Raw genomic sequence first — 138,550 nt, 5'->3', positions numbered from 1 at the left:
CTCCCTCTTCGGTGCATAGATGATGAAGGTCAAGACATAAATTACCTCAATTGCTGCACCAGTTCCGTTGATCGTCGACACCAGAATGTTGTTCTTGGACACAAAAGGCATCCCATACCTGCCACAAAGTATAATATCAACAATTAATTAACTGGTACGTGGCGAGTCGACAGAATTAATTAACGTAACCTGAAATAAAAGATGCACCTGCCCGAATTAACATGCAATTTGATTCAACAAACCTAATAGATCCTGATTAGCTAGAAATCAGCTAAATCATCCATCAAGAGGAAAAAATAGAGGAAAAAGCACCAGAACTATGCTTTGTTCGTTGTGTCTAATATATAGTAAATTAAAAGCCGCAAAACAGTACTAACAGACTATTAATTATAAAACATAGCAGGAAGAAAAACACCAGCACTGGCTTACTTCAAATATCATGTGGTTTGAGCATGTACCGAAGATCGCTAGATCTTTTGCCTTTCGGGTTATTCTTGATAAACAAAAGCAATTAGTTGACAAGATTACCCTTCTAAAGCTAAACCACAATACTGTTCTAGAAAGCGTAAAACAGCACAATTCGAAGAGAAAAGAAGTAGTTGAAGAGGCGAGAAGAGCACACACCAAGCAGAAAGGAGGCAGTTGAGCATGGTCATTACATATGGAATGCCAGAAAACAGCTCCGTGGACTTGCTTCTTATGATCCTCCTGAACGTTATCCTATCGACAAATTATCCATAAATACACATTAGCCTTAGCTTAACCTAATAGAGAGAGAGAGAGAGAGAGAGAGAGAGCTAAATGAACAAGTCCGGTGCATACGTTGGAACCAAGAAGAGAAACAATGCAGTGGCATTTCCTGTTAAAGAGGAGAAAGAAACAGAGAGAAACCGCTAATTAGTCCCTCTGGAAAAAAAAACACTAAGAACAGTAAGTTAGCAACTTCTTCAAGAAACAAGAAGAAGAAAACCAAGAGCAAAAGAAAGTTGATTGATGAATTAAAAAGAACCCACCAAAAATTCCAAATAAGAAATGCGCGATCTCCATTGTCTTCAATCCTCGAAACCTTATCTAAACCTAACAGTTGTTACAAATTAAGAAATAGAAGACTTGTTAGGAGAAATGGATATCAATGAGATATGTAGAGCTAGCAATTGGGTTTTATAGATATAGAAACAAGAAAATAACCGCTAGCGAGGCATTACTTTTTTTTTGCTCCGTTAAGTCTCTTACTAACCGGGAAATACCGGGTGCTGACATTAATGGGCGTTGCTTATGGAGGATGAAAATGACATGAGATGGGTTAGCTAAGGTCTTACGCTATTAAACGAACTCTTTTATTTTGGAATATGAGTTTGTTTCTGTTATACTCATAGATTTATCATTACGGTTAAAAAGCCAGTGTCGATGATAGCATTAAAAAACCTAACACCCCTTTCTCCTTCAAAAATTTAACGAGGGTTTGTAGTAACTGTTTTTGTGCTAATTATACTTAGCTGTGCACAAGGGATTTATACAGTAAATCACACATTTTAGGCCAGTGTTTGCAGGTAGGGATAAGGTGAAGAAGTGAGTACTGTCTCTTGAAGGCAAAAACCATTCGAAGAAAAGATTAATTTATTAGGCTGATTGGTTAAAAAAAGACGTAAATTTAATTTGATTTTACACGAACTTCTTCTTGTTATTATTATTCGTGGAAGATTTAATCACAGTTTCTCTTTAATTTGTCTTGAACAGCAAAACTTAAATTTCCACCCAATATTATCCCGATTGCCATAATCATGCAACTTCAACTCTTTCCACAACTAGCCGGCCTACTTTTCGCTGAGGGGACGTAACCATATATTCAATGCAGCTTGAGTTTCTTCAATATTTGTAAAAGTCACCTAGCATAATTAACTTATCCCCAATTTTTTTTTAATAAACAACGTCTATTCCGCAGCTAAAGCGTTGTTTCTTTAACGCAATAATGATTTATCAAATGATATTTTCCTCTCATTTCATCACAAAACAGTCAACATTATATATTATATTACAAGTTAATAATATAAATTATATTTTAAAGCTTTGTTTCACAATCATAAGTTCTAATTTTATTATCTAATTTAATTTTTTAAAAATAATAATAGCACGAGATAATTTGATATTTTACTTGAGAGAGTATATTAATAAATAATATATTGGTCTCTCACCTAATAACTTAATATTTTAGATTAAAATGAATCTCTTACAGACTCAAGCTATATCATGGGTAGGCATTTTACTTTTCTCCTATATAAACGATGTTTAGATTTCACAGACGTGTTTTAAAAAAAATAAAAATCAACCCACTCGAGTTATAGCCTGATTAATCAAATAAGTTGATTTTATTTTAATTAGATGAAACAAACAAAAATAATAATAAAATATTTATATTGTCAAACCCGACGTGAGATCACCCGCCCGAACGTAATTCAAAATATATATTTATATTATGTTGATATATTTGTAGAAAATTGATATTTTTTAATGCAATATCACATATAATTATATATATATATATCAATATTGATATGTTTTCAATATTGATATAAAACACACACACACACACACACACACACACACATATATATATATATATATATATATATATATATATATATATAATATGTGTGTGTATATTAAATGATAAGATGATAAATACTATGCACGGTGAAAGTTATTTTAGCTCAAAAAAGGGATGTCAACCCCAAAATCTTGTAATAGCGTAAAATGTGAATATTGTGCACGGTGAAAGTTATTTTAGCTTTTGTTATAATGATGCATACATGACATCAATCTTACATATCAAAATCTTGAGCGAGCTTTCACAAATTAAGATGCAGAGCACCTCAATTAGTCTATGTATGATGCATGCATGACAGCAATCTTACGTATCAAAAGCTTGTGTGAGCTTTCGTAAATTAAGATGCAGAACAACATTAAAAGTAAAAAAAAAAAAAAAAACAGAGAAATACGAGGTAACCACTATGACAAGAAGTAGCTGGAAGTTAGTCACTGTGTGCAATTACACATGACATGCGCAAGACCGCCCTAAATTACACAGTCTACTATTACAATATTTTTTTACCTTCTTGATCGACACCGGGGAACTGATACTATTACAAGGTTGAGTGCCAATAGGAAAGGAAATAGGTGATGTCCAATTTGGAAATTGCTGATCAATCTTTCAGCCTGTTTCAGGGAGGCATTTCAATGGAGTGCTAGTGTCACCATTATTATTGCAGCAGAAAATAGTAGCTTGTTGACAATTAAACCATGTGAATTAGGGTAAAACTTAGTGGAGTTGACAGAAATATGCTCCTTCTATTAATTAGATATCCCGTATCTTTGTGCGTAATTTGAAAAAATAAAATATTATTTTTGAATATATATATATATATATATATATATATATATCTGTATCTGTTTTTCTTAGTTGTGTTTTTATCTTATTATTTATATATTCATGGATGTGTTCAAATTCAAGAGCCATGTGCATGAAAGTAATTTGCATTGAATACACTAATTTGTATGCAAATACGATGCGTAAGATCTAATAAAAGAGACATTTATTTATATATCTTAACGGTTGGAAAAAAACATGCAAGTATGCCACTGTATAATATGATTATTAAACTCATGTTAAAGAATAATAAAAATTATATTTTAAAATTTTATCTAATAATTTAAATTATTGAGTTGAGGTGGTTCTTTAATATCGTATTAGAACTGTAATACCCAAGTAATAATGAGTTCGAATCTCATTATTCTTATTTATTTGATAAAAATTAAACACAAAATAGTTTAGACATTAGCAAATTCTAAGTCTAAAGGATTTTCAATTGAGGAGATGTATTAGAAAATAATATAAATTATATATTGAAACCTCATCTAACAGCTTAAAAAATTAAAAAGGTTTTTTGATAAAAAAAAATATATGATAGTTTTAATATTTTTTATTTGTTATTTAAATAATCGTGTCTTATTTTAAAAAATTAAAAAAACTTTTTTTAGAGTTAACCAGTAAAAATCCACCGCCTAAAACTTAAGATAGAATATATCTAGGCTTCTGATTATCATAGATTCATAAAGCGACTAAAAGGTGGACAATCGCATGTTAATTATTAGTTGTTTCGTATAAGGTGTAGATTAAAGTTCACGATAGGGCATTATGAAGAATGCCAAACAGCCTTTGATGTTTTTCAATTCATTACTTGAGCTTAATTATTTTACCAGTCGCTTTTCTAATCCATACATGTAGTGGGAAGTTTCATTTGGTAAACGAGTTGTCTTTGTAAAATAGCAACAACTCTAACCAATCGGTTATGAACCAAATCAACGAAACTTAGTTTATATAGAAAATACTTTCTTAAAATTTTCTAATAATATCAAATTATAGTGTAACCAATGAAAAATGAACTTATATATATAAAAGATAATCTCTTAAGATCTTATAATGACATCAAATTATGGTGTAATAAGAAATCTTAGATAGTTTCTTTATTATTTGTTGTATCGATTTTTTGTTTGACTTTTTTCTTTTTTGTCTAAGTTTTTTTTTATCCTTTTATTTCACTTTGGCTATTAATTTTATGGAATTTTCAATATATGATTATTCAAAAAAAAATACTAAAGTTATAGAGCTATAAATGCCTATTGCCAAGAATGATGGAGAGTTTTCAAATTAATTACAAATATAAGCATGCTTTCAGCATAAAAACAGCTAAAACATAATCAATAAAAAATATAATTTCAACACAAAAATAATAATAGAATTACAGCATGCAATATTAATTTAAAGTTTTAGCATTAATACTATACTTAAATTAAAAGAAAGAATGATACTTATTTTTGAAGTATTATAAAATAATGGGATTTTTTTTGTTAATAATGAATTTTTTATTTTTAAAATTTATCGTTTTACATTTGTATAATTAAAATGTTTATAATATATTTTTCAAGATTCTAATAAAATTACTTTAATTTAAATATATTTCTAAATAAATTTTTTAATAAAAAATTATATAATTTAAATATCCTAGATAAAATTAACATTTATTTTTTCTCATTGAGAGCACGCATGAGATAATTGGTGGAATAGTATAGGACATTGAATCTAGTTCCTGTCCTGTATATGTGGCCAAGCCTTGCCTGAGATAATCCACAGCACTCTTTGCTTCCCGAAACCTGTAAGCAATAAGCATGCTTGCGGTGATCAGTAATGACGGGATTGACCTTTCCCTTCTTCTCGGTTTTGCACAGAGCACTTTTTGTAGTTTTCCTTGTCATTTACTTTATATTATTATAATAATTATTATTATTATTAATTATATAAATCTTTACTGTCTCTAAAATTTATATAACTAAAATTAATAATCTCTAATAAAAAAATTTAGAACGTCTTTTCATTTACTTCTTCTATCCTGGCGATGTTAAGGCTAATGCGATGTTGTTGTTGGTTTATATGTATTTCCTGACTCTTGATAATTTGCAGTTGAAAAACTTGAACCCAAATATACTCAAATGTTTAATCAAGGATCCAGTCATGGCGATCACCGATCAAGTTGAGGACAATTGCAAATATGAAATATCTGGTTTATAAAACCGATATGAAAATGAAGGAGCAAAACACAGGATATTCTCAATATTCATTAATTAACTAAATTGATAGACAGGATGGCTGTATCATATGCAGGAACAATTTGTTTAAAGTAAAAAAATAGAGATATAAAATAAACTTATCTCTACAAATTTGAATAATCTTATACTTTCGGAATAAAATGCACAGAGAAAAGTGTTCTTCATCATAATAATCAAAAATGAACTTGAAGTCTCGTGAGGACGACAGACCATGTGTGCCCCTAGCAAAATCCATTTTCCTACCTCCAACTGTAAATCTTGAGGAAGAGATCAATTTGATGATTGATTGAGACATCAATGCTAATGGGTTCCACGTAGGACCCATTTTAGCAATGTCTGTCCTGTGTTTCATAATGAAACCTAATTTGTTTTACACTAATCTCATGTTTAATTTCTATGCACGATAATCATTGCATTCCCAGTGGTCAACATTGGCAGATCCATAATTAAATAAGTGTACTGTCAGCGATTTGCAATGGGATCTAAGTTTTTCTGATTTTAGAACTGTGAGATTATTTTTATATTTTATAATAATAAAAATTGCCTGCATCAAATCCCTTAAACAACCATTATTTTAGCCAGGTATATTGTAAAAATATCTCCCTGTAATTTAGTTCAAAGGAAATTCATATGGAATTTTAGGAAGGCTAACAAGAATCAGAGCAATGATCTTGGACTGGAATTCCTGTGAGCAGACCCAAAAAAAAACCAAACAGCTCAAGCTCCATGGTTGATCCCACGAAATTGATAGAGCCACCAAAAACTTCCACGAATTTTATTTTTAACAACCTTTTGATTAAGTTAAAATTTTTTGAAAGTCAAATTATGTTTTTTTATAGATTATATTGGAAATGGAATTATAAACTGAATTCTTCTTATTCATTGAATAATTTGATACAATATTTATAGTGTAGCTTCAGCGTAAATAACAGAATCAGTTGTAAATAACAGCTTTTGTAACAGAATATAACTGAATTCAACTGTTCATAACTGAATATAACTGCCTGCCATAACTGAATATAACTGCCTGCCATAACTGCCTGCCATGCTGAGCCTATCAGCTTCAACGTGTTCTTGCTTGTTAGTGCAGTAGCGTGAGCAGGAGTGGTTTCTTCCCAGTGCAGCATCTTCATCGTATCACTGCTGCAGTTCGTCCCAGTATGCTTGGCTGAGTATATTCAACACACCCCCCTCAAGATGAGAGTCATGAACATGTCAGGGAGAATAAATGTTATGAACACTCAGCTTGGATAGTAAGGGATGAAACAGAGAGGGACCGAGAGCTTTGGTGAAAATGTCTGCCAACTGGTTTTGAGAAGAGACATGAAAAGTGCGAAGAACACCCGATTGAATTTTCTCACGAACCACATGACAATCAATGTCAATGTGTTTGGTACGTTCATGGAAAACAGGATTCGCAGCAATGTGAAGAGCAGCTTTACTATCACAATAGAGAAGAGCAGGCTGGAGTGGGACGTGGAGGTCAGTGAGAAGATTGCGAAGCCATACAAGTTCACAACAAGTGGAAGCCATGGCCCTGTACTCGGCTTCAGCAGAAGAACGAGAGACTGTGGTTTGTTTCTTGGATTTCCACGAAATCAAAGAATTGTCCAAAAATACACAGTAGCCTGTGACTGAGCGGCGAGAATCCAAGCAACCAGCCCAGTCTGAATCACAGAATGCTTTCAATTGCAGGTTAGAAGCAACTGGAAAGAACATGCCCTGAGCTGGAGAAGTTTTAATATATCTTAGAACTTGAGTGGCTGCATCCAGATGAGGAGCTCGTGGCTTGTCCATATACTGACTTAAGACCTGAACAGCAAAAGAAAGATCAGGTCTACTGAGAGTGAGATAGAGCAATCTTCCAACAAGGCGTCTGTAGAGAGTAGGATCAGCCAATAGTTGGCCAGAGTCTCTAGAGAATTTCACATTAGGATCCATAGGAACTTTGGCCGGTTTGGAAGCCAACAAGCCAGTAGTCTCAAGTATGTCCAAGGCATACTTGCGTTGACAAACAGAAATCCCAAGCTCACTGCGAGCTATTTCTAACCCCAGAAAATACTTCAACTGACCAAGGTCTTTAAGCTTAAAACCTGTCGTTAAGCATGTGAATGAAGATGGAAGTAGCATCTGAATTATCACTGGCCACAACTATATCATCAACATAGACCAATATAGCTATAAAAGAATCTGTCAAAGATCGAGTGAACAAAGTGTAATCAGCCTTGGACTGCACGAAACCAAATTCAATCAAGGCAGAAGAAAATTTGGCAAACCATTGCCCGTGAAGATTGTTTTAAACCATAAAGTGATTTATGTAATCTGCAAACCTTGGACCCCCCCATTTTAGCAAAACCAGGTGGCAATGTCATGTATACTTCTTCATCTAAATCACCATGAAGGAAAGCATTGTTCACGTCCAATTGATGAAGATGCCATTGTTTGACAGCAGCAACGGCTAAAAGGGTTCTGACAGTGGTGAGCTTAGCCACAGGAGAGAAAGTATCATAATAATCCAATCCTTCACATTGATTATACCCCTTTGCTACAAGTCTAGCTTTATACCTCTCCAAAGTGCCATCAGATTTCAACTTGACTTTATAAACCCATTTGCAGCCAATAGTGTGTTTAGATGCAGGAAGATCAACAACAGTCCAGGTGTTATTCAATTCAAGAGCTTTGATTTCAGTATCCATAGCCTCACACCATTCCTTACTACGGATAGCTTGAGTATAGGAAGTAGGCTCAGTAAGAGCAGATACAGAAAGGCTGAAATATTTCTGAGCAGGAGAAAGATGAGAATATGAAAGTACGGATGAAAGAGTGTAAGGAATACCTGAAGCTGAAGAGGAAGGTGCAGGTGCAGAAGAGGAGGTAGCAATATGACAATGATAGTCATGCAAATATCCAGGTTTCTGTTTTATCCTAGAAGATCTCCTGCCTGGCTGAGAAAGGAGCTCAGAAGGGGATGGTATAAGTGGTGCTAAGTCAGAATTGGAGGAAGAGGGAGGAGCAGATTGACAAATAGAAGAATTGGAAGGCATTGGATCATTGGATTCAAGCAGGGGGAAAGGTAAGGGAAGAACAGAATCAGTAGAAGAAGAAGGATGTGTGAGTGCAAAAGGAAAGATGGTTTCATGAAATATGACATTGCGGGAGACAAAAACAGTATGTTGATGTAAGTGATAGAGTTTGTATCCCTTGATGTGAGAAGGATATCCAAGAAATATACATGGTTTAGCTCTAGGATCGAATTTATGTCTATGTCTAAGTAAGGTAGTGGCATAGCAGAGGCAACCAAACACTTTCAAATGAGAATATGATGGACGAGAATGGAACAAAGCTTCATAAGGTGATTTGTTGTGTAATACTGGAGTGGGGATGCGGTTGATGAGATGTACTGCAGTAAGCACACAATCTCCCCAGAATGGTAAGGATAAATGAGATTGAAATCGAAGTGATCTAGCAACGTTCAAAATGTGTTGATGCTTGCGTTCAACAGTGGAGTTTTGCTGAGGTGTCTCAACACAACTGAGTTGATGAATCACACCCTTTGATGCATAGAATTGGCTCATATGAAATTCAACACCATTATCTGATCGGAGGGACTTGATTGTGGTATTGAATTGTGTCTCAACCATAGAAAAAAAAAATTGAATATGAGTGCTGGTTTGAGACTTATTGTCTAAAAGATGGATCCAGGTGAATCTGCTGTGATCATCGACAATAGTTAGGAAATATGAGGAACCACTAATGGACTTAGTAGAAAATGGACCCCAAAGATCACAGTGAATGAGATCAAATGGTTTTGCAGAAGTCGTAAGGCTGTGAGGAAATGAAAAACGGTGTTGTTTAGCCAATGGACAAATGCTGCAAGTTGTATTAGATTCATGTAACACTTGAGGGATTACAGGAGAGAGTAATTTCAAGGGAACATCAGAAGGGTGGCCTAGTCTGTAATGCCATAGACTATTGTTTACAGAATGAACAAAGAAACTAGCAGGGGCTAGATCAGTGAGTGGAGGCTGAAACATGGGTGAAACAGGATTGAAAGACATAGAAGTTCTAGATAAAGCAGAAACTGGAATTTGCTGCAAATGGTATAGACCTCCAGCTTCTTTACCCACACCAATCGTTCTCCAGCTTGTAGTGTTCTGGACAAAACAGAATTGGGGTAAGAAAATGACACAGCACTGTAAGGTGTTAATCAGCTTGCTGACGGATATCAAATTGAAGGAGAAAGAAGGGATACAAAGCACGTCTGTTAAAATAAAGGAGTCTGAAATGTTAATGGTACCAATGTGAGTAACTGAAGCATGTTCTCCATTAGGCAATCTTACTGCTTTAGAAACAACAGAAGTGATTTGTGTGTAAAAGGATGTGGAACAGATCATATGATCTGTAGCTCCAGTATCAATTATCCAAGGAGCTTTGATGGAATTTGTGAGAGGAGTTGATTGAGTGATTGACAAGGCAGATGCAAAAACAGAATGTGTGGGAACTATAGTAGATAGTTGAGGTATAGGGGAAGTAGTACCTGCACGTTTCATAGTGAGTGAAGTATCACCTTGAGTAAGGATGTCTGATTCTGGACTGGTAGATGATGAAACTTGATTGACTGAAGAGTCAAGTTCTGAGATGGATGGTTTGAGCATCTCCATGAGTTGCTGACATTGTGCATAGGTAATAGGCAGCTGAGGGGCAGTGGTTTCAGAAACCTGATTGACACTATGAGGTGCATTCTTTCCTTTGGTGAACTTATAACCAGGTGGAAATCCATGAAGTCTGTAGCATTTTTCGACAGTATGGCCAGAAACACCACAGTGAGAGCATATAGATCGATCTTTGCGAGGATAAGAAGGTCGGTTGCCAGCAAAACGAGGTGGAGGTAGTGATCTAGTAAGTAAAGCAGTGGTGTTTGGATTGAAAGAGGTGCTAGAAGATGAAATCATTCGTTGCCTCTCCTCTTGAACAATAAGTGAAAAAACTTTGTTGATGGATGGCAGTGGATCAATCAACAAAATTTGTCCTCGAATATGTGAAAAATTCTCGTTCAATCCCATGAGAAATTGATATACCTATTGCTGATGATGATATGATAGAATAGTCTTCAAGGCTCCACATGTGCATGTAGGAGTTGGTTGATGATTTCCCAATTCATCCCATAAACCTTTCATAGCAGTATAATATGCACTTACAGAATGATTGTCCTGTGACAGACATGAAATGGATTTTTGAAGTTGAAAAATGCGTGGTCCATTATGCTGAGAGAATCGTTCCTGAAGATCACTCCAAATGTCAGATGCATCATCTATGTAGATAATGCTGTTGGCAATCTTTGTTGAAACAGAGTTCAACAACCATGAGAGAACCATGTTGTTGCAGCGAGTCCATGCCAATCCTTGAGTATCAGATAGATTTGATGGTTTAGGCAGAGTACCATTGACGAAATGAAGTTTGTTCTTGGCTGATAAAGCCATCATCATGGCCCTCTTCCATGAGTTGTAATTTTCACCATTGAGCTGCTTTGAAACGATCATGGCGCCAGGACTGTCACCATGATGCAGAAAGAAAGGATTGGAAGGATCCATTTCTGAGGTAATTCCAGCCATTGCCAGAAAATGAAAGAGAAATAATGCAGAAAAGAAAGGATGAAGAAGATGAAGAAATTTGAGAGTGCGGAAAAAAATCAGAGAGTATGCTCTGATACCATATTGGAAATGGAATTATAAACTGAATTCTTCTTATTCATTGAATAATTTGATACAATATTTATAGTGTAGCTTCAGCGTAAATAACAGAATCAGTTGTAAATAACAGCTTTTGTAACAGAATATAACTGAATTCAACTGTTCATAACTGAATATAACTGCCTGCCATAACTGAATATAACTGCCTGCCATGCTGAGCCTATCAGCTTCAACGTGTTCTTGCTTGTTAGTGCAGTAGCGTGAGCAGGAGTGGTTTCTTCCCAGTGCAACATCTTCATCGTATCACTGCTGCAGTTCGTCCCAGTATGCTTGGCTGAGTATATTCAACAGATTATTCAGATTATTTTTAGAGTTATTAAATTAATTAAATTACATCAAAATCATTTTTATATACTTTAATTAAACACTAACTTAAAAAAAATATTTATGAAAGTTTGTAAAGTTGATTTGATGTTACGAGTTTAATAATAATATAAAAAAGTTATGGGCCGTCTAGATATTTTTTTTTTTTAGATTCAACAAAATCTTGATCTCACGTCAAAACGTAGCACGTCTATTAATTAGGGTTCAAGCCCTGCGACAACGACAGCAAGAAGACGTGTACATCTTAATTTAATCCCTCGTAATCTTTCATGAAATCAACAACTTCACTTTTATATAGGTGCAGCATGAAGACGTCTATTAATCATCCATATTTGTTTGACCTCAGCACATAATTAAATTTAAAAATAATAAAACAAATAGTTCATTAAATTTATACCTATTAGATCTTATCATGTAACAATTTATTAAATTCATATTTATTTAAGTTCAACACGTAACAAATCTTAAAAATATAAGATATATTAACTTTTTGGATTTATATATATTTAAACCTAATACATAACTAAACTTAAAAATATTAGATATGGTCATTCACCATATTCATATATACTTGGCTTAGTATATAGTTAAATTTAAAGATATTGAACTTGAAAATAAATCATACCCGTATTGTATGAGTCTGATATTTTATAAAGTTTAGATATATTAAGTTATCACTCTATTTTTATTCTTTTAAATATAAATTTAGGCTACAAAATAAAATTTTAAAAATATCTTTTCTTTTTTTTCAAGTGTTCAAAACCGCAACATTAAAGAGAAAGCTCCATCTTGTTTTGGGCAAACAATGGAATTCCTGCTTTCCCTTTGAGGACCAACCCTGGATGCTTTGATCTCCAAACGCATTATCTTCCACTATCTTTTCATAGTATGTGGACACGTATTTGTGAGGACAGCCACCGTATATTAGACTTCAAGAAAGGATTAAATCTCTCTCAAGGGACTTGTCTTTACTCTATAGTCAAAGGATTTTCATGTTTATTCAAGAAGTAATTAAAGAGACGAATAAAATTAACACTGTCTAAATTGGGAGGCACAGGTCTAGCGAGAGGCCCATTTGAATCGATTCAAGTAGAGTGGAAGTCTACAGATCTAGGCCTAATCATCAAAACTATGAATGATATATGAAAAACACATATCCTAAGATTTCATGGAAAAGAAGAATATGAATGCTAAGTGGGCTTAAAATCCATTACCGACAGGAATTTTCAGGATTTAATTTATTAAAAATTGAGTTTTGAATTTTTTTTATTTTGAATTATATTAGATTGTCAAATTCTCATTTATTTTTTGTTTAATTATCAAATAAGATTATATTTAAAAAAATTATTGTATATTTTTATAATATTGATAAGCATTTATTTTTTACAATTAATCATTATTAAATTTTTAATTACCTTAATTTATTTACTGTCTTTACTTTTTAAATTATATTAGTAAATAAACTAAGTTTATTTAACTCAATTGAGTGAACAACCAGGTTCATATTTTTCTTACATTTTTTTTAAATATTTACATTTTTTTCATCATCCTTACTTATGTTAAAGAGGATTTGGCTCGGCTAACTACGTGGTGAAAAGTTTTATGCAAAATTTATGGACACTATTTTGTTGAATTATTATTTTTTTGTTAAAAAAATTAGTTCGCTTGAGTTCTTAGCCTAACCACCAATCTTAGTTATTACAATTTGGCAATCTGCCCTCAATCTTTGGATTTTAAGAAGTTCTTTGAAAATATGGTTGTAATTATTTTTTAAAATATATATTAAAAATATTTAAAATAATATTTTTTAATTTTTAAAAATTATTTTTAATATTAACATTTCAAAACAATTTAAAAATATTAAAAAGTAAGATTTCATGAAAGACATTTGAAATGCAATTATTCCAAACAAGAATTATTAGGAGATTATACTTCATCATCGGCGCTTGCATAACTAAAACAAATCAAATACATGGGAGGTAGTTGATAGAGAAATTCTGTAAAACGAAAATCTAGACTTAAAGAAATGGTCATTTAAGGTAAGAACTAAGAAGATTTGCATCTCATTAGTGAAAAATCTAAGGTTGAAGGTGTAATTTTGTAAGGAAATGGGATCAAATTAGAAAAGTTTGGAACTTGAAGGCTTAGTTTTGTAAAGAATTAGGATTCCCATAGAAAAATTTCAAACATTGAAGGTCTAATCAATGATGTCCCGGTATCTTAGAAAAGACGAGGGTGCTCCAGTCTCTCTCTCACTTCCTGTTTGGAACAACTCCAAAATTACACTAGCCCTATGTGCACAAGCCATGAAGAAAACAACTTTATACCACAAGAAATCATACACTATCCTCAAAAACAAATTCAATACTACAAATATCAAAACTCTCAACCTTGCCCTGCAACTACAAACCCCAGTTGGTCTTCCTGTATAAGAAAACACGTCTCTCATGGATCATACAGAGAAGCTATTGTTTTATACAATCAAATCCGCAGCAAAGGAGTGTACTTTTTGGGATTAGTACCTTTAGTCCTTAAAGCTTGTGCTTATGTTTCCGTGCTGAATTGTGGGAAATCTTTGCACAGTGAAGCAATAAAGCATGGAGTAGATTCTAATGTACGTATTGGGACATCATTGGTTTCTATGTATGCAAAATGTGGTGATATACCCGATTCGCGTAAGCTGTTTGAGTATATGCCTGAGAGAAATGTTGTGACATGGAATGCCATGATTAGTGGGTATGTTAAGAATGGGGACATGAAATCAGCATCAGTTTTGTTTGACAAAATGTCGACCAGAAATGCGGTTTCTTGGATTGAAATGATAGATGGGTTTGCCAGAAGTGGAGATATGGTTGCCGCTAGGCGTACGTTCAACGAGGTACCATTTGAATTGAAAAATGTGGTGACTTGGACTGTGATGATTGATGGGTATGCGAGCAAAGGAGAGATGGAAGCTGCAAGATTGCTTTTTGAAGGCATGCCACAGAGGAATTTCTTTGTCTGGTCGTCCATGATTTCAGGGTATTGTAAGATAGGTAATGTTAAGGAGGCGAGGGCTATTTTTGATCGTGTTCCAGTTAGGAACTTGGTGAACTGGAATTCTTTGATTTGTGGTTACTCGCAGAATGGGTTTTGTGAGGAAGCTTTGGATGCCTTTGGGAAGATGCAAAATGAGGGTTATGAGCCTGATGAAGTTACAGTTGTGGGTGTTTTATCTGCCTGTGCCCAGTTGAGTCTACTGGATGTTGGTAAAGATGTGCATAAGATGATATGTGCGAAAGGGATGAAGCTTAATGAGTTTGTTGTGAATGCGTTAGTGGATATGTATTCGAAATGTGGGGATTTAACTGGTGCACGATTGATCTTTGAACGAATGACCAATAAAAATAAGGCCTGTTGGAATTCTATGATATCAGGCTTTGCCGTTCATGGGAAAACCAAAGAAGCTCTAGAGTTCTTCGGGAGAATGGAAGAGTCAAATGAGAAGCCTGACGAAATAACCTTTCTGTCTGTTCTCTCGGCTTGTGTTCATGGGGGATTTGTGGAAGTTGGTTTGGAAATTTTTTCTAAGATGGAGAGATATGGGTTGTCAGCAAGCATCCAGCACTATGGCTGTCTAGTTGATCTTTTGGGGCGAGCAGGAAGAATACAGGATGCTTATCATTTGATAAAGAGTATGCCAATGAAACCAAATGATACGGTTTGGGGTGCTTTCCTTGGAGCTTGTCGAATTCATATGGATAATGATATGGTGGAGCAGGTGGTAGAAGATGTTTGCACATTGGATTCTAGTGTTGATTCTGGAAATGATCCTCATTATGCTTTGTTGTTGAACATGTATGCTGGTTCTGGTAGCTGGGAGAAGGCTGGAAGGTTGAGTATGGTCATGGTGGATAGAGGGCTTCAAAAGACTTCTGGGCGCAGCTCACTTATGCTTGAAAATACAGAACAGTTTCATATCTGATCTAGGTCACTGTTACCATTAAAGATTGAATCCATGGTTTACAGGAACCTGTAAAATATCTGGTTAGGCATCTGGGTGAAGTCTCCAGTAATATTGTTGCACTACCCTCCGTCACTATAAATAGGACAAAAGGAGGTTCACTTGAAGAAGAATGTGGGCAATATATGGCGATTCTTCTGCCCTGCTTTATGATTAGATAGGGACCCCATCCCCTGGATTCATGGTAGACTTGTGAAGGCAAGGGTTTGGCAAATGGTAGTCAGTGGAAGATGCGACATAGCCGCTCTAGTGCTCTCTGCTGAAGTATTCTGCTTGTGTATGCATCAAGCAACTTCCAGATAACATCAGGAGAGCTTTTCTTGAAGATTAGATCAAATAGATCATTAGTTTATTTTGTGTAAAATAATTCAGCTGTGCCTTAAATGCACTCTTTTTCGTTGTAACCTCTACAGAGCTTTTCCCAAAGTTCATTTGCGTAAGATAATACGTGGAACTCAATTGTTCTGTAGATACACTATTGTAACTGTTTTTCTTGTTGAAAATTACATTGTTGGTGAAAAATGCTGACTGCTCCTTGGCTATCTTAAATCTAGAAAAGAGCTTGCCTAGACAACTCGAAAGGAGTCTGCTATCCTCTTCAGATCCTGGTAGTGTCTCTTCCACTGAAGACCTGCAAAAATTATGTAGGGTATAATTTAGCTCATATTTTTTTAGCTTTATGACAAGATATGCATTATATGTAGTATTATCTCCGCACCATTCCCAGTGACATTGAACAAGTAGAGGCGATTTCCCGCTGCAGTTGCAGTGATCAGTGCATGAGGTGGCTCTAGCTCGTACTGGTAATATCTTCTTCCAGAATGTTCTTCGACATTCATGCTTAGAACCTTCCCTTCTACATTCTCTCCAATTACTTCTGGACCAAAAGCGTTAATTACTATCTCTGGAGGTCCAATTTGTTCGATTGTAGCATTTTCACCTAGATCTGTATAAATCACACGGAATAATTGAAATCATGGAGCCTGCATACTAGCATGGTTGAGAGAGAGGGATGGGGTGGGGGGATGTTGAGTTAGGATGCACCCAATGGAATGAATGCTAAAGGGTTTGGAACTCACTATCTGCAAATCTGAGAACAGGAGCTACAATGACAAAAAGGCGTCCTTCCTTGGAGCTGCCAAATCTCAAATCGATTTCTGTGCCACCAAGATCTGCTATTGATACTGGAACCTGTTAGTAAACAAGCTGATTCAGTGAAAGCATACAAACTAAAAACAATAATTTTAACCAGTTGAAAGACTTAAATTTGAAGTAAGAAATCTGGCGTTCAGTTCTTCAGAGTAGAAAGTCACCTCTTCCCAACCTCGAGGCACAGAAAAAAGATAAGGGATGATTGGACTCCATCCAACACCATGCCCCCCAGACTTGTCATCTGGCCGGCGGTATGTCCTCCAACCTGTCTGAGCATGTTTCGCATAACGAAGTTTACCATTCACACACAATCAAGAAAGGATGGGAGAAATGCAGCTCAAAGGAGTTTTGTTAATTTAGCTTTCTTTGTATGGTTTCATGCTACGTGTGGAATTTACCCGAGATGCTAAATTTGAATTTGGGACTACAGGTTATATTACATATGCTCAATTCAATTAACCTTATTACCAACTGTTGCATATTGTTATTTACATGGAAGAGAGAGAGAGAGAGAGAGAGAGAGAGATCTAGAACTCAAATGGCCATGCGGAAGCAGAACTGAGAAAACCGACCTTGGTCATCAGGTTCAGATAAGCCAGGTATTCTTCCTGCTAAAAGGCCTTGTTTCACAACTGCCAGCCCTTCTCCTGCAGATCCCAAAACTGAAGTTGAAACCAAAGAAACCCCGGAAACCAAAACTGACCTCCTCTTCAAAAACCCGGCGGATTTCTCATTTTCTCCATCAAGAAAGCCACTCTTTCTGGATTCTGCTGTTATTTTAGCTCTTGATGGGAAGCTGTCTTGTGAATGACTAAGCAAATGGATGTAAGGAACTATTTGTTGGTGATGATATCTCCATTGAAGACCACAGCTGGTGAGTAAGGTGGTTCGCATCTTCTCTACACCTTATAAAACTGGTGGAGAAATGAGGATATCGATTTGTACTCTCTCCGGAAGATTAAAGAGCAGGACTCCCTGTTTAAAAATTGTGCTCCAATCATTTATTCCGTGCCTAGTTGCTGATGGGATGAAGAAATTAAATTAAATAAAGTGCCTATTTGTGGACGTGGTTCAATAGCTGGACACATTTCGGATTTCTGATAAAAAATAAATCAGCACTTCTAGCCTCACACGTGGCATATCCATATGTTCACTTTTGGACCGTAACCCAAAAATAAGAATATTTCGCTCATTGAGAAAGGTAAGTTTACAGCCTCAAAAACACCCCGAGTATTTTTAAAAGAAAACCCATTCCTTGGAGAAGTTTCAGTACCAAAAAGCACCGTGAACCTGAACACAGTAAGTGAACCATAGTGACCTGCAGCTTGGGAATTTAGGACGGTGACCGGAGCCGTTTGTTTATATAAACCGTACAAGGTCTAATCCTTGAAAGAGAAACCATGGAATTTATTGCGCCCAGACGTAAACCTAATTTCAGTTTGAATTACAGTTTAGTCGTGTACACGTTCAATGTGGTAGCCAAATGCCAGATTTCATAAACATATGATGGGAGATGGAACAGGATGCATAGACTTCGCAAGGAAAATCCACCATTGTATCATTTCAACAAAAACACAGTCGTCTATGCTATCATCAACGATTTCTCTTCAAGTCTATGCACTGTCTATAATGCCTATACATAAATTTCATATTTAATAAAAAAAAAAAAAAAAAAAAAAAAGAGTAATCAGGGAAAATTGTTCTACAGGGCGTGAATTAGTGGCACTTAGCAAAATGAAAGCAAAAGAAAATGGCCAAAATCAAAGAATCAGGGATGTAAAGGAACTACAAGCATTTCAACGATCATCAGGGCAAAGGCATGGGAGGAACCCAGCTTGAGAACTCAACCAAGTGTCTATCAACAATCGTTCTATTGTGCAGCCAGAATGTCTCAGCTGATTGGTGGAATTGCCGTACTTTTCTCTGAAGTTCCCACATTATTCCTTGCATTGCAGAACAGGACTCAAATTCTGGAGCATATACCCACAAGCATCTTATTTGTCTACCTGCAGCTATCATCTGCTCTATGTTTTCATCTGAAACACAAACTCAAAGTTAGATTTTACGACCGAGAAAAACATCCAGGAGATCAAGGAAGCAAGCACATTGAATTTTACCTGGAATTGATTCTAAATACTCCAAAAGTTCAAGCCCTATTCGAGTAGATGGCCATTTGATTGATATCTGGGTGTAGTCAATCACATTTTGGAAAGGAAATTCTGCTTGATCTGATAATATAACCGGGACACACTCCTGTTTAGCAAAAACATAAAATCACTTCAACTGGGTTCCATGTGTGTTTGTGTGCAAAGGGGGAGAGAGAGAGAGAGACCACAAAAAAAGACTCATAAAACCGAAGTGTCCAAGAAGACTCTCCACGTGGAGCAAGGCAGAACTTGGCATTGCGCAGGTGTTGAAAGTACTCCATCCTCCCAAATTTGTCAGGGCCGCTGAGCTTCAACTCTGGAGATTCCAACTGTTTATGATGTCATTATGTATATGCTATATCACTGGTAAACAAATGTGAGCACTAACAGCACTCATCATCTCATGAAACAAAGTTACAGGGTTGAGTATGGGAAGCAGATTGCACTGACAACCCACAAATACTCATAAAGACTCTGTTCCTTTTCCTAGGGACATGCAGAAGAACAACATGCGTTTCAGTCACAAACCTAAAGTAACTGCCAAAAGAAATATAAAGACTGGACTCAGCTTGAAAGTGCAAAGTTATGCAATGAAATGAGCACGAGAAAAGGCTAATATTATGTCTATGTCTGGAATATGCATCCCTCCCTAAAGACATCCAAACCAAAAACATGACTGTTCCTACTATGACCATTCTAACAGATACATAAAACATGCTCTACATATGACCAATCAGCCCAGCATGGTCAGTTTCAAAAGCAAAAAAGATCGATACTGAACCATATGAATATTTGAATATTTCAGAATTTGTTCTCCAAGTCCATACAGAAACCAAAACTAAATCAACAATGAAAAATCCTAGACGTCCTTCTACGCATGGAGACAACCTCATTTGGGTAATCAATAATTCACAGAAGACAACATACCTAATCTAGTTATAAAAAAAGAACAATAAAACATACCTTATCTGGATACTGCTTCGCAAGCTCTATTAACTTCAGGCGACCAACTTTCCCTTGTGCACGACCTAAATAATTCGCCAAATACTTCCTCTTTGATAAAGTTAGGGGTTGAACCATTGCTACCCCTCTTTTAGTCATCCCATCTTCAACATTCCCAGGAATGATAATATCTTTCCATGTATTAAAAGCACTCGTATCTTTCTTATCAGTCCTGTCCGCCTACAATAACACACAGCCCAACATTCTTTACACCATAAGCTTCAGACCAATATAAAAATATCACCAACTAAAACAAGTAAATGCAGTATGTCAAGAAGTACAAATGGTACCTCAGGAGTAAGAATTATGGAACGATTAATATACGTCGCCCAGGATCTAAATAAATGAGCTCCGGCACCACTGCAATCGTGTAAAAGTACACGCATGAATCAAGAAGAATAGGTGATACGCATTTTAACGAATCTTGAAACGAATTCAAGTTGACATCAAATAATTATTATACCTAGGAAAGACAAAAATGTGATCACGGCCTCCTGATCGTCTAAAATACGGCATTTGACTTAATACCTGAGAAATTAACATTAACAAACACATTCAAATTACTTTTTTTTTAAAAAAGTAGCTGCTTCAGTCCGAATCAAATAAGTGAAAAGATTGGCACTCTAAAAAAAATTACCTTGACATAAGTGTGGTTTATCTCTTTATCATTTAGACCACCCATCATCCGCACACATTTAACATAGGCAGGCACAAAGAATAAATCAGCTTCCTCCTTCTTTCTCGTTCTAAATCTCGATTCTAACAACAGCCAGTGTATCTTAACCTGTCCAGAAAATCAGAAACGGCAAGAGAAATAATAAGAGACAGCCCTTGGTTTTTTGTGAAATTACCTGAGTGCCCCACTGGCCTTTAAGACAAGCATCAGCTGAGATTTTTCCGTCCCTGCCTCGCAAGAGTTCTTTCAATCCGTCAATTTCGTCTTCCTCGTAGACGTAGATCTTGAGGGAGAGGTGGGACCCGTAGCCTCGCTGAGGCCAGGAGAGGGATCCACCGTCGGATACGTGAACGACATTTGGTGATGAATGGTCGTTATTCAAGGAGGAGGGAGGGCAGGTAGGGAGGGCTTGATCAAAGAGGCGAGTGAGGAAGAAAGTCGTGGTGATTAAGAGGAGAGCGCCGATCTGGTGTGTGCGGGTGCATGGTGAAGTGTGGTTGTGAGGAGAGAAGATTCTGGCGGGTTTGTTGTTTGGGCTTCCCATTTTTTGTTTTCTGTGTTTGTGAAGTGGAGTTGGGGTCTTCGGTGTAGCGAGTGACGATAAAGAGGAGGAAAGAAAATTGAAGGAGGAGAGAACCGAAGTCGTTTTGGTTCGATGCATTAATGCCCCGACTGTCAAAGCTTTTTTTCTATGGTTATATAATATTTATAGCTCAATTTAAATTCATTAAAAAAAAAACTAACAGAAAGGCAAACCTCCCACCTTCCGACTGTGTATTAGTACATGATTTGATATTATTCTCATTCGTACTGGAATTTAAAATGAAAATGGGTTGGATAATTAGGTAACCTTTAATTTAATTGATTTAATTTATTGTTTTAATCAAGATGTTTGATATCCTGATATAAAATATTCATATAGTTGGTAGCAGATGGTATCTAGAAAACTTAAATAACTAATAACTAGTATTTGTAAAATATCTCATTTAATAAATACAAAAAAAATTTAATGTTTAAGTCAGTAATTTTATAAATAAATAAAATACAGTAATATTTTAGAAAAATAGAGTTTGAAAATATGTATATTAAAAGTGTTAAAAATAACCTTAAGTTTGAATAATTAATGATATATTTATAACTCATGAGTTTTGTCATTTTATTAAGAGAAAAGGTTAAAGAGTAATTTTATCCATATAATTTTTTTGAGTTGTATGATTTTTTTTTTTAGTATTTTAGTGATTTTACAGTTTACTGAATAAACAACAATGGCACTCAATAAAAAAAATTCAAATAATTCCTATGTCCTATTTGCATGCACTAAAATGTAAAGTATAGGGCAAAAATAAAAAATAGTGAAAAAACTATATATAAAAAAACAAAGGTCAGGAGCAAGCGTGGGATTGTGCGTTTGGCTTGTTACAAAAAAGAGCTTGATGATATATGTTAAAAATCTATGACTTCATAAAAATGAAAAAAAAAAAAACTTGGAATTTCAACCATACATGATCAAATTAATTTTAGTCAATTTATTTTAATGGCCTAAGTTGTAAATGCAGGGCAAAAAACAACAAAGGAAAAACTTTAATTTTTTTAAAAAAGATTGGTTAGGCTTGTACGCTTATCCTGTAACTAAAAGGCATGATCCAAGTGTCAACCTCTATGTATAAAATAAAAATAGTGCAGATAGGTTTTAATATCCCATATTACCGAGTGAGGGTTTGATAGCTGGCCTTATTAGTAATGCTGGCTGCTAACATGTTATATGCGTTTTGGGACGTCAGGCTCAAAAGTGAGCTCGCATCATCAAGAACAAAATCGTAAGAGTTGTAAGGTCCAAAGCAGACAATATACGACATGTTGGATGGAGCTATTATATTTGGTATCAGAGCTGACCTCGCTGAATGTTCGATTGTGCCGACGGGGTCGTCGGACACCTTGATAAATCTACTTATGATATCATATAACAAACAAAATTAGCTTCAAATCTCAAAATCAATTTGAAAAAAAAAAAAAAAAACTCTATGAGCTCAAATCTATCATTTTAAGTAAGATGGTAAGAAGAAAGAACATGTAGGTAAAACTTCCTTCATTAAATGAAATTTATTGACATCAAAATTGTTATTTTTTGTGGTTAGAATTAGTGGCAACCACAACTTTATCTTTCTTCCACTAGAATTCAACTATTCTCCCTTTTCTATCAAACCATATGATTTTTTTTTTCATTTCAATGGTAGATTCCAAACAAATCTTATCGGAAAAATTGTCAGGATTTTTATTTTTTGAGAAAAATGATGAGAGAAAAATATTTAGTCAACAACTTTATTGTCTAACTATTACTCTACTAAAACTATCGGGTTTCTCAAAACACATATATGTAGTAAAAATGGTAAAAAAAATTTTTTTTGGAAATTCCAAGGATTCCATTTGATAAATCTAGAGTTATTTATGGTTTATGTGAATATTATCTGAAAATCACATGTTTTTTTTTTGCTCTGAATAATTTCTTCAAAGCTGGATTATTGCAAATCACAAATCGTTAATATATCCGGTTTTTAACAATAATTCACATGAAATGTCAATAAAAAATATCTTAAATACTTTATAGATAAAAGAGTTATTATATTTTTCAGTGCTAACTCATTTTCATGTGCTTTGTAACCTAATTAATTTCTGTATTACTTCTTTTAAAGTTTAGGTTTGAGTAAAATGGAAAAGATAGTTTTTTTATCTGTAAAAGGAAGATAACTTATCTTAAAGTTCAAGACAATTTATATAGCTTTAAATCCACATAGATGTTTCTATACAAGGGTATGATAAACAATACGCTTATCATCAGGGAACCTACGGTGACAATAGACCACCGCAAAAACACCATAGTTCTGGGTTCTGGGTGTTGTTTAGTGTTTACTAATGATGACAATAACCAGAGTGATCTTCAGGGAACCTGTGACAAAAAGGCATGCCCTCATTTAATGCACGTGTGTTTTGTCGTCATGTTAGGTCCTATGCATATCTCAAGTTCAGTTTAATAGTGGACTGGACATATCGAGCTATTAGGGCTTCTAGAAGCCCATATTAATAGCCCATACGGATTTTATTTGAGCCTTCAATATCCATATAAGCGTTACAGCCCAATTCAAGACCCGCAGAATGAAACCGGCAAGGCAAGGCAGATAAGTGTACAGGTGGACGCTACATCAGATACTGAGATTTGGTTGATGGGGGCGGCAAAGGCAATCAGGAAGATTGTGGGGCCGACAGCACGCCACACGTCGCTTCGCTATCATGTCTAAAACCGAACAAAGAGGAAAAGGAGGGCTTGAATTTGCTGGATTATTTACAGGGGTGGCATTCATTTCACAGTTTCCCATGCCTCCTGTCCCATCAGATTCCTCTTTTCAATTCGCACGCTCCAGCACGTATGGAATTACCATAGATATCTATGTAGTAGAGATTATAATATACGATAATGACGCGCTAATTAAGTCAAGGGTGGTCATCATCACTCTTGTGGAAGTAGTGACGTCAATAGTTGATAACAATCATATCCATCGTCAAGTGCTGTGAACAGCGGATCCTATGCGGCGAAAATTCAACTCTCTCTTTTTCCCGGAGTGTGTTTGTAACATGACAGTAGTTATTTTTTATAATATATTTTTTTAAAATAATATATTTAAATCAATTTTTTTATTTTTTAATATTAGTTGATTATAAATATAAAAAAATTATTGTAAATAAAAAATATTAGAAATTTTAATAATAATTAACCACGTGAAAGCATGGTGTTTTTGCGGTAATTAGAAAAAGGTCAACCCATTATTTATTTTTATATTTTAAAAGAGTTTTTTAAAAAATTTAAATTTTATTTATTTATTTTTTTATTTTAAATTAATATTTTTTAGTGTTTTTAGATTATTTTGATGCATTGATATCAAAAATAATTTTTTAAAAATAAAAAATATTATTTTAATAAATTTATAAATAATAAATATCTTAAAAATAACTATAAATACATTTTCAATAAGAGTTACATGTTTTTCAGCGCTCGCGGTATCACTTTGTTATAGTTAAGTGCATAGAGGCACGTATAATTTTGTTCTCTGGATGATTTTGGTCCATCTTTACACGTTAGAGAAGCAAGCGTTTTCGGTAATCTTTTTTGAAGACTAGAAGTTTAACTCGGTCAACACACGTATATAAAGTGGTGTTGGAGAGCAAATGGAAGCAGTTTGTTTTTTTAATGTTTTTTTAATCTATGTGCTTATATAAAAAATCATTTTTAAAAATATAAAAATATTATTTTAATATTTTTATAATTAAAAATATTTTGAAAAATTAAAAAAATATTATTTTAATCTATTTTAAAATAACAAAAATATTTTAAAAATCAATTTGTAATTAGAGCTTACACACCTCCTTGAACAGTCATTATATCCTTATCTTTCCGTTAGAAGGCGAATTTGTTTGACATAAGAGTGCATTCCGGAGTTTGGATCACTATTTTGGTCACCATGGGATTTTTGTTTCTAAAATAATTTATTATGAGATCCCCTAATTTTTTAAGCAAAAAAAATATATATTAATATTAAAAAAAAACATTACAATTAGTTATAAAGGATTTTGCTTTTATTTTAAACTCGCGAGAATATCCATTATATATCATGACAAGATCTTTTGGTAGGGGGTTCTCGCATGGGTGTTTGCGGTGATTATTGTTGCTTCTGTAGTAAAGAAACAGTTAGTAATTAAACGTCACATGTCATCAATTGACTAATAATTTGGAAAGGAAGGGAGCTTCATGAGAATTGAAAGATGACCCAACAAACAAGCTTTTCACCGCCCCCACAGTGAAAGACCAACTTAACCAACTGTGTTTTTTTTAAATTGTATTTTTTATATATTTTTTAAAATTATATATTCATTTCAAAAATAATTTTTTAAAAATAAAAAAATATTATTTTAATTATTTATAAAAAAACATTTTGAATTGCAACCATTAAGACAATTCCAAACGGATTCTAAATTCATCACAGCACATCTTCGTGCGATCATTGGAATTAGATTTTGGGGATTTCTTTCTAGATCCTGCTCTGCTTGATGCAAGAAAAAGGATAGTTCTTGGCTTACAGGAAGCTCGAGGAGATTAAGGCCACTGTTCTTACCAATCACTTTGATGGTCGACGAGTGACAACTGAGGAGCTTGAAGGCCAGTTATCCAGATGGACGGTTCTGCGAGGCTTGTGTGTATGATCATCTTCGAGTCAAGGAATAATCAGATGTAATGTTTCTCTTCTGTAAGAACAATCTAGCAAGTCCTCGATCGCTCGATGCAAAACAAAAGGAAGGGTTTCCCGATTTCTGAGTGACAGAATGATCGCTTCTCAACAGACTGTTTTTCTGCTGAAATGCATGCGTGATGATTCATCATAGCACAAACCGCCCAATCGTGTGATCCAGATTGATGTATCACCATGTATTCTGGCTTGTTGGGTGATTGTTCCTGACAATACAGCACCATAAAGATGATTATTGCTAGTAAAACTGTCTCTCTTTTTAACCCTATTTGACTTTCCTTCTCTTTTTCCAATCCAAACCGGTTTTTTTTTCCCTGTCAAATTCCTACATGACTTTTTGAAAAGGGTCCGAAGCAGCGATTGCAATATTCTGACAAAGGTATACCATACCATGGCGGAGCCACAGGGGATTATCCTTTTTTTTTTTTTAATAATTTTGATATTGGAATTTTAATATAATAATGTAACAAGGTTTTCTTCTTCTTTTTTGAATTATTGTTCCTACCTCTTTTCCTTTTTCATAATTTTTCTTTAAGTCCTAAACTATTAATTAGATAAGTAAATAATTTTTTATGCTTTATATTTTATATTTTAGATAAGTTTCTTTTATTTTTTCTATTTATTTCATTGTTTAATTTTAGTTATATTCCTTAATAATTAGTTATTAAAAATATTAGAGTTTATGATAATTTATGAATTGATTAAATTAATACGTGTATGTATAGTATTATATGAATATGAATTGAAATGAGTTGTGATGAATTAATATGTATTTTGTTATGAATTTCATATAAAAAATGATAATAGCCAACTTATTAGTGATTAAAAATGAAGTACTAAACAACTTAAAAATTATGGATACAATAAAAAAAAAATACTAATATTTATATTTAATCTACTTGTATAAAACATCAAATCAACAAATAATTGTTGTTAATAATTTTACCAGTCCCTAGAAGATTTAGAAATAGATGAATAAAAATTTAATTTTATATATTAAAAAAGAATATCTTTAATAAAATTAATAATGAAGTCATTATTAAGCAATTTTAAAATATGAAAACAAAAAATAATACTTATAATATAAGTTTTTTTTATTTTAAAAATATTCTATAACACATATTTATATAATATATAATATCAAGCGTTTGTAATTTGCCCCTCATTTAATTTTTCGTGGCTCCGCCATGTTAATTCTAATGAAAGAGAGAGGGCCAATAAATATATTTAAAATATACAGACGAATTATAGGGTATTTTGAAAACTTAGCACAGGTAAACAAAAATAATATTTGAAAAAGATATTTAAGTAATCCAAGCACATTTGAATAGTTGTAAATATCAATTACACTTGAGTCGTATATATTATTCACAATTCAATTATTAGACTTGCTGAGAGACAAATTTTTTTTTTTGTCATTAACTTTATGTTTTAAAAAAAACCATGACTTGCACCATTCAAATAATTAGTTTTGTAGAATTAAAACATTGTTCCCACAAACACTATATAACATCTTCAATAGTAATAAAATTAAACCGTATAGCATAACATGACATTTCAAAAAAAATTTAAAGTAATTGTATATTTTTCATAATTCTCAAAACATATAATAATAATATATAATTGTATTTAATAATCATCACAGCTCATAGAATAGCCTAAATCACTCATAAACGAGTCTAGAGCATCACCCAACTTGTCCAATTCAGGGTTGAATATGTAATATTCATATAAGTACGAGGAAAACTGATATCATTTCAACTTACAGATAGTCCTAAGACAATTGTGGATGGGTTTAGGGTGCTCATGAACGGACTAGCGTCCCAACACTTCCATGATAAGTAATCTCATTTTCCACCAATACTACTTAAAGATACTCGACCTTCCAAATCTCTTAAAGTCTATCATTATATAAATTGAGTATGATATTAGTGACGATATGTTTCATCTCATTGACACATTCACGTATAATTGTTGTTGTTTTCTAAGCCTTCCATACCAAATAATGAATCTATATACATAGATTAAAAACCAATTAATAGTCATCGTCCATGATAACATTAATTTGATATTTAATAAATGTTGCATGTAAAACAATAGTGTATGCCACTCGAGTATGTCACAAATACCGGGGTGTATAAAGCATTGGATTGCATGTCACCTCAAGAAATGTGATCGAGTAAATTAAAACAATGCACAATTGATATATATTATCTCATATATTTATTGACATCAATTGTCGGATACCACTTCTAAAAAAAAATATGATATTTCTTAACATCCTAAATTTCTAACCAAGATTCATGCAGGTCAACTATAAGATCATAAGGTTGAATTTGTGCTAAATGAGAAATGTTTTTTAAAAAATTATCATTCAGTAATGGGTTTAATATTGATATTTATTTTATATAATACTATAAAAAAAATCAATTCAATTTAATAAATTTTATAAACTTGATTTTGAGATTGACAAGCTTACTAAATATCAATAAAAAAACAAAAAAAACTGGATAGATATTTTATAAATGTAAATTATTATTTCAAATTTAAAATTTAATAACAATGCCAAAAGATTTTTAACAAGGCAGATGTGTGTTTTCTTTATGTTTTAAAAAATTCATATCAAACCCACACCGAAACCTCGGGGATAAAGTTGTTGAATCTAATTAAAATCAATAAAATAACTAGACACGTTCGCAATCTTTCCTCATAACTAATTTGCGTCGGAGTAGCGAAGGAAATACCTGGAGACAGCAATCCGGCTATTCCCGTCAAAAGGGTCTTCATATTTGCCACATGGAAAGACAGAAACACCACGGAACAAAGTCAATCATTGAGCTTACCGACCATAATTCCCACTAATCACAGCACCGCACCAAGTTAATTAGCAAATATTTTATGGGCAATTCTGTCCATGAATTTCCTATATAAACGCCCAGGCACGGTCACACTGGCAAACCCCAACAAACCCAAGCTGAGAGATCAGTGCTTGGTGCTAAACAAGAGATGATAACTGCAGGTGATTTCTACAAGGTCATGTGTGCGATGGTGCCTCTGTATTTTGCAATGCTGGTTGCGTACGGGTCAGTCAAACGGTACAAGATATTCACACCGGAGCAGTGCTCAGGGATCAACAGATTTGTTGCTGTTTTTGCAGTCCCGGTGCTATCTTTCCACTTCATAGCTCAAAATAATCCATACCAGATGGACACCAGGTTCATATTGGCCGATACCCTCTCGAAAGTCTTGGTCCTTGGTCTGCTGTCAGCGTGGGTTGTCTTCTTTAATGGAGGATTGGATTGGCTCATCACTCTCTTCTCAGTTGCTACTTTGCCTAACACCCTTGTCATGGGCATTCCTTTGCTCAAGGCCATGTATGGAGATTTCACTCAGAGCCTCATGGTGCAAGTGGTTGTTCTGCAATGTATAATATGGTATTGTGAACACATTCTAGTTCCGATTTTCCTCTCATTTTCTTTCTTTTTTTTAATAAAAAAAATCCTTTCCCCGCACGAGCCTTTTTTTTGTTGTTTCATTGAGTAGATACATGCTCGTTCTTTTTTAAAAGTTTTTTTATTTAAAAATATATTAAAATAAAAATAAATAAATTTTTTTAAAAATACAATCACAACACAGTCCAAAACACACTTTTCATGGTCTTTGTGGGATGGTTGATTCCTTTTTCTTTGATGCTAATTCATCTCCACCCTCACAAATCGTCATGTGGTTTCCACTCATTTACTTCTTTTCGTAGGAAAACTGTAGCTGAAAAGGTCGTAAACACAAAAAATAAAGCATCGGTGCCTCCACACAAAAAAGTTTATTCTATTAATTACCTCAAAAAGCATTCAAAGTAACGAACAACATTTCACATGTCTCAAAAATCTTGAAAAAGAGAGTTGAAAATTATTAAGCAACCAGATATAGTACTGCGACATTATCTTTTCCCTTTGAAGTCCACAATATTTGTCTAATGGTAAAAGTGAAGAATCAGCCAGAAGTGGAATTTCGAGAATCCATCACTAACAGAAAATACATGTACTTATGTACGTATATGGTCATAGTCATCGAATAATTTACAACATTAGTATAGGATTACTTAGACACGAACATTTGGAAATGGTAGTTAATTTTGAAGATAACTTGGGGTTTGCAGGTACACGCTTTTGCTCTTCCTCTTTGAATACAGGGCTGCAACCCTCCTCATCAAAACCCAGTTCCCTGGCCCCGAAGCAGCCTCCATTTCCAAAATCGAACTCGACAATGATGTCATCTCCCTCGACGGCAGGGATCCACTTCGCACAGAATCTGAAACGGACGGAAACGGACGCCTTCGCGTCCGCATCAGACGGTCCACGTCATCGGCTCCCGACTCTGCTCTATCATCTTCCATATGCCTTACTCCTAGACCCTCAAACCTCTCCAACGCCGAAGTTTTTTCGGTCAGCACTCCTGCCCCATTGCAAGAATACCATGGTTATAATGGTCGTTTCAGTCATGGACCCAACAATGAGATAATGCTTTGTAATGGTGACTTGGGATTTGGATATCATCGGTCTGGAATGAGTCCGAGGTTGTCAGGATACGCGTCGTCAGATGCTTACTCACTTCAACCCACGCCACGGACTTCCAATTTCAATGAATGGGACTTGACTAATGCAACCAACACACCTTTCTGGGTCAGATCTCCAGTCGCCGGTAAAATATCCCGGCATCCATCTCCGGCGGTTCCTGAGCTCAGGCTAGTATGGGGTGAGTCACCGGTAATGTGTCCAAATGGCGGCGGCAAAGAGATTGCAGGTTTGGCTATTGAACTCCCTCTCTCTCGTCTTTCGTGAACGATGTCGTTTGAGTGTTGTGTAAATATTGACTCGAAATTAATTAAATTAAACGAAACTTATTGGATAATTTCAATTAAAAAATAAAAAGAAATCAGTTCGATTTTTATTTTAGAATTTAAAAATAAAAACCAGAATTAATCAAATCAAATAAAAAAAAATATTATAAATTAAATGTTCATTAAAAATATTTGAGTTTAGATCATTATATCTCATATGAATAATTCTTATAATTATTTTATTTATCCTAGATATTCAAGACAGGAGATAGGAGATGTAATCAAATCTAAATAAAAAGACATAGCGAAAAACAATTGACTTTTATCAGTTGCCTTCCCAAACCTTGAATGCGGATCACGTATAAAGACTTAAGAGACGTGTCTTGTCTCCCCTTCGGATTGGTCCGAGGTCTAGAACTAATGCTTCCCCGCCTTCCCCCCTGAAAGGAGGGAAGCCAGGAGTCCTCAGGAGGTTTCAAACCTCAAAAGGAAAGGGAAAGAACGAGTGCCTAGGACCTCTATAGATAATGTCCAGAGCACGGTAACTTCTAGCCAAGTGGATGCGGCCAGTCTTTAACAACCAGGAGATTATGTAGTTACGCTACTAGAACCTGATGACTGTGTCTCAGAAGTCATCAACAAACACAGTGGAGGTAAATTTTTAATTACAACCCTCATTTGCATGAATGAGTTTAGTTACTTGTTTTTATACAAGGTTTTGTGAATGAAGTGCCCAAATACTATAATTTGAGTATAGCTCAACTCCATCCTAATTGGTGAACTATTTTGTATTCAACAAGTTCCTCATAAGACTGGAGGAATAACCTACATTCAACCCTATTCCAAAACCTTTAGTGAAGAAAAATGGGAAAGCCGATTGATCTATAGTCTAATCGACACTAATCTCCGCATCTTACTTTGGTTGATTAATTATCTAAGCTCTTCTTTTTTAGATTTAGAAACAACGTTCTTCCTATTTTTCCAGCACATGATTAAGCACACAAATAGGCAGGTGGCCCCTCCGTGGCTCTAACCACCACCCCAAGAAAAAGAAAAGGAAGAAAAAGGAGTAGTGGTCAATGAATTTCTAATGAATCAGCTCCTCTATTGGTAGGCACCATCAACAGGTCGAGAGCACGTGTGTAATGACAGAGAATGGCTATTTGATTGCCTAACTAATTCGTCTTTCTTAATAGAGAATCTAATTATTCTTATCCTAATGATAACACCAAATCCCATTAAACAAACTAATTAACTATGCAGTGTAATTATCACTAGATCGTCCTCAACCAAAACTTTCAGAGTGATGATCATATATGTTTCATTGTCCTAAATAACACTGAAAAACAAACCATGGATCTATATATATATATATATATATATATATAAGTTTTATCTGTTCAAAAATAAAATTAACTTTAATAATAAAGCCGTGGAACGTCCATTAACCTAAGCACACTATTGTCTCATCCTAATAAAAACTCAATTCAACTTTTAAGTTTGAATTTGTAAATAAATTAAACCTTCTGTTTTCTAATACAGATTGTATAAAAAAATAAGAGTTCATTCTTTTGACTCAAATTTTAATTATAGATGACACGATGGGATTGTAGTTTTTATTGATGTTTTTCCACAGAGCTAAGAAGGCTCAAGGCAATGTTGGAGTTCCAGTTCATTGCTGTTTCTTCTGTTGTTTGATCTAAATTTTATCCGTGTCCAGTTGCACGGTAGGCTTTAAGCCAGTGTATTCTCTAGGATGAAAGGATGAAATGAGGCTATTAATATTGGATTATCATCTATCTTTTAACCTCGCAGAAAAAGAAATCAGCTTCAGAGACAGTTGTAAAATGCCAGCACCAGAGGAAACAAATTCGAAGGAAGCAGTGACCAGCCAAGAAATGCCACATGCCATTGTCATGCTAAGACTTATACTTGTTGTTGTAGGGAGGAAGCTCTCTCGCAATCCCAACACATATTCAAGTGTTTTGGGGCTCCTTTGGTCTTTAGTCTCTTTCAAGTGAGTTCCTCGTATCAGTACTCTCTTTGCCAATTTTCTTTATCTATAGACTTCGTCACATTAGCTTTTATTGATAAAGATTTCCATGTAAATGAGCAGATGGAATGTGGGAATGCCCAGCTTGGTGAAATATTCAATAAAAATAATTTCAGATGCAGGTCTTGGGATGGCCATGTTCAGTTTAGGTATTTGGAACCCCTTTTACCAGCCAATATGCTTATCCATGCATGTGTGAATTCAATTCAATTTGTTTTCTGATGCTGCATGTGATAGTAAGAGATGTAGATCATAGAAATAATAAATGAACTGTTAAACATAAGAAAAACAGATACATCAATTTTGTGTAAAATATTTATATGTTCGTATAGCATTATTGTTCTCGAAATTAATGGCGTGAATTTTTACCAGTCAAAGGAGCTTCTCTTCACAAGTATGATTAATTTATAAACATATCTATATAGTCAGGTTGAACAACTCATGCAATTTTTAGCATCATAAACAGAGCAACATTAATGTAGCCCATGTTACTGGCCCATGAATGGTAGGCCCAAAATTGCATGCACGTCCAGGTCATTAATTTGAGATGTTTTGGTTTAAGACACCCCAATAGTAGCATTTTGATTGACACGTTCCAAAACTTGCAGGGTTGTTCATGGCTCTTCAGCCTCGGATTATTGTCTGTGGCAAGAAGAGGGCGACCATGGCAATGGCAATCCGATTCATTTGTGGACCCATCGTGATGTCAACCGCTTCGCTTGCTGTTGGAATGAGAGGGGAACGGCTCCGTGCAGCCATAGTGCAGGTACGGTGCAACGCTTGGTTAATAAAGAACTGATGCATTCATTATCCGTGATTATTTCATTTCTGCGAGCATACATGATTGATGGACAAAATTGGTGAAAATTAAATACACAGTGCATTTGTTTGTGGGAAATTCTCAGCCAGAGTCTGAAACATTGTTACCGTGTAATGCCAGGCAGCTCTCTCACAAGGGATTGTGCCATTTGTCTTTGCAAGAGAATATGGGTTGCATCCTGATATAATGAGCACAGGGTAAGACAGAAGCTAGACCTTTACTTTGAGATTCCAAGTGAAGTTCATATATCTTGTACATGATTACTCTGATATTGCTGATTAAGTTAATGCCTACACAACACAACTACGAGGACATACGTTGATTGTCCATGGCTCCATGCCATTTATGGGAAACACAACTGTGTCGGTTCGAAATATGCCATATGATTAATTTACATCAAGTGATCACTTAAAGTAAAGGGATTAGGATTCGGGCATCCTTTTAACTGGAAGGTAGGTAGTGCTGTCCTGATCACTTCACACTTTAAAGTAAAGGAATCTAGTTTGCCAAACTAAAATTTAACACCTGAGCAGTGAGCAACAAATCATGGAAGCCGTGATTTTAAGGTGTTGCTGTTAAAGTAAACAGAAGGATAGGATTTGGTAGTTAGAAGAGGTCCTTCAGGATTTGACTAGATGGGAAAATTGTTGTGAGTGAACACTAATCAAGAATTATGCGGCAAGAAGTGGTGGTACATGAAAATAATATGAGAATTAGGCGTTTTATACACAGTAATCGATCCGGATCCACATTTTCTCAATTTCGAGTTCTTTAACTTAAAGAAAATAATATTAGTCATATCACGGATTTTATTTAAAATTTTAAAATTTTATATTAAAATAATTTTTTGACATTGTTTTTTATATTAAATGTGTTCTTGAACCGATCAATGAGTTGAAAAGCTTCTCTTTTAAGTTTTAAGTACTCATTTGTTATCCAGGTTTAATTTGTGTTTTTGTTAAAAAAAAAAATTTTAATAATATTTTATTGTTTTTATATCGTTTTTGATTTGTTGAATATTAAAAATAAAATTTAAAAAAAAAAAAAATAAATATTATTTTCAAATAAAAAATACTTTTAAAAATAATTTTTACTGTATTCTTTGACTAGCCATAGCTCAACTGTTATTTAAGAGATGTCGAATTCATTCTATTTGTAATAAAAGAAAGTTGGGAATTTAAATTGTGTTTCTACTCGCTTTTAATAATCAGTGGTGTATTAACTGTGCTTCTACTTTTGCAGGGTGATTTTCGGCATGCTAGTTTCCTTACCGGTAACCCTCCTCTACTATATATTTATAGGGCTGTGAGGATAAAGAAATGTTAGGTCATCATTAGCATTGAAGCACACATATATGGAGAATCCAAGGCATTATTCCCGAAGAAACAATTTTTCCATGTTCATGTCACACGACAATGTAATGTCATTACAGTATGCTAACCCGCCCACATCTGTGGTCGATTAATAATACAGCTGTCAAAATTCTAAAACCAGGGAAAAACATCCATAAATCAATTTCCGGGGCCCTCCTGCGGACTTCTTGTTCGATCCACCGGAAAAATCCACAGGAAAAATCGACCAGCTAATACTTTTATAACGAGGACTCCTTGACGTCTTTCGCCGGTCAAAAAAAACTACTCCGCCGCTATAGGTTGTCCGAATAAACGTGGATTCCAGGAGCTGGAAACGTAAGAATTTTCTCTTTGGGGGTGGTAACTACAAATAAGTCCCTGTTTGCAGCGAGGGTTTTATTCAAGTTCCTAACCACGGAATTAAGACACTTTATTTTATTCAATTGCATCCCTGGTAACATCAATCAGTGACAGGATTTTATTCAATTACATCCCTTGTGTATATGATGTGCGGTAACTTAATTTTGAAATTTTTAAACTTAATGAAAAGTATCATTACAATTGGAGGACTTGAGTTTCTATTAATTAATTAATTCAACTTTTAGGGATTTTAAAATAGGAAAAGGAAAAGAGAGCGGGAAGAGAACGTGTATTGACATTCATTAGTTATGGGCCCACGGGTTGCTCTCTTTTTTCTTTTCTTTTTTTCATTAAAAAAAAGAATACTGAAGTGATGAGAGAAAAATTTTAATGGTCAATGAGTTCATACTCAAATCTCCTTATACGTCTTTTTATTTATATTTAATTAAGTAAAATAAAATATTATGAGATGAATATCTCATATCTATATTTCATTAATTAATTTAATTTAAGTCAAAAATAAAATATTTTTAACAAAAATGAAAAATAAAAAAAACCAAAATATTCCCACTTATTTTTTAAATTAGTTAAAATTTCTATATAAATTAAATAAAAAAATTAACAAAAACCAATTTCCAATTAAATAAACGAGAAATGATGAAACTCAAAAAAAATATGAGCTTGATAAAAATGAGGGGAAAAAAAAAGCAAACCAAGAAAAAAAAATCTAAACCTGGATTGATTTTTCAAATTCAAAACCTGTGAAATCCTAGACTTGAACTCAATAAAAAATGATAATGAAATTAAAAAAAATAATAACCTTGTAAACTATTTAAAATAAAACAAATAATAATAAAAAGAACATATATCAATCCTAAAAGAAAAACAAATGGAAAGTCTACTTTGAGATTTTGCAAAGGCATGTGTGAGAATCGAGAATGAGAGAGAGAGAGAAACCGCTAACGCCAAACTAGAGATCCATTGATCGCATACATCACCTAAAAATCGAGGGGTCACTGAGAATATCTAGATGTTGCATTTGAAGTTGGCATCTAACCGCTGACCAACATCGCATGTATCGTCAAAATAGCATAGCCACCACCATCCGTTGACGATATCCACTCTTATTTTTTTATAATATTTATATTTATAAAATTACAATAATGCCTCTCTATCAACCTAATAACAATTAAATAAAAATCCGGATAAAAAAAAAAAATACCCTTTGATGCAAGTTAAAGAAAATTCAACTTTAATATTATCTAAGTCATCTTACCATGTTTGAAAAAATAAAAATAAAAAAAAAAAAACTACCAACACCGATCTTAAAAAAAAATTGATTTGAAGGTGATGTAGATATTTTACTATGCTATAAATGTAAAAATACCGAACTATTCTCCCCATAACATTGTACCGACAAAATGAATTATTGTGAATAAATCATTTCACCTCCCTTTACTAATTATTTGGTTTGTTTTGAGAGCGACAAGAAGATATTTTTTACTGTAGTTGTTGTCCCACGACTTTTATATTTTCTTATAACTATAATATGGATAGACCTCAAACAAGGAAAATCAAACCAGCATATGGCTGTGTTTTACAAAAGTACCCCGTACACCTCTAACAAGACAGATGCATTAATGACAAAAAAAAAAAAACTTAAGATTTGGATAAAATATATATAAAAACTTTTCTAAAATTTATTTAAAAAATGACCCTGAAAACAAATAGAAGAGAAAATTAATTATGCAAAAATTATACCTTTACAAGATAACGAAAAATCAAATCCACAAGCGACTAACCAAAAAATTAAAATCAAACATATTAATTAATTTCTATGATATAGGGTGTGTTTGGTATTGCGGTAGCTTTTGTGGTTGTGGTTTAAAAAAAGTTATTTTATAAAAAGTACTTTTAGTTGAGGTTGGTTTGAAAAAATAGGTGTTTGGTTAAAACTGTGGTTGAAGTTGAGGTTGAAGAAAAAGTAGTTTAATGTGTTTGGTTAAAAAAATGCTTTTCAAATTGAGGTTATAAAATAATATATATATATATATATATATATATATATATATATATTAATACTAATGATTTTTAATTTAAATATTGTAAATTTAATTACTTATATTACATCATGAAATAAAAAATATTTTATATAAAATATTTTTTATTATTCCATTAAACTATTTATAATTCCATTATGTACAAAATTTATCTGATAAGAATTACAGTTTTCATAATTTTTTTAGCGTAGATAAAATATTATCAGGTATAAAATTGATATTACAGTGCGAGTGAATTTAATTCACTCTATACTAGTTTTTCGGGAAAAAAATATTGTTCACATTACAGTACGAGTGAATTTAATTCACTTTAAACTAGTGTTTTTTTTTTAAAAAAAAAATGTTAAAAAATTTAATACCCTGAAAAAAAAAAAGGTGAACAGTGCATTAGTGTGCACTGTTTAACTAGTGTTTTTTTTTTTAATATAAAAAAATAAAAATATTAAAACATTTAATACACGTAAAAAAAAGTGAATAATGCATTAGTGTGCACTGTTCATGCTAATTGCACTGTTCAGTGAACAGTGCAATTAGCATGCACAGTGCGTGAAAAGCATGATTTCATTGCTTTTCCTTACCTGCGGTCCGAACGTAAAAAACATGTGGGATCCATGAACAGTAATTCGCTTTTTTTCATTACCAAACGGCTGCCAACTGCGTTTTAAGTAAAACGCAGCCGCAACCGCTTACCCAAACACCATCATAGTCGTGCTGAGGCTCCCGAGTGTGTGCAGGTGCCTTTTTCTACGAGATGCTTTTGGATAGGATTGTGCTTAAACAGTGAAGATATAAAATGATGATTCTTTTTTAATGGTTGATATACAATTCTGTTTTTCAGTATTTTTTATTTCAAAAAACATTAAATTAATTTTTTTATATAAAGATATTAAAAATAAAAATTATTTTAATATATTTTTAAACAAAATTTTTTAATTATTTTAATATATTAACTTCAAAAATAAAAATAATATTTTAATATTTTTTAAAATATTTTTAAAATAGAAAAATAATTGAGCTCAAATATCATACGTCAATCTAAACTTTTAGAGAGTATTTGAAAATGCAGACTAACTCGTATTTTTTAAAAATTTAATTTTTTTTATATATTTTAGATCATTTTAATATATTGATCTCATAAATAAATTTAAAAAATAAAATATATTTCAACATAAAAAATATTTAAAAAAACAATCTCAATTATACTCCTAATAAATCACAAATATACTGCTCCTAATAAATCACAAATATACTGCTTGACGATGACAGATCCCAGAAGGGCAGTGTTCAGGTTTTACTAGACAAATTAGAAATCGAACCTAGCCGTGGTCCTAATTTGTAACCAACTTAGAATCTATCCCATGATCACCAAAAATAAAAAAAGAAATGTATTTCAATCTCCAAATTAAATCCACGCCGAGCAGGAGGGGCGCCGAATGGTGTCCTGGCTCGGTGGCCTGTGATTCTAAAGACTGCTCGTGGATTTAATTTTCTATGTGTTAGTAGTTTTTTTAATCATCGTCCTTCATTATTAATTCTTATTTCTCCTAGGTTTAGATAAATAATTTCGAAATCTCTGTTGATGGTAACTGTGCAGCTCGAGTGCACACTCTCTTTTCAAAAGCAAAATGACCGTCAACTTGGAGGCCACGTGTGACCATACATAATTACAAGATAAGACTGGAGAAAATCTCCCAAGTAAACTACAAAACATTAGGCGCCACCAGTAATCAAAACCACCGGACAAATTCCACCATACCACAGTTCTGCGTGACGAGCTGTCGTCTTCATTAAGTTCACTAAGATAATATCTTTATAAATCAAACCACGAGGCGGAAATAGTTGCAGCGATCAAAACACACAATCCATCATCTTAGAAACACAAAAGAAGAAGCCATGTCTAGCACAGCTGGTCAAGTCATTCGCTGCAAAGGTACCGTATACAGTGCTCGCAGTTATCACTGCTGGTCCTTTATTTTTCCAGCCGGCTAATACCTTGTCCCACTTTTCCGATTAGATAGATAACTGTGGTCTATTTTTTATCTTGTAAATATATATAATTCAATCGTATATATTGTATTGATTCAGTCATTGGGTTTGGTAAAAATCTTGAATGTTTGTTTTCATCTTTAACCGATCATCTCTCTATTTACTGTTTAGCATTGGCATAATGGTCCCTCTATGTTTAACATCCGCTTAAATCAACCTCTGATCAAAGGTGATCGGAGCCCCTTCACCCTGATTTATTACTGATTAAATGGTTGTGATGAGTTCAGTTCAGATCTAACTGGAAGGAGGTTCGCAAATTGCTTTTAGTAGGAAGCAAAGAGATTAGATTGTTTTAATTTAAAATATGGGATCTGATTCAACAAAATATATAAAGTGGAGGGACCGTGTTTTTATTTGATTTTAAAAACATGGGTTCCTTCACTGCATGATACACGTCTCCTTTTCTTTTTTGAGTTTCATATATTTGGTGTTTCCCCCCGCCCTCATGAATCCAAGTGCTTCCATTCAGTGTTAAGTCAACCCAACCCAACTTGTCCGGTCGGATTTTAAAGTGAACTTAGTGAGAGCTAACACGGTCAAAATTTGATCTAGATTTTTTTTTCAAAATTCTTGAAGTAGTGAGTTCTTTATTCATCGGATCAACCTGGGTTAATTGTCTAATCGACCATGTGGGGTATTTTACGTAGCCGCGGTGGCATGGGAAGCAGCGAAGCCACTGTCGATTGAAGAAGTGGAAGTGGCTCCACCACAGGCTAATGAAGTTCGCTTGAGGATCCTCTTTACCTCTTTATGCCACACCGATGTTTACTTTTGGGAAGCTAAGGTGACTCAAGTTTATATTTATTCTAGCCAAAATTATACGGAGACGGTTCGTGTTTAAGATGCATTAAAATTGAAATTGGAAATGGTTCTGATCCTTTTATTGCAGGGACAAACACCTCTGTTTCCACGCATATACGGTCATGAAGCTGGAGGGTAAGTACATCTCTATATAGAAATAGTAACAGCAGCATGTTCGCAAATTTGTTTATTTAGATTATCACACTGCAATATGCTTATAAATATTTTGTTTCTGTTTGCTGGCCCCTAGAATTGTGGAGAGCGTAGGTCCTGGTGTGACTGATCTCCAGCCAGGTGACCATGTCTTACCAGTATTCACTGGGGAGTGTGGGGATTGCAGACACTGTAAATCAGAAGAGAGCAACATGTGTGATCTCCTCAGGATCAATACTGATAGGGGTGTTATGCTCACTGATGGAAAATCAAGGTTCTCTATCAACGGAAAGCCAATTTACCATTTTCTTGGCGGTTCCACATTTAGTGAATACACCGTCTGCCATATTGGGACTGTTGCCAAGATCAACCCTGCTGCCCCTCTAGACAAAGTTTGTATTCTTAGCTGTGGAATATCAACAGGTTTGTTAACTACAATCACTGTCTGCTATTGTATCATCTATTGACATCGTTGATATATAGAATAAAATACTAATATTAGTGGTGAGATAAAACCCTTCTATATTCTTGATACATATGGTCACTGTGGTTTTAGGCCTTGGCGCAGCTTTGAATGTTGCAAAACCACAGAAGGGCCACACTGTTGCAGTTTTTGGACTGGGTGCCGTTGGTCTCGCTGTAAGTTGTCCTCGTTGATTGTGTTTTCACTTCTGCCAATCATACAAGGTTTGTGGTGAACTCTCACGCTTCATCTCTTTTCTTTTGAACTAATTTTAGGCTGCTGAGGGAGCAAGGTTATCAGGGGCTTCGAGGATTATTGGTGTTGATTTGAACCCCAGCAGATTCAAAGAAGGTAGAGTGAGTTTATTTGCCAAGAATACATACTTCATGTCTTAAATATTGTGGCATTTCACTAATCGCTGATGGTTGTAACTTATCCTGTTCGTCTCGCAGCAAAGAAGTTTGGTGTTACTGAATTAATAAACCCAAAAGATCATGACAAGCCAGTTCAACAGGTGGGTTATGAAACATTCTTGTCATATTTTGTATGCACCTGATCACAGCCTTGCTTCTAGTTTGGCTTTCTATCATACTATGGCACATTACTTTCGATGCATTAAATAATTTTGATCACTGCAAGATTAATGGAACATACTTTCTGTCTTGGCCAAAACTAGAGGCTAAATATTATCCATTACTATGACCATTGTTTGCACAATTATTAATATACACCACTCTACTAAAACATGTTTTCTAGATTCGAAAGGTTCACATTACTTCATTTTAAACCTTTATTGAACAATCAAAATTTTGATTCTACTAAATGTTATATTGTTCTATAGAAGTATGTATAAAGATTGCCGATTTTTAAATAAATTCAAGGCTTGATGCCAGAAAAGTGTCACTTGTATGATTGACATTGCTTTTGGTCAGGTGATTATCGAGATGACTGATGGAGGAGTTGATCGGAGTATTGAGTGCACAGGAAATGTCCAAGCCATGATCTCAGCATTTGAATGTGTTCATGACGTAATCACTTCCCATAGCTTATATGCTGTTTAATCATACTAATTATATATGTTCCTGCATATAATCGTAAAATATCTCATCATATCATCTTGGCCTCTCAGGGTTGGGGTGTTGCAGTGCTTGTCGGTGTCCCGAGCAAAGATGATGAATTCAAGACCCACCCAATGAATCTGTTAAATGAGAGGACCCTTAAAGGGACCTTCTTTGGCAACTACAAGCCTCGCACTGATCTTCCTGGCGTGGTGGAAAAATATATGAATAAGGTAAAAGCTAATATGCATGTTGGTGGATCTGCAGCCATGTAGTGGTTACTTGATGAATTTTAAAACGTCCTATATCGATTTTTGACGAAGATTTTGTCACAAAATGATTTTCAATCAAGCCTACATACGGCTGCATTCAGTTTTAAGGTATTTACTTGTGTCATTGTCACTTGCTAACTTGCATTTAAACTTCAATATTTTTATCTTTCAGGAGCTGGAAGTGGAGAAATTCATCACTCACTCTATTCCCTTCTCGGAGATTAATAAAGCATTTGATTACATGCTGAAAGGAGAGGGTCTGAGGTGCATTATTCGCATGGAGGGTTAGCTAAAGAACTGTAAGATCCACCTGCTACATGGAGGCCTTGGCTTTCGATATAGTAGAAAAATAATGCAATGGCTTTCGATATAGTAGAAAAATAATGCAATGGCTTTTGGTTCTGGTTTTTTATATTATGAAGAGATTAAATATATAAGTTGTTCGCGGTTGCCCTATTTGTGGCGTTGGCCTTACGGCATATCATAGACACAATTTTATGTATTTGAATGCATTATTATGTTCTCTTGTCCCTCCCTTTTGCCATCTCCCCATCTTTCACTGGTTATAAGTTCTTCATTCATTCTGAGGCTGTTGTCTGCAATTCTGCTCTTGGTGTGAGAAAGTTTGAAGAACTTCTGGTTAACCCTTCAGGCTTTAGGCTCAAATATTGACGAGTTTGATTGGGATTGGACCTAGGACTTGATTCTGGGGTTGTCCAGTTCATTTGATTATAGGCTAGGGGTTAATTGGCTCGGTTAGTCCTCTTGCTCTTCCTTTCTGATCCACTTCATGGTGATTTATATCACAGATGGGAGTTCTTCAGCTACAGGTTTGCTCAAATTAATTTATAGTTTGTGGATTAGACTTGATTATTAAGAGTGCCTGTCTTAATGTTTATATACCTTAGATCTCCTACATATTTTTAGCATAATAATTTGATACCCATCCATATATATAAAAGCACTAAACGACCTCAATTATGTAGGATACATTGTTTATTCTAATAATGATCTCTCTTTTCAGTTCTTGTGCTTTTTGACGTTTTAGTTCCTTGATTTTTTTAACATGGATAGAGTCGAGTACATGAAGTGTTTGACTAGTTAATTTTAATTGATCGAATATATTATCATCATCTTGATATTTGAAATCTGAAAAACAATTTACACTGGATGTATTAAATCTAGAGTTCATAATGAAAATTTTGTCTATAAATAAAAAATATTTTAGCAATTTTTTATTTCAATCCTCTAGTTAAAAAAGAGAGAAAGTTGTCAAAAAAATGATGAAAAAATGAGAGAATAATTGATAGTCATTATAATTTTTTATTCAGATTAATTTGTATGTATTTTGAACAATTCCACAAGTTTTAAAGTTAATAACCATAGAAGTAAGTTTAGAAGTAAGTTTTTAATGTGTTCAAGATTTATGAGACCTAAACTAATAATTTTAAAAAAATAAATTTAAAACTTAGACCAGTTAAATTATAGATAAGTAAAGCTATTTCTTTTATGATTTTTGGGTGTCTTTTTCACAGTGATGCTTTAGGAAGCTCATGGTTTGAAATTCATTATCACATGTATGTCCAATTCCATCCATAAATGGTGGAATGTTTTTAAAATCATTTCATCAAAGATTTTTTCAATGATGTGGGTGATCTTAAAATCAAAGCATTATGATCCATTCTTTCTTACTTTCCATTTTCTTTTCTTATTCTTCTCTCCTGACATGTAAGGCTTGAATTAAATATGCAGGGAAGAAAATATGCATGGGTTGAGAGAAAACAATTGCATGAAACAACCCATTTCCTAGCAGCCTGCCCAAACAACTAGAACTTTTCTAGACTCTTGCTGTTTGGACCCGGCCCATATAACTATATTTTTTTTTAAGAAAAAAGAATGGGGCACTATCAACTATAACACATTAATGCGAATATAGACATTAGATTAAGAAAAAACAAATAAAAAAAAGAGTCTAGCTAGCTCAATTGAACAAAACCGGAGGGCAGTGGACGTGCAATCCCCCCAAGGTAAAGCGTAAAGGAAAAATCCATAACACGATCGTCCCCCTCCCTTCACTAACAATGGAGCTCTAACAAGTCCCCCTCCCTTTACTTTAGTCCACCTGAAAAATTAGCCATCCAAGTTATAACACAAGTATCCCGTGCCATTCTTGCGATATGTTTTTATTATACATCTCCTCGCATAATTTAAACACTGCAATATGGAGATCACACCTAGATTTGCTTCCGATTCCTGTTAACGATATTAAGTATATTTTAAATTAATGAATCCCGCATGGCTATATTATACATACGTGCATCTGGCCATGCTAGGATAAAAGAAGTTTTGCAGGAATCTGTGTGTTTCTATATATATCCTGACAACGAACTACCTTGCATCCCGTCCAAAAAATAAAACAAAATAACTTCCATCAGAAAGAAATGTGGTGAAGATGATGTGAAGGTTGCTTTAGTTACCACTAATTCTTGCATAACAAGAGCATGCTCTGCCAGTAACTTGAAGTTGCGGTGATCGTCCAGAAGTGGCAAAAAGAAGCACAAAGATAACATAAGAAATGAGATTTTCTGTCAACAAATTATCAGATTTCATGACATCTATGAGGCGATCAAGGAAGTCTCCTCTTCTGCTTTCAGGGGCTGCTCGTTTTTCCTCTATTGGTTTAGTAAAACAATACCGAGTCGATTTCCCTGCGTATTGTGTTTTTATTCAAAGGCAAACAAAATATTATTCAAGTATATATGAAGCATAAAAGCAAAAGTAAAATACGCAGAGATTAGGTTTAGTGGTTTAGTAAAGTTGTTGGAAAATTTTAATGCAGTGAGCTCCCATACAACGGCAGAGCAGGAATTATTTTTATCCTGGGTTACGAATAAATAAACATAAATTGTTTTTTAATATCCATCATTGAATAGACACTCTGGTTTCAGGCCTTTTATTTTCCATCACTTCACTAATGATGCATGAAAATTTTCCCATTATGAATAGAAGGATGAGCAAAGAAACCATATTCTATACCAATGGGAGTTAAGCATATGGCAAAAGATGTGGTAAGTGCGTGAAATATCATGAAGTTTGATTGAGTATTTATTTATTTAATTTTATTAATATGAATTTTCGGGCTAGCTCACTGTACCTCGACTAATTTCATGGGTCCTGAAGTTAATGACCATGTAAACTTTCAGTGGTCTTGAGGTTTGTGGAACTTGAACTAGTGACCTTTTGAGAGCAAATCTAGAGCCTGACCAATTAGGCTACACTCCTCATAGTTGATTGAGTATTTATTTGCTGCTATAAGATGGGGCTAAAAAGTAAATAGCGTTTGGGAACGCGGTGCAAACCGCGTTCCCCTAAAATTTAATTTTTTTTTTTGCTAAAAATTAATTTTTTTGGTATGTTTTGGATCATTTTGATACATTAATTTAAAAAATATATATTATTTTGATACATTTCGGCACGAAAAACACTTTAAAAAATAACCGCAACAACACTTCCAAACTTATTTTTTTTAATTTTATTTTTTAAAATTAAAATTTTTAGTGTTTTCCTATGGATCAAATACATATAAATTGGGATATATAAAATGAGTTATTTTTTCCGGAATAGAAAATCCTAGAGATTTATTCAATGAGTAAAAAGAAAAATGGGATGCTAAAGGTTAAAAAGTCCAATGAAAAGATACGAGACTAATAAGAAATAATGCAGACGAGACTATTTACATATACGAATTTGGAAAAAGGTAAATAAAAAAGCTACACTTATAAGATGGGATATTATATTTTTTTAGGATTTATTTTTCTACCTGGCTACAACCCACCTCAGTCTTCTATGCTCCTCCGCCCCTGCTCCCATCTAATTATTACTTTTTTATTTATTTATTGGAAAAAATTCTACATTTCTTTTAAAATATTCCTAGTAGACGAAGATTTGTGTTTAATGATTAAAATCGTAAGTGTTTTGTTTATATTGATTTGGTTGTGTGCGAGTGCGTGCATGAGACGAGAGAGAATCTTATTATACACCACATTCTTCATTTCATCACATTGAATTTACTATTCAAATTTTTATTTTGTTTTTAATTCAGTTTCCATTCTTTTTTTTTATATATATAATTACAATTTTTGGGGACTAAACTCAAGGAAAATTGATTTAAATTTATTGACTAAAAATAAAATTAAAAGACAGGAAACTATAATACAAAAAGCATCACAAATAAGTGATAGCTTCAAAATTCATATATAAATTTAATTTAGTTCTCACAGTTTAAATATTATAAATATTCGGTTTCTTAATATTTTTTCAATTCAATTTTGGTATACAAATTTATTTAGATTGCTGTTTATTCCATAGTTTGAGAGAGGGGAACGAGAAAGGTTACTGAATTCTAGGGGTAGAGAGAGAAAAATAATATTGGCATCAATTTGAACTACTAAAATGGTTAATCTCTATGTTAAATGATCTAATTTGATTATGAGAGTTCAACTTAGATTTTTATTTTATTTACATTGAAAGTGCTTTAAAAAGACAGGTCTGAGCTTGAGAACATTTTTTGTCTCGAGTTGATTTTGTGATGATTTTTTTTTTAGTTTTTTTGAGGTTATGTATAAGTTTACCAAAGTTCATTGGGTGTTTTTGTTTTGGGTCAAAAATAAATTGAAAATGAGTTTTTAGATAAGAACACCTTTAGCTTCGATTTTTCGGCTACCATAATGGTCAGATTCAGGGCAAAATCAGACAATGCGTTGCCTGATTTATTTTTATTATTTTTAAAATATCATCCATTCCATATACAATAAAAGAATATATAAGGATCCAAGCTCTCAAACCCTAACAAAATAGGTTAGGGTTAGCAACGCCCAATCTTTTTTTTTTTCTAATTTCTTTTATTTATGTTTAAATTAATACATATTTTCTTTTTTATTTTGTTTATATAGCCTCTTTTAAATAACAACTAATTTTTAATTATTTAGTATCCATTTAATTTATAAAGAGATTAGTCTCCTTCATTTATAATTTAAACTATGTTGTAATCAAATAATCCTTTAAAATATTATTTTAATAATTCTATTTAGAAAGAATTTTAGTTTAAAATATATAAAAAATTAAGAAACTAAAGAGCCATTAAAAAAAGTTAGGCTCTCGTACCTAGCTTAAAAGGAAAAAAGACTAGACACGCCTATTTTTTATTAAAACAAAAAACTGTCTAGGCAGAAAACAAATCATCTATTAGAATGTTTTATGATACTAAAAAAATCACAGTTTAAGTTTCTTAACCTTCAAAATCCAAAATTCAATTTGTTTTAATCCAAAAATCACCCTAAAAATATTATTGAAACCTCAATAATAAACTCGGACCAAGTGGGTTTGTGAATTGATCCGCGGGCTGATCCAATTTAATAACTATACTTAACATGTCTAAAACTCATAATTTAACTCTCTTGTTTTTAGATACTTGTTTTTATGGTTGTATTCGTTGACTCTCTTGTTTTTAGATACTTGTTTTTATATCGTTGGATTGGATCCTGGAAGTGGCAATTGGCAATATTTACGGCTTAACAAAATCTAACGAGTCATTTAATTGACGAGGACTTGAATTCGTCACCACAACCACGTAAGCTATATGTTAGTTTTCAAAAGGAAAACCGATCGAGTGAAATACAATGGTTGAGCATATTTTCATAAGAAAAGAAAACCCGTTTCATGTTTTTAAGCTCCTCTCTCCCTCTCTCTCTCTCTCTACACATTCATGAGATGCGAGTAATTGTGAAGTTATGTGTTTTTTCTTCTGAAATTACACACTAGCTAATCTCTTAACGCATACAATGATAAGAGATTTGGAGTTTTCTCAAACTTATACAATTACACCATTGGGAGCGGATCAATCAGTTTTGATGTTTACTGAAGAAAGAATGTTTTCTTGAATAACTCTTGAATTAATTAAGAAATATACTTAGCATCAAATAAGAACAAATTGAAATGTAAGAGAAAATGTTTTAAAACGTTGTTTCAAATATGTCAATTGTCAAGTACAAGGCCATGGCAACACAAAACACCAAACATGAGATAACTTCCTGTAATAGACAAACAGTCAAGTTTCAGGGTTTTATTATTGTGAATAAATTAAAAACCAAATTAAACAAAGTTAACTGCACTTTTTCAGAAACTTTTCGCTTAGGGAGTTTATGAAATTATGGCCATCGAATCCTTAATTTTACCCCCTGAACAACACCACAAATGTTCACGGAGTGACGCTGTAATCATTTAGTCCTTGTGTTCAAGTCGGGAATGATTATTAGAACCAGAAGAGGATGGTGCTGCCAGCTGATCAACGGTACCAGCATTCCCCTCTATAGCCTTAGCATGCAAACCTTCGCCAACCTTCTCCTCCTCCTTAATTTCTTCACCGATATGCACGTCATCAACAACCTCTAGCACCACGGCTTTTGGCCCGTGAGGTCCTTCTACTATGGCCTCTTTCACCTTCAAATGTTCATGAACATGTACAATATCGGTTTCTTCAACAGTTTTCTTCGTTTTCCTCTTGATAAAGAAACAAAGAGCAGCAGCAAGGAATGCAAGGAATATAAGGCCACCAAATGAGACAAAGACAATGACTATTACTGTGGTGTTGTTACTTGGTGATGGTGCAGGCGGCAGAGGTGGTGGGGGTGGACGGATATGAGGTGGTGGCGGACGTACATGAGGAGGTGCAGGTGGTGGCTGGAAAGAGTGACTTGGTGGTGGAGGGGAATACGGGAAGTCAAGATTATTGGAGGCGGCCATGTCAAGCGCAGCTAGTGGATGTTTGAAATTGATGATTTGAATTGTTGCGGAGAAAGTAGTAGGGTTGGAGGCCTATTTGTACGGAGAGGTTAGGGTTATTTTTTTTTGTCTAAAATTCATAACAAGTTTTGAGTGACTTGACTCTCATTCTAAGATTTGTGTGGAAGGGTTGTTTGCATTGGAAAACACTCCTCAGTTTCCCTACACTCAAAATCCCATGTTTTTTAATCTGAAGCTTATATCCATATGCCTACTACAGTACTACAATCCAAAAAAAAAGGCATGCTTGCACAGTTTCTAGCGACGGGAAGATGTTGCTGCGGGAACGCCGGGAAGGCGCTTGTTATGATACGCGTTGATTAGATAGAAATGAGTTGAAATGAAGCCTAATGACCTTTTGAATAACTTAAGGTAGCATTATAATTTGTACCGGTGTCCAAATAAAAGGTATGATGCTAGGGATTTAGTTTTCCAATAAATTATGAAAATGTTCACTCAGATTTAATCAGTTAATTAGAGATTTTAAACCATTATGATTTTGATTTTTTTTTTTTTCCATGTAGAATTGGTTGGTTGAAGAAGAGTATAGTCAGCAGTTGGTCTGTGGTTGGCCTTGCTATAACCATCCAAGAGTAAATTTGTCTATTTTTCTTTTTCTTTTTCGTCCTCTTCTTTTCTTGCGCTTCAATCAAATAAAGGCAGACTCCGATAGGACTTCAAGTGAACATCTTTTTTGTCTGGGTGAAAAAAATTTAAAAAAAAACTAATTAAATCAAAGAAATTAAAAAAAAATATTGAAAAAATCAAATAATAAAAAAAATCTGATTAAAATTTTAAAAAAAACCAACCGGTTCACTTCAGTTTTATAAGCATGAAACTAAAAAAATTAAACTGATTCAAACCGGGAAAAAACCGAGTCAAATAGAAAAAAACCAAGTCAAACCGGTTTAAACAAATTTTTATCCAAAAAAACCAAATCAAAACCAATAGGTTTAAACCAATTTTTGTTTTTATATAAAAATAAAAATTTAATTTAATTATTTTTTTTTATAAAAATCAAACCAAACAAAATATAATCACTTCTACTTTTATCTACCTCACCTATCATTTTAGAGAAAATAAAAAAAATGAGTGTACATTTTTCCAGTTCAGATCATTAATATTTGTGATGTGCTCTCTCACACAAATTCTTTAAAATATTGATCATTTTCAGGAAGGGGGACAATTTCCACTGCTCAGTTGCCAATACAATTGTTAAAAGGCTTAACAAACCTTAATGTAAAGCATTGACAATGCCGGGCATACTGTCAAGCCAAATGCAACATGAACATTTTAGCAATAACGCTTTTATTGTACAACAGCTCGGTGGCATCTGAAGAGAAGAGCTTCCAGATTTCAGCTAGCGCTGGAGAGAAATCATTGCCATTACATGTGAACTCAAGTGCAACTAGAACAGACAAATCAGGTAATTTTTGGATCCCTGAACTACACAACAAACAATATTTGTGACAAACGCACACAACTTCTCAGCAGAGAAAATCTTCGTATGTACTGAAAGTAGTTGAGTAGAAGGTTTGGAAATTGAATGGGGTCAATTGAAGAGGGAAGAATATGGAACACACTACACAGTTGCATTTTCTAGCTTGTGGAAAGAATGGCCTCTTAATTCCTGGACAACATATTTGACAAGAGAATCTCGTTCCACATATCAGGTACACCAGGTAAGCACCAGTGGCTGCAATCAGGGACAGATGGATTGTCACTCCAAGTGCCAACATGAGCATCACTCCGGAATGCACCCATGGGTGTCACATGCAAAACTGTTACGGGAACGGCCATTGCCTTTACAACCTTGATTATGGTGTCAGATATTGGGCTACGATCCCTCCCTCCAGTTCTTGATGAAGGCTGCCGAGTCACTTTGCAAGAAAGGCGGTTCCGGCCACTGGTAAATTACAAATGCAATCAATACAATCAGTCAAGTTAACTAGTTAAGCATGAGCATGTCTGTAAATAGCAATAAGCAAGTATGATCTTTCAGCAGATTGTCACATTATGGTTACAAACAAAATTAACATTCACTGACAAAACAGATGAGCCAACAGTGAAGGATCTAATGGCGTGTAAAAGAACTAGACATCCTATAAGTCGCTCACTAAATTCAAAACATGATTCTGTTGAGAATAAGCATCATCTTATAGAGACATCAGTTATAATCAGTCAAGTATCAAAATCCTTGGATTCTTTCAGATTAGAAGTTATGGGATTGGATAGCGAAGGAGATTGGCAGAGGTGGGTTTCTTTAACATTGCTTTGGGTTGGGATTATCTGGTAACTTCTCCTATAGCATGTAAGGCAATAAACACACCAGTCTATGCTCTATACGGAATCCATGATCCATCCTGTCTTCTCCATTTATTTTAATGGGTATAGACTACAGAATCAATTTGCAAAATGCATGGTTCATCTACAGGGACTTGTATGCATCATTATTTTGTGTTTGATAGACACCTTTTGACAATGTTTATAATTCACTTAAGCAAATAGGATGGTAGATAACACACCTCCAATGGGAAGATTCAAAAGTGCGGAAGAACACGCTTGTTCTATTTGCATTTATGGTAGTGTTAAGCCATGATGCCCATGTATGCAGTGCCCTTTCGAAGGCAGCAGTGATAGGCATTCCTATCTTCAGCGATCTGCCCACCAGAAAATAACAGCCCCTGTCTGAGAAAATATGTTAGGAGGATTTTGTGCATTCACAGACCAAAAGAACTATGTTCATAGACTCCAACGGATTCTAGATGCAGATAATTGTTGACATGGAAGAACACAGAATATCATGTCTTTGACCATTGATGTGTATACGGGATTTTAAACCAAATCAGAGTTGAATAACTGCAGGAATGCTATATTCAGGAATTCATTGCCTATATCTACTACATCTTCCTAGTAAAAAAAAAAACGTGTCGGGTGCTATTAAATCATTCATCTTTTCAGCCAACAATACTGGATGAGATGACTATAAAACGAGAATTCAATGCAAGCTTTGTGATACATGCATTTATCAACACGTATTACTGTGTCACATGTAACATTATCAGAAGTTATCAATAACTACATAAATGATGCAGAAAGAGAAAAAAATAAATGATAGGTTTGCTTCCCATATAACATAGAAGTATACGGCAGTATTATTTGCAACCAAAGACTCCTTAAATCAGCTCATACCAGAAGGCACATCCCAATTCCAAAATATAGTTTCAAGTAATATGTCACGAATAGTTTATCAAGATATCTCTCAGACAAGTAAACAACTTACATTTCGAAGAGTTTACTCGGTGTCCACCAATGCCCTGAATTAAATATTAGAATATCAGAATCAATCCATTCATTGCGAATATCGTCCAACTTATCGATCTTCAGTGTTGATTTAACCCTCTTTGGTGCGCGCCTAGGTGCTGGACCAGGCTGCACCAGAAAAACTGATCTATAGAAATCAATTCTCAAGTCAAAAGAACTAAACCGTACACCTAAAAACCTAATCTGCTTGGTGATTTTATTCCCGTTGATCTCATAAACACTCCTCTTGTCCTCCACACCCGTCATGAGCATACATATCAAAGATTCCCACTGTGTTCTACTCAATGAATCACCAACAAAAACAATTCGCTTCCCACGCATCTTTTCAAGAATTTCACGCGCATTAAACCTCGGAATTTCACAATTCTTAGGCTTCCACCTCCATTTTGTATAACCTCTGTCTCTTCTCCCATTAGCCAAGCAATTAAATCCATTCTCAGCGAAAGGACACTGAGATGCATCATATAAAGGGTAACTCTCATCTTGTATCCAGTTTCCCTCAAAATAATTGCACTCACTTACAGAACTATTGAAATGGGGAGTCTCATACGTCTTATCAATAACAGGCTGAAATCTTGGAAACAGAATCACATATACATATGCCATGGCTAAAAGGAAAGATAACAACGAGACAACAGCAACAACTCCATTGAATGATTGAAAGATCCAGAATTTACAATGACCCTTTATTACTACTCCCTTGCCAAAACTCAAAACCCTTTTCACAAAAGGCCTTAAATGGCCAAATGACAAGTGATTGAAACTATCAACCATCTCGATCATCTCATAGAACAACACAATGCACACTAATAAAACAAATCAATTTGCCATCACATCATATCATTAGAACAACTAACTCAAAATTCCACACACCATAACTTCGATAATGGAACCGATGTTGATACATACCTATTGAAACAAAAACAGATCAGTACAGCAACAACAACCCAAATCAAGACCAAAACTTGAAGAATCTTTAAGAAGCACAATAGGTGAAGTTAACACTCAATGAGGCGAGGTTTCTTGAAATGGGGAGGTGCAGATAAAAGTGAATGGGGGTTGAAAGGTGAGGGCACTCTTGTCATTTACGGGATAAAAGTTGAGTTGGATCAGACAGGGATCCTGCGGACTGTTGCTGTTTAGTAATAAGTACGACACCAGAAGCTTGTCGGTGAATTGAATTTCTGTTTATTTACGTCTTTTTGCACAGTTGGACAGGTGGGCCAGCCGTCAAATTATTTATGAGTGTGGTTTGTAAAAAAATTTGATTTTTTTAAAACTTTTTTTATTTTAATATTCTATATCAGAAATAAATTTTAAAAAATAAAAAATATTATTTTAAATCAAAATTACTTTAAAAATCAACATTTATAATAATTCACTACATGCCTTTCAATGCAATGAAGCCTGAGTGGTGGAGCCCTCTTTTGATTTGGACATCACTGGCCTGTCTTTGATAGAGACAGAGAAACAAATCTCAGATCCAGTAGAGTAGATACCATTCACGTGTTTTCTTTTATCTGTTTTAATTTTCAAATACCTCTTTTATTTTCCAAAAAAAATTATTTTTGGATTTTTTATTTTTTTTTAGCACCAGTATCACAAAATTTTGAAAATCACTTTATTTTGTTTAGAAATTTTTTGATCATTTCCTGGGTTTCATTTTTTATATTTTTATGTTTAAAAACAAAAACAGATAAAAAAACAATAAACTATTATCAAAACAATCCCTAAACTCTTTATTGGAAAACACACAAACATGAATAATACTTTTTTTTCTTTTATATACAATTATTTTTTAGAAATGTAAACTATTAAGCTTTTTTTTTTTTAATTTAGGTAGTGTTATAAATTTAGTTTTTATTATAAGTCTAATATAAATATTTAATTAATTAATAATATAATTTTTTATGATAATCTTTAGTTTAAATAAAATAAACTTAATATTCTATAATTATATTATAAAAATACAAATATTGAGATAATTTTTATAAATTATGGTTTTATTTTTTATAAAAAATAGTTGTAATTTTGATGGATTTTTTATTTTTTCAATGAAAAAATTTATTTTCATTCTCAATAAATGAACATATTTTTTACTTTTAAAAAAAAGAAACTGTTTTTCTGTCCGTGAACATATCCTTAGATCTTAGAATGATGTTAGACACGTGTTTTACATATGATTGGAGTGGTGTAGAAAGTGGGCCGACCTGACCAATATAACAATGACGCGTTTCAAGATTTTCCATCTGTTGAAGTGAACTCCTTCAGGCTTCAACGTCACCGATATTGCTTCGCTGACTCACCCGATCATTATAACGGTGTCAACACCAAAACCATCGAAGATTTTTATATTTCTTATTGAATTAGCTGCAGTTTAGATGTCGTTTTGATGCATCACGGTGGACCCAAAAAACAGTGTTGAAACAGCGGATTTCTTAAGGCGATGATCCAAGCATGACGGCATCCATCTTCCAAGCATTTCTGCTTATTTTCATTTCTGGGTGGATCCCATCACCGGCTTCAGAGTTTTAAAGAATTCCCCGTGGATGTTATGGACAGGTTGGGAAAAAAAAAAGAGGAAAAGAACAAGGAAGCTACAAATCTACAAATGCGTAAAATCCGCTTAGCAAGAACATTACTTGTTAACGTATCAAAGCCCAAAGGATTCTTTAACAAACCAATTCAAAACAAGCTGGTTAACTAGACTCTGAGACTGGATGGTTGGAACTAACCAGCTCTTCACTCTATCAAATCAATCAGGAACCTTTAATTCCAGTTGGGTACAGATGCCAGCAATGAAATGAAGATAAAAAGTCCCAAACACTGAATTCCCATTTCTAAAGAAATAGATTGAAACGCCCTATCTCTTGCAATTGTTATTGCTGGAAACCCAATTACTCCCTCGCTGCCTTCTTAAGGCGAGGAAGTTTTGGAACTCGGAATTCAACAACTGGAAACTCTATCAGGCTGTAATAAATGGTGAAGATTCTCAATCATCCATTGAAACGTGTGTTGTATTTGGCAATCTCCGGCCGCGCACAAATGAACTGAACAGATGCAAAGCTCTTGAAGGTTGTGCATAGGGCACCATATGGGCAGCTGCCCTCACTGTGGCAAAAGTCAATAAATTTCCATATTCTGTTGCCCAACCTCCAACCTATACAAGTAATACAAGTTCGGATCATTACATATGCAACAGGTAGAAGGAACACTGGAGGAAATTCAAAGTAACTACTATATGAGTACTTTTAAGTACCTGGCCTTTGTGAAACCATGTTCCATATGGGACTGTAATCTTGAAATTTAGATCTTGGGCAAGTTCTTTGACGAGTGTCCGGGAGCCCAGAAGTGGCACAACAGAATCTTGATCGCCACTGCATTGGTCAAATTGATTGATTAAGGTTTTCATACGTGCTTAGAGTAACATAGCAACATGGCTAAAAACCAAGTTTTGTCCCCTTTCATCTGTACAATTTAGAGCTTACCTGAAAACCCAAACTGGAATATGATTTTGAATTATCTTTTTTAGAATGGGAAGTATGTCAATGTTACCATCAGTGTCGCTGTAGTTTAATACACTGCCCAGTAAACCAAGATGCAAAAGTTAGATTTACAACATTCGGTATGACGAACAAGCCTAGACAAGGACTCGTACTCATCAAGTAACTAAGGCCATCAAAAATTTACATTAAAAGAGAAGCATCTGAACCCTACTTCTAATGGTGATTTCATACAGCTGGTCTTTAAAAAATTTAACATCATGAAAAGATAAGCCTTGCAAGATTCTGACATTGTTTCCTCAATTGGTTGGAAAGAGAAAGCAACTATCACTTACTCACTGCACATGGACCAAGGATAAGTTAGTTTGGTCCGATTTGCATGAAGAGCCTTCTGAACTTCAGGAAGATTGAAATAGAAACGTCTTTCAGAGGTCATACACACATCAACACCAACACTTATCTTGGTAGCCTGGGTATATTGGAAAAGCAAAGTGGCTTAATTCTATGACAAATATGAACTTACAATGAGGAATGAACAAGGAAGAAGAGAGTAGAGAGTAGAGGGAGCAAACCATTTTCCTCAATCGTAGCTCTTGATTTACTATGGATGGATAGCAAACATCGAGAATCACATCATAATTGTTTATGTAATCGCCAATGATGCTATTTGCTTGAGATATCGCATCATTGCAAGAATCGGTTACATTATGCGGACTTGCATAGGTGTAGTCATCAAAGGCGCATTCATTCATGATCTTGAGGCCGATCTCATCAGAAATCATCCCATGGGACCAAAAGAACTCGTATGTTGCTGGAACATCCCGATCAAGTCTAAGAAGTGGATTACCAATCTAACCAAATACATTGAACAAATAAGAAAGAAAAAAACTAAATACAAAGGGGAAAACAAGATTTATGGAAGAAAGGGCCTGAAAACATAGTAGACGTGTTCATCACAGAAACAGAAGTGTCAGGTTTTCTTACAGCAACTCCTTTGATATTGAACTTGAAATCAGTTGACCGTGCATTATGGTCCAGAAGAACCTCAGCCAACTGTGGTATGTAGTGCCCTGTATGACAATTTTCATACACGTAAGAAATTCACTAAAACAGACCAACCAAGAAATGATAAATGTGTTAAGTCGTATTTAATGGACACAAAGATTGTCTTCTGTGAGCTTGGGATTATTAGGCATGGCTAATGATCGGAAACCTCTATATATCGAGCTCAGTTGTCACTACAAAATGGGAGATAACATTAAAACAAAAGGGTGCACCTCGAAAACTTTTGCATCGATAACAAGTTTAGAGCAAAAATGAAACTTTTTTCAATGCATATGGTCATACCTGCATAACTTTCTCCAGTGAGAAACAATTCTCTGGATTTGAAATCTGGGAACTTCTCATACCACTTCAATAAGAACATTTGCATATCCTTGGCTGTCAGAACAATAGGCGTTACTTGGGTCAATCTAAAATAATGTATGTACAAGCCAAAATGAACACATTCTACGTAATCATCCATCTGTTTTCTACTTCATCAATAAGAATACCTCACTGTTAAATAAATTAAGAGAAAACCAGTGTGGTTGTTTGCAGTTTTCTGTACCTGTTTTGGCATCTCCAGTAGTGTAATCAGAAGTTGTATTTGAGTACGACCATCCTACTCCAGCAGGAGACTCGACAAAGAGGAGATTCGATGCTGAGAAGATGACAGATGAAACGAATTCAAGTTATAATTAGTTAAATAAGGTACCTGTACCGGAATTTATTGTTCTGCTAACTATATGCTACCTCTGTTCCAGGACATTGAATTTCTTCGAAGGCCGCGGCCATCTCCTCTAGGAAAGAATGGACCCAACTCTGTGAACGCTCCTCCACCAACAGAGGAACAACCAGGGCCTGAAAATGGGATATTAATATTACTACCTTGAATCCGTCAACATTATGGGAAATGCACTGCATCTTTTTTCAATATTAGGACGATACAGGTCGAACTTGTTATTGAATTCTAAAGCCCTGCACAACGAGATTAAAGAAAATAGCAGAAGTTTTGACTGGAACATCATTAAAGAGTTTGAATTGAATATGAAGAAATCCTGTCGATTGATCACAGCAGCAGATTCTTCATTAATATCCAATTACTCGTCGATTCCAAGCCCAAGAGCAGAAGAGATGGTTATATTAAAGACTAAACAAGGGCTATTTTGTATTGTCCTTTTCGTTTTAATTTATAAGATTTGTCTCTGAATTATGATTCACCAAAAAGAAAAGAGGAGCAAAAGAAAACTGTGAACCTTGCAACAGTTGGTGATAGAGTACTGTTGACAAAATTTCAAACTTTTCATCAACCAAAGCATAAAATCCCCCCTACATTAGAAGGGGAGTACTATGAAATGCTTCAAGACTGTTGAGAGACAGAATTATCCTAATTTGTATTTTCATGATTCAAAACCACGAAGTTGCATCAAGAGACTTGTCATAATCATAAACATATAAGACAAAGAACAAATACAAAATTGCACAGTTCATATTTTTTGGAAAGAGAAAAGGAGAAGTGAATCTTGAACGTAGAAAGCAAATTTGAAGGACAAGACCAGCAAGTACATTTAAGAAAAATAACTAGAGCTAAAAGTAGAGTAAAAAGAAACAAAATTGAACCCCAATAACAAGACATTACAGCTCACAATATTTTTTTATGAAAGAAGGTTTCATTCATCAAAATAACAAAAAAAACAAAACATAAACATCCTCAAAATGAACATGTTGTGTGAGAGAGAAACTGATCACCTCCGTTGAGCCAGAGAGCTAGGGGCTTCTGGTCAGGGTCCTTGTCAGCCTCAACGAAGTAGTAAAACAAGCCCCTTCCATTCTTGACATCCACATCAACATAACCAGCATATTGCCTGAAGCCAACCTTTGGTTGACCAGGCAAGTTGAGGACCAGATCCTTAGCTGGATATCCATCCACCACATTACTCAACAACAACCCGAAACCCAACACAGCAATTAACACCCCACCAAACCTACAACCACCCATCTCATGAAACCCCATGACCATGTGATAGTACAGTACAAGAAGCGAAACCTCACGCTTTTATCCTGAACTCTCCCCCCCGCACATTCAAATCCTTCTCTAAGTAGATGTGTATTGCATATTATATTATACTAGAACAAACCACCCAGAAAAAAGAAGAGTTCAAAAAGTATGACAGAAAAGAAACCTGATAATGATAATACTCTATTGCATGTCTTGTATTCTACATGTATATCTTTATCTTTAATGAAACAAATTCTGTTACAACAGGGCACGTGAATCCTGGACCTTCCTTTAACGAAAAGGCGACTGTGTATATTTATAGCCAGATCTGCCCTAGACAGTGCGAAAAATCTCCTCTACACATATGTATGTATGTATGTATGTATGTATAGAAGGAGAGAAAGACGTTGGAAGCTGCAGGGTGGTCAGGTCCTGCTTTACTTAGGTGGTGAATCTGGGAGAGAGACGTTGGGAATATAACACCTTTTTAATGTTTTGGGTTTTTTTGGGTTAATAAAAGTAAATCCCAAAAAAAAAAAAAAAACCACTTGTTATCTTCCAAATTCTGATATGATGTGAGATAACAACTCAACAGAATCAGTCAAATAAGTCAAAAATGAGAAGTAAAAAAACAAAGAACAGAATAGGCAGACAGGTATCCTTTTGGCTTTCGTTATACTCTGGCCGCTTCGTTGGATTAGGATAATATTAACAGCATTCTATTATATCTGATAAATGCCATGTCCACTTGCAGTTTACAGAGACTGTAACGCACACACGGATTGATGATCATAAATAATGAAACTCAAAAGAATCTTCATAGATATTTTATACACTTTAACTAGAGCCAAAAGTAGAGACAATAACAGCCGTTCTCGTTGGCTGTCTTTTTTTTAGCTGTGTAGCCCCACATGCCAACAATTTTTTTTTCTTTCTTTCTATTTTTTTTTTTTTTTACAGTTGGAGACTCGGAGATCTTGCCGTGGTGACTGGCTCAATGTTGCCGACGGAGTGCTTTAGTCAAAACTCAATAATCATGGGCAAGAAACTCGAACTTTGACTGCAGTCGTGTGTTTATATTGCTTCTCAAATATTTCGCTTTTTAAAATAGCGAATGCGTTAAGAAACGTTTATAATAATGGGGTTCTCTTTCGCTTTCAAGGACTGGATCTAGCGTTGATCAACCAACCATGGATGGCCAAGGACGCAGCAGCATTAATTAGTGACCTTTTCCTAACACCTAATTTGTCATTACCTATAGAAATAAGGGTTCAAAAATTGCTGATAGAATTTTAGAGTGCCATGGAGAAAAGGATACGATGGCTAACCACTTTCAATTCCCGGCCGCGCCAATCATGGATTTGTAGTCCACACCTAAGACTGTGGACTTGTTTTTGCCAGAAGCACGAGCCAGTAAATGGCCAAGTCTTGATGCTCGTAGATGTCAGAGTGGTAATGACTGTGTCCACACAACTTGTTAGTGCACACAAAAGTTCATGCCTTGTCTGTAACATTTACTTTAGTAATTAAGTGCCGAAGGTTGAAGTTCCACCAGATGACCCGCTAAAGCGCAAAATATTATATGAGAAACTAAGCAGGCCTGATGGTTTGGCCATGAAAAAAGATTAAAAAATAGGCAATGAACGCAACATACCTCAGATATCACTGCAGCAACTGGGGGAGGGCGATGCTCCTATAGAAAAATAGAGAATTTGTATTTAATCATCAGAAGATAAATTCAATGTTGTTAACGGCAAGAACATTTTATGTTGTATTTATGAAAATATTCTGTATTATAATCTCTTTTCAGATTGAAACCTAAAAATTAACATCTTTCTACTAATTTAAGGATTAAAAATAGAATGAATTCCTGGTGCCTGCCAACGGTACTGGTTGGGGTTCTGCCCTCCTCCAACAATTATAGAGTAATTTAGTAACAAAATACATACAAAAGACTTTGCAGATGAAAATTTCCAAAATTTCTAGGCACAGACATGTATGGACTTGGCCGATAAGGTCGAAATGGTGACCTCCATATCACGTAAGACCCCCGATTTGGGAAGCTTTTTGACCCAAAGAAAATTTTTAAGTCAACACAGGAAGCCATGTTGATTCCATAAGCCATATGTAAGGATCATCAAAACACACAACATCATACCACCACACCAATAACAGCACTAACACTACCACCATCACCACCACCACCAGCAACAGTTAAACACACTAAAATTCACTCAAAGGGGATCGGGAACGATGCATAACAAGTTATCTTTCACTTGTAGGGCCATAAGTAACAAGTGGGGAAAATTGCACCAGCAGAATGATGCCCATATTTGAAATGTATCAGTAGGAGAATGGGTAAAAGATTTGGATAAGAATCCTAGAAAGCCCTAGGTTTTTTGTTTGGCAACTGGGGCCTTCTGTGTGTGCGTATATAGTTCTAACCAAACTTTCGTATTCAAAGTTTTAACGTATACCTGTTTTGGAGGGGAAAGAAGAAAATTAATTAATAAGAAAAAGAAAGAGGAAAAAAGAAGATAAAGTGAATAATAAACTGGTTAGGAGTAGAAAGAACAATTCTTTCAGCAAACACTACTGGTGAACATCATAACAATCTCAAAAGCTATGGACTCAGACCTCAAGTGTAACCAGTTATTATGCAAGCTCTGGAATCGCAAACAAACAATGATCGTGCATGCCCCAGTGTTTTCATTTTTCTCCATCCAAAATGATACACGTTGATATCAAGCATTCAAATCAGCAGTCTTCTCTTCTCTGACTTTAATGATGATCAATAAGGAAGTTTAGAAAGTGAAGACTATGGACAAAAGCTGTTTTGAAGAGCGTGTGACTACTGTGGGACAGTTTGAAATAGAGATTCAAGAAGCAGGCATACTTCTGATTTAAGTCTTGTATATATCTACAATGGATGAGCAGACAAGCTATAGCCTCTTTTCCCTTCACAAAAGAAAAGGGAATGCCAAGGAAGGGTGCCTAAAAGGTAGAATTTCGAATATTACTAGCTGTATAAAGGTGCCAATCACTTTCTGGTCCCCCGCCATTCTTCTTTTGGATGCTGGCTTCCTTTTTTCCCTTCTCAGTGAAGAATCAACCAAAAAAAAATGGATTATCATAGTATGTGTCAGAGAATGGCAAGAGAGAACAAAGGTGCTTGATTTCCTAATTCACAAGTTAAACTTTGAACTCCTAAGAAAAGCTCATGATTGTTATAATAGGCTATTACGAAATAGTTTTGTATTTCTTTTGAAGATTGATAGGAAATAGTGTAGATTAACAAGAAAGAAATAGCAGCAGATGAGCTCATCATGCTTGAGCCACCATGTAGTGATTTATCTGTATATCAAAGTCTGAGGCTCAAAGATTAAAACTCAACTACTACTAAAGAAATTTTACGAAGAAAGTTACTTCAGAGTTCAGACAGTAAGCCAGGCAACAAAGTCAAATTCTAAAAACACAATTATTTCAATCACATAATATGCATGTCCATAGAATATATATACACTCACCATAAAGGAACGTTAACTTGTGAAATCACAGCTTCATTTTTAAGGAGGCTATCACTTCACAATCATATATACATAATAAAAAAAATAATCAAGCCCCAGAAGACAGTAAAAAGAATTAGCAACTTCATAAAGTATGAATTTGCAACGCTCCAATACCAATAGACATGCAGAAGGTTGTAGCTAAAGACAGCAGAGGGAGCCAAAGAGAAGTAGCTGCAACGAGCTATAGGCATTCCTGTATTCTCCACCAGGTTTAGTCCCGTATCCATGAACTCAAGTTAAATGGCCAGGAAGCAAAAATTGAACGTTCATAAATTTCAAGTCTCAAGTCTTCTGATAACTAGGCAAGTTTGATTTAGTTGAACAAATTGAGCACTGCTCATATATGCCACAGCCATCCTCAAGAAACATTCTTTCCAGAATAAAAATCTCAAGGCCAAGCTAAATTTTAAATGATAGATTCAAAACCCTGGTTTTTGGCTGGAGAATAGGACGCCAAGCTCACCATGATTGCTGCCAATTAAGGCGAAGGATGCCAAGCTTATGTTGGGACTAAACAGGTTCTAAATAGCTTTGCTACATAAATGATATTGAAAATGGCATCCACATGGTATGCATAGCATTATTTGCATCGGAGAAGACAGGAAACATTGGTTTAATTCAGTTAAAAGAGGGAGAAAGAGAGAAAGATTCTAGTTTCTTGTACTTGAATAGAAAGATTGTGCTCTGAGAAGCCTTGGCTTAATTTTTATTCTTTCGGCCTAGCAAGTAGGCAAAACAAGTTTCAAGCTCGATAATCCAGCTCCGCCATGGTCCGCCACAGCTGCTGGCATAGTCTTCAACATTTGCATATTTTTACCCTATTGAACTTCATCTGATAACGACAATCGAGTCTTAGAACAAAGAATCAAGTCTTATTCAATTATGTGCGGTACAGTAGTATCAGTACAATTCATAGTCTGGAGTGTCAATTAGTGGGCCAGACGTAGCTCATTCAGAACTACATCCTCGCAACCTTTGGACTGCCTTCAACGAGTACTTCTGGAGTTTCCTATAGATTTGCATCACGAATGAACAGAAAGAAGGAAGAAAGAGTAGAGTTCAAATTTCAGAATACAGTCGAACTAGACGCAAGGAATGGAATGGGGTGTCCAAGCGCCACTCTCTTTGCTTTTTGCTGAGAGGTCTTCCCTTCCCTGCTTTTTCTCTGTTTACCCTCACATCTGCTAATCCCCAGGTGCAGTATTTGGTCTCCATATCAAAAGAAACGAGCCTGAGAACACCATCACTTTCTGAGGACGAATCTTTAGCATCAACCTCATTAACATACTTCACATACATAGCTCGATCCTTGAACCGGTCCAGATCTTCTGGAATCCGAACAACTCTTTCAACACCAGGAGAAGATACCTGATGCAAAACACTTTAGAGTTAACAGACAAAACATCTGATTACTACAAACACAAACATCATTCAAATTTCAGCTTTAAAGCATTAACTATATTTTGGATTGGTAGTGAAATCTACTAAATCGGTTCCACACGTGCATCAAAACACCAAGCATGTATAACATGTACAAAGCCTTGCCTAAGTAATGCACACTTGCTATTGAAATTTCACTGGTGTATAAAACTTGGAGGCAGCTTTGTGCACATGCACCCCTAAGTTTTCATTGAGGGCTGGGCTGGCTCTCGGTCTGACTTGAGAGCCAGCCCCTAAAGAAAAACCATAAATGCAAAGAAGTAAATAGGAAATACAACTACCTCCAAAGTAATATTCTCAGTCATAGTTTTAGCAAGTTCAGCTTCATCCAACCGTGCTCTATAGGTTGTAGAAAAAGCTTCAATATCTTCGATATTGGGGGAACCAGACCTACGATATATCATTGTGTCTTAGATCCATAATCATTATTTAGTCACAGAAATTCAAATAAGAAAAATTCAGAAGAAAATAAAAATCTAAGACGTCTAAACAACTCCCTACATTTTTAACTCCACTTTTGACAAATATTAGTCCATCTTCCTCAATTAATTTCATAATATTCAAGACATTGCATTCTAGATAAATTCACTGGACGAAATTTAATCACACCGAGCATCAAGGGTAACAAATTCATTGACATTTCTCATGAAGGTGTTGAAGATAGCACTCACCTATTTGTAAGCCTCTCAATGCGGACTTGAATGGTGGAATTCGACAAAGTCTTGAAGGCATAAATTTTCAATTCCCCGTCAAAAGTTGAGCAAACCTCTTCAGCTATCTTCAATGCTTCTTTATCCCACCATGTCCCAGCAAGTGCAATCCCACCTCCACCACCTCCATCACCAACCTTCAAAAAGAATCAAGATTTATCACCAAATTATCCAACTTCAATCAAAATAAATCAAGAAATCGATGAAAAACATTTAACTTTAATTACAAAAACTCACATATAGTTCTGCTTCATCTTCCAAAAACTCTTCATCATCGAAATAATCATCATCACCATCCATCGCTGCTTCTAAAATCAAAGATTAAAACTTTAAAAGAAGCTTTCAATACAGAGCAAGAAAGAGAAAATGGGTTATTAAGAGTTGAGTTACCGTCTTCAAAATCATCAAAGAGAAGCTGTTCTTCTTTATCTTCATCGTCTCCTGATACTTCTTCGATTATGGTTGGTTTAAGGACTGGCTCGGGCTTGGAGTTTCTCTTCTTGGCATGGACTAGAAAGGACGCGGTTGAAATTATGCGACATGGGTGTGGCCAAAATGGGAAGGAGAAGGAATGGTTTGTGAGTGAAGGCTTGCAGTGGGGGGAGGCGGTGATTGGTGGAATTGAAATCGGAGGGAATCTTAAATTCCATGGGGAAATCAAATTCATTTTACGTTAGCGTGGAAATGGAATTGCAAGTAGTTGAATTCTCGGGCTGAAGTTCGGGCAACTTGTAATGGCACTGGTAAAGGAGTTTTGAAAGAGCAGTGATAGGAACGCAAACGAAAAACGATGCCGTATATATATATATATATATATATATATATATACGCAATTTTGTGAGGCTATTCATTTACAGTCGGGTCAGTGAAAAAACATTTGAACATAGAAAAACTTTTTAATGAAACTAATTGGTATTGATATTGTTGTTCTTAAATCCATCCAAATGATAGATTAATTTTTAAATTTTTAGAATTAACTTTTTACATAAACAAAGCTTAGAATTAAATGACATAAAATTTGCCAAATGAATTATATGATGGTATTAAATATAACTTGAATAAATGAGAAAAAAAATACTTGATTTAATTTATAAAAAAAAAACTTAGGATGATAAAAATAAATTTTAATATTGAAACGATAATATATTAAATCAATTTAAATTATGTAACTTACTAAATTTATGACTCAGATTCTATTAGATTTAGTAATTATTTTAAAGCTATGTTAAGATACTCGTAAAATAAATACTTGTAAAATTAAATATTAAGATATTTATTTAAAATTATAATAATTTTATAGATAATAAACTAAAATAAATTATATAAACAAATTTAAAATGAAAAAAATACTATTGAATGAAATTAAAAAGAGGGGGAGAAAGAGGAAATAATAATAATAAAAAAAAAAAAACCCGCTGCCAACGAGGAAGGGGGGAGTTTCACTGAATTTAGTTGTTTCGTTAATTAGTTCATCGCGACATCCCATGGCTGAGTTTTAATCTCATTTTGGAATTGGTTGCTTCAAATAGAATTGACTAACAGCAATTAATTTGAAAAGGACATGGACTTTTCAATGTTGATTAAGAATTTATATCAAAAATTGATTTATTATAAATAATCACTTCCCTGATACCCTCTACTGTCATCTAGTTTGTAACTAATTAGGTGGTTTTGCTATGCCGTGAACTTATCTTTTATTTTCTTAAAAGATTGTGTCGTTGTGTTAGGAGGATTCAAGCCTATTTGGATCCTGCGCAAGTAGGATTCACGACTATTTTAGGTTCTGCAGTATATAGAGCTCAGGAATAAGTATAATTATATTTTGATGTGCTCGAGCGCGAAGTGTGAGTTGGGGGGTGCCAGACTATAAGTAGTCAGTTTAAACACCACATGTTTTCATGTAATTTTTCTTTAATAATAATAAAAATTTATTAATGGTGATAATAATAATAATAATATTAATTTTTAGTTTTATATTTTAAATCAAATCTATGGTTTTTTTCAATATTAAGAATAATTTTTTTGTAATTTAGTAATTATTTGATTAATAATATTAATTATTATAAAAATAATAATATTTATAACACAAAAGATAATGTTTTTAATATTAATACTTTTGATTGTAGTAAAAATAATAATATTTTTTATATTAAAAATTTGAATTCTTATAAAAATAATAATATTATAACATCAATAATAATATCTTTGATATGAATATATTGAATTATAAGAAAAATAATAATATTTTGATATGAATACTTTGAATAATAATATGTTTTATATGAATACTTTGTGTTATAAAAAAAAATAATAATATTTACAGTGTAAATTATAATATATTTTACATAAAGACCTAGAAATGTTGAATATTTTTAATAATAATACGTCGTGGGCTTACTTTTTATTTTTAGAAGAAATATCATAAAAAATTATAATATAAATAATACTACATTTTTAATATTAATAATAATATTTTCTTTGAAATTTATTAATTATTTTAATAATAATAATAATTTTAAAACAAACAATAATATTTAGAATCCTAAAATCCAGAAACTTTGGGTCTTTATAGAAAACCAATAATAATTGGAAACCTTGATTTTTTATAATAATAAAAACAAATGGTAATTTTCTATTTTTGTTTTTTTTAATGAGAAATATTTCTCGTTGACATATTTTATAACTTTCCACGTTAATTTTGTTGATGCATTAATAAGAAAACAATTCTAAGAGAAAATGATTTCTCTTATCATTCAAGCTTTAAATTTCTCCCATGGTTAAAAATATTGAAAAATAACAAATGCACAAATCACATTAAACATTTTATTTATAACTCTATTTTAAAATTTATTTATTGAGATGATGGTACATCAACCAACAAGGTTGATACATCATTGTTTAGTTTATTTCCTAGTTGGTGACCCGCGGGGCTATATTTGTATATAAAAATAATAATACCAAAGCGTGGCAAATACTTTTCAAAAAAAAATATAAACTCGTAACTTAAGTTATAGATTTGGCTAGATCAAAAAATAATAATTTTATTTTAATTAGATAGTAAAAAAAAATAACTAGGTTAAATAAATCAAATTTAAAAAATTATGATAAAATAGGAAAGAAATTTCTCAAAAAAATAAACAATGCAACTCAATTCTCAATTTATTAAATATGAAAGGATAAAATTGAGCAAAAAGAGATCTAAAAGAGCTAGTATAATTCAACTAGAATTAGCGTGACAAATATATAACCTTAGTAATCAGAGATAAACCAACCTGCATTACCCAACCAAACTCGCAACATAGATCATGAGATCAGGGTAACCTTATAAGAAAATATAAAATTCATAAAGCTTATTTTTTTTATATAAAAATAATGTCAACTCATGTTAACTTTTCAACCCTTGACTTGGGATATTAAACTGAAAGCACTCAATTTGAAAAAAAAAAATCATGAAACTCAGTTCACAACCAATCAAATATTAAATTATGTAATTTTAAAATGAATTTTAATTATACAAAGGATTTAAAATAAAAAATATATAAAATTGATCTTTGATTGAATAATAAAATTGAAAAGAAAAATTAATTTAACAAAAAAAATAAGGATCAAAATTAAAATAAGAAATGCAAACAAAAATTTAAGCGAGGGGTCAAATTAAAAGGAAAAATCAATTTAACAAAAAGCTAAAAAAATAAAAAGAATGAGAACCAAATTGAAAAAAAAATAACACATGACAAATTGAGATTGAAGATGAAATTGAAAACCAATAAATTTTTATACAAAAGTGACAAGAATAAAAATTAAAAATCAAAATAACAAATATTGGAGTTGAAATACCAATAATAAAAAGGACTGACTTCTACTTTTTAGGAGAGGAGAGTAAAAAAAAAAAAAAAAGCTTCATTGGTGATGAACCACCCCACGCACCATACCACAAAAAAGAGGATACACGCAACCCTTTCAACAATACAATGAAAAAGCATTTTTAGTTGCTAGAAAGCGCTACACATACCACATAAAGCACACAAGAGTCTCCCATGCATCATGTTTGTGTCACATGTGCCAAACCTTTTTCATTCTAAATAACATTTAATATATGTAAAAAGACTAAATTATTCTTTATGGAACTGAAACAACAACAACAACAACAAAAAAAAACTATAGTGAAAAGATCAAAAACCCTAGAAGCATATTTTAATTTTTTTGATTCCAATGATAAAATCACTATTTTATTGTGCATTAAAAAATTAAAAGATATAAATACCCTTCATTATCAGTTTTTTTTTTTTGACTTGGAGGGTAGCTTAAAAAATATATCTATATACTTAATAATTGTTTAATAATTAATGGGTCCTGAAAAAAAAATCTAAATACCCTTAATGTCAAGCTATTTAATTTATTTTTTTAACAAAAAAAACAAAAACATGATTACACTATTTTTAATAAACAAAACAAATAAATCTAACGATGAGTTTTTCTGGTAAGAAGATGACGTGTGATCTGATATTAGCCAAAATAACACTTTTTGGCTTTTTATTATTATTTTTTTAGGAGAAAATCCTATGATCATTTTACCATGCGGGCAATACCACTACCCGAAATGGCGGGCAATATTAAGCCCAAACATTTTACGAACGGGCCTGTTCTTGTTCCCGTTCAAAGAAAAAAATAAACCGGATAAATCGTTTTTCGACTCAATTGCTGCGCTGCACAGTCCGTACTCGGTAGAAGAAAATCATCAAACGGCGTGATATGATTACATGCAAAGAAAACGGTGCGTTGTAGTCGTTCGTGATTCCCTCTAGTCTACCAGATTTGAGTAAAATCATACCAAATTCTCTCGTCAATCTCCACCATCTCCATCATCGGTATATCTCAACGGTCAATCCTCGCCGATCACTAAAAATGGTGCTGGTATCTGCTGCACGTGATTACATAAACCGGTTGTTGCAGGACATCTCCGGCATGAAGGTTCTCATTCTCGATTCCCAAACGGTAATTACTTTTCCTTTTGCAATTCCTCACTTAGTCATTGAATTCTATCGTTATTTTCTCTATCAATTCGCTTAATACACTTAAAATTTGTATAATTACCGTTGATTCCTCGTTGAAACCCTTGGAATCAAAGCAATTGCTAGGCACAAAGAAGAAACCTAACAATTGTTCTCACGATCCAAAACTCTAGCTGATGAACTAGTATTAGAATGAAGAAGATGAGAAATGTGAGTTTTGCTAATCCGTGAATAATGTGTTGCAGGTTAGCATTGTAAGTGTTGTGTATTCACAAACAGAGTTACTTCAAAAGGAAGTGTTTTTGGTAGAGTTGGTAGATTCTTTATCGAAGTCGAAAGAACCAATGTCACATCTTAAAGCAGTTTACTTCCTTCGCCCAACATCGGAGAATATTCAGCATTTGCGGCGTCAGCTGGCTAATCCTAGATTCGGAGAGAGTCATTTATGTAAGTTTTTTATTGAAGAGTTTTGGAGGTTCAGTAATAAAAAATTTATTTGAAGTTTGCTGTTTGATTGTGATGTGTTTGCAGTTTTCTCCAACATTTTGAAGGATACTCAGATTCATATCCTAGCTGATTCGGATGAACAGGAAGTTGTGCAGCAAGTGCAGGTAAATCATTTCCATTAATCTTTTTTTTATAAACTCATTTTATAATGGTAATCATGTTTCTTGTAGTGAATTAACAGTATAATGCACATGTGGATTGAATGTTTGATGTAATTGTATCAACTGTGCTACTCCTTTTTTGATACGTGTCTTCACATGATATCCATTTTGTGGATTTTCAATATGTGACTGTACTTGCCAGCAATTTGTTCCATATCCACCTTCTAGCTCAGTTTCGAGTTAAGATTGCTTTATATACATTTTTCTTTTATTGATTGCAGGAGTATTATGGAGACTTTGTTGCTATTGATCCTTATCACTTCACTTTGAACATCCCCTCAAATCACATGTATATGCTCCCAGCCGTTGTAGATCCTCCAGGTTTGCAGCACTTCTGTGATAGGGTTGTTGATGGTATAGCAGCAGTCTTTTTGGCATTGAAACGAAGACCTGTTATTCGATATCAAAGGACCTCTGATATTGCAAAAAGGGTAGCACAGGAAACATCAGTGAGTAATACTTTGAACTGATGAAATTAAAGTGGTGTACCTTACGCGTAAACATCTCTCTGGAAATAAGTTCTATTTGTGGAGTCACAGTTTTACCCTTTTATTTTTCACATTCATTTCTAAGAATCAAGTTAAGATGTGTATTGCGTATGCATGGGTTACTCCATGCTTAGTACAGCAGCAGCTTTTGCTGCAATACCTCTATGTATAAAACTGATCTATGATTTTACCATGCCTCATCGCCAGTGAACCTTTTGTTTCTTCTTTTGAAGATTAGTGCCCTAGAAAAACTGATTTTTTTCATTGATAACTTTTGGGGCATGCAGAAGCTGATGTACCAACAGGAAAGTGGCCTTTTTGATTTCAGACGTACAGAAATTTCTCCTCTGTTGCTTATAGTTGATCGAAGGGATGACCCCGTTACACCATTACTAAACCAATGGACATATCAGGTTCAAGTTGTCACAATGATATGTGATTTCTATGCTTTTCAAATGTCAGGTATGCCTTATGAATTAATGCAGTCCTTTGATTATGCTCATTTATTTTGTAGGCTATGGTTCATGAATTGATAGGTATTCATGATAACAAAGTGGACTTGAGTAGCATCGGCAAATTACCAAAAGATCAGCAGGTTGAGTTGCTTTCCCCCTTTGCTTTAAATATATAAGATTTTTTTAATTAAAATGCATAAATTTACATACTTGTACCCCTTGCGCTTTCAGGAGGTTGTATTGTCATCAGAGCAAGATGCCTTCTTCAAAGCTAATATGTATGAGAACTTTGGAGATATTGGAATGAACATCAAGAAGATGGTGGATGATTTTCAGCAAGTTGCAAAAAGTAACCAAAACATCCAAACAATAGGTCTGTATTTAGCTAGATTGAACCTCCATGCATTTGATGATTTGGTTAATCTTTATGGCCAGTCATGTCTATGATTTTCAATTTAAACAGATTTTTTTTTTGAATTACTGCAGAAGACATGGCCAAGTTTGTTGACAATTACCCTGAGTACAGAAAAATGCATGGCAATGTTTCAAAGCATGTGAAATTGGTCACAGAAATGAGCAAGATAGTTGAAGAGCGAAGGCTCATGTTAGTTTCAGAAATGGAACAGGATTTGGCTTGCAATAGTGGGCAAGTGGCTGCATTTGAGGTATTGCATTTATTCTGATATATTCTAGGTTGTCCTTATTTCTTTTACTCGACATCTGCATGAAATTTAAGCTAAAATCAACAACATATGATAGGCCTGAGGTATCTAAACAAATTGGTCATGAAAAAAGCCAACCAGGAAATTACTGTGTTGGTACCTTAAAATTATGTGATAGCTTGGTACTTTCATTGAAGATAGTGGTAACATGTATTCAAAATGAATACAGAGCAGAACAAAAAAGAAAACTTAACCGAGCCTAGATGTTCCAGTGAGAATTGGAAGGGGAATGTAAGTGTCGAGGGCTGCCTAGAGATTAGAAGCCCAGAAATATTTGTGGCTTTGTTTTTTAAATAAACGAGATGGGGATCAGGTTCCTAATAGAGTATGACGTTAACATTTTCTACACCACTTAGGTGATTGAAGGGGTGTTACATTAATATTGCAAAATTAATGTTAATTATAAGCTATATGGTAATTATTACTAGTAATATGAATTTTCGAGCTTCATTGGTTCTGTACATGTCAAAAAAGATACATGATTCTGTCAAACTAGCATCTCATGTTACTCCTTACAGAACATTTTTTTAAAACTTTTTATGAGTTGATATTGTTTGCCATGTGCCTTGTAATTTTTGGAAATCACTAATTTGTCACCATTATAAAGCAGTGATACATGACTGCACAGAAATATTAACTGATAAGATCTGAATGGCAATCCAAAGCTACATTCAGAAATATATGGTGCTAAAGTATGTCAAAGCTTGACCTACTTCATTTGTTTATTTTTTTGTAGGCAGTGACAAATCTTCTAAACAATGAAAATGTTTCTGATATTGACTGTCTACGCTTGGTGATGCTATATGCATTGCACTATGAGAAGGAGAGCCCTGTTCAGTTGATGCAGCTTTTTAACAAACTAGCTTCCCGATCTCCCAAGTACAAGCCTGGGGTAATTTATCAAACCAGTATCTCGCTACTTGCTTGGACTTTTCTCTAGTCTTTTCTGTATAATAAACCTAGGGTATATCAGCAACATGTTTAGTGATGCATAAAATAATTGCTAAAATAAATCACGTTGAAGGGGGCCATCATTTATGATCAGTAACAGTGTTTTATGCTGGTGGAAAGATATATTTCGGATCATTGAGCATGCTACCCTTGTCAAACTCTTGCATGGTATTACATGACTGATAATGAAATGAATTACAATCCAAAAATGTTTAATTTTATTTCTCATTTCAGATTGAAGCTACTTTAACTTTATAATTATTGGATATCTTCTGTCCTTTGCTGTGGCTAGTTAAGAAAGCTTACTAGTTTTAGATATTTATTATCATGAAATGGCAGCTAGTCCAATTCCTCCTGAAGCAAGCAGGTGTGGATAAGCGAACCGGTGATCTTTATGGGAACCGAGATCTTCTAAATATTGCTCGTAACATGGCTCGTGGTCTGAAGGTTTGAGGAAAAATTTATCCTTTCCTTTCCTTTTCCTTTATGTTTCCTGATTTTCCTTTTTCTTGGATATCTATAAGTAGATGCTTATGCTCTTTTTTCTTGCCATTTTGGTGATAGGGGGTTGAAAATGTATACATCCAACATCAGCCTCTTCTGTTCCAAACTATGGAAAGCATAATCAAGGGGAGATTGAGAGATGTGGACTATCCATTTGTTGGGAATCACTTTCAACAGGGAAGGTTAGTGTTGTAAATATGGAGAAACATTTTTCTGTTGTACTTTCAGAATTGTACCCAGGGGCGTGGCAGACACTTAAGTTAATGTGATGCTGTGGTAAGTTAAACACCAGTAAATAAAGCCAAACTGAACATGATGATTTGCTGTTGTAGCACTTCTGCTTACATATTAGAAAATGGAAAACCATATAATGATTTGCATTCTATTCGAATGATTTATATCTATTATTGGTGCAGGCCGCAAGATGTGGTTATTTTCATTGTTGGTGGAACAACATACGAGGAGTCACGCTCCGTTGCTCTTCAAAATGCCAGCATTTCTGGAATTCGTTTTATACTTGGTGGTTCCGCAGTTCTCAATTCTAAGAGGTAAGTCTGTCATCATTGTGATAATGTTGTTCCAATGGATACTCAGAACCAGACATCATGTGTCCTTGGAACTGATAGCAACCATTTGGCTAGTGCAGCCTACTGCCCTCCTCCATTCCTTATGAACAACAGGCTGAACAAAAGTTTACTGTTGCAGTGTTTCTTATATATGCTCCACTATCTTTGTCATAAAAATTATAATTTTTCTAGTCTTATTATTATTAATGAAAAATAATTTATTTTACAAGAAAATATATTTTTTAATACATTTAAATAATAGAAAATAACTCGTTTTTCATAAAAATGTTCTGTAGAAAAACTTTATTCCTCGGGAAAATGTTTTCCACAAAACCCTTGGTAAACAAGATATTATTTATGTCAGGCTAATGTTAAGTTGGCTTGACCTTATGTTGAAACCTGTCCGTGCTAGACTGTTCACTGGACTTCTACTTGCCTACCGGTGGAAACTTGGAACATTGTTGCATCCAAAGGAGACTTTGGTCCGATCAATTAGTACTTTAGGAGGTGTTTGGAAATAATATTTAATTTTGTAGGATGAACATGGGGACGACAACTGATACTGATAGGAACCATTGCATGCACGCTTGATGATGAAATGTCTCTGTGCAGGTTCCTGAAGGACCTGGAAGAAGCTCAGAGAATAGCAAAATCCAGCACCAATGTCGTTTGAAGTGAATACTATCTGTAGCTGTTTGAGAGCCATGTAAATAATTGTTTGCGGCTTTATAAGGTGATTATGTTTTTGATGACTCGAAGTCGAGAATCTGTCGGTAGATTGCAGCAGCTGCCGTCATTTGCCAGGTATCACTGCATCGGGCGTTAAATGAATTGAAATATATCATTCCCTGGCATGAGAGTGGAAAAGTGAAGAATTCCAAAAGCCCTCAGCCCTGTTAGATTCATGTTAAAGGATGTATCTAACCTCACCTTTGCCGAACTCTCCACAGAAAACCCAACCGACAGCTTCATCACAATTTGTTTTTTGGTTGATCGAGCCAGCCAGCCAGCCAGATATCTTTTAGTGCTTGGATCACATTTCATATACGATAAGAGGAGCCTTATGTTTTTTTATATGGTACTTCTGACATTGGGGTCAGTTAAAAAATATTAAAAAAATAGTCTTGATTAATGAAACACGCTAGTCTATCAGTAAAGTCTTAATTACTGTTCATGAAACTTTGGCTCTGTTAGTGAAGGTGTCTTTTTTGTTGTGTGGAAAGTTTCAGCATTTCATGTAAAAGCAGGGATTGACTATGTTATCCATGAGATGAGATGATTTGGGAAGCCATGATCCCACTACGTATGTATAGACATGGATGATGGATGTATGGTGCATGCAGGATCTATTCATGGATGTGAGTGTATTCATATGCATGAGAGTTGCCACCGCAGCTTTTGAATGATAGAAATGGACTCCAGTTTCCGATTTGTGACGCGACAGGGACTTCTGCACGGTTATCGGAAACAAAGAGATGCTTTCAGCCAAATACGGTGGCTACTGGTTATCATGTGGTTGTATTTAGCTGAGTAAAATATCTACTTGTACCAGGCATATATAGGTTAGCTGCGCTTCTGGAAATTCAATGATGAAACCCTAGGCCCTTGTCTGATAATAGGTAACAGCAACTCCTGCAGATGAATTGGCTCGCACCGCCATAAATGGCAAGTTAAAAGAACCCACCCCTTTCCATGGCTTTATCTCGAAATTCGTTTCCTTCTCCCTGTCTTGGAGGATGGGTTGTTTTCCTCTCCACTATGGTGATTGTGGCGAAGTAATGGCTACGGTGTGATGTACCCCTCGACAGTCGACATGATTATCAAGCTTCTGTAGCACCACGTAAAGATTCTGTCTCCGTTGCAGTTTCTGTAGTGACACCAGTATCCAACGTACCTGAGTAGTAATCAATATTCCTGTCAAAATCTCTCTCAGTCTTTCCTCTGGTAAATTCATTAATATCTTTCTGGGTACTGTATGGTAAATTCCTTGATGTTGTGCGTGTGTGATGTACTGTTTGAACTAAACCAAAATAACTCCTCATAAAAAATATAAAAAATGGTGAGAAGTCTATATGAATTTTTATCGTTTCCCTTTACCCAACACGCAGTAAGTTTTTATTACTATTATTTTTTTTCAAATAAACGCCCAATTGCTATATGAAGATGAGAATCGTCACCAGGAAAAAAATCCAGGATTTTCATTTATTAATTTAAAACCAGTTAATTAGTAAGTTGGGAACTCGTTTATCTCAAGAGGCAGATTAAAAAAAACTAATACTATATCTGATCTAATTTGTGTCTTGAAAAAGAACTCTCTATTATTTGTGTCTGATGGCTTGAGTTTAGGTGTGCTGTGGATAAATAATCTGATCTAATTTTGTTGTTCAAAAAAGAAATCATTATGATAACATTATATCTCCATTTATCATATTAATCAGTTATAATCGTCATGAAATATTTACTAGAGAATTGCTCCACTGCAACTGCTCGGAAAGTATTTGCCCTCCTTATGCTCCACAGTTCACGTGGTTGGTGTGGAGGTATATAGTATATACACGGGTGTCCAATCTGAATGATTTGAGTGGGTTTATTTTTGTGTTTTAAAAATATTTATAAAAATTTAAATTTTATTTATTTTAAATTAAATTTTTTAATATTATCAAATAGTTTTTGATGTATTAATATTAAAAAAATATTTTAACATATTTTTAAATAAAAAATATTAAAAACCAATCCAGCATCGATTTTAATAAAGATAGATGGCTTGTACATAGTACGACTTTGCCTTGCTTGTAATAAAGTAATAAAAGACAAACACAAGCTCTCGTGAATGTTTCTTGGAACCCAAGTCATCCACCCGCTCTTTTCTCCTAGGTGTTCGCTCAGTTTCATTGGATGCACTCTTCAAAGTTCAAACTATACAGTGTATGCTGCCGTCAATGAACTGAGAAAAGGATGTTAAATTGTAAAACATGATTTTATTAGTCTCCTGATTCCAGAAGCTGAGTGTCTGCCTACATTACTCTCTGTTGTCGTTCTTATCGTTAATTGCACACTTATCTTCAGCGTAGTTTCCTTCCCTTTATTAATTCTCTCAAGAATATTGTGATCCGATCCCACTCTGTAATTGCTGGGTTTTATGATTTATATATAAAATTTGACTTCTATGTTTCTGCGTTTAGGTTGAGTTCAATTCTGTGGGAATCATAAAAAAGAAAAAAAAAAAAAAAAAGTCAGCCTGCTAAGTAAATTTTTTAAAAATATAGACTGGTATCAAAGATTTTTTTACGATGAACATGGTTACTGGACAACTTGTGTTTGCTTCCGTTAATTTTATAGACTCTAAAGTTAATAATCATGTAAATTTTTAGTGGTTCTACAACTTGTGTTTGCTTCCGTTAATTTTATAGACTCTAAAGTTAATAATCATGTAAATTTTTAGTGGTTCTAGAATTTATAAGACTTAAACTGGTAATCTTTAGAAAATAAATCAAAAACCTAACCAGTTGAGTTTCACCTCTCAAAGTTGGTATCCAAGAATTTTATTTTTATGAGTGAGTGGTTGGCATCAAAGAATTTTATTTTTATCAGTGAGATAACCACACAATTACACCCGACACAAAAGAATCAACATCATATAAAATCTGAGTTAAAAATAAAATAAAATAAATCTAATTAGTTTGGGTTGATAATTTTAAAGAAAATTAAAATAAGATTGTTTTAAATAAAAAAAAAAACAAAAATAAATTTTTTTTGACTATATGGATGACCCGCCAAGGTCGGGATGGGTTGGCCAGGTTTAATACCATTGCTAAAGAAAAGAATATTGGTAAAAATCAAAGAAACACCCGCACAACAATTTTCAATGATGAAGGGTTTTTAAATGGTGGAAAAGGTGTATTTTGATCAGAGTGATTAAAACAATCACTAAGTATTGATCTGTTTACAAATAAAACAACATTTTGATAACCTCTGTAAAGTTTTAATGTGAAATTGTGAAGTACGCCTACTAAAATCCACGCTTGGAGCGATCGTGTTTATAATTCTATGATAATATTCCAGGTTTTCAATTTCAGTTCTTGAATCTGACTCAGTCCCGAGATGAGTCGTCACATTCTAATTACGAGTAATTTAATCTCAGTTAATTGGTTAGTGTACACGGCAATCTCCTTCCTTCTACAAGTACTGTTTCCAATAAAATATACTAGAAATTTGCTTGGTTCTCTATCAAGTAATTAGCACCAGCGCTCCAGAAATGGAAGAAAGCTTGTGTGGTTGATCAATAAAGGAAGACAGGCGGTAACAGTGTCATAAAAGCTCAATAAAAAAAGTTGAGGGTTCCATAAATCTCACCCATAATAACATTTATAGCAAAATTGCAGATCGCGTGGCTTGCAATATTTGCTCCAGTTCATGATCCCCTTCTTCCTACAAAATTGGCAAGGCTCGTAATCGAAGAAGACAAGCACTTTATAGTAATATGGTCCCCAGAAACGTACAAAAATCCAGAACTCAGGTCTGCCTCAAAAAACTGACCCAGATTTAAATTTTGAAATTTTCTAGAAGATAGAACGAGAAAAAAACTCCAGATTAACATGTTCTAGAGGTTTAGCACAACTGGCTCGAACCAAGGCAGAACCCACCATGCACCAGAACTGATTTCTTTCTTCTCTAGGCTTTTTTTAATTTGCTTTAAGTTGTTGCTCCTCTGCTAAAAGATGGAGGGACAACATGTAGCGCTGTTTTTCTCTTCACCTGCATCCGAGCCCAGTTCAGGGTTGAGCATGACTGAGACTTTGTTGCAGTTCTTTGAGAACCATTTTGACTGCATGTACTCTGCTTTCCTCCATGGAGGAATATGGAGATCATTTTCTTTGAGCGATGCTTTGGCAGCTGAGCATAAAAGAGAGATTATCTTGTCAAGCCTCTCTTCAGAGCCAACAAAGACTGCAGGAAGAGCGTTAATGAGCTCTTTGTATGTTTGTGTAGGCCTTGCCAACTCAAACTGCGACCTTAAATCCATGTCTACTATCAGCCTTGTTGTCTTGTAGCTTGAGTTCTGGTTCATGATCATTACATCTATGTAGTCGTAATCTCCTGTAAACTGGATAACTGAAACCCCAGACAGATTTTTTAAGAGTTAAAATAATAACAAAATTCACCAGTCATTCTGTGTGTTAATTTAATTAGAGCAAAGAAATGTACCTTTGTGGCCAAAAGAGTAAACCCAGGAGGTTTTACATAGAGAAGCTTCATAACCATCCATTTGCAACCTCATGACCACCCATTCTTTGAGACTATTGGGTTCTCTCATACCTCTAACATACATCAAGACCTTGTCAAGAAGCTGAGTCTCAATATCTGTTGCCTCCAAGAGAATATCCTGATAAAAATCAAGCGTGTATATAATAGCTAAAATCAGACATTGAGAATTTTAACACCAGCGAGAACACGGAAATGCAATAATTTTGCAGATAAGAACAACGAGAAGGTTATAGAAAGAAAACCTGCAAGATTGATTGAGATTTTTTGGGGGCAGGTTTTGACACTGGAGCTGGTGAGGTTGATTGATCTGATTCAATGTAGTCTCTGATCATTTGATCGAGCTCTTCCTCTCCAAGGCTACCCAACATGATCTGTTATGATTTTTCTGCTTCTTCCCGGGAGGATTTATAGGAGTTATGCGTGTTAATCAAAGTCTTGAAGAAGTCAACTACTCTTTAAAAGCCTGTGCCACAAGCTTCTAATGGTTCATGTGGACTCCTTGGGTGTTATTCCATATAAAGCGAGTGAAGTGATTCCAGTAATGGTGATGTCACTGTGAAAAGAAAGGCACCTGTTTTCGCTTTTTATCATCTACATCAAATATGAACGCATAACCACAGTAATTCGCCATGGGATCCATATACTGTCATGCTTTTATTTCCCCTTTGACTCCATCGCTCTCCTTAGTTAAGGCCATGCTAGATTCTTTGCTCTGCAATGGATTGTGCATTCCCATTGACACTGATCGATGTTGTCATGATGAATGGCTTCTGAAGGGTGAAACGAATACGCGCGCGCGCGCATAAAAAGAAGGAGAAGACAAAACTGGTAAGTATATTTTTCAAAAAGACCAATCACAAAGAATGTTTGAATCGAATTTTATTTCCGATGCACAAACATTTTTCTTACAGAAAATTAGGTAAGCATATATGCTAGTCAAAAATTATCTCAAATAAATTTTTTAAAATATAATTTATATTATTTTTTAATATATTTTTTTAAATGAAAGTTCTCTAAACTTGGAACCTATACAAGTTTATGTTATTTTATACTTAATTTTTATCAAATAAATATAATGAGATTCAAATTCGTGACCACATGATTATTAAGGCTTTACTACCATATCAAAAAACAATCTCAAATTAATAACTTAAATTTTTAGATAAAATCACAAAATATAATTTATATTATCTTCTAAAAACGAGTATCACAACATGAATAGACACTTAAAAACAACACAAAAGGTTATATTTGATTACAGTTACACCATTATATCTTTTCTGTTCACGCAACTCTAGTTGTTTGTTTTTATATTTAAAATTAAATTTTAATCCTGTTTTAAAAATATGTTTGATTTAAAAAAATACTGAATTAATTTTTTTTTTAGTTTTTAATAATTTTGATATATTAATGTTAAAAATAAAAAAAATATTTTAATTATATTTAAAAAATACCTTACTTTTCTAGATTTTACTCTTTATTTTTTTTTTCTTCTTTCAGTTGTCACTCATTGCTTAGTGGAAATGGAAGGCCTTGGTCCAAGTTAGAGGTGAGCAAAAAAAATCAAGAAATCAATTAAACCGAGAAAATTAAAAAAAAATAACTGAAAAACCTAAACCGATTAAACCAATGATTTTTTTTAAAATAAAAGTTCGGTTTGGTTCGGTTTTGATTTAAAAAATCTAAAACCGACCAAACCCCAGCCGAGCCGAACCGGTTCAGTTAAGGGGTACTATAAATATAAAATTTCTTAACCCTAGCAAGCAATACTCGTCCTCAGCGTCCAGCCGCCCCCTCTCAGCCCTCACAAACTAGATAAAAAAATAATCAATCTTCATCTCCATTCTCCCAAGTCCTTGACCCAACAAATCTGGACAAACCAGCCATATCCCTCTCCCAGTCTCCCACACGGGCATGACACCCGACCCAACCCAACCTAACCTCCAGATCTAGTAAACTAGTCACCTCCCTCTCTCACACCTGACCCGACCTTAAATCTTGTCACACCAGGTATGATTTTTTTCTTGTCAATTTCTATTTTTTTTTTAAAAAAAAAAAAACATATGCTTTGTAGTGTGATCAGTGTATTTGAGATTTGTGAACACTAGAGCTCAACAGATACAAGATCTTATCCAGTAAGTAACTCTCTTTTACTTTTTTATATGGTTTTTTGAGTGCAGGGTTTTGTTTGTTTTAGATGGTTGTGTACTGGGCGTTGATAAAGTTTAGATTTTTGGATCTTGGGTGGTGTTTTTTTGGATGATTGTGCTTTATGTGTTGAAAAAGGTGGGATTTTTAGGAGTCGTGTGCGTGTTGGTGTATTTGGGTTGTTATGAAACAATAATTTAATGTGAGTTAGACATGTTTGAAGATGAAAGGTGTTGCGTTTTTATCTGTTTAATCCTGCAAACTCGAAACCATGAGGGCTTGTTTGTATAAATCCTGCAAACAAATTAATGCTTGAAAAAATGAAGATTCTTCTAGCTTTCGCAGAGATTTGCTGAGAAGCAGTTACGGGCGGTGAGGGACGTTGAGGTACATTTCTTGACTTCATCTAAATCTTAGAAATAATTGAATCACTGTGGCAAACTTAAGATAAGAGTGCTAGATATTGCAACATGTTGCTTCACCTCAACAAATAGCCATCCATAGCTCAAAAACGTTTACAATGTATAGACTAGGCTTCTTCCAAAGTTGATTTTGTCAATCTGCAGCCAAATTAATCTTGGACATGGCAAGGATCATTTGCTTATTTTATTCTATTGTCAATAATGTTTTGGTTTCTAGGCAGCAGTACCTAGCATTCTTGAGATAATTGACGAGCTCTTCTTCAAGAGAACTATCAACATCCTAGCTTGCATTATTGTGAAGCTAGGAATCAACTAGCTACGAATTCTGTCTAACCAAAAATCAAAACTGCATTCATGTAGTTTCTATTTTCTGATTAACAAAAGGCCATAAACATAAGTTGTTTTCCATCTCCTGTAAGTGTAGCAACCGCTTTTCTTTCATTTTCCTTCGATGGAGCACCGAAATAGATTAATCTTGTAAACTCGAAACCATGAGGTTGTGTAGTCCATTGGTTTGCTTGCAAATGTTTTGTTAATTGTTTCTTTGCATTTAACCTATTTTTGGTAGAATGGATTGGAAAGTAATTGATGTAATGGAAGGAGGAAATGATGTCCCTGTGATGGAAAGAAGTGGGAATCATTTGAACACATCCAATGTGAAGTGTTTTATTTGATCTGAGAGTAGGACTTTTTCTTCCCGCAATTTCCAAGTGCAGTGTTATAACTTTTTGTTGTTAATGTTACCTTGAGTCAGGTAACTTACACCTTTTATTTTGTTTTTATGATTTATTAATTAAATTGTTTGCAATCATTTAACATGTCTAATTTTTTATTTTGTAGATTTTGATGGAAAATTACATGTAACATCGGATGATAATTAGTTCAAGATGACAAGAACATTTGATTGGGATGATGTGCACAATGAAGATTTATATTTTTTGCATGAAGTGTTTTATTTTTTATGGCAATGTTACTTGTTGTTTCTTTTTAAGCCATTTTGAAGGCAATGCTTTGTAATTTAAATTTTAATTTGGTGTGTGTTATTTAAACTTTGATGCAGGAGGAGTCCAAAACACAAATATTAGAAAGACTTGCAACATATTAAACACTTAGCACTAATAATTTAATATAAATAAATATTTAGTGATAAAAAATATTAAATATATTATAGAATTTTATAACAAAATTAGATAATATTCACATTAATTACAAGCCTATTAGAAAGCCCATCAGAAAACCCATTAGAAAGCCCAAAAAAGCTCAAAAAAAAAATAATACAGGTTTTCTGGTTTTTCTATTAAAAAAACCGAACCAAAACCGGTCGGTTTGAACTGATTCGATTTTGGTTTGAATATTTCAGTTTTTCAAATTTTGATTTTGGATAACTTTTTAGATAAAAACCGAACCAAATCAAATTTGCCCACCCCTAGTCTGAAGCCAATTGAGCTATCCTTCTTTTATTTTATCTCTGCCATGAACCTTTACAAGGATGTTTCTGAATTTCTTTATATTCTCTCGTGTTGCTAACTGGCTACTGCACATCCATTTTCATTTATTTTTTAGATAGATTTGGTAGTTGTAGTTTTTTAAAAAATAAAATTAAAAAAAGTATAAATTAGTTGTGGTTATTTGGATTTAAATACGTATTTAGTAAAAATTATAGTTAAAATTTATGTATAGTAAAAAACATATATAAAATATTTGATGGAAATATAATTGCAGTTGCTTTTTAAATTATGTTTTACTTGAAAATATATTAAATAATATTTTTTATTTTTAAAAAAATATTTTTGATATTAGTATATCAAAATAATTTGAAAATATCAAAAATATATTAATTTGAAGCAAAGAAAAAAATAAAATAAAAAATAATTTTTTTTCAAAAATATTTTTAAAACATAAAAATAAACAGAGTTTCATCAATTAAAAAAACTATTGTAAAAATAAATATATCTTAAACTTAATTTTTTAATATATCATACAGTACAAAATACAATTTAATTTTTTACTAAATATTTTACTGTATTTATTTCGCCACGAACATAAAAGCGCATAAAGACAAACGCAGCAATCATGCATTTTCGCCAATTTCATTTCACGGTTGCATAACAGATCACTCCTCCGCTCCAGCCGTCGTGAAGCTACAGAAAATGATCTTCCGAAGTGCGCGCGCGTGTATATGTATGCATGTGTGTATGTATAATTTAAGCTGTCCCCCATTCCTTTTATGCGAATTGGATTCGTTCCCTTTACGCAACTCGAGTTTTTGGCTGGCTTCTTTCTCGTTTAATTAACGACAATATCCGGAGATTTTATTCTTCGCAACTCGTGTGTTAATTTATGACTTTCGATCAAGATGTTTACTGTTATGGTAATTTATGATTTTTCAAGTTGTTTTTTATAAAAATTAAATTGATGTCTTTTTATATATTTTGATAATTTTGATATATTAATATAAAAAATAAAAATATATTATTTTATTAGATTTTTAATTGAAAAGTATACTGTTAAACATACACCAAGAGCCAAGAACATGGTAATATAGTTAGTGTTTGATTACAGGTAGGAGGGAGGGAGAGAGTAAAAACACAACACAAAGGTGTGCCAAATATATGTATAAAAAAAATTATCAATTAAAAACACAACACAAAGGTGTTTTAAAAAAGTCAAAAATAAAAATAAAACTTGACTTGAGGTGTAGACACAACTAGACAAAAAAAAGTTGGTATAGTTTAAATGGAAAATAAAATAATTGACAAGTACAGTTAAAATAATTGACAAGTACAGTTATTGGACCTATTTTTTTTATAAAAAAAAATGAGAAATGCAAAGAAAAAAATAATTATCAAAATAAAAATGGTAATGAAACTATGATATCAGCCAATAAAAAATGGAAGAATGAAACTTCAAAAAAAAAAAATGACTCAAGTTAACTCGAGCAAGGATATCAAATATACAAGTCAGATCATGAAACCATAATAAGTTTATGGGAAGCAAATAAAAAAAAATTGAAGTTCAATTTCAAACAAATCAAACACAAAAATGATGAAATTTGTATAAACCTTTGCCCCACGCCATTTGATTAAATTAATGCATCAAATATAGAAAAACTATAAAGGTCAATTCTCAACAAATCATGTGTTGACTAATAAATTTTTTCAAAAAATCAACCACACTAAGAGATTTAAAAATAAAAAAACAGTAATTAAAAAAAATACACGGGCCTCTCTATATTAACTCACCAAACACATAGGACATGTCATGAGATCAATATAATCTAAAAAAAACCATGAATCCTATTTTTTTAAAAAAAAGAAATAATCAACGTCAAGTAATGAGACTAAAAATAAAGAAAAAGTAAAATATAAAAAACATTGTGAACCTATGCCAACTTATAAAACTCGTGATCCAACCCATTTGATTGGAAGCGAGAAACCTAATAAAATTTCGAAGCCTAAATCTCAACAAATCAAATGTCAAATGATGAAATAAAAAATACATTCAAAATAAAAAATTAAAATTAAAATAAAGATGATCAAGCTTGAAAAAGACAATGACAGGATGGATATTTTTAGATTAAAAGACTAGATTGAAAAGAAAAATCAATTCTATGAAACAGCTAAGAGAAAATATCACAAAAAAATAAGGAGTAAATTTTTAAAAATACAAAATAAAAATTTTGATTGAAGAATATAATTAAAAACAATTGAAAGTTTACAAAAGGGGCAAGAAAAAATTGAAGAAAAAAAGGGATCAAATTTGAAAATAAAAATAAAAACTCTAGATTAAATGATAAAATTAAAAACCAATAAAAAAACTTACATGAAGATTTAAGGATAAAATATACAAATCAAAAGAACAACAACCAATACTTGAATATCCCAGGCTCAGAGGACCATCTATAAAATTTAAATGCTAAGCCCAAATTTTAAGGGGGTATAGAATGAAAAAGAAAAGAAAAATTACCTGCATCAAACTCGATGATATTTGTTTAAGCACATCACCTCCCTAAGAAAGAGATGCCAAAAAGATTGCAATACCGTCGTGGAAAGTGGCATTTAACCACTAGATAAACATGCACAAGCAGCTGTAATAGCCCAAGAGCTGTCTACTTGATGACGCGTGAAATATACTCATATTCAACTTCCTTTAAAATGTTTTTGTATATATTAAATTACATATGTGCCCACACACCAACCTTTTAATTACAAAAATGCTCAAGTGCAAATATAAAAATACCCTTTAACATAAGACATAAAATTCACTTTTAAGGATATGAGTGTCATTTAATTATTTATTAAAAATAAAAAAAACCAAAATACCTCTAAATATAAGCTTTAAAATTTTTTGAATTCAAATATGGAAGGATGTGCATTATAAAAAAGATGTAATTGCGCACTTTAAATCTTGAAATGCTACAAATGTGAAGTTACTAAGCTGCTACCATTGTAATGTTTTTTTATTGATTGCAAAATAGACATTTCACCCTAAAGTCTAAAAATACCTTCTATTCAGTCCGTCTCTGGACTGGCTGGGTGGATCTCAACAACCAAAACCTACCAGTCTATTAGCTGACGTGGACATGGATTCCAATGCCGTTCGACTACGTTCATTTGCTTACGTGGACAAACAAAACCACAGCCCGTCACAAAACACCAGCATCACAGCCCCATATGATCACCACACCTACCAAAAAGACAAAATCCTTACTAACTCTTAAAGAGATGGACCCACATCTAACCTTGAATCAACGTTCCTGATCTGACCCGTGATATGAAAACCTGACTGCTATGGTAACAGTAGCCTCTTTGAATCCTAGAAGGAAACAAAGTTCCCAACCTCCTAAGCAAAAATCAGTTTACTTCATTGACACAAAACCACCACCAACATAAAAAAGAAAAATTTCTTTCCCATCCCCCCAGATTTTCCCGGGAAAATCTCGACAACCTGTTTTGGAACCCTAATTCTTAATGACACGCTAAGTGAGCTCTCTCTTTCTTGATTTTTGTGTCTGACAACGTGTTTATTCGATTAACGTGACTGTGTGTATGTTAGGGTTTTGGTTGATTTTCCGATTTCGTTAATCGTATTGGCGCTTATTTGTGTTTTGTGTGATTTAAGAATAAACCAATTAGAAACTTAGTTTTCTGGAAGAAGAGATTTTTTTTCCTTTTCTTTATGTTCGAGTTCCTTTTCTTATTGTCAAAGTAATTAGTTTAATGTAATGATTTTGCAGGCTAATCACGATGTAAAAGAAGTTAACTTTGATGCATAAGCCATAGCACTTAATAAATCTTTTGAAAGCTATTTGAATATACATAATGTGGGTCTCCTGTGCATTTTACTAAAATTGACTGTGATAAGTCTTGATGATTTATGGGCTTCTTTCTGATACGATGATGTATGTGGTTTAGGTTGTGATCGACATTCACTACGTAAAAAAAGACAGAAGGTTCTTGTCCTTCCGGTACTGTAAATATCTGCAGAGCGGTAGGTATATTACAGTTGATGGTTACAGAGTATTTAGCTGCAGATGCTTGGGTGACATAAAGCCTCCAATCAAGTAGCATCTAGCCCTTTAAAGGTTGAGCTATACATACACGGACGTGTTAAGTAGCATCAGTTGTATTGTTCTGCTCCATGGAATGGAGAGGGGCTTGTTGTTCTTTGTTTTTTCTTTTCAAGTTGGTCGAGTCCAAAAGCGGATCATGGAAAGTTTGGGCATCAAATCTGGGAGCTGAGACTGTTGTAAATGTCAGCTGGCCAATCTTCATTGCAAGCATATTTGTGCTTATTGCCCTTGTCCTCTCAATGTATCTTATCTTTGAGCACCTAGCTGCATATAACCAACCAGAGGTTTGTTCTCGTATTTCTTTTGAACTTGTAGATTTTTTGGTACCTTGTTCTTTCCTCATACACTCATAGTTGTTTATTCCCTTGTTAATTTGGTCAGGCAAGTAAAATTGATAGCTATGAGTTTGATTATTAAATTTCAGGAGCAGAAGTTTCTCATTGGACTCATCCTGATGGTTCCTGTTTATTCTCTAGAATCGGTATGAAATAAGCGACCTATTATTGTTTCCTTCTTCAATTTGCAAATGGTAACTTGCATTTTGGGTGTAATGTATTTGAGCTCACTATTTTTTATTGATAATCTTATAATTTAGAAGCTCTGCTGCTAATCCTTGTAGTATTAGAGATACCTAGACAGTTTTAGAAAGTGTTAGCCTACTTACCCCGCATATCCTAAAAACTGTTGAATGAATTAAGTGTGCTAAAGTCTGCTTTGCCTGCTCTTTATTGTAAACATAACTCATAGGGTTGATGCATCTTATTATCCTGGGAAGGATAGGTACCATCACTTTATATATTCCCTGAAAGGGTAGTGTTACTGTTTTGGCATAAATAAGCAAATTCATTATTTCAAACGTCAGGACTGGTAAATGCTCTGCTTTGTTGACCTCTTTGAGCAACGCCCATTATTTTTTACACTTTGAAATGTCAAATCCTACAAGCATTAGTTGACTAGCACTGGCTTGGTGTAAAAAATTAGCACCTTGACTTGGCATCCGTTTGGTAGCAGTTACTCAAAATTGAAGTATCCATGTTGTGATTATTTGTTAATTTCCGTTGATGACCTGTGATTTTTTTTATCTTTACTGTTTTCATGGGCAGTTCTTATCTTTGTTGGATTCCAGTGCTGCATTTAACTGTGAAGCAATTCGAGATTGTTACGAAGCTTTTGCTTTGTATTGCTTTGAGAGATATCTCATAGCCTGCTTAGGTACTGCTATTTGGGGTTTTACCTCATTCCTCAACATCCTTGATAGCCATGATTCGTGGTAAATTTTTGCACTCCCTTATTTTATTTTGATGAGTTTTTGCTGATATAAGGCGGAGAAGAAAATACGATTGAATTCATGGAAAGTCAGACCTTAATCGCTCCCAGCTCGCCTCTTTTGGAGGATTCACATGCTTATGGGGTTGTTGAGCATCCTTTTCCTTTAAATTGCTTTCTGAGGGACTGGAATCTTGGTGCTGATTTCTATAATGCTGTGAAGATTGGCATTGTTCAATATGTATGTACCTGTTTGTGTAATTAAAACTTTCCCTTATTATGACATTTGCAACCATGTGGCAGTTGCTGAATATTTACCGTGCAGATGATACTGAAGTTGATCTGTGCGCTTCTAGCAATGACTCTTCAAGCTTTTGGGGTTTATGGAGAAGGGAAGTTTGAATGGAGATATGGGTAACAGACCTTATTCATTGTACCAGCGATTTCAGCATCTAAAGCTTAAATGATAATGTTCCATATTGTATTTTATCTAACAACAAATGCCATGCTCCCTGCATGGAGTGGTCATAAACAGTTTTTTCCAACACTAATCAAATCTTGTGTGTTTTACTTTGTAATTTTCTGTCAGTTGTGTATATCTGCTAATATGTAACACAATATCATTAGAAAAAAACCAATACAGTTCATTCTCTTGATCTGCCTGTGATCTGAGTGAGATTTTTTCTTACAGGTATCCATATTTGGCAATTATCCTTAATTTCAGTCAGACCTGGGCCCTATACTGCCTTGTACAGTTCTATTCTGTAATTAAGGACAAGTTGGCCCCAATCAAACCACTGGCCAAGTTTCTGACATTCAAGTCGATTGTTTTCCTCACATGGTGGCAAGGTGTTGCTGTTGCGTTTCTTTTCTCCATGGGAGCCTTCAAAGGGGCTTTAGCCCAGGAGCTGAAAACACGTATACAAGACTACATTATTTGCATTGAGGTGTGACTGATAATGCATTTATTACCGATCATTGATAATAGAGAGAGAATTGATTTATTTACTGTGGATGCATTTATTATATTGCTGATTAGGTATTCTAGTGAAATTGATAAACATGACTAGGAAATGACATTAAAGTAGAAATCCATTTAGTGCCAGTCCTTTTGAATTCATTGGTGTGGTGTCCTCTACCGAAGAACCATGTCAGACTGCTTGCGAGGGTTGATAAGTTTGTTATGCTGATGCTGCAATATGACACAGCTCCACAACTAAAAGTGACAAGTGTCTTTTAGGGGCAGTCTCACTATATGAGTAATTTCTGTAGGTGGAATTGGAAACCCTAATCCATTGATGAAAGCTATTCTTCAGCTGAAGTATCTCATCAAGGCCTGGTGCTACCATGTAAGAGGCTGAACTTCCTAATAAACCTTTATGTGGGAGGACTGAGTAGGAATGCATCAACTCTTCTTAATACAATGCTGTCTTCATGTCCAATACTATTTCTGGTTGAATCATAATGATTATCGTTCCTCTTAATTTCTTCAAGTTTAGGAGGGCGTTCTTGTTTCCTGATATTGAATTTGTGATACAGATGGGTATTGCAGCTATTGTGCATCTTTATGTCTTCCCTTCTGTACCTTACAAGCGCGGAGAGAGATGTGTTCGCAATGTCGCCGTTATGACTGACTATGCCTCTCTAGGAGCTCCTCCAGATCCGGAAGAGGTTCGGGATTGTGAGAGGTCAACTAGGGTACGACTAGGTCGGCATGATGAAAGAGAAAAACGGTTGAATTTTCCCCAGAGTGTTCGTGATGTGGTCTTTGGTAGCAGTGAAATTGTGAGATACTTGCTCTTTTTCTGTAATGATTTGAATTAATTGCTGAACTTCATTTTCTCTACAGTGCCGTCACTAACTTTCTAAACTTTTTTAATGACTGCTATTGAATTCCTAGATGTACCCTCATTCTATCTTTCTACATTGCTGACTACGAATTCTTTTTTCAGATTGCTGATGACATGAAGTATACAGTTTCTCATGTCGTGCAACCAGTTGAAAGGGGAATTGCAAAAATAAATAGAACCTTCCATGAGATTTCTGAAAATGTGAAGCGCCATGAGGAACGCAGGAGGAGCTCCAAGGATGACAATTATCTTGTTCCCTTGAATACATGGACGGGGGAATTCTCTGAAGCACACGATAACCTTCTTGAAGGGAGTGTCAGTGACAGTGGTTTGTCCGATGGCAAGAGACCGCACACCAACCCAAAGCTTCAACATTTAGAATGAGAACAGGCCCGATAATATTGAAAGCTATTACAGAGTAAAATTCTAATTGCTTGCGAGTTCACCGGGCTTCTTGGCAGCGTCATTGTTCTTGGTAAGCCGAACTCCAAAAATTTATCTGTGGCCTATTTTCCCATAAATAAGGCAATGTTTTGATGATGCTTTATTTATGGGGCGAACTATTTGGTCCACCAAATCTTGGGATTCAATAAACCGTGAAATGTACAAAGAACATTCTATAGATACTACTCTACCATTGATAGAAACCCATTGAAGTTTTTGCTGCCGAGCTAAGGCTCACCATGAAAACCCAAGCATTTTCATTCAAAACAAAATTCACTCGGAAAGATCACGACTGACTATTCACTGGTATAATTTTATGTTTGGATGTTACATAATATGATTATTCTCTGACCCTTTACGAGTGCCAAAGGAAATTCTCAACGGAAAAGCAATATCATGTTTGTTTGTTGATGCGAGAGTGATGGATTGATGAAGCTTCTCTGTGGAGTGCTCTCACCGATAAGTAATGCCTTTTTATACTCTTTCGCCTCTGATTTGCAGAGGTCAGAGATGATTTTGCTTTCCCCGCAAATATACGGTTAACAAGATACGGCTCTTAATTGGATGAATAGAATGCTCGTATCCCTTATTACAAGAATCAATGGTAACAAGGCAATATTGGATAGATGAGAGTGCTTAGAATACAAAGGGGTGATATGACTATTATCTGTATTCTGTAGTGATGAGATGGTTGATCGAGTGCGATTGACTACCCGAAATGGGTGCGTCCAAGGAAATGTGTCAGTGTTTGAGTTGATGGAATGTGTTTTTTAAACTTTTTGTTTTTTTTTTTTTAATTTTAAATTATTATTTTTAATCGATTTGGTATGTAAAAAATAATAATATTATTTTAATATATTTTCAAAAAAAAAAAATTTAAGTAAACTTTAAAAACTAGAATGACCGTGAACCTGTGGCGTGCTTCTCTTGTACTTGAAGGCTGTGGAGGGACGAATTTACGCTCGACGCGGCTCGCTAATAAACCTTGACGCGAGAAGCTCCGAGGAAATTGAGTATTAGGAGCATGTCCTAAGAGCCTCAGAGATTCGGTGTTGGGGGCATGTTTCTTTTGTGATAATTTATTAAACGGCTCGCCCAGTGTCTTTCACCCCCGCACAGGCTCTCTATATGACAGGCCCGGATACGATAAACTGCCATGCTGGCTTGTCTACTGTCAATAGGCCTAACACGCACGGGCGCACAGTAATATGTGATATAATGAGAGAAAATGTGATGCAGAGGTGTAACACTATTTATTGTTTTGTATCTTGTTTTTCTCTCTCTTTTTAATCTTTTTGTCATTTTCAAATTTATCATTAACATTTAGTTTTTTTTTTCATGATTTGTTTTCTTATAAACTCATCTGAATCTTATTATTCAGATCACATGTTTAGTGAATTAATCTAATATACTTTTTTATTATTATTATTATTTTAATGATTTTTTTACAATTTTATTTATTAATATTGAGTTGATTAAGAATTGTGTTTTATAAATTATTTTAATTTATTTTTTATAAGGTAATTCTAGTCTCATGATCTAGGATGCGAGTTTGGTAAGTTAATTTAGGTTGACTTGAGTTATTTTTTATTTGTTTTTTTATAAAGTTATATCGGTTTTATGACCTGTTCCATGAATCTAGTGAGTTAACTCATGTTATTTTTTGTGTTATTTTTTTTTAATATTGAATTGATTGAGAATTAAGTTTGACTATTTGTATTGATTTGCTTATTATGAGGTTATTTTAGCCTCATGACTTGGATCGCAGGTTTGACAGCTTAATCATGGTTCGTTTGAGCTTTTTTAGATTATTTTTTTAATTGATTATTTTTTTTTAATTTTACCATTCAACATTGAATTGATTTGGAATTAGACCTCCTAACTTGTTTTAAATTGCTTTTTGTGAAATTATCATGATCTCATGATTAAGTTTGTAAATTTCACAAGTTAAACCTGAGTCGATTCAATATATTTTTGTTTTAATATTAAAGAAAAAGATGTTTTGCATTGTTTTTAATTAAATGATGCTTTTATTAGTCGTTTAAGTTGTTTTTAGATTTGTCAAGTCAGTTGAGTTATACTGAATTAATATTCACACGGTTTGATTTTTTTTTTATACTAGAAACAATGGTACCAACATCTAAATTTTTTTTAATGTTAAGAAAATATTTTATCCATAGCACAATATTAGCCATTAATATAATTTTATCTAGATGTATGAATTAGGATCGAGGCGTTATAAAATCAACTTTACTTAAAATCTATCAAGTCTCCCCAAGCATTTTAGCTATGGAGGTTCAAAGACTGATCATGAACCCTGCCATTAAAGTGTTGAGGAGTCTTGTTCATGTTGCTATCCAATTTGTAAGAATCAAGTAATGAATTGAAGCAGGCATGATGCATCTATAACACTTTATGCTTGTTTAGGTATTCCTTTAATCCTTTCGCTCGCTGCTTGATGGGCTCTTAAGTCTTGACTTAAGAGCCCAAGGGAACCACGACCCAAAATGAAAACAAAATGGGAAATACTACAAAGCATGGAGGGTAAGAATGTCATTATAAGTTCCGAGGGCTGGATTAGGGTTTCATTCTCTTAAATGATTTGTCACTATATATACCCGATCGATGCTAGCCTATACCTCTTGGTAGAAGAAACTATGGCTTTTCATATCTGCTAGTTCAGTAAATAGTCAGGCAGCTTCTCCCCTTCCCCCGAGATCCTATTCTGTGTTTTGTTTTGTTTTATTTTTATTTTTAAGGCGTGATTTCGTTGAGAGGGCAGTGATGAGGATTTTGAGATAGTCATGCACCACTCTGATGTAATCTGTGCTGATAAATTTCTCATACCCATATGTTTCTGAGCCTCTTTCTCCTTCTCTTATGGATCTAATCTGCTAAATTTTTTTTATCGATGTTCTTTATTATTGTTTTTCTTCTGTAAAAATGTATATTAGTAAAACCGAAGGAACCATGTGATGTGGGTTTTTCTGAAATCAGATTAACCCAATGCCATGATGCGGACCGCATAGCAATTTTCTGTTGCTTCTGGTGATAACTTTTGGTTTCTGATGGTTCCTCTTTTGCTTCTTTTCCAGTATTTGTAATGCTTTATTTATCTTCAATCCTTCAACACCAAATAAACCGCTGTTTACTCCTGACGACAACATATGGTTTGTGAATAATGACGTTTTGCATCGAATTATAATCAAAAAATTGTTTTTTAGAAATAATTTATGATGAATATAAATTGATTTATCTAAAACAATATCTGAAGGAAAGATAATATAAAGAAGTATATAAGAAATCTGATGCAAGTCAGAATATTCTTAGAGTTGTAAGAATTTTAATAAAAATAGAAAATTTTACTAAATTTTCATTGGAATAGGCACGTGTAATTTGCATTTACAAATTCACTTGCAATAGCGACGGGATGAACTATTTTATCTATCCATAAATATTTTGGCAGCTTAGTTGTATTTGCCTGTGCAAGGTTCATTTTTTCAGGTCGAAGAAGCGGCTGCACATCCTAGATAAGGGCTTCCGATATTCATTATTCCCCTGACATTGCTCGGGTTTTCACCTGTCATCCGAAAACAAAAGGGTATCTTGAGAGCTTTCATTCTCTTCCGATTGAAACAGCAACCAGATGGGATTGATTTTCCACGGGTTATTATCTATACAATTTACAAATTTATTCTTTAATGTTGTTTTAAAGAAATTTTGTCACTTATTATTGAGTTAATTGTGATTTGTTATTTATATTTTTACCATATAATATAATAAAATAAATAAATTTAATGGATTCCAAAACTCAATTCATGACTTGGGCGAGTTATTTAGAGTAAGTTTTTATCTCAAGAGGCCAAAAAAATCATCAATAAAGAAAAAAAACAATGAAAAAAAAAAGAAACAGCATGCCATTTATTATCTTCAGTTGACAAGAAAATGGAACGAGCCTCCCCTAGCCTGATCTTTGCCTTGCACATTAATCACTTAAGCTAAAAGATAAATTTAATTCAAAAGGGTGAAAGAAATATATTAACCTGTTTTACTGTTCATATATACATTCAAAAATATATTCCAAATGATAAAAAAATATATGAACAGTTTACATTCTAGAAAATTTTAATCTAAGCTGTAGTGATGGCATTACGGATAATAGATTTTCGATACTGCATCAAGGAATAGCCATACGAATTTTGATGCCCTCGTAACCAAAAGACATAAACCTGGTTTGAGGTCACTCATGACCTGCCGCGAGCGTGCATCGATTCTGTTCTTTCAATTTTCTATCCCAAGGACACTGCAGACCTAAGATCTCTAACCATATCACTAGTTTCCTACCCAAGCTAGTCCACAAGGTAAGGAGGGCTTATTCAGGCACGAAGCTACTATGGTTTTCTTGAACTCATCTTCTTTAATTACATGCAAGGAACTGCTTATGCATGGAATTCAAGGCTGATGCAAAGAGGAAACAAATAGGATGGTTAATGGAATGCTTTGTCGAAGTAAAGTATATTTCGAACTTGGTTCTGTAGGTTGTTTATCCTACACCCAGAAAGGACAAAGCAAAAGGCAGCTCATCCGATATATGCAAATTGTACAAGCTCTGGTTGATTTTGTCACCCAAGAACAACATGAAATGCATGGTAGGATATCTTATTGAGCCACACTTGCCCATGGCCAATGCGATAACAAAATTTGAAAGCAGCAAAAAGTTTCTGTCTATTTGTCTTTCTATAATTTCTAGCAAATAAAATTAACACGAAGAAGGTATACTGCCAAGTCAAGCATCTGTTCTGTGATTGTTCTGCTGGTGTATCATATATTATGGACTAAGACAGCATATTATGGTTGAAATGATAAATATTTTCTACGCCCAAGGGAGGTAACCTGGATACGGAGCTTCTCCACAGTATCTGAATAGATCTTTAATTTCAGGACAACCATTTGGATAAGGAATCGACCGGTGGAAGGGATCACGCCCTAGTTTTTTACGCCAGAGAGAACCTTTACAGCCATAAGGATCTTCTTGAAATTGAGATCTCACCAATGATTCACCTTTCAAAGCAGCCTCTTTGGAAGTTGATGAGGCTGGGGTGCCTGCATAAAAGAACCTGGACTCTGGAAAACTAATTGCAGAGCGATGCAAGTTTGCAAATCTTTCCCCTTTGAAATCATAACTAACGACCTAGACCACAAATGTGATAAAAATTAGAATTGACAATCCACATCAAAAGCAAAAGGAATTAAACTTCTACATTCTTATTGCTTTTTTTCTTTTTGATGGTATAGAAAGAAGAAGCTGGGAAGATCTGGATGTAGATTTAATATAATCTTCAGTTACTTCTTATTTTCGATCTAGTTAAAAGGATTTGAACTCATTATCCTGCTTTCTCAATCAGGATCATTCACACAGCACCAAAAGAAAAGACATTTGGAAACCATGTACTTACAGTTATGTTTTGGGGATATTTTCCAGTAAGTTCTCGGAATCTACACACACTAAAGAGAAGATTCTCAAAGCTATCTCTGGCATGTTCTTCGGTCAATGCCCTCCATCTCACACTTTCCTCGTTACCTGACAATCACACATTTTAATGACAGTAAAATCAAGATCAGATGATTTGACACCTTTAAATAGTTGCACACGCCATGTGTGCTATTCACAACATTTATGAGCTGTGGATTCCTAGCACACATCAGTTTAGACAATTAGTGCAACAGGCAGTAGCAAAAAATTGTCAAATTCCAAGGATGATACTAAGTTACTAACCCAATTAAACATGGACCCCTTTAAAAACATGGCCATCAGGATGTAAAATCTATGTCAGAAACCAAATCAGATAAATCATTCATGAAACACAAATTTGGTTTTCATTGTTCAGTTGAGTTGCCGAGGAGTTCCCTCAGGACACATCAACAACAACAAATTCAAAGATAGCCCTAGGCAAACATTGTTTGCTTTTATGCAAATCACAGTAAACAGAAAGACATATTAAATCCAAGTTTATGAGGCATTGTAATCAAATAAAAAACGATCAAACAGCATATGAACTTAGAGAATCAGAAGAACTCACTGAACCATCCTTTTGATTCAGCAACAGCCCAATAACTCTGTGCTTCACTACGAGGACCAGCATTTTTACGAGTCTCACCACCACTAAACAAAAGCAACGCCCCATCATCCTTCGAAACAATTTCAACTCCCTCTTGAATATGAGCCACAAAAGTAGCAGCCTGTCCGGGATGCTTTTGATAAGACTCCAAAAACCAAGAATCCTCCCTATCAACTTTCCCACAACTACTAGTATAAACCGAATGTCCAGCAACCATTACAAGATTACTAAGGTTAGCAAATGGATAATCATTCAACCCCAAATCGAGTTTTCCAAAATCATTCATTGTTCGGTGCCGGCTCTCATATAGAAACAAAACAATGAGGATTGTGACCCCAAAAGACAATGAAATGAAGAATAAAAGAAATGGGTGCAATTTGTAAAAGTAATTAAGGCGGTTAGCAAAACATTTGATCATTTTGGAAGGGTGCAGGGAGGAGTTTTTCGATTTTCGGGACCTTCTAAGGGTTCCTGACTCTAAATCAAAATCACCTCTTGGATATGATTTGAAAGCCTTAGTATTATTTGCATATATGTTCATGATACTACAAAATCAAGCATACCCAGATGGGGATTTGAACGTATGAAGCTAAAGTAATGGGATCATATACTTTCTAAGCACAATAAAATAACGAGGGAGGAAAAGATTATAAATTGATCAAAAAAGTTAGGCAAAGCGAAATCTAGCAAACCCAGATGAGGATTTAACGATACTAAACAATAGGATCATGAATTTTGATTCAATTCAACAAGTCAAGTTCTAAGTTTAAGAAGTCAAAAGGTAGATTTTCCACCTTGGAATTGGAAATCAAACATTACCCAGATAGATATCTTGACAGCAACCAAGAGAGACTGTGAAATTGTTTTGCGGTGTTTACTGTAGAGGAAATCCAACACACAGTTGCTCTGCTTGAAATTTCTTTAATCGTGTTGTTAAATGATACTAAAATAAGATTCAGATTTGGAACATTATGTTTCGAAAGATGGTAAGAGGGGAAGAAGATCAAATAACCAAATAGGCCATTAATAGATTGGATTTGATTCCTTCAAAGTTCAAATAGCCCATTTAAACTCAAAGGCCCACCAACTGCTCTGAATAAATTTGTCGTTGATTCATATCAATGTATTCTTTCATATATCAAATTTTGATAAATCAGCAGGAATACGGGATCTACGTTCAATCTGCACTACTTTGAACTGCACAGCTCCACAATCCCATTTTGCATTTGGATTCCAGGCCCTTTTAATTTTAAGAGATCGTGGGCCTTTTGAAATTTAAATGGGCTATTTGATATATTCAGCTCTTGATTTGGTGCGTACTAGTCTCGGTACCCGTGCTTCACCGTAAGCTGGACTCTTTGTTTTAGGATCTTCTTCATATGAAGATTTAATTGTAGCACTGACAGCGCCTCATGATTTACCACACAAGTCTTCTGATTCAAATGACACTCATTTGGGAATTGATCTGCTAGTATCTTTGAAAGTATTCAATTATTGCCACCATCTGAATGTATTACAGTTGGTCACTAACTTTCGTATAAGAATGAAGGCAACAGAGAAGATAAAGGAAAAGTCATGGTAGCTGAGAGTTAAAAGAAATGTACTCGAGGATAAATTCATTTTTCTTCACTTCGCAATCACATAACCATACTTGTTTCCAAGTAATAAGAGGAAGGAAGGTGGTGAAAATTTTTCTGCTTAACGTTCCAAATGGTTTGTTGAATTTGCCTCCATTTCATACCGTGGATGGTGAGTCAAGGAATTTTCTTCAGAAGAGCTTCCGTTGCTTATGGATTTACAGCACTTCGGACTATAAAGGCTGTGTTTACTAGGAAAGCATCACAAACTAATCTATCTATGCAACATCACGTTACGTACGTAATGAATTTATCAATCTAATTGCATAGGGTACGAAGTCCACTGCTGGCTATGATCAGGTGGAAGGACGCAGCAATGGAAAAATTCACTAGCTCTCATACCAAGGATACCTTCGCTTGAAGACATATTTTCTTGGAATGTTGCTAGGAGCTCAACACAAACTCTGACAACAAGCCCCTGAAGGGCTAAAGAGGGAGGAAGAGGCCAGGGTACCTACTTCCATGATTTTTCTAGCTTCAACTTTTGAGAATAAAAATAACCGTCGGATGCTCATCCAAAAGACCCGATCCTATGATGATCAGGTCGGAGAAATATAAACAAAATGCCTTCGCGGCCAGATATTGACATTTTTTCAAGATATAGTTTGTGGACATTACAGCAAGTTAGTGTTACAGCATATTTCCCACATAACTCGATCAGCTATTCACAAAACTCATAGTTACACGAAAGAAACTAAGAAGAAAACTAGAAGTTATGTAAAAGACAAACTCTGTACATTTGCTTTGCTTTCTTTTGTGTGTTTTTTCGCCCATCTTTGTGTGTTTTCACCTTAAGTGGACTTCAACTTATCCAACCCGTACAATATCTCCGACATGGAAGAAAAGAAATGATCTAAGTAACCAGAAACATAGCAGAGACACTTTATATAAAGGCCAGGACACATCAATTTGGTGGCTTACCAGAACAGAGTGGATCTCTTCTAAAAAAGGCACAAGTAGTGAGATCAATGTTTGCATATCCTCTTTAAGGGTGTCGTAGGTTTCGTCTTTTGGCATGAGCAGATTAATCAAGGTTTTATTATCAGGTACCAATTTAAGAGCTACCTGCAAAACATTATTAATTTGTCAGTTCAAGATTGGTATCAAGTAGTTAATATGACACGTGTATCCCATATGTTACAGGAGCAGTGTTTAAGTTCTGTGAAACAAAGAATGAAAGTAACAAGGCTCATATGAGTACTTTATAAGCGGCTGATGAAATCCAACCATGCCATGGCTTTAAAGTGATGTTGTAAGATTCTTCCACGAGTTTCTCCATTTCCTGACCAGGATCCGCCACTAACCTTTGTAACAAAGCAACCGTGAAATCCAAGGATCTGGGGAGGAAAATGAGTTTCATTGTGATCTAAATTAATACTGAGGAAGCATCTGATAAAATATGCCCAAGCTATGATGTTAGACGTCCAACTACCAGGTTTATAAATGTAAATGAACAGAACCTGGATCAGAACTTTCCATTTTGACCCTAAATTAACACTCCATCACAGCATGGATGGAATCAAGCATGCCAATCCAGATTATGGCAGGGTAGGTGCTAAGCTGTGTCGAGTAGTTTTCAGTTTTGGAAGGTCTAAAGTTAACAAAAAAGAAGTGTAGCAGCATGTGTCTGCATTTTGCAGAAACAAACAAATTAACATTCTGGTGAACCGGCAATTAAAAGGGTTTCTCGATTTCGATTTGTCGGCCATTAGGCTAGATAATTACTGAGAACAATGTTCAAGAGCTGCCAAGTTGAACTAATTAATTACACTGTTGATATCAGTGTTACTGACACAATCCACTAAGTTGCAAGCTGTTATTGTTGATTGAATAAGTATATAACTAATGCGTGCCTCTGATTTAAAAATAAAAAAATCGGCCGCGGCTGGGATTAGATTTGCACCACTTTATAACTGATAATTGTCTATACCTGGCAAGCCAAACAGAGGCTTTACTGCAGCTGGCACCCTTTCTTGCACCGCCTTCATTGGCCTCTTTCTTTAAAATCTCAACCAAATTGGAGTACATTGAAGGATCAGAGTCACATAGCATCTTCAATCTCTACAAATGAAACAAAGGGGAAAAAAATACAGACAATAGAGAACCACTGTTCTGTTAGCATTCGGAAAGGAAAATGACAAATGTTGAACATGGACGGTAATAACCTAGTCTGGTTAAACAATGAAGCCTCGGAGAGCACGTTTGTTGAAATGTCAAGATCAGGGGTGTTTTGTCACGAGAGTAATTGAAATTAAAACACTTAAAACTGGGCTGCAATCTTCTTTCTTTACCTGAATATTCTGATCAATATCTTGTCTCAAAACTGTCATTGTTGGGCCTATCTTATCTTCATAGAGACAAGAACAGAACGACACAGAGAGAAAGTCAAGGTGATTGCACGTCTTGAAGGAACAAGAAGATAGAGATAGAATTAAGAGAAACTAATTACCAAGAACCTGAATAACGAGGCTGCAGACATATATAAAAGGCTTTGTCGGTATATGAACAGTAGTCCTATCATGATTGTCACCTGTAGGCTTGAGTTTGATCAGCATCGAAAGTTCTTCAATTGCAGACTTGATCTCTGATTCCTTCTCTATTTCTCTGGTCCTTTTCATTTTTTAAGATGAATCTTGGCTCTTCTTTCACAACCAGAGGTCTTAGGCAACAAAAGGGTTTCTTCAATGTCTAAGCTTGCACTTGCAACTAGAGAATCGTAACAGAGAAATGGAAGCTTTTAGAGTTTGGTCTCAGTGGCCGTTGTTTGTGAGTGAAATTTTTGAAAGACAAACAACTTCTAAGGGTTGAACTAATAGATTCAGGTATTCTTTAAGACATTGATGGTGACATTGTATCTGACCTTTGAGTTATCTGTCAGCTTATCCTATTTACTATTTCAAATTAATGTAATCTTGCCTCTGCATATCTAATCCCAATCGTCAGTTCTACTGTATCATGATTTGTCAATCTTTTAATATCAGTACGCTGATGTGGGTCCTTTGCGTCACAAAAAAAACTATAATTTCCCTGTACCAGTTGGGGTGCAAGGGCCGCAGGAGGAGCTGATTTTCAACTTAAGCTATCATATTTTCAATAAAGTCCTAGTTGTGTTTGAAACTTGCAATTTGGGCTGGCTGAATAAATCTTTTCTTTCTTTCCGATCCATTTAAATGCTTGCGATTCTTCATGATGTGTGCATGTTAAAATCATTTTAATTTCCTCTTCGTAATTACAGCTAGTAATTATTTTGCTGACATTCGTGCGTGTGCATCGAGGATAATCCATGTTGTCTGCATCGATTCTTACATATCAAAGACAAATTTACATAGTCAGTCTAATCAAAATATGTACATGCATGTCGAAACCAAAGAAGATATAATTATGAAGATTTCAACTGTAAGGACTTAAAAATGGAATGCGTATATTATATCAGAACACATGAATAAATCTCTTTTAGTGTGAAAACAAACCTTCTGATAAATATATTATTCTGTAGTTATGTATGGGTGTTTTGCAATAATTCCAATATTTATTGCTGAGTATTGGGAGACCTAACAAAATATCTGATTACCACCAAAAGCCATAATGTTACGTTGGCATGATCATATCCATCATAACGATCGAGCCCAGAAACACGCAAGCTTTGTCAGAGGAAGCTATAATCATGCATCCAATCCTTCAACGTCTCACAATTAAACCCTTCTGCTTGATTAAAACCAACTTCATCCCAGATTTTTTGAGCTAGCCAGCGTATAATCTCTCAAACAACGGAAAAAATATTCCTCTTGCAAGTTACATCTATTACATATGGCACTTGCAGAGAGCTCTAGATGGTAAATGAGTGTCTTAGTAGGAAGCCGATCGTGGAAAGCCAACCAGATCAGTGATTTCGATCATATTCTCTTTTGTTTGTAAGTTCATCAACCATTTCCATTTACCCTCATAGGCTAAAGTCCTGGATTAAGACAGAAGCCACGAGTAAGCTGGCTTGGAATTATAAACATTCGACGTCGAGTTAATTGCTCCAAGAAACATAATCATCCATGAAGTTTTCAGAGGGATTTCAATCGGGTATTCATTTGGACGTATCCAATATTCTTGCCTAAAACCTTAACGATTAATTAACGAGTAGTCTCCCCAAGGGTAACATAACTTGTTAAAATCATCAGGAAAAACCTTCGGCAACAGACGATTTCCATTTTCATACTCAATACGTACCAGTTCTTGCCATAGCATGTCCATCTTTTCTCTCGGGCATGGGGGACTTCTTGGTCCTATGACTTTATCTCTAAATGACACCTTGCCACCCTGCACTTCCTGCGTTCTGCCCTAACTCCGGTTTCCACCTCCTCTGTACGGTGGTCTGTCTGGTATAGGTTCTCCCCTCAATTCTCTCTCAGCAACGTGGACCTTCATCTTTTAAATCTGTAACAATACAGTAATTCCTATAATAAAGAAGATAAATTAACACTGAAATAAAAGAAAGGATAATTAGAAAGGCTATTTTTTTTTAATAGAAGTATTTCGAGGCAGTTTTAGTTATTCAAACTACAAAAAGGCCTAAAGAGCTTCTGAATAAGTTTTTTGAATTTACATAGTTTACGTCAATTGGATAGTGCTTGAATCGAATTAAAAGTCATGAGCATGCGCATTCACGCTTTCAACATGTCTTTTTAATTTTTTTTCTATCAAGTTGGTCTATAAATTTTTCGGCAAAACACAGCCAACACTGCTACTATCCGAGAGGAGCAACGCTCTTTGACGATAATGGAATACTTAACGAATTATTGAAAAGAAATTAGTAGAGGGATGAGGTTAAAAGAAGATAAATATGGAATGATACAATCAATCATATTATACTGTAGGAGGGTGGATTTGAGAAGGTAGCAGCATCCTTTTGATGCTCCGGTGGGACCTCCTGTATAGAATAACCAGACTACTTTCTGGAGTGACCTTTGTTGTCTCTCTCCCGGGAAATGGAATTACAGAAACGTCAGTATTGATCATTTGAGTTTAATTGCTGTCTTGGAAAATATGAAATAGAGATTCCCATAGTTAATATAGATAATAAGAATATGATTTATATTATTCTCTAACACACAAGGATCTTAAACCTCACGACAATTTTTATATCTTTTTTTTCTTATAAAAAATGTGCAGACAGAAAAAAAGATGCAGGTCATTGGGATATTTAATAAAAAATATGCTTACAAGATCACTGGATTTTGACATTGAAACGTACGGCTTCACGAACACCATGGATTCATTTGACATTGGAGACCAATTGTTTAATTATAACTCTTTTGCTAGTTGCAGGGTAGCCTTTTATTCTATTTTATTTTGGAATGCAAGCTGTTCTCTGGTAGTTATGGTGTCATAAAGCACGCTGGGTGATAAGCAAATCTCCCTTCATGGGATCTTTTGACGCGCTAGCTGCTTAAGCGCGTCAAACTTGACACTGTACAAATAGTAATCTACTCGCATTATGGGAACCAATTCTACACTGAAAGCATTTTTAAGCATTTCAAACTTGTATAGGTATATATTTTTTTATATTTAATTTTTATTAAATAAATAAAAATAATAAAATTTAAATTTATGATTATTTAGTCATTAAAAGTTCTGACATTATATTAAAGAATTATATATAAAAAAATGAATGGCCATAAAAAAAGTCTAATCTTGGTACAAATAAATTTGTCTTAAAGAAAGGAGTTCAATAAAGATAGTTTTGCCCTTCAAATATATCGAAAAGGTATATTAAGATATGTAATATTTTTATATTTGATTTGATTTTGAGCTTTTAAACTAATTAGATAGTGTTTTAAGAATTAAAAAATGAATTCATTGAGGTTTTTATGATGTTTTTAGGTGAAAACGAGTTGAGAATTTTGATTTTTGAGATCTAAAAACTCTGATTTTTTTTTTTCAATCACTAGAGATTACTAAAATAATATTATAGTAAATGACATGTTATCTTTTTTTTTTTATATAAAATTGAACAGATGACTTGTTGTATATTCCTTTGTATTTTAATGAATTTTTTTTTTTTTTTAATTAATAAACTTTCTCTCAATTCTTTTTAATGTTTAGTTAATTTTTTTAATATATATTAAATACTATTTTGGATTGTTTCTATACTTTCACAATACTTTGAAGAGATTATTATAATTAATTTTTAATTTTTATTTATTAAGTTTTGGATAAACAAGTTCTATTTATATGAATAAAAATCACATGTACTTGACAACGAAATTTAATCTCTAGGATAAATAAATGAAAGCGTATAAATATATGTACATTTATTTTTTGTTTTTTACAAAGAAGATTAACCTTTTAAATAACTCTTTTTATTATTTATTAATTTGTATATTTTAAATTTATTCTATTAAGCATAAACATTATTTTTTCATTCACTAATTTAATCTGCTCAGGACCACCTCTGTCACCAAAGAATTGATATCGGAAAAGACATTCACAACGTAAACAACTTATTCTTTTATATTAAAAAGTAACTTAAAATCCTTCAGATATCATATCGATCGGAGGTACACGCACGCATGCACGCTAGCTAGCTAAATTTCTGAACGAGTTTCTTTCTTGCCAAGCTTCAACTCCAGCTCGCAGCTAGTGACGATGACATGAACTCCCAGATAATAATTAATGGATTAAACAATTTCTTAACATTTTTAGCATATATAATATATGTATAAGAAACAAACGACAGTGTGAACACAACGGATTCCTTGTTAAAACAATTAAGAATTAACCAGTGAAGGGTATGGTCGACATTTTTCACTACGAAGCATGAACAGCTCAAGCTCTTTTTATAAGAAAATGAACTTCTGTCATATGGACGGCAGTTTTTTAACAATTTGGATCAAACGTTAATAAATTAAACTAATTAGTAATTAATTAGGAGACTAGACAGCAACATGACACTGTACAAGGTGTAAACACAATAGCTTCTCTTAGGAACTTTATTGTTTTTTTAGATTAATTTAGATGTTTTGACTAACTTGTACATACTTTAATTAATTTTATGGGTTCTAAAATTAATGATCATGTAAATTTTTAATAGTCGTGAGATTTGTAGGATTAGAACTGATGACACGAATAAAAAAAACAATGAAAAGAGACCTCCAATTCCATAGGAATAATATCCATTTAAGTTTAAATTAAAAAGTTTATTTAATCCCTTTGAAATTACAATCTGATAGTTTCATTAGAATTTCATATTCTCTCTTCTACTCTCCATAATAAATAAGCCAGCTTATTTTCCTACACTACGTCACGGGTCATAATAATTATTATTTGAGTGAAAAAAATTGTCTCAACATTGGCAATGTGTCTTTCTAAGAATTTTTTTTTTTAACTATGAATTTAGCGGTATTTCAATTTACTATTAAGATGAAGAAACATTTGATCCACTTAAATTAACTTGAGCTAACTTTTAAAACTTATGGATATAATTTAAAAAAAAAACAAATTAAAAAGCTTAATCTCGAATTAACTCAATATTAAAAGATGAAATCGGTGAAAAAAATATTTGATTAAAAAAATCGAGTGAATTTGAGTCAACCAAGTAAACTCGCAATAAAAGTTATACACTTCATAGAATTCAATAATGTTTTTATCCCAAAGACTATTTCTCATTTAATTATATAACAATCAACATGATATTTTTTTGTATGAAGCTTGTTTTTTTAAATAAAAAAATCGTGATAGGCATGTGAAAATAAAATAGAAAAGTTAGATCTTTGATAATAAGATATGAAATTGTATTCTTTTAGGTTTAAGTTAAATATATAAAAAAAATCGATAATAAATGATGAAATTATATTTTGTTTTAAAAAATTAAGAAATAAAAATTATTAAACAAAAAAATAAAAATAAATAATAGTCTAATGTCAAATTAGCCTATCAAACCCTCAAACCCATTACTTGAATTATAAACTCAACTAACTTTATTTGTTTTATTAATTTCTTTTAAATTAAAAATAAAATAGATAAAAAAAAAGCCCGCTCATGGACATTAAAAACAAATAGCCCAGCGTGCCTGCATCTATCTTACTTTTCTTTTATTTCTTAAAGGGTTGTCTGTCTTTTTTTTTTTGTTTTTATAAATATTTTGGGTAAAAAATAAATTGAAAAATAGATTTTGCATTGAAAAAAATCGAACAACATTGTAAATGGACCTAGTCATGGATCTTTATCAGAAACTTGGGCTTTCTTAAAGCCCATACTTTCTATCAACCCACCGAAGCCCCAATTATTCCAAGGAAAAAACCACAATGACCCTTTGTGATCGACTGTAAATCACAATCACACTCTTTTCCAAGTTTAAATGACTGTTTTACCCTTTTCCAGAGAAGACTGGAACGCCAATATGAACGGTCAAGAAAGAACGAAGAAGAAAATCCACCACCATCAATCTCAATCATCAGTGAGACCCAGCCACGGCCATGGCTACCACTTGTACTGCTCTGAGTGTGGCGTCCATGGCAGGAGGCGCACGCGCATGCTTATTTTCTCATCTCCCCCGCACGCTAGCAAAAACCAATATCAGTACCACAAGTATTGTTTCCTCAAAATGGATTTATTCCTCGAAAATGGGTCTTAATCCTCTGCAACGCGAGTGTGCGATAAACAAAACTGTACATACTAGGAAGCTTCAAGTTCGTGCTGCTAGAACCGAGTCACAAGGTGTCTCCTTAGGGTTTAGAGCTCCCAGTTTCGAGGTATCATCCATGTTTATAAATTTGGTTCATCGTAGGATTGCCAAATAATCATGGGGCTGTTTGTTGTTAATGACTCGTTCTTTTTATTTATATAAAAATCTATAGTTGCCAGAGCCTCTAACTGGGACAACTTGGAAACTTGAAGATTTTGAGCCATATACTGCTTTACTGGTAAGTAGTTTCTTCAATATTTTGAGCAAACCACAACGTTTTGCTTTCTGATGAATAAATGTAGAATATGTGTCCAATTTGTAATGTGTAAAATCGAGGGAAAGGAAAACAAAGTTTAAGATATGATAATCTTGTTTTGTTGATGTTGTGGTTTCTATTGGAAAAGTTAGCTTAATTGCTTTATCTTAGTAATGGTTGCTGGAGTGAACTATAAAAGTTCAATTCAATGTTATTCGGTGGTTTGAAGTAGTGAGAATTTGCCAAAATTCCTTTTTATTTTTTTTCTTTTGAATGTTTTATGCATGCCTGTATTGAGTTTTAATATTTATTTGTAGATTAATGGTTTGGACCATTCTAGACGAAATATTTTAGTTTTTCGATTTTAGTGATCAAAAGTGGTGATTGCAGCCATGAAGAATGTGATAAAAGTATTGAAGGTTGCTTGAGAAGAAACTAGTTAAGTTTGGTCCGCTGGGCTATAGAATAGAATCTTGATCATTGTGAAGCTAGCTGGGAATTGTACGTTGCTTAGGCTAAAAAAATGCAAGATGTTTGTGTTTGATATTGGAATTGTACGAGTTTAATACAATGAAGAAGAGAATGAATTTGACCGTAATATTTGGGGGCCTTTCAGCTGTTAGAGTTTTGGATGGAAACCCTTGGCCTGTTAACTTTAGTTGATTGTCCCAACTTGGCAAATGAATTATCAGTAGTCATGCAGTTCTTTAGTTAGGATATTTCCCAAAGTGGCTTCTCTTTGAAAGAGAAATTGTGATATTGTTTCATCTCACTTAAAATATATGCAATTATTTTATGTGTGATAAGGGTTTGGTGGCGCAGGTTATGTTTATCTGCAATCACTGCCCTTTCGTTAAACACTTGAAGAAGGATATAGTGAAGCTCACAAATTTTTATATGAAGGTAGTTGAATCCATTTCCTTCTTATGTGTTTCCTTCATTTCCAATTGAACATGCCATGACTTAACAAATGATTATAGAAACACCATATTGAAGTTCATTTATGTTCTGCTACAGAAAGGACTTGCAGTTGTAGCTATATCTTCAAACTCAGTAGCTACTCATCCACAGGTCGTAATAAACCCCATTCTTTCAGATCAGAGCTGTGTTGAAGTTGTGGTATGATTTACCTAAAATGTAATTGTTCTTCACAGGATGGACCAGAGTTGATGGCAGAGGACGCCAAAATACTTAATTACCCTTTCCCTTATTTATATGATGAGGTATGCTAATGCTTGTCTCCACCTGATCCACACTATTGAGTTTTTCTACTCCACTTCTCTCTCTCTTTTTTTTTTTTTTTATTTCTATTTCCTGTTTGTTTCAAAGGAGTGAGATTAAAATGGATAAAAGGTAAAGCAACTTTTCATGAAATTATTTTATGCCTTCACGTAGCCAGCAGCAACTATGCATGCTATTGTTTCATAGTATTTTCATAGGCAGCTCTTGTTTCTCCCAAGAGAGACTAAAGAAGAAATAAGCGTACAATTACAAGAGGTGAATTGGACATTTGTGACGGAGCTTTTCTTTTTGTTTATTTATCATAATTAATTGGATGGTGATGATGGATGAAAGCCAGCCCATAGGATATGGTATTGAGTTATTTTTTTTGTTTTCTTTGATTGAGTTGCAAAGCTTCTACGTTCTGTCAATAGTGGAACAGAGTTAGTCATTATTAAGTTTTGAAATATCCCTGAGTAATAAACTACTGGCTCCGGTTTTAAAAAAAAAGAAAGAGAGAAAAAAAAAATACTAGTCTATGAATGTTACAAATGCAAGAATGTATATTCTTACAAAAGAGAGAATGCGGTGGATCGAAATTCTAATATTCACGTCGATGCAATAATATTATGTCATAAATTAAGTGTTTGTTTGGGAATATAGTTAAAACCATGTTTTCTAAAAATTTGAATTTTTGTTTTGCTTAAATTTTGTTTTTGTTTTTGGATTGTTTTAATGTGTTAATATAAAAAATGATTTTTAAAAAATGAAAAAAACATTATTTTGATGTGTTTTCGAGCGAAAAGCATTTCGAAAAGCAATCATTATCAAACTCTCAAACACCCCCTAAACATGTAACTTATTTTATTGTTTTGGAACAAATGTATTACTTATCTGGATTGAAATTGCTTGACTGCAGTTGCAAGAAGTAGCTCGAGACTTTGGAGCAGTTTGTACACCAGAGTTCTTCCTATTTAAAAAGGTACTCACGACCTTCAGTAATTGTTTTACAGGGCATTTCAAGCATGTCATCATGCTCTTGTTTTTTGCTACCACTCAACACCCTTAAAACGTAACTTTCTATTCAGGAATGTCATATCATTGTGAATTGAGCCATAAGCACCAAACATGACAGTGCACGCAAGAGTGGTACTAAATTAATTTAATTCCATAGGATGGACGGAGACCATTTGAGCTGGTGTATCATGGCCAGTATGATGATTCCAGACCCAGTAATAATGTGCCTATCACTGGAAGGTTGGCTTTTTTAGTTACAAATTTAATTTGAACTGATTTTATGTAATCTTGCAATTTCAAAGAAGATAAAGGTATTTATGTTTTGAATCACTTGTTAATAATTTGGTTCAGGGACTTGAGTCTTGCAATTGACTCTGTTCTTAGTGGCCAGCCAGTATCACCAGTTCAGAAACCCAGGTATATGGGATCTTGTTTTTCTTCTTTCCTAGATGTCTTTAAGTTCTCTTTCTGTAATAAGATGCCCAAAGTGATGGATTCTTGTTGCCAAACAGTGTTGGATGCAGCATAAAATGGCATCCTGGGGCAAAGTAACCTTCCATGTGGGGTTTCAGGATCATAATCCAGAAGCCTGAATTTTGTTCTATGGTATGCTATGTCTCCTTTCTGAGAATTCATAATCATTGTGATATTGATAGCCTATTATCGATTATTCTATAGCATCATGAATTTTTTCTGTCACCGCTGCTGTTTCTTTGTTATGCCTCCAGTGTTCTAATTCATCTTTGGAGTCTTCCAAGAGCAGGACGCAAGGTTTAGTTTAACATGAGTTATTGTATTGAGATATGTTTCATGACTTGTATAGGTTTACATTTTTTATTTAAAAATAAAAATGAATAAAAAAGAGTGTATTTTTTGAGATGCAACTAATTTTATTTTGATGGCAAAATGGAAAGGGAAAATTCCGGTGACCGTTCTTGTTGGTTTTATGGTGCCCAATTAATGTGGGTGATGATTACCTAGAAGATTAGATAAAATATAGTTTTTAAATTTATTTTTGATATTAGCAATTAAAATGATTTATGATATGAAAATATTTAAAATAAAATTAATTTTTTTAAAAAATTCGTTTATCCTTTCACCTCTTCACCTTTTCACTTTATCCAATCTATCCCTTGTAGCAAACATACCCTTGATTGTTTGTGTAGGTGAAAGCATGAGTGTTCTCAAAATCGTTGCTTAACAGATGGGCAATTAGATACGAAAGTCATAAGGGGGCCCTGATGTATGCTTGGGTCCAACTTATATCTCTTGATTAGGTTTGTTTTAGTTCTTGCATCACATTCCTTCCTGTTTCCTTGAACTTCACATTCAAAAAAAAAAAAAAAAAAATCCTGTTCAGGACTTCAGGTGATTGGTTTGTTAAAATGCTCCAATCATGTTTTAAATTTTGAATTTCACTGGCACCAAATATCTTGGAACGTGTAAGCTGACGTAGAATATCTTGCGTTTCTTAAAAAAAAAAAAAACAGAGTTTTAAAGGATTTAGATACAAACTACCTAAGTGGCATATGCTAGAGTACGCGTCTATCTATTTTTTTTTCACTATAAAAAATATATCAAAACAATTTAAATATTTTTCAAAAAAAAATAATTTAAGATTCTGGTCATTAAATTGGATGAGGTTAATAAACTTTGTTAATTTAATAATATGATTAGAAAATAAAATATCAAAAACAAATAAAGAGGGTAAAATATAACAACAATTCAATGCAAAAGTTTGTGCAATATTCATAAAACATATCAATGATCTTATTTGTATGCTATTCATAAAATATATGAGCTTCAATTTTTTTTAATCGGAAAGAAAAACGTTCAAGAGACAATTATGTCCTCAAAGAAGTAAGAGAAATTTAATAACCAGGTTAAATCTTGATTAATTTCATAATATGATAAAAGTATGAGGCAACAACAACAAAAAAAAAACTAAAAAACAACGTTGAATGATGAAATTAAAAAAAAAAAAAGATAAAAAAGATTTCAATCCCTGTTAACTTTTCAAATTGCTTAAATAAAAATAAAAGAAAGAAAATTCTATGCAAGGTTTCACATTAAAAATCTTATAAAAAATCATTTTTTAAAAAAACTTCAATCTATATTAAATTTTTTTAAAAACTCACATATAAATCATACCGACCTCTTTAAAAATTAAACACACCTATTATTATAAAAAAGTAATCACAATCTACAAAAGGCTAAATAAGCGAAGAAGGGGTATTAATCAAATCATATACCAAAAAATTATTTTTAAAAATTCATATAAAATAAGGTATGAAGTAAAAATATCACCTCTTTTTTTTTTTTTTTTAAAAAAAAGAATTAGGTCCAATGCCTTGCCCATGAAACTACAGCTCGCATGCAAGCCTTCTATTTTTTTCAAGTTTAATGGGGTGGACAACTCCAAAAAAAAAAAATAAAAAAAAAATGATGTGTTTCTCTGTTAAGTCCAGAATTCAGCCACGGGTATGGCTACAAAAATAAGATTCATTTTTTTTACTAAAACAGCTTCCATATATTTTTTAAGTGTTTTCAAGTTACAAAAACCTAACTATAACCCACTTATTATGTGGAACATCTTGACATAAAGAATGACCGTTTTGGTGGTCGACATCATCACCAACAATAATTCTCTCTCTCTCTCTACGTTGAAATCTAGTGGCTCCCTCTCTTTTCTCCGATCGAAAAAGGATTGAAAATGATGAAAATAAATTTCAAAACCAAAATGAGATTTTTGCACAATTATAGGAATTGTTAACCTAATATCTCAAAAAGATAAGAGGCAAAAATAAACTTCCACAATAAACTTTAAACTCGCTGTCTATTCTCTTCATCCTTTTCACTTCAGTTCCTTGTTTTTTAATTCAACCTTTTCTCTTTAAAAAATATATAATAAGAAGTTAATTTGGGCTTACAATGACTGACTCGCGCAAAATAAAAGATTAAGGACAAAAGTGAGAATTAAAATATATATATATATTACTCTAATTCATAGTGTATTGTGAAAAGGTGAATAGTAAATAAATTTTTTTTATCTCTTTTAGTATATTGTATAACTAGTAACATAAATTGGGTGGTATTTGCCTTCAGATATTTTTTGAATCCTAAAATAGGATTTGCATGGTCTCTATTCTTGGACTGTTTTGCATTACAAGATTAATTTGCATGTTCTAATAATATTATTGTGTTGTGCAATTTAATTATGTTGTGAACATACAGCCATATTTTTTTGTTCCACTGTTGTTTCCTGTTGCCACGGTGCTGTTGAAGGGCAAAATTCTGTTCTGTTACTATGCGTCATGATTCTTTGAATTATCTTGATGCAGCAAGCATTCCATGTTTATATTTATGAATTAATTCACTGGTATTAACAAGTACTGCAGCAGGTTAAAACATTACTAACTCTTATGATTACTGGAAACACGTACAGCAGACGATAAATATGCTTTAACAGTATTATAGTAGTTGATATGTGGCGAGCTACACCTTTCATTTGATTTATTAATGTTACCAAGTGTGCTGTGGAAACCGTTTGCCTACTAGAAGCACCAACCATTATAATTGATCATTATTTTTTCTTAATTTTTTTAAATTGCTTGTTCGTGCATATAAGAAAACAATGAAGATAAAATTAGTGAAACATTACTGTTATTATTGAGGTTTGAATCGCGTGCATGAAAAGCTCCATGGAACTAACTAACTAATGACTAATATTGCTGGTTACTTGCATTCTTAGCCATTAGAGCTTGATAGGGTTCTTACAGCTATCTGTGGGCCTGATATGGTTTGCGATCACATGACTAGAAAGCTATGTATCCTTTCCGGAACATGGAGCGTATGGGATCTCTTTTGGATGGTCTTATGGGGGCGGTGGTCCTTCCGCATCCCCATAATTTCAAGCTTCATATTGACATCTGCCAACCAAGATCGTCACTGCCATGGCTTTTCCGTTGCCCGGATCCCTATAGACAACCCCATAGCTAAATTTCCTTTTACGTTGGTCCCAAGCTGAAAACTGCCTCTGATAACAAGGCCATGCTAATTGATATATTTGTACTGTAGCACTTTTGATTATTGTTTGCTTTCTGTGACCCTGCTGTCCATGGAAGCAGCTTCCTGGTGCTAAGATGACAGTCTGGGGGGCATTTTAGTTTCTCATAAACGAATTTTAGCTATCAGGGAAAAAAGAACTAACGTAGAAGGCACCATTTTGGGTAGAAGATAGGCTACTATTCCCCTGACATTTTGGTCTCCTTGGTTGCGGGGCATATGCATCTCTTAGCAGTTATGAATGTTCTGACAGGGAGGAAATTGGAATAGAGAACATCTGAGTGAATCTAAGTGCATGTCTGGAAAATCTGAACTTCTTGAGAGGATCTATCAGAATCATTTTCTTTCATTGTTAACTACAGGATGGCGGAACTGGCAAGCTGGGAAGTAGAACAACAATCTTTTACTCATAGCCTCGTCTTCTGTTTAGAAAGATGACAATAAGAACAGGGAACGCGCCCACTAATTGAATGAAGCCAAACTTGTATTAGGTAAAATAAACAGAACTTGTACCCTGGTGGTACTGCATATATCAATCTATACAAATTATTTTGTTGTTTAAAAAATAATCAACGAACTGAATGCAAGATTTACAGAGCTACGGATTTATGAAGGTGATCTAATTAGAGGTTCAGATGATCTGGAGAAACTAGAGGAGTGAACTGCTGCATTTGGATTGGAAGTCGCTTCCATGCCACGATAGTTTGGTTTTTCAAAATCCTCATTTACATGTCTGATCTCCTTCAACATCGCTGTTACATCTTTCATGGTGGGTCGTTCTTCTGGTGAAGGGTTCACACACAAGAGGGCCACCCCAAGCACCTGAAGCATTTCTTGGAGTTGTGTACCTGATCGCAAAAGAAGTTGCGGGTCTAGGATTGTTGTCAATTCTGTTCTTCTTTCTCGGAGTGCCTTGCTAACCCATGTGACAATGTGGACACCTTCAGGGATCCGGTCATCAGTAGGTTCTTTCCCTGTTAAAACCTCTAGGAGCACTACACCATAGCTGTACACATCACTTTTCTCTGTGATTCTCAAACGGTATCCACATTCTGCATTCACACATGGAAGGATGGTTAAGTACTTTCGGAGTTATTGAATGCAGTGCAAATTCAGAACTTGTGACCTTTGAAATGTATTTGGAATGATTTAACATGTGAGCCCTAGCAAAGATGAGGAGGATCGGATCCAATTATATTTTTCCAGGGATGATTTGAGTTCAAAAGAAAACCATTTGCGAAACTGATGCTAGAATTCTTCTGTAAAAGAAACCGTTAATTTTTCTTCATGAAAAAGAAAATTAATACGAAGGTTGGGGACGTTACCAACAGCGTTTGAATTACTTTTTCCTGTGAAAAAATGTTGATAAACTAAAACTACTGAAAACGGAAGTGCTCGTTATATTCACCTGGGGCAATGTACCCATAAGAACCTGCAACTACATTAGAAACTCTTGAACATTCTTCAGAATCAACAAGCTTTGCCAGCCCAAAATCTGCAAGAAAAGCTTCAAACTGTGGTCCAACCAAGATGTTATTAGTCTTGATGTCACGATGTACGATTGGAGGAATACAATCATGATGAAGATAAGCCAAGCCATGAGCTGCCCCCAGTATTATGTTGTATCTTGAATCCCAATCCAAGCATGCCTTCTCATGGAGTAATCCAGCCAAACTCCCCTTGCTGATGTAGTCAAATAAGAGCAACCTAGTTTTTCCATTGTTACAGCATCCTAGAAGCCTCACTATATTTTTATGCCGTATCGATCCAAGAGCTCTAACCTCGGCAGAAAACAAGTCTCTCTCTGGAAACTCACCATTCTTCAGCGGCCACAACTTTTTCACAGCAATGACCTGTTTCATCGGAGTCTCGACACGATAAACCATGCCTGAAACACCCTTCCCAACAATGTTTGAATCCGAGAGCTTTGTCACAATATCATTTACCGAGAAGTTAAGCTTTTGAAATGGGGTGATATCCCACTCCAAATTGTCCTCTTCATCTTTCCTCCCAAAAGCAGCTCCACGAATTCTGGTAAAAAGAAGTCCTCCAAGAAGCACAATCAACAAGGTCACTGTTACGCTGAGAAGAGTGCACACAACAAGGTTTCTGGTGGAGTACTTGCCATGGTCACTTCCATCCATGTGACACTTGTTTCTGTTAATGCAGAGCTCTTGATTGCCAGCATATGCGGAGGCAGGGAGATCATGGAAGAGCTTGGTATCAGGAAGCAAACCTGAAAAGTTGTTGTGCGAGACATTGAGAGAAACAAGATTGTCAAGACTGCCTAGGACTGTCAGCGTTCCTGTGAGCATGTTGTGCGAGAGATCTAGGTTGGCAAGATTTGAGAGATGCGCAAAGCTTTCAGGAACAGAGCCCGTTAGAGAATTCCTACTAAAATTCAAGAGGATGTCTAGCCCTTGCAATCCACCTATCTCATCTGGGATTGAACCAGTGAGTCTGTTGCTGCTCATATCTAACAGCTGCAGATCCCTACACAGGCCAAGTGACTTCGGGATAGAACCAGTAATGTAGTTTTCACTGATTACCAGTTTGTTTAAGGATGTAAGCATGCCTAAGTTATCAGGTACGGATCCTGCGATAGAGTTCTTGGAAAGGTCTAATACGTTTAGACTAACAAGAAACTCGACAGATGTGGGAATGGTTCCATGGAGCCTATTGCTGTGCAAATCAACCATTTCTAGCTGAGTGCAGTTACCAATCTCTGGAGGGATTTCTCCAGTAAATTGATTATCTGACAATTCGAGGAAGCTCAATCTATGTAAGAGACCTATTTCTGGGGGAAGTTGACCAGTAAAGTTGTTTGATCCTAATCGTAAACGGATCAAACCAATGCAATTACCAATATCTGGTGGGATTTCACCTGAAAATCCATTTGATATCAGAAGCAATTGACTTAAGTTCTTGAGATGGAACAGAGAATGTGGAATTGAGCCAGTAAGGAAATTGTGTGAAAGATCCAACGCTTGAAGTTTCTCACACTTGGCTAGTTGAGCAGGTATGCTTCCATGGAGCTGGTTCTGCCATGCAAAAAAAATTAAAAGCTCCTTCAGTTGGCCAATGGCGGGTGGAATCTCGCCAGTGAATCTGTTGTTATCCAGTTCAAGCTGCTTCAGGCCAAAAAAGTTGCCAACAAAAGGCGGGATTTCTCCTGTAAGGTAATTGTCTGATAAAAGAAGCTCCTCCAATGCAGCCAAATTGGCAAGAGACCCAGGAATCTGACCACTTAGAGAATTCATCGAGAGATCAATAACTTCCAAAGCTAAACAATTGCCTAGAGCATCTGGAATGCTCCCGGTTAGATTGTTCTGCCATAACAACAACCTCTTGAGATTTGTCAACGAAGCCAATTCATCAGGAATCCTGCCTGAAATTTGGTTTCCGTACAGATAGAGATGCTCCATCGCTGAGCAGTTGCCAATATCTGCTGGAATGCTGCCTGTAAGTTTAGCTGTGTAGACCGAAAGAGTCTCAAGATGCTTCAGTTCTCCTAAAATACTTGGAATCTGTCCTGAAATCCCAGTATCTGCAAGGCCCAAAAAGAGTAGTTCTTTGCAGTTGGATATCTGCATTGGGATTTCGCCATAAATTCCCGGGTTACCACCTGCACGAAAGGTCTTCAAAGCTAACAATTGGCCTATTTCTGCAGGAATCTTTCCGGAGAGCTGGTTATCAAACAGTTCCAGCTGTCTAAGCCTTGAACAGTTTCCTATTTCTTTTGGAATCTCACCATGTAATGAATTTGTATTCAGAGCAAGTAACTTCAATTGAGATAGTCTCCCAATTTCTGCTGGGATGTCTCCAGTCAAAGAATTGAAACTGAGGTCTAAGGTGCTCAGCGAGGACAGGTTTCCTATCGACCGTGGAATTTCTCCAGTGAGATTTGCATTTGAAAGGACGAGAGTTGTGAGATGGTTAAAGGAGAGTAGCTGGGTAGGGAAGCTGGTAGGAAGGTTGATGGAAGTGATTGTTATTCCCGAGACAAAACCATTACTAGAACATCTAACATAATCCCATTTGCATGGATTTTTGTGGCTTGGATCCCATGTTGAGAAGAAAGTAGCTGAAAGAGAAGAATTAAAGGTTGAAAGCCATGAAAGTAGACAATGACCTTCTTGGTTCAAGGCAGAGATGGCTGGAAAGATAGAGATGTTAAGAAACAAGAGAAAAATGGTGATTGCGTTGCTTGACATCATGAGGTTAGTACTCCCTGCTACTGTGCAATCTCATTTAATTATAGCACACCAGTCTCTCAAATTCTTATTTGTGTTCTTTTATGACCGTGGAGTATTAAAATGCCCTTGCTTTATTCCACATTTACTCCCTGTCTGTAGACTAGAAATCCTCTGCTCTTCTAATGACAACTCGGTGTGTTTGTAATTTTGTATTGGAGTGGATGGGTACAGATACAGTACAATTCTAGCTTCCAGGTCATGTTTTGGGCCTTCTTGCTTGTCTTTCTCCAAATTTTACTGCGTGAGAGTAATTTGAAATAATATAAATTATATTTAAAATTATTATTTAATAGATAATTTTTTAATAATCATCAACTCTATCCTAATTAATAAAACTAAATACAAAATAGTATTAATTTATGTAAGTTTCAAGCGGAAAAGAGAAACCTTGCTTGATAATTTAATCCCTTAATTACCTCAAACAATTTCACAAGTGTTAATCTTAAACACCAACTATGAAAAACTTGGTACTTTGAGACTGTTCAAATTTTATCTAGTTCCATGATGCTGCATGACAACAGGATGCTAGCTAAATGGAATCTTAATCTAGAAACATGTTCAACAGATAAATTTAAGGAGCGAAAATGATGTCATTGTATTATATATGAACTCGTATTCTTTGAAGTTTTTGTCATAAATTATGGTGAAAATAACTTGAAAAGTTAAACAAGACATTTTTGTGATTAAGACTACATAGGTAGATCATTTCGCTTGCACGTACCTTAATGTTATTTCATTAGAATTGATTCTTACATCGGCCCAGGGATCGGTGAGGTTCATATCTAAAGAAAATACATGGTGATCATGTCTGTTAAAATTTCCTTATATGTGTAGGATAAATGTCTGATATCAGATTTTCATTTTCAGTGGTTCTCTTACAATGATTGTTCATCTTCTCGAGTTAAGATGCACTTACAATACAGAAAGGGACAAGCAGCAAAAGGAGGCGGACACCACAACCTCTTCTCAAATATAATTATATATGGTAAGCTCTCCATGTCAGTTTATATGGGATTAAAAAAAGAAAAGGTGTTCGGATCCTTGCCTCATTCGGACAGAACCCATGTCTGTTCCCGTGCATGAACCTTCTCACGGACCTAATGGACTAATAACAGAGAAGATAGCTCGACTTTGGTGTCTGTTCCCGTGCAAACTGCCTCCCTCGTTTGTTAATAAGCTCTTCATTTTAATTAATTTATGGCCTTAATGCTTCTGTTCTGACACCTAAGTCTCCTGTGGACATTGCTTGTTTAAATTTCCATTAATCTTGGGTGTAAAGCTTGCCTTACGTCTTCTTTATTTCCCATGCGTTATCGTCGTGGTAATATTGCATTGGGGATGAATAAAAATTACAGTTTGGGCTGCAATTCTTTTAATTGGAGAGTCAATTCATGCCATCGTCTCACTCATTAAAGCTAGCTATGGTGTGCCACTTGAACATCTTATAATTATTGGTTGTCTCGTCATAATTATATATGGGATTATAGCGTGGATCTATGTGCAAACATACCATAATCTGGAAACTGTGGAAATTATCTCTTTTTTGGACCACTCGAAGCAAATAAATTGCTTCCTGCTATCTTAATGACCTTTATATATGAGTCAATCCAATGTCTGCCCGACAATGACAGCGTTCATATGAATAATAGTAGCAGGTGCTCAACTAGAATTTTACTCAATGGGGTGTGTGTGTGTAAAATACATTAGGATGCATTTATATAATAATGGTTTTATATAAACTACATATGATCGCTAAAAAGAATATCAACATAACCTATAATAAATATAAATTACTCAAAAACAACTTGTAACAAATAATATAGTAGATTTCAACTCTAATAATAAAAACCAAAATGTAATTACAAAACCAAAACAAATTTATTTAATTGATTCTCAGTATCTCTCAAACTGATCAAACTAAAAAGAATTGATCAAACCTCACTATTAGATCAATCGGTCAATCAAAATAACCAACTGGTCAACCACCATTATAGGCTAGTAGGTCGACTAGTTCAGACCAACTGATCGACAACCACCATCAAGCTAACCGATTGATCAAGATTCTATAATCTTAATCTGTTTGTCTTTCAAAATTATATATATTCTTAGAATTTAAAAATTCTAGATTTTATATCAAATGATTTTAAAATCAATTTAATATCCTAAAACATCAATTAAACCTCTTAAATTATCGAATTATCGAATCAATATATACATATCAAAATCCACAAACACTTCTTTAATACATTAACTATCAGATCTTGTAAACAATAAAAGAGAGAGATATTTATATGTTTCTTCATATCCTTTTTAAAACTCAAAAGATTAAATTTAGATAGAGTTGAATTCCTTTGTATTTTTAAAAGAAAAGTCATAGTAAAAAAGGAAAAGAAAAGAAATGAAAAACAGATTATCTGGCAAAAATTCTCTTTAAATATATAAATTAGATTATGTTCTTAAATTTGAGCTAGACTTGGATTTGAATCTAATGCGCTAAAACATGTGTCTTAAATGGGTAAAGAGAAAAATAGATTCAACTGATCAATAGTTTATAAAGTAATACCTTCTCGTTAAAAGGGAATTTGTTCATTTTAAAATCTCAGGATACTTAGGGATAATAGTTTGGATAATTAAAGTAATGTACTTATCATAACTTTTAAAGATGACAACGACAACGACAACGACAATGACCGATTCCTATTATAAATTTACAATAATATAGCTTTAAAAATTTATTCCATTCAATATTTGTTTACATCCAATAGGAGAAGTTACTGGGTAAATGGATGCTGCTCAAGATTTTCATTTTTTTTTTCAAGAAAGTTGTCAAAATACACGAAAATGCTTTATAGTGAGTGGGTCTTTCACATATCGGAATATTGCATTGTGCCCTTCATTTGTAAAATAACCTAAGCAAATCTTTTCTGCTATCAATTTATGGATAAGTTTGTAAGGGAAACCACAATGAACATCGTAACTTCCAACTACCAAATCTTTGCTAGATATGTGTCACATAATTTAGCTCCAAAATCAAGCGATGGCCCAACAAGAAGACATGAAGGGAAATAACTTAGAAATATAAGAGAACAAACAAATAAAAAAAGGAGGAGGAAAAGGAACTCTCATTCATGTGGGTCTTGCATAGATGTCTAGTGACCTGATTTGAAGAAGGAAAGTAAGCTAGATTAATTAATTGTGAAGGGATAATATGGCCCATGCCTGGAATAAGTTTTTTGTTCAAAAAAATGGCTGAAATAAGCTGTGGAAGGTGGGGCAAGTGATCCCTCCCAACCATCGCTAGTGGTCTAACTTTTTTGCCCTATTTTATTATTTGGATTGGTCCTTTGATACGACCCATCATTCTTTTCTAGAGAAATTATCGGATTTGTTTTTTAAAAAAGGGAAAAGTAGAAATAGCAACACTACTATATATCGAAGAAGTTTTATTGTGTAAAAAATAATTATTTCAGATCTTATATAAAACAATTTACTATTTTTTAATTGACATGTAACGGCACTTTGGAAGAGGGCAATGACAATTTGTTATTTATTTAAGAAAGAATAGGAATTTGATTTATAAATGAAAGTAAAAATAAAAAAAATAATATTATAAAATAAATATGATTACATGATGAGTAATTTGAACTTGGGGTCACCTCTACAGAGGAGCTACAATATCTTTTTTTTTTATCAAATGTAAGAATATATTGAAATCAAAGGAACAAAGCCATAAAAATAGCAAAAACACAAAATATATATACAGAGGAGCTACAATATCAATACAACTAGTGCTTGTAAATTGCACTTAAAAAAAGTAGGAAATTATAGGACAATAATTGAGCTTCTAGACACCGAAAGTTAAAAAAAAAAAAAAAAAACAAATCTGTGAACGAAACAGAATGTCCCGGCCAGTGAAATGCATCAGGTACCATTCCTTTTAAGCAAAACTGTAAAATCGCATGGTAAATTCATTGCAGTAATAGATATAGTTTATTATGGATTATTACAGTAAATTTATATTTGCGTTTCTGGGTGGAAAAATTGAAAGGTTGGGATAGGAGGGTATTTTAGTTTTTTTAGGCTAGTCAACTTGTTATTAAAAGATTGAGCATAAGTATTATTGTTTTTATAAATTGTTTTATACAGTAAAAATATTCTTCTACTCCCAAGATAAACGAAATTTAAACCCTTTAAACAATGGGTATTTTTTTTTTTTACATTATAATAAGTAAAATACTTTTTTGCTATGAGATAGGATAAAATAGCTTCTATGCATTTAAGGGTGTTTTGGTACTTTTATATTGATTTATTTGTTATTTACAAGGTTATGAGGGGGCTTTTTAGTAATTTGACATGTATTTTTAATATTACATTTTGAAAAGCTATCGGTGCATCTTTTTCACGTGCCAAGTGTTGGTGGCATCCACGCTTTTTTGACGGTGCGTGCAATGCTATCATTTGTTCAAAAATAACCTTTTACAGTGTCACCTGAAGCGCCGTCATGTGCTCTTTCTCCTAGTGTGGAGCGTGTCGGTGGTGGTCCGATGATTTGTCAATGGTGGTCATTTCTTCTTTCTTCTTCCTACTTTTCTCTCTCTTATGGTTAAAGTGTATTTTTGTCTTTTTTTTTTTTTTTGGTTTTTCAATTTCAGTACTTATATTTTTTATTGCTTATTTTCATCTTTGACCTTTTTAGAAAAAAAATTATGTTTTCAATTTAGTTTTTAAATTACAATTTGTCATATATTATTTTTGTCAATTCGGTCCTTATTCTTTTTATTTATCTTTTTTACCCATGGATCTTTTGTTAAATTTTTATTAGTATTCCATTTCATCCTTTAATCAAAATTTATGTTGTTTTTTTTAATTTATCCTTCATTCTTTTAATTTGTTTTTTTTTCCTTTTGTTAATTTTTTTTTTCTTTCTGTTTAACCTTGCAATTAAATTTTTAAATGCCCTCAAATCTATTTTTTATTTTGGTTTCCACCCTTATTTTTTAATTAATTTTTTTTTATGTGATTGGTTTTTTCCTAAATGCATCCTTCAATGTTTGATTTATTTGGGATTGAGCTTCAAGGTTTTTTCATTTGTAATCCTTTTAATTTAATGACATAGATCACAAGTTTTAAGTATTAATATGGTTATGAATTTTTTTTCCTCATTATATTTTGTGATTTTATCATCTACATCGTTTAAAATAATTGTTTTGTGGTTACCTTTGTATTTTTTTTATTAATTTATCTCAATTTCATTATTTAAACTATGAATTTTGCAAGTTGTTTTTGGATAAAGGTTTTTTTTTAAAAAAAAAAACTATTTTGTTTTGTGTTTAATTTTGCTGATTTTTAGTTTCTGCAAAACCAAAATTTAAAAAGCAATTTTGCATTGGATAGAATACAAAAAACAGGAGCTATTTAACTAAGCAAACAATTTTTTTTTGTTGGATAAAAAACAGAGCTACAATCTCTTGGTGTTATACATGCGGGCCACGATACAAGTTGTAATACTCACAAAACACATGGAAGTAATAACAGTTAAAAGATCAATCAGAAGGAGTTCTTCCAGAGCTGGCGGCTGTCAGGGAACTTCAGTTGATCTAAAACACAGATCAAGGCAGTTGCAACAGTACAGACGTTTTCGTCAACTATAACTTGTTTTCAGCGTATCTACTTACATTTTCGACTCTTGGCCTTGTATCACTATACTTATTTGTTTTCTGCTCTCTGGAAGTTCTAACAAATATTTGTGTAGAATCCACAACTTGAATATATCAAATATCAAAGATAAGATTAGAAGGCAGCACGCCCTAAGCCCAGAAACTAAATCCTTATGGGCTTAACTACTCCTGTGCCTGTTTAAACCAAATTAATCGTGGCTGCTAGCTTCTTTTTCTAGTGCGAGATTCAGGCCTTGGGTCCCCGGTTGTTCTTACAGAAAGATGGATGGTGCTTCTTCTTCTTCTTCTTCTTTTCACCCTTTGTCAAGGTGATTTTACACGTTGTGAAAAAGAGATTCCGAGTAACATCTTGTCCCCCATTATAACATCACTTCACCAGTGTATATTAAGCTCATTACCCTCACAAAGCTTGTAATAGAAAGTGGTGTTGTAAACTTAGAGAATGGCATCATCGTTTCCCTATTGTTTGGACCTTGGTGTACGCAAGGAATATGATTTATAAAAAGCAATTCTGATTTCATCTCGTGTTGTATGTACTCACCAAACGCACCCTAATTGTACAATCATGATACATGCTAATCTTTGACTTTCTCTGTTTGCGTTGCTATTACACCTATTTTCACATGACGAAAGGAAAGGAATAGCATCTGCTTTGCCTCACTAGCAATCTTGGAATGCCGCGAGGCTAGATGCCAAGCCCCTCTATCAAGCGATTAAAAAAATGACATTTACTTCCATTTCCCTCTATATATATCTCTATCTGTCCGAGCTTGTCGTACATCTTCAGTTTCTTACACTGAGTCATGGCATCTATGATTCATTACAATTTAGGTGCTGGCATTAGTCTTAGAAAAACCCTGAATAGCAAATTTTCTGCAGTCCAGCCAAATAATATTGCTAATGCAAGGCATTTGAGCAACCTAGTAGTCACCAGTAATGTCCATTCTCCTATCCCCAAGTTCACATTTCCTCAACAATCATTAGCAACAAAGAGGCAACTAAATGTTGCAGCAAAGAACAAAGAGGATCATTGGAAACTGCGGTGCGGTGATTGTGCACCTGGTTTCACATCGGATTCCGTTGATGATATTGACATCCTGATCCACAAGTTCTTCTATGCCATCAATTCGAGAACCGACGAACAATTACTGGAGGATGTTCTCTCGTCTGACTGCGTGTTTAAGGACTTCATTTTTCAGACTGCATTCGATGGAGAACAGGTTAGTACAACTCCATCTTTTCTCCAAGCTGTTCGTTTTCTCGATGTGACAATGTGCTAGATCTTTACCTCAAATACTCAGTCAAGATTTATTGTAGAAATTTAATGCAAGTATATCAAGGAATTCACAACGACTATAGTACCGACGGTTCAATATTTTAATATGCAGAAGATTTTCACTATGTTGTAAATATTCTGCTGTATTTACTCTGCAACATTTCTTTCCTTCTTTAGCTCTTGATCATGGGCACTAATTAAGCTTGTATTTTGTATCTATAGACCTAAATGAATCGAGTCAGAACGAGTCTCGCAATCTATTTTATTTGACTTTCAATATATCACAACATCCCTGAATGTTAACAGTTTAGGCTGGCCATGTACAGAGTATCATACAATTTCTTCGGAAGGTAATGATGGCAATGGGGCCTAATATTCGTTTCAAGATGGAAAGCGGGCGTAAGAATGAATTGCAGGCTGCAACTGCTTTCTTGCATCTAGGTGAACGCCACGGCCACAAGCTCTTTTCAATTACTCAAATTCAATTCAATAGTTAGATTTTACCATTTAGATACAACAGCTTTTCTTTTACCTTGACCTCTTGGAAATATATCTATATCTATATGAACGCGCGCGCGTGCGTGGTTTTTGATTGTGTAGCAAGCTAGATTCAACTGTGAAACTATTTTGTTCCTTTTCAGAGTGGGACAATCAAGTTATACCCTTCACCAGTTTTTGCACTTACTTTGAATGCGAGGAGCTTGACGAAAAAAACTTGATCAGGTGCGCAATAATTTGATTGAAATATTATATTTTTTTGACTCCATGTTTTAGTATGATGGTAATCTGTACCAGTTAATCTGGAAGGAAGGGATCTTATTGTTTGAATTGAATTTCTCGATGGTCTCAAGGAACGGCAGATCGATTTGTAAACTGATCAGAACTAGTAATCTTGAAGGAGATTTCACTTCATAAGCACGGATATAGTTTTAAGATGGGTCGGAAAGAATGCCGAGAAATGGAGATCCATTTGTGCTCCAATGGCCAAGATAAAATGGGCCGTCCAAGCAAACATAAGAGAGCAAATGAAATAGCCCCATTATCTCTATTTGCATTTTTTTTCCCTCTCTAAATTCCAAGTTTTTTTTTTAAAGAAAAAAAAACTCAGGTGATTAAGAACTTTCACGCGTTAATTTAAGATTCTCAACTGACCAAGGAAGACTATGAACATGTGTAGGAAAATCACAGTAGTGAAAGAACAAGGCGAAGACGTTGACATTGACATTGACATTATGCTGGTATGAGCAATTGATCATTTTTTACTTCCTCGTAATTTCTCCATTCTCTTTACATTAATTTGTACAATCACACGCATATATAGCTGCGTTTCTTATGTTGTTTCTTATGTAAATTCGCAGAAACTCTTGAAGGCAGCAAGTACCATATTTGACATGTTCCCAGATCAAACCAGGGGTAAGGAGAAGTTCTTTGATGAGATAAACACAAATTATCATTATTTATACTTTTTCGAAGATTTATTTCAATTTATATGCTTCAATTTTCTTACATTTATTCCAAATACTAATGACATGTTACAGTTGCTTAAATACTCTTGAAAAACATGTTACCGGAATATTACTTAATCAATACTAATTTTTAAAGGTGCAAAAAACTAAATAGAAAAAATAAAATATTTCACAAAAATGTCCTCCAAAACACCCCCTTTTGTACGAGAAATATTCTTACTACTTTTAAATTCACTCCCTCAATAGTAAGAGCATTAATTTGGATAAAGAGAAAGGTTTTCCTTATGTTTCAAACTTTTGAATTAGTTTATATTTCTTTAATATTGTAAAAGGGTTATTATAACGTATTTTATCTGAGATTAAAATGTAAAAACTTCTTTAAAGATTCTAATTTTCTCTTTTTTCTTGATTACGTCAACCTATGAACAAACTGATAAATTACAAAAGGATGCAGGGAAAAAATGAAAAGAGAACTAGTTTTTTTTTTTTTTTTTTTCCCATGGAAAGAAGTTAGTAGAGGATATTAATTTCTAAAGATTAGTAGGAAAAGGAGAAAAAGAAAATGACAGTGACTAACTTCTCATAATTTCTTTTGCAGAGCTGCTATCGAAATTGAACGAATAATAAAGATGGTTTTGGAGATATTTGGAGGATATTCGAAGTTATTTAACTCGATATGGATCCATTATCTTGCCGTGATCTATATGCAGTGGCAGATTCAAGACATCAAATTCGGAAGCATCGTGTATTATATAATCTATAGGATTGTTGGTTAAATTAATTCTCTGTAAGAAAAACAAACAAATTAATTAATATGTCACTAGAGGATAATTTTCTAGTTGCTTGAAAAATCTTATTTGATTGTGAAGTGCAAGAGGGATATTTATTTTCTTAAATTTTTTTTAATTATTTCATATTTTTCAATTTTGTACATGCTATTTTTTAAATGAAAACTAAATATTTTTTTCCAAAAACTAGGATATACGCCAGATTAAACGACGAACCATTTTTTTTATTTAGTTTTACAAACTCTAGTTCGTAGATATTTATGTTACAAATCGCATAGCATATGCTATACAATAATATGTTTTTGTAAAATTCTTGACATGTACCGTCTGAAAATTGGAAAATCTTTAATAGCAAACCCAATAGAAGAATTTTAATACTTTGGGGATAAAATTTTTAATTTGGATAACTGCTTTGATAACTATTTTTTTTGCCAACTAATCTTAGGTTTACCAGAAAAATATTTTTGACAAAAGATGTTAGTGCTAGTTAATTAGCTCGTAAAATCACTTAATGAATCGCCAAATAACCTTATCTAATTATGATTATTTTTTACCCGTACTATCTCTACAGGGTATTATAAGATGTTCTGCGTGGGTTTGTGTGTTTGACACGCCGTGAGGTAGGATTTTTTTTTTCTAAAAAAAAAAAAAGTTTTTTAACGTATTTTTTATATAAAAAATAAAATGAAAAAAAATATGTATATTTAATAAAATAAATTCAGAATCATATGTTTTAGTAAATAACTAAAAATTCATTAACAATAAATAAAGATGATAATTAAAAAAATTAGGAGTTAGATATAGACTAAAATATTTGACATTGCAACTAGATCTTTGATAAAGTTATGTTTAATAAATTTATTCATAAAAATTAATTTTTAATTTAATTGAATAATAATAAAAATAGACAACTCATGAAAATGATTAGATAAAATAAAAGGAAAAAAATATTATGTAAAGTTACACATATTAAAAATATTATCTGAAAATAAATATTTTTAATTTCTTAAAATAAATTTCATTTATATAAAACATAAAAAAATTATAGATGAATTAAAAAATTTCTTAAAAAAATTAAATGCATATAGAATAACTAAAAAATAATTGTTATTTAAAAGAGTCTAAATTAACAAAATAAAAGAGAGAGTGAGTATTAATTTAAATATAAATTTTAAAATTATTTTGAAAAAACACATATAAAAAGCATTAATTAAAAAATATTCTTAAAAAAGGAGGAAAAAGCTAGGTGTTGTTAAGCTTAGTCTATCTAGTAAGGGCTCGCGTTGATGCTTGTAAGAGCAGGATCGTGTGGTTGGACCCTTAAATTTTTTTTAAAAAAATTTGATGGGGTGGATGTCTGCCCTAATTGTTTTTTAAAACAAATTAATCAAACGACACGTTATCTGATATTGTCTAATTTCATCAGGGGAGAAATGTTTTCGATCCAAAATCTGATTTTTCAATTTGTATTTTACATATAATACCTAGAAAACATCTTAAGTAACTTGATAAACCCATTAATAGCATAAAAAAACATCTCAAAACCCAAAATTAAAAATCTTACCTAGCTCAAATATATTTTTCTAGGGAATTTCATGGTAAAACATCTAATATAAACTCCTCTCATCAAATAAAACAATTTGACATTAATATTAACTATTTTTATGGATAGAATCGGTGCTAACAAAGATTTACTCCTTCTAGTGCTGAATTTTGATAATTTTCTCTCATCTTTTTTAAATTATAAATTTAAAAATAATAAAAATAAAGTTTGGCATTAAAATTGATTTTGCTCTTAAATTTTGAAAACTAAAAGGATCTAATATTTATAATATGAAAAAATATGGAGACTACAGTAAACATCTCACTCAAATTTTGTTAAAGCCATTCATTCCCTCGTGTTTTTCACTATGGTCCCATATATTTCAATTACACCATACGACAAAATAAATTGACCGATAATTTTATCAATAAGGGTCAAATTAAAAAAAAATAAAAAAAAACTTGTGAACTGGCCGGCCAGAAATACAATGTGAGGGGATATAAGTTCATTTTTCACGTTAAATTCCCACACGCATTTTAGATTTATAGTTAATTTATAAAATCAATACACCAAATATTATTAGCACAAAAAAAAAAAAAAAAAAGTGAATGGAACACAAGAACAGAGAACAGCAGGGACTCGAAAACACACACCCCAACACCAAGATACCATGGAATTAAAGACAAGACAGAAAACCAGTACTCTATATGATCAAAACAAATCAGCATCATCTCTCAATACTCCGCCAATTCCAGCAGGCCCTGGTTTATCCAAGGAGGATAAACCTTTTGATTAGAACATTTAATTATACCATCAGCAGAACCACACAAAATCTGAAACCCACCATTCACAGAACCGAGCCAAATCTTCCAAATAGAATAGTGTACAAGATGATGATCAACTGATTCCTCCAATATTGCAAAAAGGGCAACAAATTAGAGAAATAAGAAGAACGCCTCCGTGAAGAAGATATATACGCGGCTATATCCTCCCCGGAAACCAATGAACTTCTAACTCTTTCATACAAGGAACTGAACTTGTTTATATTTCAGGTAAGAGATGGACTTGTTTAGTATCTTACTGTGATTGTCAGATTCAGTCCGACTTTTCCTTCCTCCTAACGTTATTAACTAAGCACGAATGTAAAAAACTAAGAATCAAAAAAGAATTTTGATTGACACAGGGGAAAATGATTTCTGCAAAATAATATAGGCAATCGCTTGTTTTTGCTGGGGCAATGCTTTTTTCTTCATCGGCCCGTTTTCTAGGGTATTTTTTTTGGCCCAATTGACTTGAGATCTGCACTAGTTTAGGGTATGATTTTTGCTGGGGCAAAGCTTTTTTTTTTTTTTCCTCGGTCCATTTTCTAGAGTATATTATTTTCTCAGCCCAATCGACTTTGAGATATTACCTGGTCTAGGATATGAGTTGTCGGGTTAATAGTTAACTTAATTTTATGATTTGTTTAAAATAATATTGTTTTAATATTTTTTTTTAAAAAAGTATTGATTTTGACTTGAATAGATCCATCTACAAAATCTAACTTGTAAAATCACATTAATTTAATCAGGTCAATGTAAAAATGAAACCAAATCTTTAAAATAAAACCCAGTCTAAAGAAGATTTTGGGTCAGCTCCTCAGGCTTTAATAACTGTGCATGTACAGTTCTCTTTAAGCCACGTATAAATTATTCCTCCATGTAGGATACAATGCTGGTTTAATTATAGAACTCTACTTTTCGAACTCCCGTTTCGACACTGCAAAATTATTTTCGTCGTCCATTACAGCCAAATCAATAACAGAGAGGAAACAAAGTAAATATCTCTAATATCTTTTCATTTCATTCTCAGTCCTTGTGCAATGATGTCCATGCCATAATCTTTCATTTTCATGGGTATTCAACAGTGAATTTTGCTTCTTTAAAGAAGAGCAAGATCATAAAATACAAAATCGAAAAAGGTTAATATATAGCAGAGTATGTATCAAGGTCTTGGAAAAACCTCAAACCCCGAGAGATCAAAAGAGCTCCAATTGTTGTCGCTGGTAAAATTGGCTGAAATCTTTAGACGATCATCCACTGAAAATGAATCAAAATCTTGCAATTGTACCATGGGTTGCCAGTTAGGAACATTAGGCAAGGTCGCATCATCTGACCACAGAGCATCTTGCACAATTTCATCGATCAGTAAATTTTGCAACCCAAATGCATTCATGTCTTGCCTTTCGATGAGTTCTTGAAATCTCTCCTCTTCAATTTGTTGATTCTCTCCTACAAGCACCTGAGATCTCCCTTCAGGTAAATTGGATTCTTGGGCCAGATCAGACCGCTTCAGGCTTTCCATCATCGGATCATTTTGGTAGCTGTCTGATATTGGGGTTGAAGAATTCGATATATTAACCAACTCACTGCCCTCATCGCGCAATTCTTCACCAATAAACTCGGGCCCATAACTCAAGTCTTGATTCAAGAACTTAGAGAAAACAGCAGCTAGATCAATATCGGATCCATTGGCTCCATCTTGTTGAGCCACTGAGTCTTTATTCGAGGAACAAGCTAATGTCTCATTAGCCCTACTATAATCAGCAGCACGTTCATTCTGCGAGATCTTAGAGGACCTCGCTCTGCGATACTTGCGACAACCACCACCTACAGGAACATTTCTTAGCGACCCTCCTTTAGTCCAATACCTTCTACAACCCTTACAAAAATACCTAGGCTGTGACAAGCTGTAGTTGTTGTAGTAGCAGAATTTCGTGTTCGGAGAAGCACAGCGAGGGCAATTTGGAGCAACTTCGATGTTGGATTTCCATTTTCTCTCCATTGGCAATGGCCTGGGAGGGCATTGAAACATCATCTGGTCACTAGCAGAGTACATGCTCGTAAACAGCACTGTATATCTCTTTTTTGTTTGATCTGGTGAGAGGTATGGAAGGAAAGGGAGAGATTTGGGGTGATATAAGAGGATGTGTATTGGTGTGATATTGTGTGAGAGTTAGTGCAAGGGCATGTGTGTGGGGACTAGAAATATGGGGTTTGGGAGTTGCAGCATGATTTTGATTGATATAAACGTGGTCGGTTGCGAGCCGTTTGGGTTAAGGAAGGTAGGGTTCATGTGTGTGCTTGTGTGGTCATCGTTACAGTGAGCTGTCTCATTGAAGCTCTATTGCACATGGCACTCCCTCATTGGCCACATCAAGATGGTGATTGAAATCGACAAGTCAAAGCTTCTTATAATTTAACATTGTCCTTTTCTGACTCTGAGAGCTCAAATGACCAATATGTCCTTGTGTGTCTTGGATTGCAGTTTTTTTTGCTGGATTGGAGTAGTGTCCGGTACCGTGTCGAGATTTTTTTAACAAAAAAAATATAAAAATGATTTTTATCTCTTTTAATTTTAATACTAATATATTAAAATTATAAAAATATTTTAAAAACACATTAATTTAATAATTTTTAAAGCACTAAATCATATTTAATAAGCAACTTTGTTTTGAGAGTAAAAATTAGATTTAAACAAATAGTAGTGAAATAGAGAAATTCTATTCTAATTGTAAAATTCCTTTTTAAAAAAAAATAAAGAGAAAGAAAGAGAATGAAATGCTTGTGATGATAATAATGTAATAAATCCATTTATGAAAGAAGAAAGGATTTAAAAGAGTCTTCTTTTTCTTGTAACCAAAACCAAAAACTTTTACAATTATATATGCTTATTTATCACTAATTTGTTATTCTCAATTACGGATACATTCTAAATTGCTATATATATATATATATATATATATATAATATATATATATATCATGGAAGTCATTTTTATATAATAAATATAAAAATAAATAATATTTATTTTCTTTCCTCTACTATAAATATAATTATAATTATTTTTTTTTATTTGTGGACAGTAGATACATTATCAAGTAAAGCGTGCAATAGACTTGTCTTTATCTATTTGAACATTTATTTGGAATTTACATTTATGATATTAATGTTCTCATTATATTGTTAAATCCACAATCCACAACAAAATAGTATCAATTATAAGATAAAAAATAACTATTTAGTAGGTGGTCCAGTGATAAGAGCTCGAGATCAAAGGATTTGCATCCATATGGTCTTAAGTTTGAGTCTTGTGGTTATTAATATGATGATCACTGGAGGTTTATATAGTCGTTAATTTTAGTGCTCGTAGAATTAATTAAGATATGCGCAAACTGGTCAAGATATCCATGTTAATAAAATATATATATATATATATATATATATATATATATATATATAAAATCAATATAAGAGATTCAAGGAGGTAGGAACTAATTAAGCTCAGGGTCATTTTTTAAAAAAAATATTTTAGGGAAATTAGTTTACTTTTCATGTTAATTGTTTGGAAATATGTTGTGACTAGGACATGTACAGTTTGGTAATTTCAAGATTTTGCACGACGGACTCGACACAGTGAACCTTCTCACCGGGATTTAACCAAAATAAATAAATAAATAACACAAGGGAATGAATTAGTTAATTAAACTAAATTAAGCGGAAGCGTCAAGGTCACGCTTGCTGCATTGCCATTGCACGTGCATAATCCGGTTACGTGGCATGCCTTCCTCGCCTTCAATTCCTCGGTTAAGGTCCTTACTTATTATTTTTCTTATCGTAAGCAACCAAATTAGTCGATAATCATGGTCTACATCTCGGGTTGCGGATCGTGATAGCCACGCGTCAATTCTCAATTCTCGTTAATAAATCCCTCCAATTTTGAAGTCAACGTGCCTCTTGGGTTCAACGCTAAGAACAAGCGATCAAGGGCGATGCATACTCTTTTTTTGTACGGTAAACTAATACAGAATTGCCAGAGAGAATTCACATCTTCTTTTAACATTCTTTTGGAATTTTGTGAAGATTAATGTGATTGTTTTAAATGAGAGTAATAATTTAATTTAAAAAATCACATTAAAAAAGAGAAATTAAAATTTTCTATTTAAATAAAGAAATTTTATAATATTTAGAGAATAAATAGTAACATCCTATTAAAATCAACTTACAGAAATAAGGGAAAGATAAAAATCTAAAATGAAAATAATCTTATTATTTTTTATGGTTATGAATTTTATTATCTTATTTTTTTTATTTTTTTAAATATAATTAATATGATGTTATCAATTACCTCCTTATGCATCATAAAACTTTTTCTTCTAAATCATTGAAACAAAACTAGTTTCTTAAATTTATATTTAGTTTTTAAACATATTTTAGAGGTTTTATATTTTTATAATATTTTTTTAAAATTATAAAAAGTCAGTAAAACAATATTCTCCTTTTATATACATGTATTTTCTAACAATTTAGAACCATTAAAATTATTTTTATAATATTTTCATGTTTAATTACCATCATAAATTAAAATTTTTAATTATAAATATAATATAAGATATTTTTTTTGAGCTAATAAATAAATTCTTTTCGTGTAATTTTAAATCTCAATAAAATAAAATTAAAATTCATAATAATATTATCATAAATATGAATTATAGTCTTGATTTTTTATTTTAAATTGATATAATCTTGACATGTTTTTTATTTTTTATAAAAAAATATTCTTTATTTTCAATAAATGAACATGTTTTCTAATTTTTTATTGAAAAAATGATTTCTTTTAGTAATCTCTTGCTGAGGGAAAAGCTGTGGGACGGAGACGTCAGTTACATGCATACGCAGATCTCCAATTGAATTTGCTCATAACTATATATGGAAGGTGGTGATAGTATTTTAGGAGTAAGAGTCACTCCATTTGCGTAATCATTTTTTATTGAGTATTATGATGACATTGAAGAAGGAGAGATTGGGAGGACTTTACCATAATATCGTTAAACATTTACGCTAGCAATTTTTACACCCCAGATTTTTATTAGTTTTGTTTTTCAATTAAAAATTTGTTTATTTTTATATTTTAAAAAAAAAAATTTTTTAAAAAAATTTTTTTATTTTAAATTAATAGTTTTTTTATCTTTTTATATCTTTTAATATATTGATATCAAGAAAAAAAATTAAAAATTAAAAATTTATATATTATTTTAAAAATAATTACTATTATGATATCAGTAAGGATCTAAAATGATCGGGCTACACAATGTATGTGGTTTTAGCTTTACTGAGACGTCATTTTCCAAAAACACAATGAGGTCTCATTTCTCCTTGTAGCTACAAGGATTCACGAACGCACACCACCCAACAATAGTTTCGACTTGCATTAAAACAAAGACTCCTTTAATGAAGTATGTAGAGACACACCCCTTGCCTTATTCCGTTTTCCTCCAAGATTACCGCCGCCGCCAACTACAACCAGAAAACGTCATCACTGACACACCGATCAGGTAGGGTCTGATATCGAGAGAGCATTAGGATCACGTGGGAGGTTTTGCGTCACTTTCATATATGATCATATATATCCATATGAAATCAAATTAATTCGCAGAAATAATATATACATATAGCATGGCTTAACAAATTGATAAGAAGCTAGCTTCCACGACTCATTTTCTTCTGATTTTTGGTAGCATGTTGAATGTGTGGGTACGTGGCTCTATAACCCTAATTAACACTGTGCATTAATGAGCATCATGTTCAATGTGTCCCAGTAACAACGTCTAGGAAAATCAAAGACACGTGCATGGTGCTGCTCGCCTGATCATATAATATATGGTTTATACGTATTGGTTTATGAGGGTTAATTTATTGGGACCCATAATTTCATACATACATATTTGAGATTAATTGGGTATATCGAAGATTTTTCAAAATATTTGCTTCCATAGACCGCAAATCGTTGCTCTTAATTTGTTGGTTAAAGTTATCTTTCTGGTTTCCGTTTGAGGAAATTAAAGCAAGAGATTGGCAGTTTCGTCGCTCTTAATTACATGTAATCGCACTATTACTTGACAAAATATTCATACAACAGGGTTTTTTTTATTATTAAAAAAAATAGAGAAGAAAAATGGTCGATATTTAATCTCCGGGAAGGTGGGGTGGGATTATGTCATATGACCCTTGAGAATTAATGTTGTGAAATTTATGAAAGAATACAAGATTTAACATAGTTCAACAACATATTTATATCTAAGAAGTAATGAACTATTATTTTACTATATGTTAATCTAGGATTACATAATATATATTTATAATAGATCTTAAATCACCCTAAAAATATTGATAATTTTCCGCTCTGCTCAGTACGCTCTACTCTCACGTCTGCCTATAAACTATAACAATTCAGATCAACCAAGAAAAAGTTCCTGGATCAAGATTAATTTGTATACCATCTTCATCAAGATTCAAGAGCTTAATTATTGAGTCAGAGCACAATTCCTGGATCCTCACGAAATTGGTGCTTTCGCCATGATGGGCTGCTGTGATTAGCAGGCTCAGAAACAAAGAGAGTTGGGTTTGCGTTTCCCCTTAAGTTGACATCATATGTATTTTGAAGCCAGGCCCATTTGGTTATCATAAATGTTCTGTGGTCGGATAGCTTATTGCCAGAAGGTTTTTTGGTAAATATCATTCCTTGGTCTCTGACGGCAAGAATTTTATTAAAAGGACATAATTAACTTATAGTATAGTTTACACTAATAACCTTAAATATTTCAAGATTACCAAACTTTTTTGCCTCAAGAAGAATCTCAAAATGGGCCAGAAATTAAAGAGGAACATGGAATATCAAGTACGGATTTTGTTTGTGATATGAATTTTAATTAAAATTATTTAGTAATTCTCTTTACAAGATATAATATTTTTATTCTTGTTTTTTTATATTCATCAGGAGCTTCCACGGATCTTGGGCTATACAATGAAAGGTAGCCATCTCTATCACATACTAATCAATTATATAAATTATAGTCACTAGGGCTGAACATACTTCATAGGGAATTATCAAGTACACAACCGCCCTGCTTAAGATTCTTGTTTCTTTCTTACTTGTTTTTTTTTTTTTTTAATGATATTCGTATGTTGTTCAAAAGAAGAACTCCATTTCTTAAAAACTTTATAAATAATTGTTATCACACGCGCAAGTCGATCGATGGATCTCACATGAGGTTAAAGTGATTATATGTTTTGTCATGAGAATAAAAGATTTATCCGGTTCACACGATGACCAGACGCCTAGTATTAACGAACAGCCAAATATTAGTCATAACATTACAAAAAAAAATAAAAAAAAATTGGAGAATTATATGGAAGGTTTTTTCTAGGTATCAGAACACTAGTGGTTGAATATGGAGATTCTTCACCTTTTACTTCCAATATTGGGCAACGAGCCAAAGGCTAAATCATTGAAATGAAATTAACGAGACAAAGAACAACTACAGAAAATGACAGGTTACCAAACACCTTTATAAAAAAGGGTAGAAATTAGAATGGTTGCACGAAGTTGGAACGCTGATTTTTATCATCAAATAGAGAAAATTTGCTTTTCAAAAAAAATGAAAAAACTTTGTTATTTTTTTTTATTTTAAATTAATTTTTTTTTTATGTTTTTATATCATTTTGATGTACTAATATTAAAAATAAATTTTAAAAAATATATTATATTAATATATTTTTAAATAAAAAATATATTGAAAAGTAATCGATACCACGATGCCAGATTACCTCGAAGTCAAAATAAGCATGAGATTTTTGGAAGAGAGCAATGAGAACTCCATTGCAGGCAAGAAGCATGTAAAAGAAATTTCCAACTTTGACTGCTTCAAATTTGTATGCTGGGGCAGCCATGTGATCTCGAAGGAATGGAGCATCAATTTGCTATATCTTTGTAATCCCAATCCTAATTGTGTTATTGATTAATTAGCAATTTTTATTGTATATGTGAAATGTGTGTGACAAGCAATAAAGTGAGACTATCATGGGTTCGAAAGGTTTAATTATTGGTATTTTTTGTTTAATTTAATTTAATCATTTATTTTTATGCACTGTTTACAAATTAACAAAACCTTACTTGTGTTCACAAAAAAAAAAAAAAAAAAAACGAATGTAAATTGTACCATTTATAAGTTCTTGGGAGTGACGAAACGGGACATTGCTCAACTTAAATTTTGTGAGTGAGAGCATCCCATATTCTAATCCAATTGCCTCTGAGATGCAAAAAGCTAGTGATATACTGATATACTGTATATCAGCATGCTATCTTAAATTTTAAATTATTTTTTTTATTTCAAATCAATATTTGTTTGGTGTTCTTAAATTATTTTGATATATTGATGTTAAAAATATATATATATTTTTTTAAAATATTATTTTGATACAAATTATTTTTTAAAAAAACTATAATTATATTTTAAAAGACGTTTCTAGTTTAGAAATCTTAATAAGCATAGGCATATTATTATAGGCTTTCAAAAAAAAATGTTAAATTTAAGTTTATTAGCAATAATTATTAAAAAAAATCCGGATTATATATGAGGAAATAATTTAATGGAGGCGGCAGAGACGAAATAGTCGTCCACTACCATGATGTC

General features: G+C 33.7%; 19 protein-coding genes, 1 long non-coding RNA gene and 1 other non-coding gene across 32 annotated transcripts in view; 9 read left to right on the top strand and 12 right to left on the bottom strand.

Moving 5' to 3' along the window:
• Positions 1-1,164, bottom strand: part of LOC118028992 (bidirectional sugar transporter SWEET1) — a 2,371-nt gene extending 1,207 nt beyond the window's left edge. Inside the window, exons 1-4 of the mRNA XM_035032787.2 lie at positions 1,014-1,164; positions 823-859; positions 625-720; positions 1-118 (exon numbers count right to left, since the gene is read on the bottom strand). The exon at positions 1-118 is cut by the window's left edge and continues 162 nt beyond it. Of these exons, the coding sequence (XP_034888678.1) occupies positions 1-118; positions 625-720; positions 823-859; positions 1,014-1,047 (285 nt within the window). The 5' untranslated portion in view covers positions 1,048-1,164. The remainder of the gene's footprint in view (positions 119-624; positions 721-822; positions 860-1,013) is intronic.
• A 12,803-nt stretch (positions 1,165-13,967) lies between these two features.
• LOC118029063 (pentatricopeptide repeat-containing protein At3g21470) lies at positions 13,968-16,260 on the top strand. The gene has a single exon (XM_035032896.2). The coding sequence runs from the start codon at positions 14,029-14,031 to the stop codon at positions 15,697-15,699; it is 1,671 nt and encodes a 556-aa protein (XP_034888787.1). The 5' UTR covers positions 13,968-14,028; the 3' UTR covers positions 15,700-16,260.
• LOC118029238 (psbP domain-containing protein 4, chloroplastic) lies at positions 16,188-17,922 on the bottom strand. 2 transcript variants are annotated; one of them, XM_035033111.2, is made up of 5 exons: positions 17,463-17,922; positions 17,052-17,155; positions 16,818-16,929; positions 16,457-16,684; positions 16,188-16,369 (listed from the first exon to the last, which is right to left on the bottom strand). In XM_035033111.2, the coding sequence occupies exons 1-5, from the start codon at positions 17,782-17,784 to the stop codon at positions 16,305-16,307; spliced, it is 831 nt and encodes a 276-aa protein (XP_034889002.1). In that variant the 5' UTR covers positions 17,785-17,922; the 3' UTR covers positions 16,188-16,304. The 2 variants fall into 2 exon arrangements, with proteins under 2 accessions (XP_034889002.1, XP_034889082.1); XM_035033191.2 differs by having other exon boundaries at positions 17,052-17,159; positions 17,463-17,603.
• Positions 17,923-18,418: 496 nt separating this feature from the next.
• Positions 18,419-21,363, bottom strand: LOC118029153 (probable glucuronosyltransferase Os03g0107900). Its single transcript, XM_035032997.2, has 8 exons — positions 20,891-21,363; positions 20,677-20,823; positions 20,503-20,567; positions 20,330-20,399; positions 20,001-20,219; positions 19,223-19,366; positions 19,008-19,143; positions 18,419-18,926 (listed from the first exon to the last, which is right to left on the bottom strand). Exons 1-8 carry the CDS (start codon positions 21,257-21,259, stop codon positions 18,697-18,699), a joined length of 1,380 nt encoding a protein of 459 aa, XP_034888888.1. The 5' UTR covers positions 21,260-21,363; the 3' UTR covers positions 18,419-18,696.
• A 7,593-nt stretch (positions 21,364-28,956) lies between these two features.
• LOC118029381 (auxin efflux carrier component 6) lies at positions 28,957-35,557 on the top strand. Of its 4 annotated transcripts, none has more exons than XR_004684175.1 (8): positions 28,957-29,443; positions 30,166-30,809; positions 32,662-32,863; positions 32,963-33,048; positions 33,508-33,665; positions 33,840-33,916; positions 34,962-35,087; positions 35,214-35,557. XR_004684175.1 is itself a non-coding variant. In XM_035033428.2 (7 exons), exons 1-6 carry the CDS (start codon positions 29,016-29,018, stop codon positions 33,904-33,906), a joined length of 1,581 nt encoding a protein of 526 aa, XP_034889319.1. In that variant the 5' UTR covers positions 28,957-29,015; the 3' UTR covers positions 33,907-33,916; positions 34,962-35,557. The 4 variants fall into 4 exon arrangements, 2 of the variants coding, with proteins under 2 accessions (XP_034889319.1, XP_034889217.1); XR_004684166.1 differs by having other exon boundaries at positions 35,193-35,557; XM_035033428.2 differs by having other exon boundaries at positions 33,844-33,916; positions 34,962-35,557.
• Positions 35,558-39,258: 3,701 nt separating this feature from the next.
• LOC118029590 (alcohol dehydrogenase) lies at positions 39,259-42,814 on the top strand. The gene is made up of 10 exons (XM_035033516.2): positions 39,259-39,421; positions 40,185-40,321; positions 40,427-40,473; positions 40,589-40,914; positions 41,048-41,130; positions 41,230-41,305; positions 41,407-41,468; positions 41,887-41,982; positions 42,084-42,245; positions 42,457-42,814. The coding sequence occupies exons 1-10, from the start codon at positions 39,385-39,387 to the stop codon at positions 42,571-42,573; spliced, it is 1,143 nt and encodes a 380-aa protein (XP_034889407.1). The 5' UTR covers positions 39,259-39,384; the 3' UTR covers positions 42,574-42,814.
• A 5,474-nt stretch (positions 42,815-48,288) lies between these two features.
• On the bottom strand, positions 48,289-49,172 carry LOC118029703 (uncharacterized). The gene has a single exon (XM_035033648.2). The coding sequence runs from the start codon at positions 49,083-49,085 to the stop codon at positions 48,564-48,566; it is 522 nt and encodes a 173-aa protein (XP_034889539.1). The 5' UTR covers positions 49,086-49,172; the 3' UTR covers positions 48,289-48,563.
• A 1,215-nt stretch (positions 49,173-50,387) lies between these two features.
• On the bottom strand, positions 50,388-53,550 carry LOC118029871 (protein trichome berefringence-like 7). Of its 2 annotated transcripts, none has more exons than XM_073404465.1 (3): positions 52,408-53,550; positions 51,650-51,784; positions 50,388-51,030 (listed from the first exon to the last, which is right to left on the bottom strand). In XM_073404465.1, exons 1-3 carry the CDS (start codon positions 53,229-53,231, stop codon positions 50,748-50,750), a joined length of 1,242 nt encoding a protein of 413 aa, XP_073260566.1. In that variant the 5' UTR covers positions 53,232-53,550; the 3' UTR covers positions 50,388-50,747. The 2 variants fall into 2 exon arrangements, with proteins under 2 accessions (XP_073260566.1, XP_034889757.1); XM_035033866.2 differs by having other exon boundaries at positions 51,650-51,808; positions 52,408-53,547.
• Positions 53,551-55,054: 1,504 nt separating this feature from the next.
• On the bottom strand, positions 55,055-59,461 carry LOC118029785 (serine carboxypeptidase-like 42). Its single transcript, XM_035033751.2, has 10 exons — positions 58,742-59,461; positions 57,746-57,853; positions 57,561-57,653; positions 57,299-57,391; positions 56,936-57,021; positions 56,524-56,802; positions 56,287-56,420; positions 55,937-56,029; positions 55,708-55,825; positions 55,055-55,608 (listed from the first exon to the last, which is right to left on the bottom strand). The coding sequence occupies exons 1-10, from the start codon at positions 59,010-59,012 to the stop codon at positions 55,441-55,443; spliced, it is 1,443 nt and encodes a 480-aa protein (XP_034889642.1). The 5' UTR covers positions 59,013-59,461; the 3' UTR covers positions 55,055-55,440.
• A 3,951-nt stretch (positions 59,462-63,412) lies between these two features.
• Positions 63,413-65,482, bottom strand: LOC118029950 (uncharacterized). Of its 2 annotated transcripts, none has more exons than XM_035033983.2 (5): positions 65,101-65,482; positions 64,948-65,018; positions 64,672-64,847; positions 64,282-64,390; positions 63,413-63,928 (listed from the first exon to the last, which is right to left on the bottom strand). In XM_035033983.2, exons 1-5 carry the CDS (start codon positions 65,375-65,377, stop codon positions 63,620-63,622), a joined length of 942 nt encoding a protein of 313 aa, XP_034889874.1. In that variant the 5' UTR covers positions 65,378-65,482; the 3' UTR covers positions 63,413-63,619. The 2 variants fall into 2 exon arrangements, with proteins under 2 accessions (XP_034889874.1, XP_034889949.1); XM_035034058.2 differs by having other exon boundaries at positions 64,948-65,012.
• Positions 65,483-69,314: 3,832 nt separating this feature from the next.
• Positions 69,315-75,414, top strand: LOC118030101 (vacuolar protein sorting-associated protein 45 homolog). The gene is made up of 13 exons (XM_035034128.2): positions 69,315-69,705; positions 69,968-70,169; positions 70,254-70,333; positions 70,612-70,839; positions 71,166-71,291; positions 71,393-71,473; positions 71,565-71,706; positions 71,820-71,998; positions 72,792-72,947; positions 73,346-73,453; positions 73,571-73,692; positions 73,927-74,058; positions 74,689-75,414. Exons 1-13 carry the CDS (start codon positions 69,616-69,618, stop codon positions 74,747-74,749), a joined length of 1,707 nt encoding a protein of 568 aa, XP_034890019.1. The 5' UTR covers positions 69,315-69,615; the 3' UTR covers positions 74,750-75,414.
• A 2,966-nt stretch (positions 75,415-78,380) lies between these two features.
• LOC118030192 (uncharacterized) lies at positions 78,381-79,914 on the bottom strand. Its single transcript, XM_035034229.2, has 3 exons — positions 79,584-79,914; positions 79,282-79,459; positions 78,381-79,188 (listed from the first exon to the last, which is right to left on the bottom strand). Exons 1-3 carry the CDS (start codon positions 79,707-79,709, stop codon positions 78,788-78,790), a joined length of 705 nt encoding a protein of 234 aa, XP_034890120.1. The 5' UTR covers positions 79,710-79,914; the 3' UTR covers positions 78,381-78,787.
• A 1,209-nt stretch (positions 79,915-81,123) lies between these two features.
• LOC118030264 (uncharacterized) lies at positions 81,124-82,968 on the top strand. Its single transcript, XR_004684304.2, has 2 exons — positions 81,124-81,351; positions 82,752-82,968. It is a non-coding gene; the product is annotated as an uncharacterized lncRNA (long non-coding RNA).
• A 3,768-nt stretch (positions 82,969-86,736) lies between these two features.
• LOC118030318 (protein LAZ1 homolog 1) lies at positions 86,737-91,246 on the top strand. Of its 3 annotated transcripts, none has more exons than XR_012167945.1 (9): positions 86,737-86,893; positions 87,326-87,767; positions 87,908-87,964; positions 88,587-88,695; positions 88,806-88,990; positions 89,075-89,163; positions 89,441-89,696; positions 90,022-90,098; positions 90,289-90,430. XR_012167945.1 is itself a non-coding variant. In XM_035034412.2 (9 exons), exons 2-9 carry the CDS (start codon positions 87,552-87,554, stop codon positions 90,981-90,983), a joined length of 1,440 nt encoding a protein of 479 aa, XP_034890303.1. In that variant the 5' UTR covers positions 86,737-86,893; positions 87,326-87,551; the 3' UTR covers positions 90,984-91,246. The 3 variants fall into 3 exon arrangements, 2 of the variants coding, with proteins under 2 accessions (XP_034890303.1, XP_073260748.1); XM_035034412.2 differs by lacking the exon at positions 90,022-90,098 and adding an exon at positions 90,702-91,246 and having other exon boundaries at positions 90,289-90,534; XM_073404647.1 differs by lacking the exons at positions 86,737-86,893; positions 90,022-90,098 and adding an exon at positions 90,702-91,246 and having other exon boundaries at positions 87,648-87,767; positions 87,865-87,964; positions 90,289-90,534.
• A 2,573-nt stretch (positions 91,247-93,819) lies between these two features.
• LOC118041732 (small nucleolar RNA Z221/R21b) lies at positions 93,820-93,908 on the top strand. Its single transcript, XR_004686364.1, has one exon. It is a non-coding gene; the product is annotated as a small nucleolar RNA Z221/R21b (small nucleolar RNA).
• A 1,773-nt stretch (positions 93,909-95,681) lies between these two features.
• On the bottom strand, positions 95,682-98,157 carry LOC118030448 (uncharacterized protein C57A10.07). Its single transcript, XM_035034605.2, has 3 exons — positions 97,124-98,157; positions 96,500-96,624; positions 95,682-96,234 (listed from the first exon to the last, which is right to left on the bottom strand). The coding sequence occupies exons 1-3, from the start codon at positions 97,701-97,703 to the stop codon at positions 95,917-95,919; spliced, it is 1,023 nt and encodes a 340-aa protein (XP_034890496.1). The 5' UTR covers positions 97,704-98,157; the 3' UTR covers positions 95,682-95,916.
• A 1,197-nt stretch (positions 98,158-99,354) lies between these two features.
• Positions 99,355-101,623, bottom strand: LOC118030538 (glycolipid transfer protein 3). Of its 3 annotated transcripts, none has more exons than XM_035034792.2 (6): positions 101,249-101,623; positions 101,091-101,146; positions 100,730-100,797; positions 100,001-100,136; positions 99,721-99,864; positions 99,355-99,626 (listed from the first exon to the last, which is right to left on the bottom strand). In XM_035034792.2, the coding sequence occupies exons 1-6, from the start codon at positions 101,415-101,417 to the stop codon at positions 99,591-99,593; spliced, it is 609 nt and encodes a 202-aa protein (XP_034890683.1). In that variant the 5' UTR covers positions 101,418-101,623; the 3' UTR covers positions 99,355-99,590. The 3 variants fall into 3 exon arrangements, with proteins under 3 accessions (XP_034890683.1, XP_034890606.1, XP_034890762.1); XM_035034715.2 differs by having other exon boundaries at positions 100,730-100,860; positions 101,249-101,622; XM_035034871.2 differs by having other exon boundaries at positions 100,730-100,860; positions 101,256-101,396.
• Positions 101,624-107,125: 5,502 nt separating this feature from the next.
• Positions 107,126-110,896, top strand: LOC118030725 (uncharacterized). Of its 2 annotated transcripts, XR_004684385.2 has the most exons (10): positions 107,126-107,540; positions 107,646-107,711; positions 108,552-108,632; positions 108,747-108,800; positions 108,884-108,952; positions 109,870-109,932; positions 110,125-110,207; positions 110,319-110,384; positions 110,480-110,573; positions 110,696-110,896. XR_004684385.2 is itself a non-coding variant. In XM_035034991.2 (9 exons), the coding sequence occupies exons 1-9, from the start codon at positions 107,265-107,267 to the stop codon at positions 110,517-110,519; spliced, it is 798 nt and encodes a 265-aa protein (XP_034890882.1). In that variant the 5' UTR covers positions 107,126-107,264; the 3' UTR covers positions 110,520-110,896. The 2 variants fall into 2 exon arrangements, 1 of the variants encoding a protein (XP_034890882.1); XM_035034991.2 differs by having other exon boundaries at positions 110,480-110,896.
• Positions 110,897-114,498: 3,602 nt separating this feature from the next.
• LOC118030824 (uncharacterized) lies at positions 114,499-118,323 on the bottom strand. Its single transcript, XM_035035152.2, has 2 exons — positions 115,441-118,323; positions 114,499-115,084 (listed from the first exon to the last, which is right to left on the bottom strand). Exons 1-2 carry the CDS (start codon positions 118,247-118,249, stop codon positions 114,639-114,641), a joined length of 3,255 nt encoding a protein of 1,084 aa, XP_034891043.1. The 5' UTR covers positions 118,250-118,323; the 3' UTR covers positions 114,499-114,638.
• Positions 118,324-124,735: 6,412 nt separating this feature from the next.
• Positions 124,736-127,604, top strand: LOC118030922 (uncharacterized). Its single transcript, XM_035035222.2, has 6 exons — positions 124,736-125,186; positions 125,569-125,683; positions 125,884-125,965; positions 126,420-126,480; positions 126,601-126,655; positions 127,307-127,604. The coding sequence occupies exons 1-6, from the start codon at positions 124,770-124,772 to the stop codon at positions 127,330-127,332; spliced, it is 756 nt and encodes a 251-aa protein (XP_034891113.1). The 5' UTR covers positions 124,736-124,769; the 3' UTR covers positions 127,333-127,604.
• A 3,232-nt stretch (positions 127,605-130,836) lies between these two features.
• On the bottom strand, positions 130,837-132,058 carry LOC118031008 (dof zinc finger protein DOF1.2). Its single transcript, XM_035035334.2, has one exon. The coding sequence runs from the start codon at positions 131,914-131,916 to the stop codon at positions 131,023-131,025; it is 894 nt and encodes a 297-aa protein (XP_034891225.1). The 5' UTR covers positions 131,917-132,058; the 3' UTR covers positions 130,837-131,022.
• Positions 132,059-138,550: the final 6,492 nt, after the last annotated feature.

This window comes from Populus alba, chromosome 14, assembly GCF_005239225.2.
Source record: "Populus alba chromosome 14, ASM523922v2, whole genome shotgun sequence".
Lineage (NCBI taxonomy): Eukaryota > Viridiplantae > Streptophyta > Magnoliopsida > Malpighiales > Salicaceae > Populus > Populus alba.
The sequence above is the reverse complement of the archived record's forward strand: the minus strand, read 5'-3'. Positions and strand labels throughout refer to the sequence as shown.

Excerpts from the sequence above, each read along its gene's own strand:
- LOC118029703 (XM_035033648.2), bottom strand. The coding sequence starts at position 49,085 with ATGGCCGCCTCCAATAATCTTGACTTCCCGTATTCCCCTCCACCACCA.
- LOC118029871 (XM_035033866.2), bottom strand. The coding sequence starts at position 53,231 with ATGATCGAGATGGTTGATAGTTTCAATCACTTGTCATTTGGCCATTTA. Across the intron at positions 51,809-52,407 it reads CCGAGTAAACTCTTCGAAAT|GGGCTGTTATTTTCTGGTGG; the intron begins GTAAGTTGTTTA and ends TTTCTCAGACAG. Across the intron at positions 51,031-51,649 it reads TTTGAATCTTCCCATTGGAG|TGGCCGGAACCGCCTTTCTT; the intron begins GTGTGTTATCTA and ends GTAATTTACCAG.
- LOC118030318 (XM_035034412.2), top strand. The coding sequence starts at position 87,552 with ATGGAATGGAGAGGGGCTTGTTGTTCTTTGTTTTTTCTTTTCAAGTTG. Across the intron at positions 89,164-89,440 it reads AAGTTTGAATGGAGATATGG|GTATCCATATTTGGCAATTA; the intron begins GTAACAGACCTT and ends TTTTTCTTACAG. Across the intron at positions 90,535-90,701 it reads TCTTTGGTAGCAGTGAAATT|ATTGCTGATGACATGAAGTA; the intron begins GTGAGATACTTG and ends TTCTTTTTTCAG.
- LOC118029785 (XM_035033751.2), bottom strand. The coding sequence starts at position 59,012 with ATGGTCATGGGGTTTCATGAGATGGGTGGTTGTAGGTTTGGTGGGGTG. Across the intron at positions 57,392-57,560 it reads TACTGGAGATGCCAAAACAG|CCAAGGATATGCAAATGTTC; the intron begins GTACAGAAAACT and ends TTGTTCTGACAG. Across the intron at positions 56,803-56,935 it reads TCAATATCAAAGGAGTTGCT|ATTGGTAATCCACTTCTTAG; the intron begins GTAAGAAAACCT and ends GTATTTGGTTAG.
- LOC118029590 (XM_035033516.2), top strand. The coding sequence starts at position 39,385 with ATGTCTAGCACAGCTGGTCAAGTCATTCGCTGCAAAG. Across the intron at positions 40,915-41,047 it reads TAGCTGTGGAATATCAACAG|GCCTTGGCGCAGCTTTGAAT; the intron begins GTTTGTTAACTA and ends CTGTGGTTTTAG. Across the intron at positions 41,983-42,083 it reads CATTTGAATGTGTTCATGAC|GGTTGGGGTGTTGCAGTGCT; the intron begins GTAATCACTTCC and ends TTGGCCTCTCAG.
- LOC118029238 (XM_035033111.2), bottom strand. The coding sequence starts at position 17,784 with ATGCGAACCACCTTACTCACCAGCTGTGGTCTTCAATGGAGATATCAT. Across the intron at positions 16,930-17,051 it reads TGCCTCGAGGTTGGGAAGAG|GTTCCAGTATCAATAGCAGA; the intron begins GTGACTTTCTAC and ends GTTTACTAACAG. Across the intron at positions 16,685-16,817 it reads TGTTCTCAGATTTGCAGATA|ATCTAGGTGAAAATGCTACA; the intron begins GTGAGTTCCAAA and ends TGATTTATACAG.
- LOC118029153 (XM_035032997.2), bottom strand. The coding sequence starts at position 21,259 with ATGGGAAGCCCAAACAACAAACCCGCCAGAATCTTCTCTCCTCACAAC. Across the intron at positions 20,568-20,676 it reads TAAACCACACTTATGTCAAG|GTATTAAGTCAAATGCCGTA; the intron begins GTAATTTTTTTT and ends TTAATTTCTCAG. Across the intron at positions 20,220-20,329 it reads CCATAATTCTTACTCCTGAG|GCGGACAGGACTGATAAGAA; the intron begins GTACCATTTGTA and ends GTGTTATTGTAG.
- LOC118031008 (XM_035035334.2), bottom strand. The coding sequence starts at position 131,916 with ATGTACTCTGCTAGTGACCAGATGATGTTTCAATGCCCTCCCAGGCCA.
- LOC118030448 (XM_035034605.2), bottom strand. The coding sequence starts at position 97,703 with ATGAACATATATGCAAATAATACTAAGGCTTTCAAATCATATCCAAGA. Across the intron at positions 96,625-97,123 it reads TGAATCAAAAGGATGGTTCA|GTAACGAGGAAAGTGTGAGA; the intron begins GTGAGTTCTTCT and ends TGTGATTGTCAG. Across the intron at positions 96,235-96,499 it reads AATATCCCCAAAACATAACT|GTCGTTAGTTATGATTTCAA; the intron begins GTAAGTACATGG and ends TTTGTGGTCTAG.
- LOC118030725 (XM_035034991.2), top strand. The coding sequence starts at position 107,265 with ATGGCTACCACTTGTACTGCTCTGAGTGTGGCGTCCATGGCAGGAGGC. Across the intron at positions 107,712-108,551 it reads AGCCATATACTGCTTTACTG|GTTATGTTTATCTGCAATCA; the intron begins GTAAGTAGTTTC and ends TTGGTGGCGCAG. Across the intron at positions 110,385-110,479 it reads TCACCAGTTCAGAAACCCAG|TGTTGGATGCAGCATAAAAT; the intron begins GTATATGGGATC and ends GTTGCCAAACAG.
- LOC118029063 (XM_035032896.2), top strand. The coding sequence starts at position 14,029 with ATGTGCACAAGCCATGAAGAAAACAACTTTATACCACAAGAAATCATA.
- LOC118029381 (XM_035033326.2), top strand. The coding sequence starts at position 29,016 with ATGATAACTGCAGGTGATTTCTACAAGGTCATGTGTGCGATGGTGCCT. Across the intron at positions 29,444-30,165 it reads GTTCTGCAATGTATAATATG|GTACACGCTTTTGCTCTTCC; the intron begins GTATTGTGAACA and ends TGGGGTTTGCAG. Across the intron at positions 33,049-33,507 it reads GATGGCCATGTTCAGTTTAG|GGTTGTTCATGGCTCTTCAG; the intron begins GTATTTGGAACC and ends CAAAACTTGCAG.
- LOC118030101 (XM_035034128.2), top strand. The coding sequence starts at position 69,616 with ATGGTGCTGGTATCTGCTGCACGTGATTACATAAACCGGTTGTTGCAG. Across the intron at positions 70,840-71,165 it reads GGGTAGCACAGGAAACATCA|AAGCTGATGTACCAACAGGA; the intron begins GTGAGTAATACT and ends TGGGGCATGCAG. Across the intron at positions 73,693-73,926 it reads AATCACTTTCAACAGGGAAG|GCCGCAAGATGTGGTTATTT; the intron begins GTTAGTGTTGTA and ends TTATTGGTGCAG.
- LOC118030922 (XM_035035222.2), top strand. The coding sequence starts at position 124,770 with ATGGCATCTATGATTCATTACAATTTAGGTGCTGGCATTAGTCTTAGA. Across the intron at positions 126,481-126,600 it reads TTGACATTGACATTATGCTG|AAACTCTTGAAGGCAGCAAG; the intron begins GTATGAGCAATT and ends GTAAATTCGCAG. Across the intron at positions 126,656-127,306 it reads GTTCCCAGATCAAACCAGGG|AGCTGCTATCGAAATTGAAC; the intron begins GTAAGGAGAAGT and ends TTTCTTTTGCAG.
- LOC118030538 (XM_035034715.2), bottom strand. The coding sequence starts at position 101,417 with ATGAAAAGGACCAGAGAAATAGAGAAGGAATCAGAGATCAAGTCTGCA. Across the intron at positions 100,861-101,090 it reads ATATTGATCAGAATATTCAG|AGATTGAAGATGCTATGTGA; the intron begins GTAAAGAAAGAA and ends TTTCATTTGTAG. Across the intron at positions 100,137-100,729 it reads GCCTCTGTTTGGCTTGCCAG|ATCCTTGGATTTCACGGTTG; the intron begins GTATAGACAATT and ends TTTCCTCCCCAG.
- LOC118030192 (XM_035034229.2), bottom strand. The coding sequence starts at position 79,709 with ATGTTGGGTAGCCTTGGAGAGGAAGAGCTCGATCAAATGATCAGAGAC. Across the intron at positions 79,460-79,583 it reads AATCTCAATCAATCTTGCAG|GATATTCTCTTGGAGGCAAC; the intron begins GTTTTCTTTCTA and ends GATTTTTATCAG. Across the intron at positions 79,189-79,281 it reads TTACTCTTTTGGCCACAAAG|TTATCCAGTTTACAGGAGAT; the intron begins GTACATTTCTTT and ends CTGGGGTTTCAG.
- LOC118030824 (XM_035035152.2), bottom strand. The coding sequence starts at position 118,249 with ATGATGTCAAGCAACGCAATCACCATTTTTCTCTTGTTTCTTAACATC. Across the intron at positions 115,085-115,440 it reads TTATGGGTACATTGCCCCAG|AATGTGGATACCGTTTGAGA; the intron begins GTGAATATAACG and ends GTGTGAATGCAG.
- LOC118029950 (XM_035033983.2), bottom strand. The coding sequence starts at position 65,377 with ATGAATTTGATTTCCCCATGGAATTTAAGATTCCCTCCGATTTCAATT. Across the intron at positions 64,848-64,947 it reads AAGATGAAGCAGAACTATAT|GTTGGTGATGGAGGTGGTGG; the intron begins GTGAGTTTTTGT and ends TTCTTTTTGAAG. Across the intron at positions 64,391-64,671 it reads ATTGAGAGGCTTACAAATAG|GTCTGGTTCCCCCAATATCG; the intron begins GTGAGTGCTATC and ends GATATATCGTAG.